The sequence below is a fragment of the Haliotis cracherodii genome, unplaced genomic scaffold (genome assembly GCF_022045235.1).
Source record: "Haliotis cracherodii isolate W230 unplaced genomic scaffold, xgHalCrac1.p SCAF_8, whole genome shotgun sequence".
NCBI lineage: Eukaryota > Metazoa > Mollusca > Gastropoda > Lepetellida > Haliotidae > Haliotis > Haliotis cracherodii.
The window spans coordinates 36,154,134-36,298,312 of NW_027266341.1; the positions used below are offsets into that span (position 1 = coordinate 36,154,134).

General features: G+C 40.0%; 6 protein-coding genes across 10 annotated transcripts in view; 3 read left to right on the forward strand and 3 right to left on the reverse strand.

The window, feature by feature from the left end:
- Nucleotides 1-4,685: 4,685 nt before the first annotated feature.
- On the reverse strand, nt 4,686-11,716 carry LOC139449366 (uncharacterized). Its single transcript, XM_071230707.1, has 5 exons — nt 11,646-11,716; nt 11,186-11,345; nt 8,462-8,583; nt 7,692-7,791; nt 4,686-4,821 (listed from the first exon to the last, which is right to left on the reverse strand). The coding sequence occupies exons 1-5, from the start codon at nt 11,686-11,688 to the stop codon at nt 4,686-4,688; spliced, it is 561 nt and encodes a 186-aa protein (XP_071086808.1). The 5' UTR covers nt 11,689-11,716.
- A 4,891-nt stretch (nt 11,717-16,607) lies between these two features.
- Nucleotides 16,608-49,009, forward strand: LOC139449725 (mitochondria-eating protein-like). 5 transcript variants are annotated; one of them, XM_071231239.1, is made up of 12 exons: nt 16,608-16,713; nt 36,064-36,169; nt 37,353-37,587; nt 38,411-38,506; nt 42,102-42,269; nt 42,910-43,035; nt 44,483-44,693; nt 44,973-45,131; nt 45,639-45,814; nt 46,693-46,819; nt 47,272-47,449; nt 47,711-49,009. In XM_071231239.1, the coding sequence occupies exons 1-12, from the start codon at nt 16,627-16,629 to the stop codon at nt 47,770-47,772; spliced, it is 1,731 nt and encodes a 576-aa protein (XP_071087340.1). In that variant the 5' UTR covers nt 16,608-16,626; the 3' UTR covers nt 47,773-49,009. The 5 variants fall into 5 exon arrangements, with proteins under 5 accessions (XP_071087340.1, XP_071087344.1, XP_071087342.1 ...); XM_071231243.1 differs by lacking the exons at nt 38,411-38,506; nt 42,102-42,269 and adding an exon at nt 38,268-38,363; XM_071231241.1 differs by lacking the exon at nt 42,910-43,035.
- A 6,434-nt stretch (nt 49,010-55,443) lies between these two features.
- On the reverse strand, nt 55,444-69,493 carry LOC139449919 (uncharacterized). Its single transcript, XM_071231528.1, has 6 exons — nt 69,373-69,493; nt 65,353-65,859; nt 64,428-64,523; nt 62,730-62,963; nt 61,194-61,356; nt 55,444-59,236 (listed from the first exon to the last, which is right to left on the reverse strand). The coding sequence occupies exons 2-6, from the start codon at nt 65,839-65,841 to the stop codon at nt 56,172-56,174; spliced, it is 4,047 nt and encodes a 1,348-aa protein (XP_071087629.1). The 5' UTR covers nt 65,842-65,859; nt 69,373-69,493; the 3' UTR covers nt 55,444-56,171.
- Nucleotides 69,494-69,591: 98 nt separating this feature from the next.
- LOC139449837 (nicotinamidase-like) lies at nt 69,592-95,545 on the forward strand. Its single transcript, XM_071231389.1, has 8 exons — nt 69,592-69,753; nt 72,347-72,473; nt 76,910-76,966; nt 83,019-83,258; nt 83,733-83,861; nt 85,835-86,003; nt 86,698-86,840; nt 87,902-95,545. Exons 1-8 carry the CDS (start codon nt 69,665-69,667, stop codon nt 88,004-88,006), a joined length of 1,059 nt encoding a protein of 352 aa, XP_071087490.1. The 5' UTR covers nt 69,592-69,664; the 3' UTR covers nt 88,007-95,545.
- A 9,622-nt stretch (nt 95,546-105,167) lies between these two features.
- LOC139449519 (uncharacterized) lies at nt 105,168-124,452 on the forward strand. The gene is made up of 16 exons (XM_071230945.1): nt 105,168-105,842; nt 106,509-106,579; nt 110,856-110,997; nt 112,303-112,377; nt 112,732-112,820; nt 113,377-113,450; nt 114,598-114,686; nt 116,455-116,606; nt 116,955-117,032; nt 117,882-117,942; nt 118,505-118,625; nt 120,432-120,538; nt 121,465-121,707; nt 122,560-122,700; nt 123,209-123,271; nt 124,225-124,452. The coding sequence occupies exons 1-16, from the start codon at nt 105,168-105,170 to the stop codon at nt 124,450-124,452; spliced, it is 2,409 nt and encodes an 802-aa protein (XP_071087046.1).
- Nucleotides 124,453-130,262: 5,810 nt separating this feature from the next.
- LOC139449586 (cyclic nucleotide-binding domain-containing protein 2-like) overlaps nt 130,263-144,179 on the reverse strand; it is a 15,198-nt gene continuing 1,281 nt past the window's right edge. The window contains exons 2-13 of the mRNA XM_071231047.1: nt 142,428-142,495; nt 141,943-142,081; nt 140,213-140,379; nt 137,696-137,769; nt 135,949-136,034; nt 134,335-134,564; nt 133,544-133,704; nt 132,842-133,009; nt 132,250-132,401; nt 131,444-131,551; nt 130,885-131,028; nt 130,263-130,400 (exon numbers count right to left, since the gene is read on the reverse strand). Coding sequence (XP_071087148.1) covers nt 130,263-130,400; nt 130,885-131,028; nt 131,444-131,551; nt 132,250-132,401; nt 132,842-133,009; nt 133,544-133,704; nt 134,335-134,564; nt 135,949-136,034; nt 137,696-137,769; nt 140,213-140,379; nt 141,943-142,081; nt 142,428-142,495 — 1,635 coding nt within the window. The remainder of the gene's footprint in view (nt 130,401-130,884; nt 131,029-131,443; nt 131,552-132,249; nt 132,402-132,841; nt 133,010-133,543; nt 133,705-134,334; nt 134,565-135,948; nt 136,035-137,695; nt 137,770-140,212; nt 140,380-141,942; nt 142,082-142,427; nt 142,496-144,179) is intronic.

Here is a 144,179-nt window from a genome sequence, read left to right on the forward strand (position 1 = left end):
TATCCATTATAATAATCAAATATACCTGACAAACGTTATCAAACAATAGTATTCGCGTTCTTAAACGAAACCGCAAAAGTATTAACTTAACACAACATATGTGGAGGGCAATAATGCTTGAATCTTAATCCTGTACAATGATTATCAAAGTGAAATATACAGTTATAAAACTGTACAATAATTATCAGCGTGAAACATACGCTGAATTTCAAATTGTTGGTTGGTTTGGGTTATGCATAGAAACGCAACGTTGGGAGGGTAGTTTATGCAAGAACACGCCATGGTGTGAACTCAGGGGAAGGGAGGACTACCGGATAACATGGCTTGGCGTTCTACAGCCTCGCATGGGCATAACCAACTGTGTAGCTCAAACTGATCGATAACACCACGAAACAGTTTCCTACAAAATACTTAACAATGAGTGTGTCTGTAATCAGACACATGTGACAGGCAAAGGTTTAATTTGGTTAAACTTCCCCATTTAAGTTGAATTAAATTAGCTTACCTTTTCGCGAACACATGGTATCATCACTATTTGATAGGGATTCATGAACATATGCTCATGATATAGTCGGAATCGCCTAATGGAATCGGATTAAGGGAGTAATTACTTTTGATTATAGAATGGGTTTTGTCGCTTTTATTTAAAAGAATCCGGAATGCGCTGTGTAGGAGGAGAAGCTGAGATGGAGGTTATGTCATACAGCAAAGGGGCCTCTTCAGACCACCCCCGTACACACGTCTGGGGCTCGCGATTAGCTGCAGAAACCGGTGAAGGGAACTCAGCGCCAAGGTTAAAAAAATGTAGAAAACTTTAATTACACTTTTTCAAAGCTGTATTGACAGCCAAAATAACGTGATAAAATATCACGTCTACCAAAGTGATACACCATCAGCTATAGCCCACGATAGAAATCTGGTCGAGTTTGTGACGTTTGTTTCAAGATCATGTTCCTCTTGTTCGTCTACTTCCTTTGGCGCCATGGATCTGGAGAATAGACACGTGTGTAGGAACAGTATGTTGCTAATGTTGATCCACATATGTAAATTAAATGGTTAAGAGAATTCTTGATCAATTGGGGCATGGGTTACTCATTCGTCAAAGGTTTAGGCTTAGGCACGCCAGGAACATACGATCGTGGATTTGAATCCCAGTTCGCCCCGGTTGGTTCTAGGTTTGTCCGCACCATCCCCGTGCTCGTGGGTTTCACCAGGGTGTAAACGTCTGAGAACTGTATCACTTCGGGCTTTCCTCCCAAATTTAGCTGACACGCTGTGATATAACTGGAATATTGTTCAAAGCGGTGTTTAACTCACTCACTCGATCTGCGTGGATTGTGTCGTTCGCTGGTTGGAAAATGTATCATTGGGGAAAGTACGAGATTGGATGGAAATTACTTTCGAACTGAAGAAATGTTTCCTTTCTGTAAATGAGACTACATTATTACACTTTGGAATTAGGCTATTCGACAATATACGGATCGAGGTCGAATGCTATTATTGATTTATGAAATATACTCAGTCATGTTTGATTTTTTAGGATATTTGATCAATTTGAAAAATATTTTTATCGGGGGAAAAGTGAGATTGGGTTTACTTTAATGAAGCCTAGGGCGGTGGGGTAGCCTAGTGGTTAAATATGTTTCTCTTCACGCCAAAGACCCGTGTTCTATTCCCCACATGGGTACAACGTGTGAAGTCTGGTGACCCCCGCCTTAATGTCGCTGGAATATTGCTAAAATCGGCGTAAAACCATACTCACTCTCTGCACGGATGCGTGGAGTAAGAGCGAGTGTCATAACACGGAGCTGACATGTGAATCTGTATCCGCAGGCATTCTTAGTTCACAGACACTCGAAGTACGTTTTTACCGGCAATTTGACACTTAACAGATGCCACCAGGAAGTAGAGATGTTTCTTGTGAAGCCCCCTGCTCAAGTCTTTAAGTTGGATTAACTCCGCTTTGTGAGTGTGAGACAGTGTCCCATTGGGACTATTTCAGGAATGTAGCGAGAATGTTGATACGGTCACAAACGGGGTCATAGTACTATCCTTTAATATCGTATCGTATCGTGACCCCGTTAGTCGCCGTATATATCGTCCTGCTACGTTTTGCGTTAAAAGCCCCTGTGTCACCAGTAACCAAAGCATTGCCACCTCGCTGGGGATCATGGGGACTTAGGGTACCTCAGCTTCCTGCAAGATATCCCAGCGTCATCAGTTTAGTAACTGGGGGTTGCACACAATACCAGCCAAGAGAAACAAAATGCTCGCTTTGAGTAGTTTTGTTTGTTTGTTGTTTAACGCCGCACTCAGCAATATTTCAGCTATATGACGGTGGTCTGAAATTAATCGAGTCTGGACCAGACAATCCAGTGATTGATAACATGAGCGTCGATCCACACAATTGGAATCGATGACATGCATCAACCAAGTCAGCAAGCCTGACCACCCGATCCCGTTAGTCGCCTCTTGCGACAAGTATAGTCGCTTTGAGTAGTACTTCTATTAAATCAGAACATGGGATGGAAGTCTAAAATGACGAACACTTAAGACCTGGTTGTGGTTTTGGTCACAAGAACGTTGATCCAGCATAGGCACTTATAGTCATCCACATTTCCAATATTTTGTAACGCGTCAGAACATGGTGGACACGACACAAAACTGCAACTCTACGGGTACAGGTGGGTCACATTCATCAGAAATCATCAGTTACTGTCAGGGGCGATTTCCAAGACACAGTGTGGATTCCGCGTCTCCAGCATCCTATGCTTGGGGTTGACTTAACAGATCGGTAGGTTAGGCTTGATGACTAGTTTGATTCCGGTCATCTTCCTTGATGGTGTGGGACGTTGCTCATAATATCAATCACTGGTTTATCTAGTGTATTTACATGCCGTCCTCTTATAAGATGGGATCTTGCGTTCAACAAAAACAAACACATTAAAAAAAAAGTCAAACACATGCCCCTGCTTGTACTACATTTTGTTTGATTGTTGTTTAACGCCGCACTCAGCAATATTCCAGCTAGGTAACGGTGGTCTGTATATAATAGAGTCTGGACCAGATAATCCAGTGACTGACATCATGAGCATCGATCTACACAATTGGGACACGATGACATGCTTTAACCATGTCAGCGAGTCTGACCACCCGATCCCGTTAGTCGCCTCTTACGACAAGCAAAGTCGCCTTAACGGCAAGCGTGGGTTGCTGAAGACCTATTCTACCCCGGGTCTTCACGGGTGGCTTGTTCTACAACCCCCCTTACACTACAGTGTTAAGGCTTTCAAATCCGACATCAGAGTGAATGCTCACTGATCATATCATTTAAGTTTAACTCAGATGTGTTTCTTGGCGAGTTTGGTATTGGTTTGATCATACTGATGTTTTGTCTCCATTAATCAACTTACAGATTATTCCCAGCAGTCTAATGTTCGTCCTACAGAGTAAAGAAAACACAGGGAACATGCATGACATTGTGTGGTCAGACGCAATATGGCCAAGCTATAAAAAAGCATGTGTGGTTCACCAACTGGACAGTGACCTCAGCCTGACCCGGATGTATTAGAGCTCTGTGATGTCACGACGTCATTAGTCGTTTTTCGCAGTTATAAACCCGACTAATTTGACCCGCCAATAGTGAGAGTGATATGGGTGAAATGACGTAATTGCCAAAGGACTCTTTTAAGCCTTCATAATTACCGTTCTCTGTACACAAATAAACAACAAACACCCCATGATATATGCTGAATGAATACATCTGCAAAACTGCTTTTAACGAAAGAGAACGTTGCGGATCACCACGTGGTGGTGGCACGTGGTCCTGTCATCGGGTTCATTTCACAAATCAGGTCAAGTAAAGCAACGCTGGTCGCGAAGAGTAACTGCATGGGTAAAAGTGTTTGGCACCTTAACTCTTTGAGTTTCTTGGGCTTTGGCCCTGCCCTCACTGAAACACGTGTAGCACTTGTGGTTGGCTCTTTAGGCAAGTGACTTGGTTCCAAATATACTTCTGTTCACACAACATTGATTGGGTATCCGGTAGGATGAGATAGTTATGCGACTGCTTAAGGTGGCATCCTCTTCATCTGTAGGGAACATTTTTCAGAACAATCTATTTTTTTCCAGTTGCATCTATCAAACTATTTATCTAGTGAGAACTATCAAACAATCTATTCATTGTCACAATTAACACAAAAGGGTTTGACTTCGCGTTCAAGATTACAGCACTCATATAGTGGGGCGTGTGTGTGTGGTACTAATGCGGAATAATGCCGGTTTTATGGTGCTAGACCACTAAGATATAATGCCGCGGTATAACTCTTGTTCTTAACCCACTCAGACACAGTATACTGACTCCGAGCCGACCAGTCCTTGTTTTAGCCCTTAATGCCGAGCGTCAGGCAGGGTAACAACAAGTTCAATGATTTAACTGTTTATCCTATAATCAGTATAGCCCTGATTATAGTGCTGGGTTTTACAACTGTAACTGTGCGCGTCTTATTATGTTTTATAACCTGCTGAACCTTTGGCTTTCCTCTGACATTCAGCTGATAAAATACCCTAATGATAACGGGCACATAGTTCAACTGGATGTCAAACTCAACTCACTCACTCATAAATGACACTTACAAAATAAACGAGACGTTTTATTTCCATCACATGCAGCAGAATCTGTACAGTTAGTCCGGCAGGTGCTGGCAGTGCGGGTGTTTTCTTTTCATTGCACCTCTCAACAATCCTCCTATGGTCCTCGCGTCCTCGGGTGAACAGTCCTTAGACCGAGAGAGTCTGCGTTTTATGCAGGCTGGATAGTCGCTGAAAGTAACACAAACCTGCGTTGAAATATAGTCGAGTTGTTCAAAGGAGCGTATCGGCAATTACATTTCGCATTGCGTTCCACGTTTTTGTACCTCTAAAGGGAGATAACTCAACATTAAATTGTGTGCCCAAAGCACCTGGTCAGAATAAGAATGATATACAAAATAAAGAAACTAGGTTTGTAGATTTTGTTTTTCAGGTATACCAAGCTGAAAGACCAGAACAAACTGAAAGACAAACTGAAAGATAAAAGATGCAAGAGGTTTTACTTAGAATAGTGTCGGGGTGACTGGGGGCATAAAAGTGCTAAGCTTATATCAGGTGGAAGAGACAATGAGTGACTGAGCCACTGTGTGGAAGTGTCGAAGGTTGTACAAGTTATTCACTCAATTTTTACTGAACGTTTTAAATTCAATATCCTTCACGACAAACACATTCGGAAATCTAAAATCGCTCGTAATTTACCATTGCATCTCTTGATATGATATTTTTTGTTTGTTGTAAATGCTGCAATATTTCAGCTATGACAGCGGTCTTTAAATAATCGAGTCTGGACCAGACAATCCACCTGATCATGTTAGTCGCCTGTTATGACAAGTATGGGTTTCCTAAGACCAATTCCAACACGGATCTTCACGGGTTTGATATGATATAGATCCCCGTGTTAAATGAATAGAATGTACAGCCAATAAGGCTAAACGTATGTGACTGGTGACAATACTAGTCCATAGCATCCCGCAATATCAGCTGCATTACTTCTTGCTCGGCTGTGTTAAGTGGCCACAGGGCAGCAACCCAGAGGTTAAAGCTTCTGTTCGTCACGCAGAGGACCCCGAACCCGATCCACAATCCGATCTCAGCGCTAAGACGATCATAACAGCCATGATTTACAACAGTTGTAGCGTTAAGATCGCTCAGTGGAACGGGCCTCTCGTGGATACATGGTTGAAGCCAATTAATTGGTGCCCCCAACCCTAATAGGCGGCGCAAGACCCTAGCCACCCACTCACTCGCGCCTCGAATACAACAGCGTCTTTCACAATCTAATTTGAGTGAGTTACAATTTTACATCTCATCGTCAATATTGCCGCTGAAAAATGACGAGATCTAATGTACCGTATTTTATCTATAGGACGCCCGAGCGTCTATTAATTTCATGCAAGCCGTTGACCCGGCGTCTATCAGAGCCCGGTGTCTCTTCTATGTGAAGCTGGCTCAGTGGCAGTTTAACTCACCACTTTAATCCCAAATTCTGGCCATACGATGGGTGCATTTGCAGGAAACGGTCATTATCAATCACCAACATATCACAATCGCATTAAATCAGATTTTAGTGCTCGCTACCTCAAAACAAAGATCCGAGGACATCCTATAACATGTCTACTTTGACCGGCCAATGAAATGACTAACAGGAAGTCGACATTAGCCAATAAATAAGCAACTTTTCTCGAGCTTTACGGCACTAGTTTCAAAGTAGCGACTTCAATTTCAGACTACGCTTTGAAAATCTTCTCTATTAAATATTTGAAAACTGAACGAAAGAAAATTCGGGAATATCTAATAGATGGCCGAGATTGGCAGTACTTACCACGGGCTACGGAAAAGTCCGTTATCCAATTGAAGCGAGCCGACAAGCAGAATCAGTCGTACAGTCCATAACTCGTTCGGAATAACAGTGTTAACCTTTCCAAGGTGACATGATTAAAAAACACATTTCAACTATCACTTTCCGATCTGGTAAGCGACTCTCTGATTGGTCGGATGGAATGTCGCTGTGACATGACCCGTAATGGGATGTCCTCATATCTTTGTTCAGCCGTAGCATGACCTGACTTGCAACATATCACAGTATCAGAGACCCGGTGTCACTAGAGGCAAGCGTGCATTGGAGGTTCTGCTTTAAATAGAGGAAATACGGTAACTATTATTATGCTCATGGTAGAAAGCAATAAAACTGCGACTTGACACTGATGTTAGGAATGAAATCAATCATTGCTAACTACTTAAGGACGAATATGACTGCATGACAGTCGCGAGAGTATCACAAGATTCGCGAGGACAAGTGTGTCATCAGTTTATGTATTTAAAGATAAAAATTATGTAGGTTTTCATTTCAGTGTAGTTGCATAAATTCTAAATTTGGTATCTTGTTCAGAAAAAACATCTTATCCACACTGCCTGAATCACCAGGTATCACGGTATCACGCAACAGAAATCTGCTGACACAGCACTACCAAGCCCCACGACACAGACAATGGTAGCGAGCATAACATGTTTCATAAAAACTTTTCTTTCAGTTTTGTGTCTGCTGCATAAAACTTAGTTTTTGTACCACGATATGTGACAGCACCATTTCGTTCTGCTGATTCTTTTCCAGGAACAAATTTCGAAACATTCTGGGAGCGGTGGACAAATGTTGAAGCACTCTAACTGCCGTTGTCGTGGGTTTGGATTACAAGGGTTTGGATTACTGCATCATTAATTAAAAGACTCACTGCGATTCATTATTTGAATTCTCATCAATCTACAGACAGCCAAGTTCGCCTCTATCATCCTGTCAATTTAGGGAGCATCCATTTGATTTTGTTTCAAAGTTTTGTTTGCTCAGAAATGCCAAAAATGAGTTTCTTGGTCGTGGTGAATATAATGAATAGTTTGTGTTGTTTTGTTGTGGAAAATACCCAAACGTCCAAATGTTTGTGTTAATAATAAGGATGAACTGATTGTTTGATGGTTCTCAGTATATAACGTTTGTTGGATACAGATTGGGAAAAATAGATTGTTCTCCAACACACACACTGCCACCCAAAGAAAAAAACCAAATGGATGCTCCCTCCTTCAACTTCACGTCAGTCACTCACACCTACCTGCACATGCCCGCTTCACCTTTGGTGTTTTCCTTAACACAGTGGAGTAAGACGTTCGTGAAGTCTTTGCTGTGTATACATTCCTCAGCCTCAATGAAATCTACAATTGTATCAAAAATGTGTTTTATTGGTAGATCTGAACTACATCTGGCTGAGAGAAAAGTAACGCTTACATGCTATTTTTAGAACAAACAAAAATGGGCTCAGACGACATGGATGAATATAATTAACAAATAAATTAATAATAAGGCCATTTATGTTGGCTATGTTTCCCCAGGGGCATGCTCAACACGCTTCATTATTTTTACACATGTCAGTGCAAAAGTTCACACTCGATTGTCATGCTGGGCTTCCAAGGAAGTACACAACCCAAGCAGGCATGTGAGGCTAAAAAGTTCACGCTGTCCTGTTGAAAAGGCACCTGCACCAACCGGCTAGTTGGCTACCTGGCGTTATATTCTGGTTATATCATGGGGGTCTGTAAATAATTGAGTCTGAACCTGCCAAACCAGTGACTGATAGTATGAGCAACGCTACACAAGTCGGGGTCCATGACTAGCAGTCAGCCAAGTCTCTGAGCCTGACCACCGATCCTGCGACCAGTGTAGGCTGCTTCGATCAGTTCTAGCCAAGAAGCCCCACAGAGTGGGTCATTGTACTCCTGAATCGAAGCTGACACTGCCAACCACTATTACCCTTTGGGACATAAAACAGGCGACAGCCGAGCTCTTGATGGAGGAAATGTGTGAGTGGGCGGGTAAAAGACTTACCATGTTTCCTGTTGCAGATGTAGTCGTAGGCGAACTCAAACAGACGGAGGTGGTTGTCCTCGTCCCCACACTCTGACCTAACGTGCTTGGTGCACAGCTGCACATCCTCTCTGTACTCATCACTGCAGAAACCGAAACAGTTTGGGGCAACATTTTCTTATTTGTATATTTATTTATATATTTATAAAAATATCAAACTGTACTCTTTGGAAACATTTCTGCAAGAAAAGGGGTACACAATCTGTCATGTGTAATCATATTTAATTAAAACAGGGGCTTGCTCCATTTTATAGACACCCATCTCCGAAATTCAATTGGTTGCTCCCTAATTATATAATTATGTAATATAACAGAAACATTAAATGAAATAAGTTCAGTTCAGTTTAAAAATAGGACTGCCTGATTACTATCTTGCCACACTTGTGCTTGTCAGGGCGTGTCTCTAGAATACAGTTTGGGACAAAACGTCCATTGTGAAATGCTAATCATGTTGGAGAGAGGCAGGGAGTGAATGATTGAACCTCTGAAACAAGATTTATCTCTACAGCAAATTCCACTGGCAAAGTAGACACAATTTATGGATCACAACTTCTTTTATTTACTGAGGTATAGATTGTCAAGCAATGGTATAAGGACCTATACCAAAACGTTGCCTTTACAGTAAAAAAAAATGGAGTTGTCATCCATCTAATTTTCCATCTTTCAACTCATAAATGCTGACGATTTTTGTGTCAATTTGTAGAAGTGAAAATACCCAGCAAATTTGAATCTTTATTATCGAAAAGAAAAGTCTCTAAGAATCAATATATCTATTTCATTATTACATATTTTATGAACTTTGTGTAAAACTGATTAAACGCGGATTTTTTTCTCAAAACAAATTAATATTCTCGGTCGTGGTATTTTATGATTGCTTCATATAATACTCCATCATTAAAACTTGATAAGGTCGCGAACAGACAAAAATCAATATGAAGGAATCGATGTAGCAGCAATTAATCTATGACAGGGATCTGTGATACACTGTTAAAAAGCCATGGTGTTAATAAAATTAAACTGCAGTTTGCCAGAGTCATTCAAGGTCTTGACCAAAAGTCGTCAACCAATTCAACCATAGCGAATCTTGGAATGTGGACACTGACAGGCTGCAACTCTGCTATGAAACATATTATATGTGCATTCTTAGCCTCTGTCAATGTCCATATCAAAAGTAGCGACAGCCTCCATGGTCTTGTGGTAAAGTTGGCCAGAAAGTTGCAAGTCCGGGGTTTGACATGGCGGCGTCAAATATAAAAACATTAAAAGATGGTACATGTTGTTATCCTGCCTGGGGCTCGGCATTAGGGGGTAAAACTAGGACTGGTCATCTCGGAGTCAGTATACTGTGTCTGAGTGGGGTATTCATGTTAAACTGTGACATGGTGGGCTAGCACTATAAAGTCGGCATTAGTGCGGACTAGTACAAACACACACACGCACACACGCACGCACGCACCTCCAAAAGTGCAATAATCTTGGACGTGACCTTAAGCCCCATTTCACCTCAACTCACCCAAAAGCTTGCACTAGCATATGTGGCACAGTGATATTAACTATATGTAAATCATAACCTTAAAAATGTCATTTTGAACTGTATCAGTACTGGAATATTTCCTTGCAAAATTGAATGGAGAAGAATTGTGATGCTATATCCTTGTATGGGAAAGATCAGTCGAAACACAGGTACAGGTCATTCACTCAAAACTACATTTACTATTGAAACTAGCACAAACTTATCATGGTCTCAGGTGTCTTGAGACCCATTACATCAAGGGAATGTTCTAAATATGCCAGGCATGCCTTTGATTAGGACCGACATGTATTTTTACACTTTGAATATTTTACAAATGATCGAAATGAATTCTTCTCCATTCCTCTTCCCTCATTGACTAAGTGAAGGTTGAAATTTATGTTCAAATTGAACTTCTGGAAGGTAATGATATGCTCGTACCATTCTGGGGCTAAGTTAAAATACAATTTGGAATTATGAACCAGGGTACTTGGGGAAGCATATCATTAATATTCTGTCATGTAAATATCTAATTTTGAGAAAAGGTATTGGATTTTTATCCCCAGTTTATATAAGTTGCATAGCAATAGTTCTTACTTTTGTACATAGTTGACAGCAGTAGAAACTAACATTTTGTTTGTCCCATATTGCAAAAGCCTGAAAATGGGCATAGTTCTACTAGTCCTTGTGATACCTACTGGGTAGTTTGGCAAGGACTACAGGACTAGTGCCAATTTCTAATGCTGATTGATGATGAATATATATTTATATATCTTGTGTTAATAATGCACCTATTCGTGTAAATACCAGCACCATCCATTTGCCCTAGGAATATGTGAGATAGTGTATATCTTCCGATGTACATTCTTTCATTAATTTATTTTGTTTTAAGTGGTAAAGCTTCAGGGCACCGTTCCACAAAGCGATTTTAGCGCTATGATTGTCGTGGGCCAGGGTAGTTACGACCACCTTAGCGCTAAGATGGCTTTGTGGAACGGGGCCCTGAAATATAAGGCTACTGACAACAAAAAGCAAATTCTTTAAAATTTAGAGGCTCAAACTACTTCAGCTCTCGTCGATAATTTTCTGTAGAAAAACCAGTATGTTCACTTCCAGCGATTAGTAATGTCTTGGCCCAAGTAGAAGCTATAGGTCTGTATTACAAGCTAACGCACCTGCAATCTAGCCGCAGTTTCTCGTCCGACACAATGGACCTGAAGTCTCCATTCATGAATATGATGTGTACAACCTCCGTCATGTTGGCGCACTTTACTGACTTGGCTTCACACTTGTCGCTGTCTGCGGTCATTGTTGTGTGTTTGCTGCAGTGTGCAACTGAACAAAACAAAGGTGTCTTAGTCAGGCTCTCCTCGCATGTTCCGAAGAGCGGATGTATGAGTAACCTTAAGAAACATTGCGAGAAACTCCCCCTTACATATACAGTTAGGTTTGCAGTAGGTTGTATTTAGTCACAGGCGGCAAAGACGTATCACTGATGATGTAAGGATATTAAAACTGAATATTAAGATTGTTGACATCCATAAATGTCCCATATCGTTTAGTTATTTGCCGCAATGTGCTTCAATGTAATACATTGGCAGGAGCATCGCCAGTAAAACGGCTTTCTGAACTCACCTGAAAGAAACGTCATCAACAAGTAAGCAGTCGCCATGATCATGATTACAAAATACACGGGAAGGTCAAGGTTAAACTATATCAATACGAGGTTGATGGTCTCCGTGCATTCGTCATCACTTGGCCCATTCCGTAACCTGCAAGAACCTTGTCCCAGTAAAACACGAGTTGGTCTCGAATCCTCTCATGCCCTGAACTTCAATACTACATGGGCTCCTCATTGATACGATTTTTTTCTTCTAAAAAATGGATTTGGCATGGAAGAAACGCATCGGAAAAGTCCTCAGGGTAATCAGTAGTTGTTTTGTTTTTGGTCAAAGGGGAGTAATCGTGTTTGAATCGTGTTGAGTCCTTTGCCTTAACTCCGCACAGTGTCTCGCTTTAAACTTCACACACGGCGTGTACCTTCAATCAAAGGGAGCTAATCACGTACAACAAAGCAAGAGTTGTGTCCCTTATCACAAAGGGAAGTAACTGTGTTTAGCAAATGGTAAACAGGATTTTCAGTTACTTCCCTTTGACCACCAACGGCCAAGCTCCTTCCCAGCGCGTGACACCTTCGTTACACTCTCGGTAACATATAGTAGAGCTCCGGGAACGTACTATCGCTGTGAGGAGCTTGACCAACGGCCTAGACTGGTTCCCGGATCTTCCGCTTGGTGTCGCTGCTCTTGCTCCGCTTTCCAATGAACGAACGGGGACCAGTCTATCAACGGCCAAGCTCCTTCCCATCGCGTGACACCTGGGTTACAGTCCGTTTGACTCCAAATGAGAACGATGAATTGCAAAATAACTCGAAATCCAGAAAAGTGTATGAAACATCCATACGGTACTTGACCATGAATACCCTGTACCCAACAAAATCTGAATTTTGTTTATTTTAAGACCCATGACGGATGAAGTTCTTTAAGAAACTATCATGTAATTTTGTGTAGTGAGTGAGTGAGTGAGTTGGGTTTAACGCCGCTTTTAACAGTATTCCAGTTATATCGCGGCGTTAATTTTGTATAGAAATGTGTACATGACACGTGGGGGGGGGACAAACTGTGGAAGGCACAGCGCAAGCACGCATGCACTGCACGTTCTGTGGTAGGGGAAATCGCTGTCATTAGGGGCTGGAGGGGTCTTTGCCGTATGAGGTAGTAAATAAATCTATCCTAGGTGGAAATCAGTAACAAAACATTGCAAAGGTCCTCAGGGTAATCAGTAGCTGTTTTATTTATGGTCAAATGTGTGTAATCGTGTTTGAACAAAAGTTAAGTCTTTAAACTTCACACACGGCGTGTAACCTCAATCACAAGGAGCTAATTGCGTACAAAAAATAAAAAATCATAAAGGGAGACAACTATGTTCTGCAAGTAGTAAATAGGATTTACAGTTATTTCCCTTTGACCATCAACGGTGCGGTCCTCGTGTCAAATGAGTCGTATCGGTGTAATGTGTGGGTAAAGGAATTAAACCGAGTGGACCCACGGCGCGCGGCCCATGAAACCATAACCGTGTCCTCTCAGCATGCATTTGTTTTTTTGTTTGGTTTTCAGAAGAGTGCATGAAACCGTTGGGTTGTCTCCCTTTGACCTTTACCCAACAAGCTTCTTCCCAGTGAGAGATGCCTTCGTTACTGTTACAATAGCATCGCTGTTACTAAGGTTGCAAGGGTACGTCTTTGTCGCGTATGAGGTAGTGTATAAATCTATCCCAGATGGAACTCAGTATACAGAAATATATGATACCAGGCATCGCGGAATGGAAAACTGGTTTGGTATCACATGAAATTGACTCGCCCACGATTATTGAACATTGGCTCCATGAAAAGTGATCTATTGCTTCTATAATACTTAACGTATTCTCAAAGTGTGTCTGTTTGTTGGTTGGGTGGTTGGTTTACGCCGCACTTCCAGCGACAGTCTGTAAAAAATCAAGTCTGGATCAGAAAATCCAGTAACTGACATCATGAGCATCAATCTGCGCATTTGGGGTACGATGACGATGATTGGTTGCTGAAGATAAATTTTTACCTGGATCTTCAAGGGTTTGTTCCCAAAGATAAGCGACATTATCAGATATGGTATGATACAGAGCTATGACCAAAACTAATAAACTTGTATGTAAATAAAATACACATAGGCTGTCATAAAAAAAAATATACATAATAATGCACGTCACAATGAATGCTACAAGTGCGTCAGAAACGTACGGTGACGGGTGAGTCAACTCATCAAGACTGTCGGGTGGAACAGATAGGTAATGAAGCATAAATATAATCACGAGACTGAACCAAACAGGACCATAGAAAGTGTAGGCAACCAACTTGTAATTGAAGTTATCTCCCTTTGACTATTGTTTTTTTTATGCCGATAACATTCTACAGGGACTATTTACTGAAATCTTGACATCAAGTCAATTGATACTGACAGAAAGTTTGGGTGTTATTGTCTTTAAGTGTCATGAACTTATCCATGTGAAGAAGATGATAATATTGCTTTCGATTATTAAAAGTTAAATGCCGGAGAATAGGTCTTCAGGATCCCATGCTATGCTTGTAAGAGGCGACTATGCTTATCGTAAGAGGCGACTAACGGGTTCGGGTGGTTAGGCTTGCTGACTTAGTTGATGCATGTCATCGGATCCCAATAGCGTAGATCGATGCTCATGATGTCAATCAGTGGATTGTCTGGTCTAGGGTATTTACAGACCGCCGTCATATAGCTGGAACATTTCTAAAATGGCGATATGATTTCACTTGCCAAATGTGGAATGTGTTCAGGGAACTATTATAGAATGGACATAAAATACCCTGGATAATCGAGGATTATGGTTACTGGTTCCACTGTTACTCTGGAATAACAAACAACATCAAACAAATCACTAAAATGCTTTCATTCATAAGTGAATCAATTAATTAAACCTGCTAGCTGTAACAACTTAATTCAAATCAATTAACATGTGCTATCATTTGTCAACCAAGTTCCACTTGGGTTATATCTCGTAATTGGTCAACGCGGGTTCACCTGCATGTCGAAATCACCGAGGTGCGGAAAACCGCATTCACTCAACTCAACGTTATTTGTATGGGTGGTAATTCAGTGAATGAAACTTGACATTATTCCTAAAGTGGACTTTTTGATTGTTATCCCCCTTAGGATTCCGGCCATCTCAGCAATCGACAGAGTAGCTGTAGCGAGCACTCTAAGATCTGATTTTAATGAGATGTAACTCCTTGGTAGAGATAGCCCCTGTTCATTATACTGATCGTAGGTCCCGGTTAACGAGGATCGGATGGTCGGGTTCAGTGACTTGGCTGATTGCGCGGGATTCTCCGGCTTCGTTCGTTGATGGATGCTCAGTCACTGGTTTGTCTGGTCCAGACTCGAATATATACAGGTCACCGCGTTGTGGCTTGAATACAGCTGTGTGCGGCATAAAACAACAAACAACCAATTAACTTATGACTCCAGGGTACAATTTAAGACGAGACAGGTGCCTGGTATCACTGTTACCAATTTTTTTCCGGTACTTCACTTTAGACCTGTCAACAAATGGTGTGTTCCAGTGCTAATAACTTTGTCAGGAAGTATTATTCAGAAACGTTCCAGTGGTATTTTATTAGAAGCCAAACATTTGAATTTATTGAAAAACTCCATATGAAGCAAACAACATTCAAACAATAACTGACCATTTGTAACCATATTTAGAATTCATTAATAAATGTCGTAAGTGTTTATCTTCATCTCTATATTGCTGTTATTGTAAAAAGACTCGTCTCATCTTCGCGAAGCCATGTTGAAGTCAATGCAGTATTAAAGCACAGTATTACATATTTTGTTGTATAAACAAATGAAAAAAAAAATTGAAACTTTATTAGTGACATCAAGCTGACGTATATATTCCAAGGCGTACTGAGTAAACGCACAGCTCCCCGTTTACTCGAGTAAACAGACCGGGGAGTTCAATACTCAACAATCTCCCCCGACACACTTTACCGTTAGATTACACACCGTCAAACACTGAAGTAAGAGCGATAGTGAGCAAATACATTGATAAGTATGGTCTCTAAAGAGTATACAATACATCTACATTTACATATAGCCTTAACGCGGGTGGGAGCGGTGTATTGTTGATTTGTTTGATTTACGGGAATGTGTCAGCAGACCGCCCAGCCATGTCAAAGAGTAAATTCTACCTTTGTACTTTCCCCTTTTCCGCCGCCCCTCGCAACACTGGAGTATATCGGGCATACCTGAACTACATTGAAAAGTCGGTAGAAATTATCGCGCTGATAATGTATAAAAACAGGTTATTCATAGTGTCGTTCCTTTAAACGAAAGACATACATGTAAACATGGTAGGGAGGGTAGTTAAATTATTGTGTTGTGAAATATGCTTTTAAATATAACTAGATTTTGATACTACATGTAGTTACAGATCGAATACTACCTAATGATGAATCCTACTGATTTAAAAAAAAAACCGTGTTTATTCATGGGTCCTTTAAAGCATTTGTTTAAAAGAAATTTATAACGAAAATGTACAAAATCATGCAATCATGCAATTCTGTTATAAAAAAATAATAATATTATCTGCATGTTAATGTTCAATATGCAATCGCATTAAGCAGTCGGCTAAGACACAATATAATATATAAATGATCACTCCAGGGGATTAAGTATAAAGCCCGTTAGAAACAGATTTGTCATTTTGTCAATGGTAGCATACTATTTCAAACTAATAGCGTTTCCTTTGTAAATGTCATGAGCTCTAGACAATTGTTATTAGGTAAATGGTCTGTAAATAATCCTCTTTCTATTTTGTTCTTAATTAACCAATTCTTCTTTTACCTCTAACAAAATAGCCGTAACGATCGTTCTTATCGCTCAACATGCTCGAGTGATTGCGGTAGCTATGTCACGTGATATCAGGCGCCCGTTATTGAACGCATGCGCCAGCAGACGAGCATTCGGTTGTAAGGGAAGCTTGGAAAATGGCGGACTCGTTGAGACGATTGGTGAATATTGGGACTTTTACAGTTCTACAGGATAAGCTAGAAAAGTGGCTGAGTGATTATTATGTGAGTATATGGTCCAGGTTTATGTTATAGGCAGAATTATTGATTGCCTATGCTATTTTCCATTCTTAAAAGGCAAAAAGCATTTTGACATTTCGTTTGTGTAGTTCGGATTCCGTTGCTAGGGTAACGTTTAGGCGCAAAAAGTAACGTTCGTGGCCAATTCCAGTTTAATTTGCTAAAACATGTACACATGCTACATGATTGATTATATTTCTGCGAGGTTGTAAAATTTCTACTACAACTTGTCACGAAATATACTCACTCAGCAATATTACCGCCATTCACCGAACCGGTCCAGACCCGGTTTTGGACCGAATCCAACTTTTTAACAATTGCCTGACCCGTCCAAATAACTGTAAAGGTGGATAGCGAGAACTCGGTATTAGGTTCTTAGTTGTGGGTCTCACTGATTTTGTCTGTGCTGTCTTTTTTCACATTTAACTGACAATGTAATGGCTCAAGTTAAAGGGTCCAGTTTCAACATCTCACATTGGGTACTGACTATGAAATCTTTCACAAGATCAAGTGCTAAGTGTATCAGAAATCAAGCGAGAACTTTGTTATGTAAGAATCAAATTGGTACCATTTTAAATTTTAGCTATATAGCTTTTATTTGGCCATACTTACTCATTTATGAAGTTAGTCATATTTTGTTCTTTTTTCATTAGCAAAATGTAGAAACAAGAACTGAATATTTTCAATTAACACTAGATCTGTATGTATATTTTTATGTATCAGCATTAGAAACAATTTTTTAGTGTTTTTGGAGGGGGATTAGCCCCCCAGGCCAAGTGGTTCTTTGTCATGCTCAAGACCCACTTTCAAATCACCATGTCCCATGGTTGCAGTTGTGATATGGTTTGAGATTACTGGGGAAATGTTGTCGAGCACTTCTCTCTCATTCACTCACCAATATGGTTGCCATAGGAACAGTAGAAATATGAGGAAAGCTTTCCTGTACGTTCTTCACTAAAACCATTTAAGGACTATTCATTGATTTTAATGGCACTAAGTTCTACAATTTCAGGGGCAGGCCAATATAATTTACTTTATTTTTACAAAGAATTCTTAATCCAACATCAAATTTGTTTTGTGGACAAATGCGTATTTTAACTTGTTTGCATACAGAGCAAATTTATTCAGATGTAAATTTGATTCAAATAAGCCCAAACTGAAATAATTCCAATGTTACAGACATTTTTTCATGTTTGAAGCATGTATGATCTGTGACATAAAAATGTCACAAGAAGTTGACAAGTATAAGCTTTACTCATAAAATATTTCACATCAAGATGTTTGATACTAATTTGCAAGTGCCAATAAAGCTTTTGATAAGCAATTGACTGGAGTAATAAATTTCTTGTAGTTGACAGATAAATATACGTCATATGTCGACAATGAATAGGTCATAGATCATAGTTGTGGGATGACGACTGTGTTGTGTCTGGACACTTCAAGCACCTGACGCTGGTGGTCATTTGGCCAGTGCTGACCACTGTGTTGTGTCTGGACACTGCAAGCACCGGACGCTGGTGGTCATTTGGCCAGTGCTGACCACTGTGTTGTGTCTGGACACTGCAAGCACCGGACGCTGGTGGTCATTTGGCCAGTGCTGACCACTGTGTTGTGTCTGGACACTGCAAGCACCGGACGCTGGTGGTCATTTGGCCAGTGCTGACCACTGTGTTGTGTCTGGACACTGCAAGCACCTGACACTGGTGGTCATTTGGCCAGTGCTGACCACTGTGTTGTGTCTGGACACTGCAAGCACCTGACGCTGGTGGTCATTTGGCCAGTGCTGACCACTGTGTTGTGTCTGGACACTGCAAACACCTGACGCTGGTGGTCATTTGGCCAGTGCTGACCACTGTGTTGTGTCTGGACACTGCAAGCACCTGACGCTGGTGGTCATTTGGCCAGTGCTGACCACTGTGTTGTGTCTGGACACTACAAGCACCTGACGCTGGTGGTCATTTGACCAGTGCTGACCACTGTGTTGTGTCTGGACACTGCAAGCACCTGACACTGGTGGTCATTTGGCCAGTGCTGACCACTGTGTTGTGTCTGTACACTGCAAGCACCTGACACTGGTGGTCATTTGGCCAGTGCTGACCACTGTGTTGTGTCTGGACACTGCAAGCACCTGACGCTGGTGGTCATTTAGCCAGTGCTGACCACTGTGTTGTGTCTGGACACTGCAAGCACCTGACACTGGTGGTCATTTGGCCAGTGCTGACCACTGTGTTGTGTCTGGACACTGCAAGCACCTGACACTGGTGGTCATTTGGCCAGTGCTGACCACTCTGTTGTGTCTGTACACTGCAAGCACCTGACACTGGTGGTCATTTGGCCAGTGCTGACCACTGTGTTGTGTCTGGACACTGCAAGCACCGGACGCTGGTAGTCATTTGGCCAGTGCTGTGTGTGTTTGGTTACTGCAAACAAACAATGGTAGCCATGGTTACTTAATGGCAGTTGGACATAAGACTCCACTGTGTCAATGTTGATGGCATCATTTGGGTGAGATGGTCAATGTCATGTGGAAAGGTAACAGTGTGTAAGATGTGACTTCAAGTTAGGGGTTTTAGCCAGTTGAAGAGCTAGACCACTTACAGTTGTGTTTGAAATTTAAGGCAATGTGAACTTTTTGGTGTCCAAATATACCACTCAAAACACAGATTTTTACATTATGATTCTATCCTTACATGACCGATTAACCGTCGTGAGTATTATGAAAAAAACCAGGTGTTCTTTAATTTCTTTTGAGTAGTATATATAATATTACTTACATATGTAAGTTGTTATTTCATCAATAAAGAAACAATACAACACACGTACATCTCATTCTTAATTTTTTGTTTTATTTTGCACAAAATGTCTCTGAAAACAAACAATCAAGTTAAGATTAATTGCTAATAACTATCGGTGGCAGAAACTAACATGTTTAGTGCAATAGTCCTTTATAATGATAACACATAGCAAAACCATAAAACAGCAAATTTATTCTTGTCTTTATGATACCTGAACGATTGGGCAGATTGCCAAGGACAACAAGACTACTGCGAATTGCTATCGCTGAATTGTCTTTTCCTTGATTGACACAGGGGTTTATCTTGGAATCTGTATTGTTTTCGAGATTGGGTCACTAGTTTGACACTTGTTCCATGTTTGACAAATGAATCAGATCGGGCCTATAGCCACAACACTGCAGTAGAATAAACTAAATTCTGTTTCGTTATTTCTATATGTTGCCCTTCTCAATAATCACCGGTTAGGTAATTTCACACAGGTATAATGTTGACTTATACATTTCTTTGATAAGTGTTTTAAGAGTACAAATTTTGAATGATGATATTAGTATTTATTTCATTTGAGAAATATTGATATTGTTTTGAAGCGTGTACTTGTATAAAGTGATAGCAGAGTGCTGTCTCTTGCTGTGTGATAGGTGCTGTGCCGAGAGCTGTGTGATGGGTGCTGTGCAGAGTGCTGTGTCTCTTGCTGTGTGATAGGTGCTGTGTAGAGAGGTGTCTCTTGCTGTGTGATGGATGCTGTGCCAAGAGCTGTGTCTCTTGCTGTGTGATAGGTGCTGTGCAGAGTGCTGTGTCTCTTGGTGTGTGATAGGTGCTGTGCAGAGTGCTGTGTGATAGTATTGCTGTATTGATTTGAAGCGTGTACTTGTATAAAGTGACAGGGAGGCTCATGGTGTGACAGGGATACAAGGTGTGATATTGATTTATTGGATGGTCTCTCAGATGTAGTTTATGTTTATTCTGTCATAAACAAACAGCAAGTAAACACTAAGGACTAACATAAACATTTACTTCACAACATGGATTTAAGATCAGAGCAAACACTTTCAGCAGTAAAACTATTGGTTTCTCAATACATTAAGTATCTTGGGGGGTTATGATGCACAGTATGTTGGGAAAAAGGGTTAATGGGTCAAAGTGCAGAGAGCTGTTTTCTTTGTGTGTTGGATGCTGTCCGGAGAACTGTGTCTCTTGATGTCTCATGGGTGCTGTGCCGAGAGCTGTGTCTCTTGCTCTGTAGAGAGCTGTCTCTTGCTCTGTGATAGGTGCTGTGTAGAGAACTGTGTCTCTTGCTCTGTGATAGGTGCTGTGTAGAGAGCTGTCTCTTGCTCTGTGATAGGTGCTGTGTAGAGAGCTTTGTCTCTTGCTCTGTGATAGGTGCTGTGCTGAGAGCTTTCTCTTGCTCTGTGATAGGTACTGTGTAGAGAGCTGTGTCTCTTGCTCTGTGATAGGTGCTGTGCAGAGTGCTGTGTCTCTTGCTGTGTGATGGCACATTGCTGAGAGCTGTGTCTCTTTCTGCGTGATGCTTGCTGTGCCGAGAGCTGTCTCTTGCTGTGTGATAGGTGCTGTGTAGAGAGCTGTGCCTCTTGCTCTGTGATAGGTGCTGTGTAGAGAGCTGTGTCTCTTGCTCTGTGATAGGTGCTGTGCCGAGAGCTGTCTCTTGCTCTGTGATAGGTGCTGTGTAGAGAGCTGTGTCTCTTGCTCTGTGATAGGTGCTGTGCAGAGTGCTGTGTCTCTTGCTGTGTGATGGCACATTGCTGAGAGCTGTGTCTCTTTCTGCATGATGCTTGCTGTGCCGAGAGCTGTCTCTTGCTGTGTGATGGGTGCTGTGTAAAGAGCTGTTTCCCTTGCTGTGTGATGGCACATTGCTGAGAGCTGTGTCTCTTTCTGCGTGATGCTTGCTGTGCCGAGAGCTGTCTCTTGCTGTGTGATGGGTGCTGTGCCGAGAGCTGTATTTTGCTGTGTGATGGGTGCTGTGTAGAGAGCTGTTTCCCTTGCTGTGTGATGGGTGGTGTGAAGAGAGCGGTGTCTCTTGTTGTGTGATTGGTACTGTGAGAGCTGCACGGAGCATGACAGGAAGCATTACACACTCAGATGATACAGCAACAACTGTACCATTCCTAATTAATTTCACAGTTGCGTTCTTGATTTTTACTAAATAACCTACATCAATCAATATGGGAGAACTAAGACTCTGACATGCCAGGAAAATCAATGCTGCTTCCCATGTAGTCATCACCGAGACGTCACATGCCACTGCTTCAGCGTGGGAGTCAGTCCTCCAAACAGGCACAATGTAACTGCACATCTATATTTCATCATGTAAACACTGACCGTTCCAAATGACTTGGTGTTCACAGTTGCTAAGAGTGTCATGGTGCCATATGTCTTCTTTGACTATTTTGATGCTCCTCTCCGCAAATTGATATTTCTGGATGAAAATATTGTTGACTTACAGGAGTACCGATTCATTAGGACTTAAACAAGTTAAAGGACCCTGATTTTCTTGAGGTGTTTTAATCTTAATTGACCCTCGAAATATTGTATTTTAACAGTAGAATTATCATAAGATTTCATTTGATCTAAAGTCCTTAATTTAGAAATAATAGGATGCAACTTTTATAAAATGTTTACTGGTACTAGTCAGTATAGTGACAATTAACATACCCCCTTAAAAGCCTGAAATTCTACTAAAGCTCAGGTGAGGTGAGGTGAAATGGGGTTGAACGTCACTGTTGAACATTGATACCCCACTCAGATACAGAATTATGACTAGTTCTTTTTTTACCACCTTAATGACAAACTCCTGGCAGGGTGACAACAAGGGTGATGTTTTTTGTTATGACATGGCCGGGCATCAAACTACCAACCTCAAAAACCATTTCCGCTCACAGTTATCAATTCAGTTCAGGGTAGACACTCTATCCACTACTAGGCCATGTCTACCCCTTAGGGGACTTTAAAATTAGATTAGGGCTAGGGGCTATTGGTGTTCTTTGAAGGAATAGCTGAGTTTAACTATATTATATCCTTTGCCTCCAAGTGACCTTCATGATGCAACTACATGTATGCCTTCATGATAGCAATATGACAAAATCATGAGACTTGACAATTTGTTGTGGCCATGAGCTGATGGACGTAAGCGTGTCACAGTATGTAAAAAGTTAAAACATTTAATATTGATGTATATCAGTGGTGTGTCATTGATGTATGTACACAGTAGTTCCTCTAGAGCTATAGAAAATCCAGCAGTCCGATCATGTCCTCTTTCACTTTGAGCATTGTGTGCCATGTAGAGTTATCCCCCCTTGGGATTTCAGGGCAGAACAGGCCATGTATTTCCCTTGCTTGTTTGTCTATGGAATATAGCTGTCTGTCGTGTAAAACAAAATTCTCTAATTCATTAAAGACATTTGATCTCTGTAGTACATCGTAATATATTCAGTTTAAAGCAGTTAACAGTAGAACATGGTCATAATGAAAACATATAACAAACTAACTGTTATAACTAGGTTAGGCATCCCGACTACCTACGCTATATTTTATATTATGCAAGTCACATGTAAGTTCTGTATCTATATTTAATGGCTATATTGAATTTGTTGATTGTTTGAACTGATCACTTCAGTTGACAAATTCTTCCCTATCAATATGGGGCAGTGAGGTAGCTTAGTGGTTAAAGTGTTTGCTCGTCCAGCCGAAGACTTGGGTTTGATTCCCCATGTGGGTACAATATGTGAAGCCCATTTCTGGTGTCCCCCTCCTTTATTTTGCTGGAATAATTCTACAAGCGGCGTTAAACCATATTCACCCACCCTATCAATATCCACCTCAAGAAAGAAATATAGTTAGGACCAGTGTCGGTAATAGGTTTTACTCCGAACAAGCAAGATGGGCTGGTGACTCATAAATGTAACTCGTCGGTTAAACAGTGTAGGCCTGTATTTCTAACTACATTCTCAAGTAGATAATCATCGTATTTTTTAAATTTACAGTTATATAAACACAAAGGTACTTCTTGCTCTCAAGTAAGTCAGTCACATATCAATGTCTGATCTGTCAGTGTCAGTGTAGCAATATAATGTTCTAGACAACCGGGCAGGTAGGAATATATTCCACCTGTTTTGACAGACATGTAACCAGTCATGTGATGGCAGGCAGCTAGCTATTTCGGACACTGGTCAGGACAGGGATATAAAAGCCATCAAGCTGCTAGTCCTGGATTAAACTCTAGTTACTAGAACATGAACAATGTCATGTATGTTTAGAAGTTGGCCGTAGGCTTTGTTCAATCTGAAATTGAAAGTTAGTCCATTAGCATTTCGTAATGGAGAAATCACTCAAACCTGTTATTCCAGAAGTAGAATAGACAGATTCACATGATTTCTCTGAAAAAATAATAAGTTATCTATTATTTTGCATAATGACTTATAGTCAGTTTACTTGTTTAAAATGCATGCTTGGAATGACTAGGGAATTCCTGGCTCAGAATTAACTGCAACAACAATAGCGTGATGGTTTAAGATCAAATAGTGTGAATTGTGAACGTCTGTTTTGAAGATCCTTGAAATGGTTCTGCTGGTTCCCCTGTGTCTGCCGGAGGCAGGGATTATGTCTATAACATACCTCCCAGACAGCAGACGGCATGCCAGACTATAGACTCATTCAGGTGGATACATGGCTAGAGAAAATAACCATTACTGCTAGTCTGGGTTCAATCCAACAATCGTGTAATATGGATTACGCTCCAAGGAGAGGCTGATATTGACTGTTTGTGGGTGGGATACTAATATAAAGACTTGGGTCTTGAAGCCACACATGGCATTTACTTCAGGCGATTCTAAGGATTGAATGTTGTAAATTGATTTTTAAGATTACCAAAATAACTTTGTGAGGGTTTTACAAGGAAAGAAAGAAAGGTTTTGTGATCCTTTTGAGGCCACCTCTGTTTGTTTTTTAACATTTAGATGTTGTGGACAGTAACTGACATCAGAAGCCTTCACATGATAGATGTTAAAAGATGGTACTTGTTGTTACCCTGTCAGGCGCTCGGCATTAAGGGGCTAAAACAAGGACTGGTCAGCTCTGAGTCAGTATACTGTGTCTGAGTGGGGTATTTATGTTAATCTGCGGCATGGTATCTCAGTGTGCTAGCACTATATATCCGCATCAGTCCGGACTAGTACAAGCAGCCACACACACGTGCATGCACGTCGCTATGTAAGTGCAATAATCTTGGATGCAACATTAAACCCCATTTCACCTCACCTCGCCTTCACATGGTGGTTCCAGGCTGAGGAGAAATGGACCCAGAAACCTATGCCTGTCATACGGCTGCTCAGGCTTGGTGACATGGTTGATTCCCTGTCATGGTACCCTGAAGATGTGATCACTGCTCATGATATCAATCATTGGTTTGTCTGTTCAGACTTGATTATTTACAGACTGGCATTATTTATTTATTGGAATATTGCTGAGTGAGGTGTTAGAAAACAACCCAAAGGGTTGCTTATTGGAAATCCAGACAAGAGGGCTTCTTATCATTGTGACCAAAGCATGTCCAGTTCTTCACTTCACACCAGTAAACAAATGGTTTATTCCAATAATTATTTTATAAAGAAGTATTAATCTGAAAAAGCCAAGTGATCCAAATATTTGAAGTTATTCAAAAACTCAATATGAATCCTTGAAGCAAACATGCACATGATCAAAACAAGTGACAAGGCGAGACTCAGTATATGCATAATGTAGAGGTCAAGAAGTACTTCCATTTACAATGTCATATCCTGTTGAGTACATGACACCAAAGGAATTTGTGAGATCAACTCCACCAAAATCGCCTTTGGCATAATGCCATGCTTTGTAGGAAATATTTTCTAGAATTCTTCTCAGCAAGGGTGAGTTGGTATGAAGTTATTTCTTGATATGTTTACACAGGTCATAAATACAGCTAGGAGTGATCATATGCATGGAGGCCATTGGAGGGTCAGAGTGGGCTGTTGTGTGTTCGGGAAGGGGAATAGCGTAGAGAACAGTGGTGTGTTGTGTGTTTCTCAAGGGGAATAGTATAGAGAGAAATAGATGTGAGGATCTCTTTGTTGTCTGTTGTCGGCTGGCTTTCAATGACCTTGCTTGTGGTACAATGAACCAGGTACTAACATGGGGTGGGCCTGTGTGGGATGAGCATTACCAGGGGAAACTGTATTGTGATATCTTGCAATACATAGTGGCTCTGTTGTGATGTATACCGATATGTTTTGGAAATAATATAAGGGGCTTGTGAAAGGAATGTTATTCTTCTATTTCTCTTATTTTGCAGAAAATATGTACCAGTATGATAATTTGTTAAAGTTTTTACAGATTTTACCAGGATGGATACATATAGAATGGTGATTTAGATTAGTTTGGGGTGCTAGTGTTCTGTTTTTCTACTTTGTTTGTGTTCTGCATGCAGTGATACTTCCTTTTAAAAAAAGTTTTTACAAAAATCTGTTCTTCAACTTTTTATCGATACATATCATTTGACAAAAATATATTGCAGTTAATCGGCTAGAAACACTGGTGCGAACACACACTGTACAAATGCGTACAGACTTATCCGTTACAGAGATTAAAGAGGGCCTACACTACATATGGTGTCCATGTCTAGTCTAAGTCCAGAGGTTAACATAATTAGTGCCCTGTGTCAGACATTGTCGCTGTATAATTAGGTGTTTGTGTACTGCTAGATTGACATAAATCGTTGAACCTGAGTACGAGAGTGATCACAATAGGTTTTGAATGACTTGAATCAATACTGCTGGGACTGTCAATCTGCTCCAGCATACTCCCCCTTCAAAAATGAAAGATAAGGGCTCATGTTATTTCATAGAAATTTATGACTGCACTTATCCCTAAATGACAAAAGTATTGCCGATATTTCCTAGTTACCCCCTAATTTCTTACACTAATTAGCAATAATAGTAAATAAATGCCTATATTGTTCTGATTAACCAACCAACCTTAAATGTTTTAAGTCTTTGCAAGTCATTTAGAAGTGATACACATTAGGAAGAAAATTTATGGATGTCCACTTCTTTATTAAGAGGAGTGAGTGAGGATGGTTTTACGCCGCTTTTAGCAATGTTCCAGCAATATCACGGCGGGGGACACCAGAAATGGGCTTCACACATTGTACCCTTGTCGGGAATCGAACCCGGGTCTTCGGCGTGACGAGCGAACGCTGTAACCACTAGGCTACCCGACCACCCTTTATTATGAGGAACACAACGTTCAGAGTATATACTTACTCCTTCATCAGGTGAATTAATGCTGTGAGGCAGAGAGCATTATATGAACATTTAAGGCCAACAAAAGTAATAACAGTGCCGTAGCCAGCCGGGGGGCAGGGAGGGCAGTTGCCCACCCTGGATTTTTTACGGAAACATATTTCCTTGTGAAAGTTAACTTGAATAAAAAATGAATAATCTTATTTGCACCCCCCCTGTAAAAAAAAGTTATCTACGGCCTTGAATAAGATAACAAAAGGTGGAAACTTAACAAGGAAAGCCAACTGATAACTGGCGCTGATAGGCGATAAGCAACTAGGTCAGCAGTAATATTATGGTGTGTCAGGCAGTGAGGAACACAAACAAAGAAACTGTCCTTGTGATGAGCTTCATATTATGCAATACTTCAATGTCAGTTTGAGTACTGTAGAATTAGATGATTGACCTCTGGTAAACAGAAGACCCCTGGTATTGAGAAGTACCTCAACATACAGAGTCGGAGCCAGTGCAAACTGATGCTTCACGTGGTGATAAAGGACATTTACTGGCTACTTGGTGATAGTAAATAGATTTCCTTATCTTGTCTTTTGACAAGAAATAGTTTTATTGCTTTTGTTGTGGCGTTTTGTATTGATCTTTCAGGTTAGCATAGTGCTGGTATTTGACTTGTTCAATACATTGTTTGTACTAATATATGATCAAAAGGAATTATTTATGACTGTGAAGAATGTAAATATTCCTCTCAAACATGGTGTTGAGCAAATAGCTCTGATAGTTTTGAAATTGGTTGAATAAATAAAATCAATCATTTAATACTTTATCATTATGTCAACTTATGTCAACGTGTCAATAGCATTTTTATTTTGATGACATGTTATTTGAGTAGCAGAGAATTATGATAACAGTTCTGGGGAGTTTCTTTATACAGAATCTGACAATCTCACAATTTATTGTGTATCCTGGCATCCCCATTTTTGTAAGCATGAATTAGACCCTTGGGTCATGCGATTGAAAATTTGATTGTCATGCAAAGCACCTGCTTAAGTATGTGTAAAACCTGTTAACACCTCACCACCTGGTGTTCCTGAACACAGAGCTTGCAAGTGCTGAAATGGGCGTTGTTTGGTTCAAGGATTTATTTACACCTGCTCAGAGGCCGATATTTGGCTCCAAGCCTGCAGCAATTGTCAGTCAGAATTCCCAGATTGGAATTAAACATTTCCCAATTCATGCTGTTTTAGTTATAACTAATGTCATGGCTTTGTCTAGGTGACCTTTATTTTACTGATAACAGGATAAAAATAGATGGAGAGGCTTTATGCTTCGGTTAACAATACTGCATTGATTACAATATTGAAGTTCAATGTAAAATACATTTGAATTTAGGAAAATGAGGAATATCCTTTTTTTTCTTCAAAATTTGAAGAAGTTAACGATTTTTTTCTTTTTATGGAATCCTAGATAAATCCCTGTTGGTAACAATGAGTGACCTGATTGAACATGTGTCATCAAAACTAAGTAGTATGGACAGGTGCTCATGCTGTCAATCACTGGGTTGCCTGGACGTTTTACTTGCAGATAGATATATTGACGACTGCTGTAAAACAAACTAATTCTCTCAAATTTTTATGTCGCTGAGACACTCCAAGGAATCAGCAATTTTCACCAATAAGCAATAAACTATTTGTGATTTCATAAATGATATATGTATCTCTCAGGTATGTAACTGTGGTAACATACACTTACAGCGCTATCTATAAAATTCTTGATTTGTAAGCAGATCACCCCACCCAGTTATTCTTGTACAATACAGGGGTTTATCGACACCTTGGCCGACTTGCACAAAACGATCTTATCCCTAAGATGATCGTAACTCCCATACCTTAACATTGGCTTACGATAGTCTTCGTGCTATGATTGTTCTGTGCAAGTGGGATCTGCTCAGAAACTGTTGTTCTGCCCAAGGCAGCAGCAAATGTCTATAAAGATTTCCAAATTGGAATTACAAGTTTCCTAATTCATGTTAGTATAGTTATAGTGAGTGAGTGAGTGAGTTGGGTTTAATGCCACTTTTAACAGTATTACAGTTATATCGCGGTGTGTCAGCTTAATGTGGGAGAAAAGCCCGAAGTGATGCAGTTCTCAGACGTTTACCACTTTGGTGAAACTGACAGGCACGTGTATGGTGCTGACAAACCTAGAAACATAATCGGGGCGAACCAGGATTCGAACCCACAATCATTGGTTTCTGGCTCACCCAAGGGACGCAACTCTGCACAGCGAATCACAGCACCTTAGACGACTGGGCCACCTGTGGCCCCTAGTATAGTTATAACTGATAGGCTTTGTAGAGGTAACTTGTAGAGGTAACTTGTAGAGGTAACGTGTCTATCAGTGATAACAGTACCAATAAATAAGAGGTGTTAATGTTTGTTTTGCATTATTACACTGGATGCTATGTTAAAATACCTCCGAATTTTGGAAAGTAAGAACAAAATAATGATTTTTCACAAGTTTGCCTACCAAGGGCACTTAGCTTCGATTCCTAGATACATCCCTGCAATATCATGCAGCATTAGAAATTGGCACTAGTCCTATAATTCTTGCCAAACTGCCCAATAGTTAAGGTATCTTTAGGACTGGTAGACTTTACCCTTTCTTAGGGTTTTGTATGTGTCATCATCATAATTACTAGTGGACTAAAACTGTTAGTTTCTATCGCTGTCATGTTGTTCGATCTTGTGGAATGTTTTCTGTGCAGTCAGTGTAATAATTCAGTAACCTATTGAACTGCGAGCAGTGAATCTGAAGATCTGCAAGCAGGCAGTTCCCAGTTCACCATGAAGTCAGTGTATGTAATGAAGTGTGTCTCTCTCAATGCCTCACAACACAGAAATGTCAATCATTATCCTGAATAGGATATATATCACCGATATCAATAATGTTATATGACAGACCCATGGTTGCTAGGGTTTATAATTAACAACAGATTATTACACTCTTGACTGCTTATTGATAGATGACCAAGATACCATGTAATACTTTCACTAGTTCGACTTCCATGAATATTATCCACCCAGCTTTTAAAGAACCGCAGCTGATTATGACACTGAGGCTTAGAAGGGTTGTTGATTTCAACCAGGATCTACCGTGATAAATCCCCCACAGCGATTCCAAACTTACCCGCCACACATTCCAAAGCCGACACGCTCTAACATGTTCCACACACTGCCAGTGATTACTTTCCCAGTTCATGTGGTATGCTTACCTGTACATATATATATATACTCTACATACACACGCTTATTTCATGCTTGTCACAACACGTCGTCTATTGCACGTATATTTCAAGTGTGCTGTCACACAGGAATGTAAGTGATATCGTTCATTTCAGTTTGGTTCATGCTCAAGCTATTCAAATTGATTATATTGCTTCTCTGAATAAGTAGATTAATTTTAAGGCTCTGCATTTATCAGCCTGGACTGAAATCGATGAGAAATGAATGGGATATGGATATTGCTTACTAGGGTTTTGCATTGACTCAGTTTGGATTGTGCAAATATTCTTTTGTATTTGTAGTTGTAATTTGGGTGTCTCTTTTCTCATTTTCATCGCTTGTCGGGTAGGTTTGGTACTGTATGTCAAACACTGTGGGGTTCTACACTGGCACTCAAGTTATGAATGGATCTGAGTTTAGTGTCAGAATGTTTCAAGGTTTTGTGGATGATAAGATTTTTAAAGATGTTTAAGTGAACAGCTTTTCAGTTAAGTGTACAAATAAAGTTAGCAACTAAAATATTGAGTATCTGCAATCTCTTTGTGCGAAATATTTGGTAGACGATTTGATTGTTCTATTATGAAATACATTTAATATCAAATGATTAAAATAATGACATCACTACCTCATTCTTGTGACTGCTTTGAAGTGATGTTCAAACAAACAATAATAAATGACTGACCAGTGAGTTTCCACCAAGACAATGATTGATAGTGAGTGTCCTCAATCACTTATCTGCTATGTTGAGAAACATTCTAATTTAGTTCAGACCTTTAATCAGATGTTCAATCATCTTTTGATCTGAAAATAAATTACACAACGCATTCATTATCAACATGATCAATATATAACTCTTCAAGGATTTTCATTTATCATGAATTATGGAATATGTTTCTAATAATTACAAATTAAATTCCTTTGACTCACTTGAACATGTGCAGGAAAATATAGATAAAAAAGACAACCTATTATATATAATCGATGAATAATCGGTTGGAACAAAGTGATTATGACTACTGATGATGAAATGTGAACCAATTCTGAACATGACTATACTTTGTAGTGTTTATAGGTTGATACCGGTAATTCTTCAGTACTCCAGTTTCTGGAGCTGACTATTCACTCACATGTAATCATTCTCATCGAGTATTTATAGTCTGCTTTGGGAGAATTCAGTATATTATCACACTCTCAGATCCAGTCTTATGGGTATTTTCAATCAATAAGAAGACATTTTTTAAAATAATTGTGCTTACAATGTTTCAGGTGACTTCTAATTGTATCTGGTTATGTGCTGCTCAGAACAAACATCTATCTTTATGACTGCTATAAGCCAGACAGGGTATTTGTGCATAAAGCACTGCAGAAAATGTCATCTTCCATGTACGTCATAACTGTACTTGATCAGTAATTAAAAATCTGTAGGTGCAGGTACAGAACAGGAAACAGCGACATTGGGTTAATGTGCAGTGTTATGATATTTGGTTTTTGAATTTTTTTATCCATATTTGTATGCAAGCACTTCAAAATTAATTTTGTAATGGTGAATTTGTGGACTGTTTTATGCAGATTTGCAGCAGATTGGGAGCTCTGGTCCTAAGTGGCCTTGCTTCTTCTGTATCCTAGCAACCCTTGCTTGCCGTAAAAGGCAACTAACAGGTTCAGGTGGCCAGGCTCACTGTCTTGGTTGATGCGTGTCACCGTATCTCAGTTGCGTGGGTCGATGCTCATGATGTCAATCACTGGATAGTCAGGTCCAGACTCGATTGTTTACAGACCGCCGTCATATAGCTGGAATATTGCTGAGTGCGGCGTTAAACAACAAACTCCTGTATCCTGCCTTCCTGTTTCAGCCTCTCGCACAGCTTTAGTAAAAGAATGTTCAATTGTTAATATTGGAGTAAACTAATTGTGGATTTATGTATTTAACATGCTCAGCATTTCTTTAACCTTAGATATAAACTTACAGTAATTTTTTAGCAATTAATTAAAGTAATGTTTATGAACCAGTTTTAAGATATGCAACTAATTAATACTACATTTTTTGTGAACATATTTGACAAAGAGAATCTATGAAAGGTCCTTACTACAAGGTCTGAAGCATGACATGAACATGTGGGTCGATTGATAAGGGCAACACTCTAGTGTGGAACGTCAATACCGTAAATCATTGACAGGTTGATATTAGCATGGCATATTGTAAGAAATCTACGTACACAGTGGGGAGTATTGAATTATCTACCATGCTGAGTGTTATTGTTTTACCTCATCAGGGGACTTGTCACGCTCATATCAATGTCATATCAATGTCATATTTCTCACGCTGAGAGGATCATCTACACAGTATCAACAAGCTGGTTCATAGTCGGCAACTGGAGACATGTTGAAGAATATGTAAGGTTTTCAGAAGGATGGTTTGTTTGACAATTAGTTTCTGTGAATTTGTGTTTTTCCATGTCCTCTAAGTGGGATATTGGTAAAGAATGTTGAAGTTGTAAGAAAGATTTGCATATTTTCCATGACAAATTAACTTTTGCATATTTTGATAGGAAAATATCTCCATCTTTTTTCCAAGCTATTGACCAGGAATTTCAAAAACAAAATTTGTAAAACAAAAAAGGAAACTCAATGTAATAACTGACGAGCAGTGACACGATTTGTAAGTATAGCAATATTAAACTGATTGAGGTATTCCATACAAAGTATAAATAAGTCTGTATCAATATTTATTGTTTTAACAAAAATGTTTTAATAATCTGTACATAATATGGTTGACAAACCAAAACTATAAGTTGATTATTCAGAAATGTCAAGAATTAAATTACATGGCAATCTTACCCCAAAAATATGCCAGTCAACATTTGAGAGGGATACTACATGTATAAGTTGTAGCAGTAACAAGAGGGGTACATGTGGTTTATGCATCCTGTGTTAGGTGTAATACCATGAGCTTGACGCGAGTGGTGTAACAGAGGGATGCATAAAGACTCGGAAAAAGCTTGCGGCTCTTGTCTTCGAAGTGGGGTAGATCGGTTGACTACAAATTTATCTCCCTGACATTCATACAGACCTGGAATATATGTCCTCAGTTTCACCCAGTAAATCTCTTTGATTCATCCATTTGGACAGCTAGCAGACAACGCAAACGAACCGAGTCACTTAAATTCTCTTTACCCAATACATTCTGGGTACAGATTAGTTCATTTCAGCTCAACGATAGTTATGTGAGAGAAGCAAGTTACCTAAGGTGTGTTCCAAATGATTTCTCAGTAGGCTTTATGGATTAAAGTTGCCCACTCCTTAACCAATCAGAAGCTAGTATTCTAATGTAAGGTGAGATAATGGGCTATGCCATACTGTAGTGTTACAGGGAGGACAGCAACTGGTGTACTTTTAACATTAAATGAAGGTAAACATGCTCCAGTTGCATGGCAATATGGGATCCTATTTGTATGACAACATCTCCAAGCAGCCAATCGCACACATTCACAGTCCACACTCAGAATTAGAGCTGGGACGATACACCAACTGTGCGTTCAGATTCGTATCAGGACACCTTGCTCATGATAGATATGTATCACAATACTTGCATGTGCTCTTGTCTGAGGTACGTAAGCCTTCTTTTTCTTGATAGGCCAAATACCTGTCACAATGGATGAAATATTAAGTCATCATTACTAATTTTCACTAGTAACTAGGGTTTGGTGTATCAGTTATTCAAGCAAACATTTAAAGTAAGAATCGTTTTGTTTTACCATGCTTGCGACTGTGATTGATACTTGTATCGAGAAGTAAAAATCGCAATCCCCCTGATGCATTGGCGCATCATTCCATAACTACTCGGAATATCCCTATCCAATATTGAATAGTATAGTTTACCATGCTACTTACAAAGACTAACGCAACACATTCATTATTGTATCGTGACTTTGTTGTGTTATTGAATATTCCATTACAACATTGGACTGCAGCCACATCTTAGCAAGGCCTGTTAAGAATTATGCTATAATCAATCTAGCTCACATGTGATGCTATCAAGAAGATTGTATAACCTTTTCTTCCCTGCATTGATCCCCACTGATGAAGACGGCCTACATTATTGATTGGATGCAAAGTTTTATTTTCCTAAGGCTATTGATTTAAAAATAAGCTAATGAGTAAGAATAATAAAAACGTTTCAATATTTAATGCTGTTTATGTGGACGGAAGAATATTGATTTTAGTTATTACTTGACACTTTCCCGATTTGTGCAGCGGTTGATGAGTTCAGTCCACAGAGTACATGTATAAATTGTCATTGTTGATGATGTTTACTGCGGATTAATTCTTCAAGGAAATTATGGAAATAATGTCTGAATACTGTTTCAGTGATTAGTGTTGATATGTGACACTGACGTAAATATTTGAATGAAGTAATGTAGAAATACAAGCTCATGTAGAAATTCATCATTATCATTGTGAAGGAAGAAGTTGTTTGATAGTGTACAGTGCAAGCTCCATCATATATTGAGGTTACTGGTGGGAAGGTATGCCAGCAAGGTTGAACAGAAAACAGGCTAACTTTCAGTACGAAAGTGCTGTAAACACAGGGTGCAACTTGGCTGTAGCCTAATGACCAGAGTTAATTTGCTGATTTAGGGGTCGATTTAATTGCTGGCCCGCTGGCCTGTGGCCAGTTAAAATTACAAAAAGCTTGCTGAATTGTAAAGTAGATGCCTGTCTGGCTATTCCAAATTTCACCCCTTCTCAGTGTATGTTTAATGTTTTTAATTATCATTTCAGCCAAGATTTAATCTCAGTTTGCAGGAGAAAACGTTTTAGGGGTGAGGGGTTCTAAAATTTTCAAAGCCCTGCTAGGTGGCTACGCGACCTCAGGTTTGGCCTCCTCCATTTATTTGTAGGCCAGTTAGTTTGAAGAAGGGCCTGTAAATTTTAAGAGGAGCAAGCCCCGCTGGCCACATACCAACCTCTTTTTCAATCTTCCCATGCTGACTGTTGGGCTGGTGGTAAAATGCATCCGTATTTTACATGCTAGGTCAAAAACCAGTCACCCATATTGTCGAGAAGTTTAGACACTTCTCACGACTTGCCCAAATCAGATCTAAAATGAATTTTTTACTGTATTTCTATGTGACTATCCTGAACGAAAACAGACAAGCCTAAATACTGTGATAAGGGTCAATGGGAAATTAAGTGTTTATGCAACAAAAAAACAGTCAGTCTATTCCAAAACATTTTGAGTCTACTAGCCCGACCTTGGTTCTTAGCATCATTGTCTATGGATTTATTATACGGATTATTTTTAGCTGAGCTTACAAGACCGACATTATTTTTTACTCAGGTTTTATTTTAACAGGTTTTCGAAAAGTGACTAAAGTCACGACTGATACAAGCAACTGGAAAATAGGGTTACACTTCATGACCTGCCTGGCTATTATGTTATAAAATCGTGGGTATTCCTGGTAAAAATATAGGTGCCAGAAACCTATGATTGTACGAGGCGACTAAATGGATTGGCCACCAACTACCACTATCTTTGAATCCCATGTACAAGTAATCTAAATCACTGTGTCAAATCTCTTTAGGCTAGTTACAATCTTTTCAGTAAAAAACCTCAAACTTTAAGGATCAATTTGACATTATACTTGACCATATTTGCCATAATAAGAGTCCTAGGCGCTTGGAAAATTGACAAAGATGCGGTTATTGAAACCATAAACAAGTTTATATTCATAGATCAAGCGGTTTACAATAATAGTTACTGGTCAATTATATGCCCTTTCTACGCTTCTGTTTTGTGAAAAAGATATGTTGTATATGCACAAGGAAAGATTTTTGGTCTTATTGGGGAGTGTTTATAAAGATTATTAACAGATTGGTCTAGAAGATGGTTGGGGAATGCTTACTGGAGAAGAGTGCTTAAACAGCAATTTTGGTGCATCTTTTCGAGCATGTTTTTTGGTAATTTGACAAAATGTCTTTTTGTTTTAGATCAACACCTGCGACCAGAATGTCGCTCGAGGCTGCGAGATCATCGAGCTCAACGCCAAGGTGCAGGGTCAGCTCTTCAAGCTTCTCAGCGTCTGTGCATCAGATGGTGAGCAGGCTTTGGAATTCCTTGTGTTCGAGTACCAATGGCACGGTTAATATATGTTCCTCGTGCCTGGAGATGTTTACACATCATGTTTTTAACTAAAATACCTTATGTTTATTATATGCTTAGAGGCCACTTGTTGGGTCAGGCTCTGTGACTTGGTTGATGACGCACGCATACCATGTTGATTATTGGTCATGAGATCAATCACTGGATTCTTTGGTGCAGACCTAATTATTTACAGGCGCCATCATCATATAGCTGTAATATTACTGCTATAAAACCGACGCACACATACAGTGGACCTTTTAGCATGTTTAGACACCATTATTGAGTACAACTTATACATGGTGAGCTACACCCATGTTCCCCATCTGTCAGTGTTCAAGTCAGTGGGAGGGGTGTCTGATGGGCTGAGGATATGTTCTTCCTGTGTAGGAATTATATAAATTGTCATTGGGAGACACTGGCAGAAGAAATAGCTTGATGTCATGAAACACAAATATCTGTTTCAGTTTACTTGTATTTCATAATAAAAGGTCCAGTAAAGAAAAGAAGCTTATATACTTGACGTAATGTCATTGAATGCAATGCAAAATATCTCTGCATGCTAAGAAATCATCTCTGCTAAAACCTTTTGAGTCCATCAACCCGAAATTGACTCTTAACATCATTTTCAGTAGATTTTACTGTTATCATATGCTGATGTTATTGAACAGAATTTTGCTTGACTTTGGTTTTGGACCAATGGCTAAAGTCGCAGTCTGAGAAATTAATATATCAATATATTTTAACAAATTTTAAATTTTTGAAAAAAATCCATTTTCCCCAATTAGCCTGTTTCAAAAATACATAAATGCATATAGTGCTGAAAAAAACCTGTCAATTTGTCATATCCGTTTTCTTTGTCATGCTTACATCAACCTCTTTAGATATGTAAAGATCTCTGATCTCAGCAACTAGCTTTTATTGAATAACTACACCAGACTGCAGTAAGTCATACATGTGGGACACACAGAAGGCTTTAAGTTCACCAGACATTTATGTGGCTGAATTTCTGCCACAAATGAAAACCATCAGTTAGACACGGAATGTTCCTTTTGTTTAACTCTCATGTCTAAAGTAGATTTCAACTCATCAAACATTAATTACAAATTATCCAAACCCTATTAATCTGCCTTCCCAGGAGGAATGTACGGAGGTGCCAACATCATCAAGTCTCGTCTGCTGCCCTGGCTGGGCCAGAACTTCTTCACATCCGGCGGCAGCGTGACAGCTGACACCAGTCTGTCTGTACTAGCCGAGGCATCCGCCAAGGACCGGGAGATCAACGACCTCCAGGACATGTACGAAAAATCCATGGATGACCTCGAGCGGGACCTCCAGTCCATGAAGACCGAGAATCAAGATCTCAGGGATGAGTGAGTGGACAGATTTTATGTTAGAAGATAAGTAAATATTCAGGGATGAGAATTTTCCAAGGAATAGCAGAATTCTGCAGATTTTGTTTTATATGCCATATCCATATACACATAAATCATATAGTCCCCCAGACTCCCAGCTAACTTTCACAGTGTTTATAAAAAAACCAACATTCTCAGCCTTGAATATGACAGGTATGATTAGCAAGTAAATATAAAAAGTGGTATTTTGACTGTTATTTTTATGGTGGTTGGAATCATTGAGAGAGTTGACTCCCCTTATACAGCAGGTGACAGAAGCCAAAATGCCAATCACAAGAATTAGTGCCCACAACCTGTGTTAAATGCATGAGTATAAAAGTTGTGGAAATGTATACATAGGAGTCCCAAGTCCCAAATGATGATATATAAGGAAAACTTTCAAAATTTTGGAATTTCTGCTAATTTAAAGCTCTTACGATACCTTGTCTAATTGTGTTTGGGTTGGGACTGTATCAAAACCAGCATAAAGTAGGCATGGATTGTTCCATGCTACAATGTTGCTTTAGGAAATGACCTTTTGTTCTGTGTGTACATTGTCTAGAATAATTTGATTTGATTTTTACATAGTAATTTCATCAGAATGTCGGAGACACATCAACAATCACTGACTTCCTTGTCGGGTACCTCCATGTTTTCAGGCTACAGGAAGCTAGACTAGAGTTAGATAGCAATGTGCGAAGCCTTTCTGGCGACCGCGATTACCTGGATACAGAAAACAGGGACTTGAAGCGAAAGTAAGTACTGTGTTGTTGGACTGAAGTGATGTTGTTTGTCTCTGTAGATTGGCCGACACTAAGGTAGAACTAGACAGAAGTATGCGAGCCTCCACCAGCGAAAAAATGTTCACTGATGTAGAGACTCAGGAGTTGAGGAGAAAGTAAGAACTGCAGCAACTTTAGTGTAGACACTGTCATCTTCATCATTAGATGCTTCATCACTTGTAGGGGGGAGCTTGGTTCAAGGGGGTAGTAGCAGATTGCACTGGTTGGACAGACTTGCAGAGGGAGAATGGCTCAATTTTACATGCAGGTTTTACTTAGTACTTTTTTAGGCCTGCCATTTTCTAATAGTTTGTTTACAAAAATGTCATCGTCCTGAGGCAAGGGAGTTAACTGACGGTGAAAGTCCAGTTTCAACCCTTGCCGAAGAAGGTTGGAATCTCTTGGCTCGATCATAGCGTACCAGTGACTATTACAAGTTGTGTCCCTTCTATGTCTCTGCTGGTGACCAATCAGATTTCACCTCTAATATCACTTGCATTTGCACCTTGATTAAAAACATTTAATGATTTGGAAAATATCTGTTTACACCAAGTTGATGCTACACATGCTTTGCAAATCCTGCAATGGACCGAAATATGCAAGGTAGCTTACGAACCGCATGTTGATTTCATTATGCAATTTTGATTGGACTATGCATAGACTTGTTTGTCCAGCCAAAATATATCTCCATAGTTCCAGCCTAGTTCGGCAAGGGTTGAAACTTGTCTTTTATAGTTAGTTAACTCCCTTGCCTCAGGAAAATGAAAAAATGTTGACCTAACATTCAATGGAGATGGGTTTAAAGTTTGTCTGTTTACCTATCAGTTCATGATATTAAGCCTACTTAAATGGGACCGCCTCCGTGGTCTAGTGGTAGAGCGTTTGCCCATAGAGCGGAAGGTTCGAGGTTCAATCCCCGTCCACGTCATACCAAAAGACGTTAAAAGATGGTACTTGTTACCCTGTCTGGCGCTCGGCATTAAGGGACTAAAACAAGGACTGGTTGGCTCGGAGTCAGTATACTGTGTCTGAGTGGGGTATTCATGTTAAACTGCGGCATGGTATCTCAGTGGGCTAGCACTATAAATCGGCATCAGTCCGGACTAGTTCAAGCAGCCACACACACAGACGCACATGTGCATGCACGTCGCTATACAAGTGCAATAATCTTAAATGCGACATTCAACTCCATTTCACCTCACCTAACCACCTACTTACATGGAGACGATGTTTCAGTGTCACACACGTCACTTACTACAGTGTCTGGATGGATGGAAATGGGGATCAGAATGTTGAGAGTAGTCTCCCTTTAAGTGAGATATCATGAGAAATTCTAATTTTGGGTTTCTGAAAGTTGTATGGAAAAGGAGTAGGTCTTCATTTACAAGTCATATTCAGAAATACGTATAAGTTTTGTATTTTTCCATTTTTATTTAATATGGGAGTAAACAAATTGATAGTAATTTTTTTATATGATACTCTCAAGCTACAAATGTTGTTATATATTTGCTATACAGTAAACCGTAGTTTGATATGAGCATATATATATAGCATAATTACAGCATATATACAGCAAAGGGCCATGACCAAAAAACAGTTTGTTATATCCGTCAAAGTTTTATGAGCTTACTGAGATGTCTGTATAATATTAATTTTATTTTGTCGAATAATTTATCGTAGTGCTCACTTCAGTGTGATTATTTCAGAATTGCAAAATGATAAAAATATAAGTATGATCGTCAAAACTTGACGGCTTGGATAACCTAGGTCTGCATCCACAACCCTATCTTAGCATTATTGCATGTCTGTTAAACTTTGAGAGTTAATTGAAGTGCTAAGAACTCTTTTTCGAATAAGATTCTGTAAGGTATAATAAAATGCCTCAGGAAGATCTTAGTGCAAATAGAAATTTTAGAAGTTTGTCTGTGTTACATCCTGGAACTAGATTTGGTAAAGTTGATTTTTTTCTCTTGTTCAAACAGGACTTGTCAATGATATTGATAGTTACATTTTTCTTAATACACTAGTCTCCGCAGTCTTAAAAGGTAATACTTAGTTTATGGAAATCCATTCCAATACCCCTGAATCTGTTGTTTACTCTCTTGTAGCATTTCAGCCATCTGATGGTACCAGCATATTTCAGTTCATTTCTCACCATGCTTTCATTGCGTTCACATCTTTGCTTTCAACTGTTGAGCTGTGCAGAATGTTGTATAATGCATAGGAAACAACAGTTAAAATTGACCACATTCCACAAAACGACTGTACAAATAAACTTCTTAATTTTTGATGGGGAAATTCTGAGTGTGATAGATTGCCTAGAGATATAAAATAGCATGTAATATTGCCATGGAAGAGACACGTTTTCAGCTTCTATTGACTTCAATATATTTTGCTTTATGCAGCTTTACATTTATAAACACTTACAATCTAGTTATATTAAAATAAACATGAGTACTGTGGTCCACTGAGTGTTGTAACAGTATGACAAAATTCACTATCCCTATCAAATATTGAGCGGTATGTATTGTTCTCTGCATAATGAATGTTTTTAAACCATGTAATTCTTCAACACGAAACACATATTAAACATGTAATCATATCATATATAATTATGTTACCCTGGAATAAGAATTTTATTACATTTGTTTTGAAGCCAATCAAAACAAATTCATACATTTTCATATATCCATATATTTTTCACTTTTGTTAATTTTATGGTATTTTTTCCAAATACTCTGACTTTGTGAAAGATCCATAGCACCTTGTCATTCCGCCATCCTACTGAACAGTGTGCTGTGACATCCCCACTTGCACTATGGGAATCTTGTGATGACTGACCTCTTGCACTGACCACCTCACTGTGTGTCCACCCCTGCCACATCACAGGAACCAGTTGTTGACCACCACTGACCACTCTCGCACACAGTGCTTGTTCAACAGTATAGTCTCCCTTGACATAGAGGAAAGTCTTCCTCTCATCTCAACTTCAGCAGATTTCCATAAAATTGTCTATTTTCCCGTTACATTTTTTTTTGGTGACATCTGCCATCACCTTGTTGATAAAGTCAGCTATGTATCAGATTTTCATGATAAGGAACAGCTTTTTGATTTCTGTGGTGATATTAAGCTGACCAATATGGAGGAACACATTTCGAAGTTTCCACACCAATGCCATTTATTGACCTGACCATTGTGGGGATCAGTACTGACATTCAACCAAAAGGAAATATCAAAATAGCAGTTTGCTAAGATTAGATGCGTCAGAAAGTCAATACCTATCATTAAAGATTATGCACTGCAAACACAGCCATTAACCAGTCTCCATGGAATGGCTCTCAGGGCTGTCTGAGGCAAATGTTACATCTTTGTGTAGAGAACAAGAGATGCCTGTGACTTGGGAAGTCTGTGGACACACAAATAGGTGAAAGAGACAGATTTGTTGAAAAGAAATACTTTACGAAAGTCAGTTGATCAGATACATATGCAAAACACACATAGGTTGTAGAATAAATGCAACCCTACTTATGTTCAACTACGGACATCACTCATGTCCAGACACTGGCCAGGAGAGAACTGGCTCCTGAATCTACATTTCCTTTGATCTATCTTATAAAAGAAGGATCCCAAGATTCCCATTGTGCATCAGTGACCGGATTTATGTGAATCAATCAAGCGAACAGTGCATCAAAAGCCTTTCGTTTTCCGTAGACTTGCAGCTGCAGAGGAAGAGTGCAAGACTCTGCGAAACAAAGCAGGTCTTTTAAATGATTATCAGAGTGAGGTTCGGCGCTTAAGGGACGATATAGCCCTCCTCACAGCTAGGCGAGACGTCTTACAGCGCTTACCCCCCAAAGATATTTCGTATGATGTCAATGGGTAAGAGAAGCGAGCCTACTAACACAGGGCTCGGTCAACTGATTCTTGTTTATTTGTTTGTTTATTTATTCATTTCTTATGACCCTCTGACACCCTAACCCATTTCTGTTGCATTTATATATAATTTGACATGCTTGGTCTGCTCTGTGTGAAATAATTGTTTCGTAAATTGAAAATCATATCCGGAATGAATTGTTTGCAGCATCTTGTGGTTATGGAATTTTCATGTAACTATTAGTTCTACTTGGGTGAGTCACTTCATGGAAGAGTTGAAAAGAAGATTTCCTTACACGATAAAATAGAAACTTTGCGTTAGGCTTGAAAAAAGTATGAAATGGGTTCTTGGGCATTAATGTGTTAATTTTTGCTAATTGCAGCTTATATTCTTTTTTGATTGACATGTAAGTGGTCAACATGTTCATATTTGTTTCGCAAAAGTAGAAATATATTTTTGACACTGCCTTGGGGTATTAAAATATTGGAGAGTCCAAGAAACTAGAATATCTTTTTGTCTTTATTTGGGATGTTAAACAGTAACACGAATCTGATTATTCACACAGAACAGACTCAAACTTAGCTTTTTATTTACGCTTTTTAAAATTTCTGACACTCATTTCTGTCTCGATGTGGTTGTGTTTAGGCTAGCTGATGCACAGGATGAAATAGCCAAGTTACGAGTTAGGGCAGGCCTTGTGGATGATTATGAGAGAAAAATGCGGAATCTGAGAGACGAATTGTCGCTCTCCTATGGGAAAAGGGACTACAAGTAGGTTGCCCTTTCTTCATCTCACGCCGCACTCTGGACTTTCTGTGACCCAATCTGCAAATTGAGTTTTAGTTTTAGACACTGCTTGCTGTGAATGTGTTTGACTAGACCTGTAGGCTGATGCTTGTTGTGTCGTAATGCATGCTGAGTTCAGCTTGGATTGTTTGCTTTACTAAATACTAGGAGATGTACTAGGAGATAATTGTAGATAGGCTAGAGTAATCATGCTTCTGTTTACAAGATTTATACCATGAAGATCAGGTTTAAAAAAGATCTTCAGCAACCCATGCTTGCCGTAAGAGGCGACTAATGGAATTGGGTGGTCATTCATGCTGACTTGGTTGATGCATGTCATCGTAACCCAATTGCGTGGATCAATGCTCATGACGTCAATCACTGGATTGTCTGGTCCAGACCCGAATATTTACAGACTGCTGTCATATATTGTGCAGCATTAAACAACAAACAAGATATTTAACTTGGTGTTTTATATATCTGTTCCTTCAATTGATTTAAATGAACTATAAAAGTTTAACTTTGTAAATCCGATGTTAAATAACACTATTTGTAATTGTCAGTAAAATTGTATGATATTGCTGTTTATAAAATTAATTTGCACTTGTTTGAAAAAAGTAATGATCTAGGAAACAACATTAACTTAGATGAAGTGATTATAATTGCTAGATGATCATGTCTTTTGTTCATATAATGTTTAAATAAGAAGTCCAGCTTTTTGATTGACTGATGTTGAAAAGTAACATTTAGTATGTTGTTTGCTGTGATTAACAACTAGTCAGTCTGCATGATGTGTTAATTAATGGAATGATATAAAGTGAATTAACTAACAATTAGACCTTTATGCATGAGGTATTTACAGAGGCAATGCATGAGTTTAGATGAGAACTGGTTGGCTGACGATAGTGCATGTACGCAGATGCATGTGGTTAGTCTTGATATGAAATCAAGTGAACACTAGACTTAGAATAGGACTTGGCATGAGAAGGGGTGATGCCAAAAAATGGTAAAATTCCTGATTCTACATTAAGCAATAAAGAGAAAATCTCAACGAGTGTTGATATATTTGATATCAAAAGACACGAGGGTGAGATTTTATTTATCATCCAAATTCATTCTTCCAAGTTTTTCAATTTGTAGACAGTAAATAGCAGTGTCTTCATTGTAAAAAGTACTGCTAACAGCTTCAGTGGCAGAGCCATTAGTGATGTCATTTGATTGTGACGTCATGGTAACCAGTGACGTCACAATGGTCTGTAATTTCATTGCAGCGATATCTACAGTGTAGATATCGCTTGATCTAATTTTTTTTTTCAATTAAACATCATCAAATAATGATCCATGAAAGGGAGTAAAATGAAAGAAGATTTAACTACGGGTATGTTTTGAATAACAATGGCCTTCATCACATATACGTGCTTGTTTTGCACAGCCTGTCGGACAGCTTGACCTCGTACCGCTACACCTCCAGGATCACAACCCCGCTGGCGATCGATGACCCCGTGCAGCGAGTCCGCCAACAGAACCTGGTGGCCAGATTCAACGACATGTTCGCTCAGGATCGTCTTGACGCCCTTGACACTCTCAGGCGCTACTCTGACGATCACGAGAACAACCAGAGAATCATCTACACTGCTATCTCAGTAAGTAGGACCTCAGTTTGTTGATTATGCTTAAATTATAAGTTGCTTTGTGTTGAAGGATTGATGAGATTACAACTGTTCACAACTGTGTCAACGTACATGTTATGGATATCTTTGAATTCTTGTTGTAACTGAATAGGGGATTGGTGGTCAGGCTCGCCGACTTGGTTGAAGCATCTGAATTGGGTAGATTGATGCTCATGATGTCAATCACTGGATTGTGTGGTCCAGACTTGATTATTACTTACAAATAAACATCAAGCATGTATGTTGCTACAGGAAGCCTTCAGCACGGCCAAGCTTGCATTCCGCCAGTTCAAGATGAAGGTGCGAGCCAATCTGGCTAAGACTCACTACGGCCCTGAGACGCTGGAGGAAGCCGTGCAGGACTATGTCAACCGCAACAGCGACCTCTACGACCTGCCCGGCATGGTGTCTGTCAGTACACTTCTAAAATATTCTTTCTTAAAGTTTTTCCCTTAAAACAGGTGATGGAATTAATTTGATTCAAACAAATTGAAATATAAATAAATGAAATTTGTTGGAAATTTAGGTCTTTTTAAGCCTCTTTAGCAAAATAGTAATAGTGAGAATGTAAATAGCCTTGTGTTCGGTGACATATCGTACAAAGAGAGCCATGATTGCTTTGTGAAGGAAATCTTTCAATATAAAATCAAAGGATATAGGGATTATCTGATTATGTTTAAGTGACAAAAACAGCTTTTGAAAAAACAGTAATGGCTCTCATAGATTTTCCATACTGTAGCTCAAAACTCTGTTGTTTTGGAACCAATTGCAGATCTGCCTATTTAATTGTTAAGGTCTCCTTGTTACTCCAGTGATAAAAATGAAAGATATAGAGGTCGTAGATTCTCTCTACAGGAACATTCTACAAGGACAACTTTATTTTGAACACTGCAATTACAGTTAGGATTTTGTTGACAGGATGTGATCCGTGCCCTCAACCGCAATCCCAAGATCTTCCTGCCTCCTGATGCCACATTTGCCATCGTCCAGCCCTTCATCCGGGAAGCCTGCAAGCTGGCGTGGCAGATGAGTGCTCTGGCCCACCCCATTGACATCGCTGCCTCCACTGACGCTGAGCTGTTCGACGACAACAAGTAACTATAGCACTAGCACTGCGTCTCCTGATGCTGAGAAAACAAGGGCCGATATTAAGACAATTCTTTGTCAGCTCTTAACTTGCAGAGCATGAAAATATAATTTGTCAATAAGGCCACAACTCCTTCAATAATTACAGCTCCTTGTTTCCTGAGTGTTTCCTATTATTTAGAGGTGATAATGCTAAAGAACAATTGGAAATAGTTACCATGAAAATTACCTCTCTAACATGTTTTTAACCTATGAATACACAATGCCATTTAGATAGTGGTCAAATGTAAAAAATGTTATACTTGGAATTACACTCCTTAGTGAAGTACAGATTCTAGTACTGATTAGGTTGAGTCGTATCCGGGATTCAAACCCACACTCTCAGAGTGAGGCACCTAATCGCCAGCACACAAAGTCCGACAACTGGTAGTCTAGACTATGTATTTTGTGTACCTGTGTAATCCCAAGTATAAACTTTGTTACATTTGACCACTTCCAAAATGGCATTGTGCATTCATAGCTTTTGGCCATCGGAGCCGTTCCAATTTACACTTTTCAGAGGGGTATACATAGTATGTGATCTAGACTAGTATAACATTTGTTACAAGTGCTAATATTTTTTTAAATGTCTATCAGTGCACAATCAGGGACATTATGTATACTAATACATAAGTCAGGGAAAGTCAGGGGTTATAGTCTAATAAAGACATAGAGGATCCACGCTTAGTTCGTTACAGTGGGAAACAGGGATGTGAGGTTTATGACACAAAAAGCAGGTTTCATGTAACAAAGTTTAATCATACATTCTATATGTATTTTAAGCCTTAACTTCATGTGCCAAGTGACATTGCAAGCCTTGATGCAGAGTGGATGTGTTTGCTTGTAGGTACCGTCGCAGCTACGACTCGGAGTACACTGCCCCCTTAGTGAACCATCACATCTGGCCCTGTCTCATGCAGGGGATCAAGACCCTCGTCAAGGGGGAGGCTCTGACCCGCCGCGGGGCCTCACTTGTAAGTACCACTTGTGTTTGGGGGGGGGTCAGAGTTAAGTAGTTAGGGGTCAGAGGAGATCAGCACGAATTGTTCCAGTTTAACTTCCAATGTTGTGAAAAATTGCAGAAATTCTGCCGATATAATGTGAATGTCAGTAAAGCTATATAAAGGTGTATTTACACATTTACACAGCAAAAATTATGTTGATATTAACTGTATCATTATCCAATGCGACCTTATGTAACCTTGACCTCTACATAGATCATCAGTTTGTGAAGTCGCAGCATGTCAGAAACAGCAAAAATTATGTTGATATTAACTGTATCATTATCCAATGCGACCTTATGTAACCTTGACCTCTACATAGATCATCAGTTTGTGAAGTTGCAGCATGTCAGAAACAGACACAATATGTTGATATTAACTGTATTATCACCCATTATGACCCTATGTAACCTTGATGTCCACAGAGTTCATCAGGTCGAAGAAGTCGCAGCCCTACTCGTGCCCTCAGCCCTACTCGTGCCCTCAGCCCCTCCCGTGCCCTCAGCCCAAGCTTCAGGTCGCGGTCCGTGAGCCCCCTTCGTCGGAGTCGCTCCCCCAGCCCACGTCGCTGCCTCAGTCCCCTGGGTCGACGTAGCCCCACAGGTCGGTGGCTGTGAACTAAATAGCTCCGTGTGGCACTAACTACCACATCCATATTGGTCAGGGAACCATTAATAAATTGTCTATTTTCGGATTTTTTAAGATACCTTGATACTCAACTTTTTGTCTATGCAAGTCAGTAGAAGTAGTTTTAGATCATGGTTTTGAGATAATCAATGTTTTCAGTAACGTGTTTTTAGAAGTAGAATCAGATTATGTTTTAACAATAATATGTATTTTTGTTTTTTTTAATTTTCAAACTAGGCGACATCGTAACGAACCATTCACGACGATACACCTATACTTATAAATGCACAAGTCGGTAAACTTCTTCAAGTCCAAGAATAGACAATTTAACCCTTAGTATCTCAAGACATTTGACTAACCACCTCTTAGAGAATTGTATACCAGTTTCCAGACGACGTCTGTATCGTATTGATGACTATATATGTGTGAGTGTGGAGAGATACAGTGTAGATTGTTTCAGGAGTAGGATAGGTGAAGTTGTCGTACTCTGAAAAGGTACTTTGACATCGGAAAGAGCTGTTGAAAGAACACTGGTATTTAAATGATGCTTCCATTTTCTAAGCTTTAATAACTAAATATGAAAAAGTAAAAGTAAATGTTGAACATACTATTACTTTGTCACTCATTACACAAGCCTTGTGTGTTAAAATTGTTTAAGATAGTAAAATATTTCCTTATTGAAATAATTTGTTTGCATATTCTCTAGCTTGACACGAGATCTAACAGTTTGTTGAATACCAAAATAGATCAAGGTTATTTCTGTAGTTCTCGTAAAGAGGTATGATTGGTGCTACACTTTTTGCTTGATGACGACTTCGATTCATCACTAACAACTTGAATTCAGCTTAACAGCACACGTCACCTTTTCATCTTAAATGGCAACTTACTTCCCCTTTTGATAATTTTGAAAATATAATGTCAAATTAAATTGCACAAATTATAACTTATTTTCTAAATCTTGAAAAATTAGAATGTAGGACATAACATATTCTCTATGAGGTCTTGGCAATTCAATTTTTGTTTTGTTTTTAAAGTTTATTGATCACAAGAGTTGGTTGCCATTTAATACCAGTTTTGTTTACTACATATTCATAAAATACATTCTTAATGGTATTGATTCAAGAAATACAATGTGAGTGTATCTGAAGAGTTATTTTCTTCCATTTCAGACTACTAGCAAGTTAACTAGGACTGCCATGCTTGTCAGTGACACTGGTAGTAGCATCTGTTCAATGTCTCCATATACTCGTAACCCAGCTCACCTTTTTCAGAATACATCCATAGTCAACTTCACACCACAAACACAAGCAAACAGGAAGTCAAATCTCCCCTCTTGACCACCCACCCTCTTCCCAGTCCCGACACTGAACAGACATACAAGAGTTAGAATAAAAGTGTTGATATCAGAATGTTTGCTTGTGTTTGTCCAGTATTTATAAGTTATATTAGAGTTCAAAATGACCATCCTGCGTGGTTCATACTGATCCGTCCAGATCTGACTGTGATATGTTTGAAATTCTTGTCAACTAATCCCCATGTATTTTCTGTTTTTAACCACAGGTTCTCCCAGTAGACGCTCTATCCTCCGTTCTTCAAAAGCTTTAAGATCTATTTCGCCTAAATCTTTTTAGTTGTCGTGCATGTTTCAGTCCTGCTTCTAGAGCTATGCTAGACGTTTTTGTAAATCTGTAAACAGAAATTGCTTTTGTGTGGTGGTCAGATAATTTTTAATGGGCCAAGTTTCTGATCCTTCTTTGACCCCTTCATTCTGCTGTCTCATTACTTTTTCTTTTTGGATCTGTTAGTGCTGCATGAGTTATCTGCCCTTGGTGAAAGGTTGTGGGAAATGCTGCTGTAATTTCTGAGCTTTTTAGAAGTCACTACAGAGTAAATATTAGCGAATAAATATGAATTTGTTTCTAATTACAATGTACATCTTAACCCAAATATCAGTTTAATACTTTTGCTACTTAAATCTGTCTCAAGTGTGAATATATCGATTATTAATACTGTATTTTAATATCCACTTTGTTCTAATGCTGTACTAACGAAATGTTTGATATGAATATGATTACTTGGTTATTTGTTTCACTGATACAATTTGACATCCTCAATCAGCATTCATGTGTGACTATGTATTTGGAAGTGAACACAATGTACTGGGATAGAGAGTTTTCATGTAGTTTTGTAGGTTTATATTGTAATTACATGATTGATATTTTGTAAGTATTGTAATATTTATACTGCAAATTGTTCTCTCCAATGCACCTTCCTATTTAAAACATTGAAATTATTTGTAATAAAATATATAGTAAATTATACTTCCATTGTTGTGTTCTGTTATGTTTATTTGTAAACAGCCAACACTGTTTCTGATGACCAAGGATTTTTACACCCCCGACTTCAGAGGGCTGGGGTATATAGTTACCAAGTATACCATCTGCGGACATTTTTGTGTGTGGCCCATAACTTGAAAACTACTGCATGGATTCTTTTTACACTTAGTGAACATTGTCTGTACCAATAGGAGAGGTGCAGTGAGAAGTTTGATTTCAATATTTGGATTTTCTAAAAATATACAGCTATTATCATTTTTTACTTAGAATTTTGTAAACATTTGTGTGACCTTTAACTTGAAACCTACTGCATGGATTATTTTGTGAATTTAGTGAAGTTTCCATACTAATAGAAGAGGTGCAGGGAAAAGTTTGATTTTGATATGTGGATTTTCTGAGGAAATATGAATTTTTACGTTTGGAACTTCAACATTTGTGCTGCCTATATAACTTGAGAACTACTACGTGGACTCTTTTCAAATTCAAGGAAGACTTTCCATACTTGTAAGGGAGATGCCGTGCAAAGTTTGATTTTGATATGTTTATTTTCTGAAAATATCAATCTCATTAAAATCAGATCTAAGTTCTCGCTGCCGCTAAACAAAGATCTGAGGACATCCCATTACAGGAAACTTTTGCGAACTTTGACCGACCACTGAAATTACTAACAAGAAGTTGACATTAGTCAATTAGAAAGCAGCTTTGAAAACATGTTTAAGAAGAGACAACTTGCAATTTCATCTCGGTGAAGTAATGGCAGAAATTAGCTTCTACGTAAATATTCATTGAATTACACAGAATAAATGACACTGTACTTATCATAGTCTCCAATTCATTAAAAAAGTGGGCAGTATAATATTGTAAGATTCTGCAATGAGTGTGTGGTGTAATGCTGTTAAAAACACTATTTCAGATTTGTCATATTGTGTCTGCTTGATGTGGGAGGAAAGCCTGAAGAGATGCAGATCTTAGATGTTAACCACTTTGTTGAAATCTGCAAACACGATAAACCTAGAAACATCATCTGGTCGAATCTAGGATTCGAACCCACAATCATCGGTTCCTGGCATGCCTAAGGGACACAAGTCTGCAAACAAATTCCAGCTCCTTGAATGACAGGACCACCTGTGCCCCGATTCAGCATTGATATAGATAAACTGTGTCTGTACTGTACCATAAAGCACACATAACTCAAAACGTCAAACCCTTCAGTCCACCATAGATTTTCATCGAAATATGTAAAACTGTGAGCTGAGAATAATCTATTTTATTTTATTTTTTTAAACAAAGAGTTGGTACATTTCTTTCAAGTAAAGAAAGAAAGGAACACATACTGCAATTTCCTCTGTAGGTTCTTGGGGAAATTAAAAATGATGTGAGCTGGGGTGTTTTGTGGTGAGAAGGGCAGGAATGAAAATCTAATAATTATTTTCCTGTGGACTTTATATTTTTTACTGTACAGAAGTACTGCCTTCTTAGCTTCATAGGGATTTTGTAGTTTTCTTTTTCAAATCCACATTGCCCAGCATGTTATGGTGATATTTTAGGCTTAAAAAAAATAAAAGAATTGAATCTCAGGCAATGCGAGCAGTGTTTAGTTTTTGGCTTGTTCAAACTAGCATGTAACCAAATAAACAGTTGTGTACCCACAACCTGAGAAAGGGCCTCCCCACATAAACAAGCATACAAACTCCAATTGCTGCATGACATAAGATGCGCAGTAAAGCAGTGTGCTTGAAGGGAAGTAACTGTTACATTGGGCCGCCTTGTTTTTAAGTATAAGAATTTTTAACTTTTTCTGAAAATGGATATAAAAACGAAACATGTTGCAGACTTGATGGTGATGCAGGCGGTGCCTGAGAACCAAGACTATTATTTTGTTTGGCCTTAGAGGTACTGAATATCTAAATACTAACTACTGTAAAGTCAAGCTGGAGTTGACATAAAGAGCCCTACAGATTTTGTAAAAACAGAAGTATATAAATTTACATGCTTCCCAGCACAAACTTTCTGCTTATTGTCCGTTCAATCTTAAAAGACATTCTTAAGTGAGATTTTCTTCCCAATATGCTGAAAATCAACTTCAAAGAATCTGGACTGTCATAACAAGCAGTTTGTTGTGGGCAGTTCTCCGCAAACTACATCCCTTGTTATCTTTTCATGAGAGTGAGTTTGGGTTAATGCCATTTTTATAACAGCGTATCTTTCATGCCCTGGACACCACAGGGTGTCAGCGTGTCAATAAAGAAAGAAAGGCTGAAGTGATACAGGTAGTTGACGATTCCTTTCATTCCAAGCATGGGTACAAACAGATGGTGATTTGGGCCAATCTGGAATTTGACCCATGATTAAGCCGTTCCTGACATGGCAAAGGGATACAACTCTGCATGGTGAATTATGGCTCCTCATGCTCAGATGTGTCTGTGTGGTTGCTTGTACTTGTCTGGACTAATGCCAGCCCATGGAGATACCATGCTGCACAATGGATACCACAATAAGACTATGTTAACTCTGAGTCGACCAGTCCTTGTTTTATACCCTCAAGACAGAGCATCCAGGCAGGGTAACAACAAGTACCATCTTTTAATGTCTTTTGGAAAAACATGTCAAAGGATCAAACCCCCTACCTTCCTCTCCGTGCACACAATCTATCCACTAGATCACATAACATTGAGGCCTAGTGTCCAAACAGTCACAAACAGAATGATAGATGGCAACATCTTTATTACATGTATTACAACACAGAGATATGACTTGGATAACCCGAAAACAAACAAGACTTCCTAAAAATAGAACAAAAGAGACATTACTTTGTCAAACACAAAGGACAGTTTTGTTCTTACTAAATATAATAATTTATTACCTACGAGGGCAAACATATTAGGGCTCATTAAAATCATATGTGCCCTACGGTCATATCACGTCACAGGACAACAGTGTATTGTTTCCGTCACCCAGACGGCATTGTTGACGTCATTCGAATCTAACTGTGACGTGAGGTCGGAAGGATGTCACACTAGAAACGACGTCATAGCTGAAGATTGTTGATGTCAATTGTGGTTCTGCTGCTGTTGCGACTTGCTGTCCTTATAGGAAAACACTAACATTTGTCTCTGTAAATAGGACATTACATTTGTGCTCATGTCATACTATATGTTTATTTTCGCTTGGGAAATCCTGGAATTTAGACTTGTGTCGTAAACATAGTATGACATGAACACTCACACAATATCCTCTATTTATTCACACCAAGGCAGATTCTGTGCAGGACTCTCTGAGCCGATAGATCTGGGGGTATATCATAGTGCAACAAAACCTGTGTATCACTCCAGCTGCTGTAAAGTAAACACAGCATGGATTGGAAAGAATTCTCACATACGTGTGGGAGGAAGCAATGGATTCATGCATCCCATCAGTTGTTGTATTGCAAATATAATCATCATTTATGAGAGGTCACGCAGAAAGTTTGAGATAAAAGTATTTAAAAACCACCACATTTTACACTTCCAACAGTGCAATTCAGACCATTATATACCAGCATTGACTCTTACTTGTCATGTATTGCATGGGCCAAACTGGTTGCGTTAAGTCGTGTGTTTTATGTACCTTTTTCCATCACCTTCAATCTTGCACTTTTCATTGTTTTTAATAGTCGTCATTTATTTTTCCCGTTTCATAAAAGTATCCAATCAGTTGACACAGCAGATACAACATGTTCTTAGACTGTTAATCACATAGTCAACATTCTCAGACCTTTTGATGCTTGTTGGCAAATGTTAATGTTTGACACCCTAGATAACATTCAACAATGATGCTGAGAATAGTTTGGTGAGCTCACCATGAGTTAGTGAGTGGCTCAGTTCAGTTTAATGTCGCCTTTGAACAGTATTCCAGTTACCATTTTTCTGCGATGAAATGCCTGGGCATATATTTCTTTTAGACAGTCTTTAACCCAGGCATTTAATTGGAAAGATAATAATCTGTGCATAAAAACTATCCAGCTCTTATTCAAGGCCAGGGTTTTTTATCTAGGAAATATGGTTTACCACAGTGTGTCAGATTAATGTGGGAGGAAAGCCCGAAGTGATGCAGGTCTTAGACCTTTACCACTTTGTGAAACCCACGAGCACGGGTATGGAGCTGACAGACCAAGAAACATAATTGAGATGAACCAGGATTAGAATCCATGATCTTCTATTTCTGGCTTGCCCAAAGGACTTAACTCTGAACCACTGCGATGTCTTAGATGACGAGACGACCCTTTCCCCATCATGAGGGGCTGAGATGCAGGAATAATTGTCTTTTGCAGCAATACAACACACTGCATCAAAATATGCTCAGACATTGAGTCAACAAATAATTACCCCACCCTTCAAGTACACAACTCATTATTTAGATTGTGTGAAAGCTGATATCTAGTTTCCCGAAACATGTTTGTTTGTTGCTTAGCAATATTCCAGCTATATGACGGAGGTCTGTAAATAATCTAGCCTGGTCCAGACAATCCAGTGATTGACATCCTGAGCATCGACCCACGCAATTGGGATATGATGAGATGCAGCAACCAAGTCAGCGAGCCTTTCCAGGTCCCGTTAATCGCCTCTTACGACAAGAATAGTCACCTTTTACGGCAAGCTTGGGTTGCTGAGGACCTATTCTACCCCGGATCTTCACGGGTTGTTTCCTGAATAACATGATACAACGTAACAAAGAAGTACCATCATAAATCTTACATTATATCACAACTAGTCAATTGTTGCCCCAGCAATGCTAGGAATAAGACATCAGTATATCCTCATGTTTACTCAATCAGGACATCATCATGATCATAACAACCACACAAACTATAAATACAATTTCTAAACCTTCAAAAGTCCAGTCAATGGTAACTATGGTCACTGAGGGTATGAGCATCAACAACGACTCCATTACCATAATTAATAAACACTTACTAAACAATCCAAAGTTATTATCAACAAAGTGTAGAAAGAGTTATAACATAACAAGATATCAGAAGGGACTGGTCCCAAACTGGACCTGGGCCCCACTGCACAAAGCTATCTTAGCGCCACAATTATCGTAAATCTATGATAAAGTATTGGAATTAAGATCGTCTTAGCGCCAAGATTGCTTTGTGGAATGGGCACCTGTACAATTGTCTCCCAAAACCTACAGGCTGAAAATACCATCAGCAGAATATCCCAACCTGACACTATTATCAGGTAAGATATATTATTGATGAGTGGAACTTTCAAGAATTTTGGGTACCAGTACATTTCAAACAATTCTGACCAACTAAATTATTGTTTAATGTATCCTATAATTCATAAATAAATGCTAGAAGAGAGGATTGGTACATGGACCATGTAGACTAACATTGAGCATAAAAGTCTTTTGTAGGAGTTTCAGGTACTAGCTTGTGTAACACTCAGGGGGGAAGTGATACATTGGTGCACCAGAGCAGTGTGAGTCTTCATGCGATGATATGATACACGCAACATTATTTTCTGTATCACACCAACAAGATACATTTGCTAAAATAAATTATATACTACTGGTACACTTTTAATGATCCTACAGCAATTTTGTCAGTCAGATGTTGCAAAATGTGTTGTAATTAGCATGTTCACAAGTGTTTACAGCTAGCTTTTCCTTTTGAACTTGCTCTGAAATATTTCCACATGATTTGAAATGAATATGTGTATCTCTATACATATTGTATCGTGACCAATGTATGGAGATACGTACAATATCGTGACCTTACTGTAACATTTCACCCATTGTAACACTGTATGCATTACCACCTGTACCGGTTACTATGGCAACAATTTGTGTAATGTAACATTCCACCATCTAATTTTAACCCTTTCCAGGGAAAACTATACAAAGAAATAATATCACAAAATTAAAGGGGAGAGCTCTTAGCCCGGCCTCTAAGTCCTAGAATAGTAATATTTAAAAAAGTCAAGTCATGAAAAGTTAGAACAATTAAAAGGGCCTCATCCACTGATACAACTGTCTAACTTTTCACACATATCTTCCACACCATGTGCTTCACATTTGTTTCCTGGATGACATATTTCACCCTTTACTAGATCAGCATGTTTAATAAATAGGAGAGAAAACATCATTCAAAATAATTAAACTTATACAGATTCTCCACCATCCTCTCCGTGTGGAGGCGAAGAAACTGATGTGACTGGATTTGTAACAGTGACATTGCTGGATGCATATTCAGTTGGCTCTGTATCATTGGTGCCAGCTTTTGAATGAATACCAAACTTGAAGTCACTCAAATTTGAAGGTGTGTCCCTGGTCTCACTGGTGCCAGCTGTTGAATGAAAACCAAACTTGAAGTCACTCTAGTTTGAAGGTGTGTCCCTTGAAGAAGCAGCTACCTGAGTTTCGTCTTGCACCCCCGTTATCTTCTGTACGTCAGATGGTGAGGAGGACTGTGCGACCTCAGTTAGAGCATCAGATAATTTAGGTTTTGCAGAAACATTGCCAAAACTGAAACCTGGCTTCTTTTCTGAACATGGATGATTATGTCCAAAGCCACTGAAGGCTGTTGATGTTGTATCATTGGTGGCAGATGGTGAATGGAATCCAAACACTAATTTGGGGGGCACTGAAGAAGATGGCGATCCAAACTTGAAGTCACTTAAGTTTATGTCCTTTGAAAAAGGAAACCTAAACTGAGATTCAGGTTGCGACCCTGTTGTTTTCTGGACATCAAATGGGGAGGAGAACTGTAGGACATGGGTCGGTTCATCACATACTTTAGCTTCTGCAGAGATATTTTCAGGTGTAAAACTGAATCCTGTATTTCTGGACATGCTCGAAGCATCACCAAACATAAACATCCCTTGAGAGTTGTCACCCTTACTAGAAACAGATGGGGTCTGTCCGAAAAGAAAGGTATCAAATGGCATAGTGGAGGATGACTCCCCAGTTGCAGCAGGTGCCGATGAAGTGGATGATGCATCTGCAGGGATTGATATCTTTTTGCCCATTTTCTCATTTTCACGTTTTTGTTGAACCGAAGAGCAATCATCATTTACAAGAAGTTCATCATCCGTCACAGACTTCTTTTCTGGGAAAGATTCATTTGGATCTTTACGTTCGTCCTCTTTCGTGACTACTCCACTGACAGGATCAGCAGATTTTAGGGAAACATTGGGACAAGGGGGACGTTCATCCTGACATGGAGTTGAACACCTACTGTCAATGGGCTGTGCACTGCAAGAACTACTGGACATCACAGAAGGATTTTCCTCACTGACCTCTGGTCCATCAATGACTCTCTGCTCTGTCCTCACTGTGCTGGCGTTCAGTGTTGCTGTTGCTGAATTTGGGACTTGTGTCTGTGTTGCAGTACTGGAGTTCAGAGCTGCTGTTGCTGAATTTGGGACTAGTGTCGGTGTTGCGGTACTGGAAATCAGCGTTGCTGTTGCTGAACTGGGGACTTGTGTCAGTGTTGCGGTACTGGAATTCAGTGTTGCTGTTGCTGAATTCGGGACTTTTGTCGGTGTTGCAGTACTGGAAATCAGTGTTGCTGTTGCTGAATTGGGGACTTGTGTCGGTGTTGCGGTACTGGAAATCAGTGCTGCTGTTGCTGAATTGGAGACTTGTGTCGGTGTTGCAGTACTGGAAATCAGTGCTGCTGTTTTATTAAAGCTGAGGGTTTCTGTTGCTGAACTGGGGACATGTGTCGTTGGTTCACCTGGAGCAGAGTAGTTATGATGTAATGAGACTTCAGAAATAGTTTCATTACAACTACTTTTGCAAGATTCAAAACTCTGAGCTGCAGCGCTTGTTTCAAATACTGCTGCAGCAAGCGACTCATTCCCTGACCGGGGCTGTGCTGTGAAGGCCAGAGGCTGAATTCCTGAGCCTACAGAGACAGATGTTGACAGTGGTATACCATATCCTGGTGACATCACTGTAACAGTGTTATCTAAATAACAGCCATAAGTCCAGAGTGAGTTCATGCTTGGGACATAATACTCGCGTGTTCCAATGCTAATGGTTTGCTGGCTTGCTGTTTCCGGAAGGGTAGAAAACACTCCTGAGGGAGCTATGGGTCTCAATGCGTCACTGCTGGTAAAGTCCATATCTACGATATTTCTCCCAGACTGTTCAGGAGAGTGGGGTGTTGCAGTGAAGTTTGATCTCCCAGGGCCTGAATGTGGAGTCACTGCTGCAGCACTAAAGCTGAAGGAACCACCATTAGTAATGTCTGCATTGAAGGGCCATTTGGTTCCTGTAGTTGGTTTGGACTGACCTGCTGATACATTAGGCTGAACTGGTTGAGTACTGGATCCCAGGGTTGAAGTATTAGGGCTTGAACAGAGGGTTTCTGGGGCAGACTGTTGAGGAGAGTGGGGTGTTGTAGTGGAATTTGATCTCCCAGGGCCTGAATGTGGAGTCACTGCTGCAGCACTAAAGCTGAAGGAACCACCATTAGTAAAGTCTGCATTGAAGGGCCATTTGGTTCCTGTAGTTGGTTTGGACTGACCTGCTGATACATTAAGCTGAACTGGTTGAGTACTGGATCCCAGGGTTGAAGTATTAGGGCTTGAACAGAGGGTGTCTGGGGCTAAGTTGGTACTGAAAGGATCTCCATTAGTAAAGTCCATCTTGGATCCGGAGTTTCTCCCTGTTCGTGGGTATCTACTTCTTACTGCTACCCTCTGTCTCCTTGGCGACAATGAGTTACCCCTTCCAGAAAAATCTACTTCATTAGCAGCTGGAGAAAATGATGAGCTCCCAAAGAAAGAAACTGAGCTGGTTGGTGCTGCAGTGGTACTCGCCCACTGCTTCTGTGCAGTAAGCACTGTGGAGTTGCTACACGCTGGGCCTGTCCCTGAGTTATGACCTATTCCAGATGTTGTCCTAGAACCAAAACTGAAACTGTTTGGACAGGTTCTTTGAAATCCTTTGAATCCACTTGTTTCTTTTTTCAACATCTTGGCTACATGTTCACTTCCTTCATAGGTACAGTGTTTTACTGACACTTCAAGTTTCTTTAGTGATGTCTCGATAGAATTGTAGCAATCACTGAAGGCAGATGGGAAGGATGCACTAGCACTGGAGTCTTCTCTAGGACTAGATGTTGCAGCCCCTCTTACAGATATCCACAAACCTTTTGGTAGTGTTGACAAAGAGGATGTTGTCAGCGATGCACTCGATGTTACACTGGAACGCTGTGCTGCAGGTCGACCCAGCGGAGTATCTATTTGGCCACCAGACTTTGACCTAAATGATATTTGCCCTGAAGGTTTGGGCTGTGAGGTGGGAGAGGTCCACATTCTGACATCTGTGTCCAGTTCTCCTCGTCTGCTGCGTGACTGTGGGACGTGGTCTGGAGAAGTCCTCATGGGGCTGGTAGAGGACACGCCTACTCGGCTGACAGACTCACTTGCAACTGCAACAAGAATATCAAAATTATCACACAAAACATAAATCTGCATTTTCACTGACAAACATTTTCATGCTTACTCAAAAGTTACTCAACAGACCTAGGTAAAACGCTGAATTAAAGGGACAACTGAGAGGATACTATTACCATGGTCACAACACTGCCCTAAACATGTTAAACATGTTAAACATGAATGCACTTGTGCTTTGTGTCTTTAAAGTTAAAAAAAGCATTGGGAGTCATAAGGTACAGTTCATATATTCTGAAGTTACATGTGGTCTGTACACTGTGTTCAGGATAAGGCAGTCCCCAGGACCCCTTGACCTTCAAGCCTAATTTGAAACACAGTGTAGACAGTTTGTGGCCAGACATTGCACAGATCCTCGGCCTGGTTTTCAAAACAGTAATGTCAACAACAGAATGAATTTGAATTAAAAAAAACATTACAGAAAAAAATTGTTTTCAAATCTGCAATTTCATTCACCAATTCTTATTTGTTCAAAGGGAGATAATCCATTCGTAATTGAAAAATAAGTAACGACAAAAGAAATGTCAACAATCAGCGTTAGTCCTGGCACTAGTCCTGTAGTCCTTGCCAAACTGCCCCATAGTTAAGGTATCATAAGGATGAGTAGAAATTTGCCATTTTTAAGGGTTTTGCTAGATGTTATCATTATAAGGACTGGTGGACTAAATATGTTAGTTTCTACCCCTGACAATGGAACCCCCTGTGGGAATTATGAGTTACAAAAGGTCCCTAGAAATCTGTGCTGATCATAAGAGGTGACCAAATGGATCAGGTTGTCAGACTCGGTGACTTGATTGATTGCATGTCACTGTTCCCCGGCCGCAAGGGTTGGTGCTCACAATATCACTGGGTTAGTGAGTGAGTGAGTATGGTTTTACACCGCTTTTAGCAATATTCCAACAATATCATGGCGGGGACACCAGAAATGGGCTTCACACATTGAACCCATGTTGGGAATCGAACCCAAGTCTTCGACATGACCAGTGAACACTTTAAGCACTAGGCTACCCAACCGTCCCTCAATATCACTGGACTTGATTAATTAAAGGTTACCATCATACAGCAGGAATATTGCAGAGTGTGGCGTTAAACAACAATCAAAGAAAAAAGAAAGTCAAATAATTTTTGCATGATAAACCAGGGCTCAAATTAACTATACAAAAAATGGAACAGTGCCACCTATTACAGAAAAGTGCAACCTAATATGTATGTCTACATGCACCAAGTGCATGTTAAAATCAAACTTTGTGTCTGAATAACCCTTACATTTCCACACAACGATCTGTGAACACACTTAAAACCTGTAAGTTTTATGTACCATACCGGTACCACCTCACATTACACCCTCACAAAACCACCTACTCTCATTATCAGTGTCTCCTATTGCGATCAAACAACCATGCCGTCCATTTTGATAACATGTACATAGTACATTCCCTTTTTCACTTTTGAATATCTGAAATTTGTGAGTTTATTGACATCCTCATTAAAACAATAATTTCAACAAATATTAATGCATTAGTCTATTCACAGCAGAGGTCATTTTATTGGATTCCCATAGCCAGGCGTTAATTCTTATAATCAGGTTTTTTATTGCCTACTGAATGCTCACATGGATGATATTACCTCTGCAGTCAAGTCATTGAAGCCACGTTGTGTTTTTGAAGTTTGTAGAAAGAGGTTCAAGTATAAGAAACTCGCTCATTTATACACATGGTAGTTTGTAAGATATGTAGTCAACCGGTTGCTCATTTATACACATGGTAGTTTGTAAGATATGTAGTCAACTGGTGATATAACCATGACACCACAACTTTGCCAACTATCGCCAGTTGCCCTCAAAGCATTAAATCGAAGAAGTTTTATGTTCTTAATTTGACCTAGCTATATATGTTTGTTAGCAAACCTAACAACCAGGTTAACAAGGAGACTTACCAGGGTCTGTCCGGCGAACTATCAGATTTCGAATGTCAGCTTCAGCTGTGTATCTGAGCAGTTTCCATGTGGGCATCGTCACAACAGGGATGGCCTGCTGGAGCATGTCACGTGACTCCTGTCTGACCAGAGACGACATCTCCTTCTCCAACTCGGTGATACGCTGTGGAGCAATTAACATGCCTGTCAACAAACCTTAATACCAAACTGTAGCAGTGGTTATAGGAAATATCGGTGTCACTGTGTTCAAAAAGGATCCTAACCATGCTTCAATAGTTTTCAGCCTTGGCACAAGTTCACTATGTTTCTGAGGGCTTGTCCAGCCATTTTACAGTACCATATTCGACGTAATAAGCTCAAAATTAGAAATAGGAGGCTCTTATTAGAATATTATTTTGGTGGAAAAAACATAGTTGAAAGATAAATTTTGTTGTTTATGCTGACAGGCTGAAATGTTTATGTATGACAGATATATTTTTCCAGAATGTAATTGCCCATAATTAAGGGTGCATATAACACACGTGTGCGTATTATACTGCATAAATAAGTCTTGTGTACATTGATCAATCGGAAGGGATGCAAATTGGGCTTGTTCACTAGCCAATATATCAGCAAATATCGCCGTGGGCGCTTATTAGAGTGGGGCGCTTATTACGTCGAATACGGTATTCCATACATAATATAATTATGTTTATATAAACCAATTGAATGCACCCTGGAGCCAAGTTTATCAATTACAGAGTTGTCTGCCCTTACTTTATTATCTATCATCATCAAGGAACCACATGAGTCAGGATGATAGGACGCCAGGCAGGCTAATTGCTGATCCAGTGACAAACATACATATAAATCTAGGTTTAGGTGCTGAATATTGACAGATATCAACATGCATCAAGGAACATCTCCACTGGCACTGGCCTCCCGAGACAAGACAAGGCATCTGTGGTGTGCCTCCAATGCTACACTGTCTGTCAGTCGTGAGTGTGAGGAGCCCATTCATCTTGTTCATGCAATGTGCTACCATGCAGTTGTCGGTAGCAATCATTATTCTGCCGTTTTGCAGGAGATGTTGCCGAGCATGAGTGGCGTGAATGACAACCAGGACTTCATGTGACCAATCACCCGCCATTATCATATCCCAACCCTGGATAAGAAGCAAGAGAAAAGGCAGATAACTCCATAATTGGTGACCGGAATTCTGAGGTGCGTTCATATGAGCTGTTTTCACTATGTTGCATATACTGATGCAAATAACACCCTGCAACCATAGGAGAATAATACTCAAGACCTTTTTCAAGGAGAGTCATCGGTTGCTGCCCTTATAAAAGGTAATCCCCCTTTACAGAGGTTACTTCACTCCGCTGTTGCAACTGTGGAGTTCTTGCACCTGGCCACTCACCTTGTCTGACTTGACTCCGCTGTTGCATCTGGCCACTCACCTTGACAGACTTCACTCCGCTGTTGCATCTGTGGAGCTCTTGCACCTGGCCACTCACCTTGTCTGACTTGACTCCGCTGTTGCATCTGGCCACTCACCTTGACAGACTTCACTCCGCTGTTGCATCTGTGGAGTTCTTGCATCTCGCTGCTGAGACGATCCATGCTGTCCAGTATGGTTGAGCACTTCTGCCGGTCGTGGGTCAGTGGGTACTTGATGTCCTGAACCTCGCTGTGGAGATCCGTGTTCAACTTGGCCAGTCGAGACATCAGGATGCTCTTCAGTACCTCTATCTCAGCCTTCAGTTCACTCTTAGCAGTGTCCTCTTCACGCTGACAAAGCAAATATGTTCAAGAACCTTCACATACATAAGCTCCAATGGATACCGTACTATAAATAAGGACAGTCTGACACCATGAGTTCATATCCTACGCGTGGTTAATGGGAAAACATGGTTGTGAGTGAGAAAGCATATTGCATGATTGGCAATATCAGCTACATCACAGCAACCTGTCATAATTCTGATCCAGATAATCTGTGTTCAATAGACTGAGTAACGATACAATAAGACAGATACGATTACAGATCATCAGCCAGATAAACAAGAGTTATCAGAAAGATGACATATACCCCCAGCAACTGTCTGTAAAGTAACCACAAGTAAATGTGCAATTCTGACAGCAAAATGAAATGATCCAGAATATTCTGAATAAAAATGTAGCAATCAGAATCCTCATATTAAGACCAAAATCCCAGTAACTACACACTCAATTATGTCTTTAGTGTAGATCTTTGGAGAAAACAACATCATTCCTGATTCTCATTATTCTGTGTTTCTGGACATTTATCAAACTTTACTGGACACTTTTCTCACACACGATCCTGTCGGAGAATGTCTGCCACGATCACATTGTGTTTGGCCCATATGAACTACAGTAAACTATGGTTATAACGAACTCAAAGGGACCACTAATTTTAGCTTGTTATAACCAAAGTCCGTTATAAGCACATATACAGCAAATGGCTGGGATGCCAAAAATAAGTTTGTTATATCCGTCTGTTCGTCATAAACATAGTTTATTGTACTGAGGTAGCAAAGATAGGTCAAACTGAGGCAATGAGAGACCAATGACGAGACACCATCTGTCTCCAAAGTGATTGAGGTTTGTCATCAGAATTGAAACGACTGCATCTCATTTCACTTTCCCCATACACCCACAGCTTGTTACTGTGACCCACGTACAACACTACAGCTGAAAGAATGTACACTGTCGAGGTCAGCTTAAAGTACAAGTCCAAGGCGGTCTGTAAATAATCGAGTCTGGACCAGACAATCCAGTGATTAATATGATCATCGATCCACGCAATTGGGATATGATGACATGCATCAACCAAGTCAGCGAGCCTGACCACCCGATCCCGTTAGTCACCTTTTACGACAAGCATAGTCACCTTTTACGGCAAGCATGGGCTGCTGAAGACCTATTCTACCCCGGAATCTTCACGGGTTTGTTGCAGCAAGGATTGGCTCAGTTTGAGTCACGTAATAGTTCAATTTCTCAAATGTTCAGCTGTAGGCAATTGTCAGTTTGAACAGAACACTAAGCTATCTTTACAAACAGTAAACATGATATCCAACAGCTGTCACAGATGGTCACATGTTTTAGTGCAACATGCATTAGACATGTTAGAATGCCAATGTTACATAATTGTCAGCAACTAGGATTTTCCATTTTCTGAAAAATGTGGCGTAAAGCTAACTGCTGATGATGTGTAGAAATCCCTCATCTACTCACATTCACTGCCTCCAGCTGATCGTCCAGGAGCTGTATCCTGTCATGCATAGATGACGTTCGTTCTCCCACTTCACTTGACAATGCTACTAGACTTTCCTGAAACCAAATATTGTGGTCCAAAATAACCAATGTCATCATTATCACGATTATTTAAACCAACATTTATCTCAACATGGTCATGGAGATCTAATTAGCATGAATCTGCAAATGATATGAATCTACATTCTTAATATACATGATATAGTCCACTTAATGTCAGATTTCAGTTTTGTTTGTTGTTTAATGCCGGAGTTTAATGTTTAACTCAGCAATATTCCAGTCTGTAAATATTCAAGTCTGGACCAGACAATTCAGTGAATGGCATGATGAGCTTCGATCTACGCAGTTGGGATACGATAACATTCATCAACTAAGTCAGCAAACATGTCCAACCGATCACGTTAGTTGCCTCTCACGACATTCATGAGTTACTGAAGATCAATTCAAACCAGGAATTTCACTGATATTCAATTTAGTCACCTCTTATAACAGGAAATGTTGTGCTGGTAACACATTCTGCCCTGGGTCCCAACAGGGTCAGATTTCATTCAGAGTGATATCAGTTATGTCATAGTAATAGATACCACTCAGCCCAAAACAAGCTCCGATCCGTGAAGATTCCGGGGTAGAATAGGTCTTCAGCAACCGATGCATGCCATGGAAGGCGACTATGCTTGTCGTAAAAGAAGACTAACGGGATCGGGTGGTCAGGCTCGCTGACTTGGTTGATGCACGTCATTGATCCCAATTGCGCGGATCGATGCTCATGATGTCAATCACTGGAGTGTCTGGTCCAGACTCGATTATTTACAGACCGCCGTCATATAGCTGGAATATTGCTGAGTGACGTGTTAAACAAGAAACAAACAAAACAAGCTCCACCTACCCATGTAGTCTTCCAATGATCATCCAGAGGCTTCACCCTGTGTTGCTGAGAGTGACATGTCAGCGTAGGGCAGGCAGGACAGAAAGCCCTATTGCAGTCAAGACAGAACAAATATAGTTTGTTGTCAGTGTGTTTCCAACACGCAGACGAGTCTAGCGCCGGGACTTGTCGTGTTGCTGTTAAAGCCCTTCTCCCTTCATCCGTCTTCAAAACAGATACCAAATTGGCTAAAGACAAATTTTCTGGTAGGCTGTCAATACCACGTGCTGATCTGATGGTGGTGTTGGCCCGGCAGACTGGGCACTTGAAGCTGATGGCGAGGGTGCCGTAGTTGTAGTCATCCTCATTCTTCACCAGATCCTGGATACACTTTTTGCAGAAAGAGTGACTGCATCGCAGCAGGAGTGGGCACGAGTACAGCTCGCAGCACACTGCACACGTCAGCTCCTGTTCTACATTCTGGGACAGGGAGGAGTCTGCTTGAGCCATGTTTGCTGTTAGACTTACCTGGAACATGTATCTATTTATGTACATGATGTAAGATTCAAACAGACCTACACATGGTGAAATAGATCTTGACTGTATCAAACATCAAACAAATGACAATATAGATCAATGAAATGGAAGTACTAGTATATACATCGGTTGCCAGCTGAGAGGTGACCATACAGTGGTCGAAATTAAAGTGCAAGACTCATGGGTAGGTACAGCTTGGCAGAATTTGACATTGTAACATTGTTAATACAAATATTGTATTGAAAACAAAGATTAATTTGCACTTTAGTCCTATCTATCAATTTCAAGGTTGAAACAAAAATACATTGGAGGGGGAGACTTTTTATATAGAGGCTCCACATATGTTCTCTGTTGGAGGCGATGTCTTCTAAAACGACACATTTGATCACCCAACAAGGTCGCCTCTCTGTTTGCACCTTAGCAAGGAAGGTGTTCATGGTCAGTTGGTAGCATGCGTCCTCGGCACAGCAAACCTATTCTCCACCCTTTTTAACTTTTTAGACATCCTATCCACAATAAAACAATGATCTTTTGTAAACAATGATGTGACGAGGTCATTAACATCAGTATTTGATGAGAAATTGATGTGCGAAACATGCTATTTCTTCAATTGTGTTAATTGGTCGTGTTTTGGTACTCACAATAATTCATTCTGTAGAGACTTTGTTTAAAATCATAACACCATACACCATCTTACATCGTTCCTTTTTAAATATCTTATGCTCCAATCGATCATAACTTTTCAATATATCCGACTGACAGTTTCAATAGTTTGCACGTTTTCATGAAATGTGAATGTTCCTCAGAAGATGAATTGGTGATTTCTAAGGAAAGGTACAAGTGAACCCCATAGCATCTTCCAGGGGCAAGAGCATCCACTAGCCTTTTAATCAAAGTCTTGTTTCCACTCTTGCCACATCAAGCCCACTTTCCTGTGCTAAATATAATTGGACTAGCGCACATGTTGATAGAACTTGATGTGGCAAGGGTAGAAACTAGGCTCTGATATAGGCTGGAGGACATGCTTGACTTGGGAAGATGACCACAAGGTGCTTGAGCCTGTGACTGACAATAGTGACGAAGATAACCAGGATGAGCCCCACCTTAGTCCCACCCCATTTGTCACATACCTTCAAATCACAAATGCCACAGCTGAGTTCTCCCACTATCGAATGCTTCTTACCCAAGAAGTAAAATGGATTAGTTCTGAGCATATTCCATTTTTCACATCCATGTTTAAACAATATCAATAGGACATATCAAATCATAAAAAGACATTTTCTTATGTTGATTCTGCTTCTCACTTTGGATGTTATTAGTTCAAAGTTTGTTTTGCTTAAAACACATTTTTCTATTTATTTTACATAAAACAAAACTTTCGAAATCTGTACATTATAAAATTTGTGACATGTTCATCTTGGTGTGCCCTTTGGTATTGAGTATGTAATTATGAGATTTACCTGTTGTGGTACTGGACCAATCCTAATAGACTTAATTGTCTGTATGATTAATATCATATAAATAAAATATATTGTCAGAGATATTTGAATTTGTGGTTCTGCTGTAAGTTGCAGTCTGATTATTGTAAGATTGCTAGTAAAGATCCTGTATGTTTCTACTCCATTGTCTAACAACTGGGGTATCTGACAGTGACAAAGGGGGCATGTCCACTTCTGGCATACATAATGCAATAATCTATTGGCGTAGGTACTTGAGGTTTTCATAAGATGAGAATGCTTGTGGGTGAGACAAATACTGTGTTGTGTAATTAGCACTATTGGCTACAGAGATCTATATATTAGTGTGGACTCAAAGGAGGGGCCCTTCAAAAATTGAAAAAGAAAATATTTTACAACGTCAAGATTAAATATTTGATGTTAAATCAAGGCTACTTCACACCCACCCACTAGCCATACACTTGATATGCATAGAACCATTGAGGTATTATATACACACAGGACTCCACATAAAGGAACGATTGTGTATATTAATATCCTGCCTAGCCAGCAGTGCTAATTAAGTCACACCTCCTCACTAGCGCTTATAAAATCTTCAGGTTATTACAAATACAGACCTCAAAATACACACTTTTAATTAAGCTGAACAGAGTGAAGTTGACATTTTCACACTGTTTATCTACAATTGTATTGTACATGATACTGGCTACACAGCGATCTATTGATATTTTTTATGATACTTGCACTTTAAGTGGGGTCCGTGAGGTCTGCATCTGTAGTATTTGAATCTGGTTGCCTTTTACGTATATCTTTAAACACTAGGGTTATGACCAAGAGCCCCTGAATTTCATGCTTAATCCTAACACTGCTATAAGCACCAACTTATGCACTAACTAGCCAACACCATGACATGGAACCATGGACCCTATCAGTGTAACTTGTGCTGGTTTACCAAATGATTCGCATCTGATCAAGGCACTTATGCACAAATGTAAATAATCACAGGCTTTTCATATTTCTGGTGAACACACCTGCCAAAAACAGTGGCATAATCTATGAAACTTCATTGCAGAATACAGATTTACCATCGGCAACATTTGATTACCTTAGGAAACGCTTGTCAAAAGAGGTAAGATTGTGAACCAAAAGAGTTGTACTGGGGCACTATAACTCGAAGGGTAGCAACAAGGGGGAGCTTGATATGAAAGGGGATCTGAAGACTTAGTACATCCTAGCCGTAATGATTGTTAAGGCAGAAGGAATCAGTGAATAGTGGACGGTGGAAGTGCAATAAAGCATACCATTGCTGCTATGTAACACACTGGACACACTTTTACAAATCTCTATTAGAGGTGCAGACGACTAAATTCGCGTTGCCAACTTGAAGCTAAGCTAAAGAGTTAATCTAATTAGCCAACAGTTCACTACAGGTGCTATCACAAATAGTAAGCGCTTGTTTACATTACATATTAGTCAGAACCCTATTGTTTACCTTGATGCACATGCATGTACGATAGCCATGTTTCTCTGTGAAGCTTGACATAAATATACTGACTTTCTTAATTTTACAGAATATGAATTAGTTAAAATAGGTGAAATAGCTAAAATATACCCTAATTCACAACTGACCCTAAAGATCGTAGTGGGGTACCTAACCCTAATTATGGTAAAGGTGGGATAGTTTGATTGGCAAGGGGTACCCAACACTAAGGATCACGAATGGTGTTGAGATCGAAAAGAGTACCTAACCCTAATAATCGTAAAAGGGTGGTTGATTGTGAAGTGGAGTAGGGGCTAGGGTTATACTTTGGGGTAAGATAGAAAAGGCACGTGATATCAGTTATGCGAGAGCCACCAACAACAATTTTATCTCTTTAAGCTTCCCCCGTGAAATTGCAGGCGAGTCCAAGGTAATGTAGACTGGTTGTGCATATTTAGTTGATCTTTCCACAAACCGGAATAACAAACACTGAGACATTTCTGAAGCTGATTGACATACAAGAATGAAAACGGGCAAAAATACGTTCCTGGTTGAGAAATGGCCTACCTATTATCCTCTACTTGCAGGAAACGACATTATCTGAGTGAAAGATTGCATTACAAACAAACGACAAACAGTAGTTATTGTTCTTGATACGCAGCTGAGCTATACAACTTGTGTGGCCCGACTTCTGAGAACTTTAAACGAAAGTGGCGCTACGCACCACAGTCACTACTTCCTGTCACGTGAACATCTACTACCGGTGTAAACAAACCGTCACGATGTTCCGGATGACATGAACATTAGATGAGGTGTGTATTTATAGCGCTCTAGTCAGTAGGCGGTCAGTACTGTTCAGATGGATTACCTCCAGCTTTATCTGAAAAATGAATACACGAGAGACAAAGAAGTTATATCTACGTTTTTCAAAAAATACGATCAAAATGGGTAAGTAACATTTCTGGAACGAAAAAGGTCATTTGACCAGTCACTTGTTGGCCGATTAGTTTGTTTATGCCTTTGTTTGTTGGTAGACTATTTATCAGCTGTTTAATACGTCACTTGAAACCTTGCGGTTGTTCGACAATACAACCGGCTAAGAGTGGTGTGTGGTAAACCATTGTGTACTCAAGGCGTTATGGTTATTTTGTTAGCCATGACACCGTGTAGCACCTGCTCAGGTCAGATTGACAGCTTGTTGATCGTGTTGGTGCCGATGTAGTCTGTCATACAGACCCTGAAACAATCCAATACAGCCCATGCAAGTCTATAATGTCTGGCAAGTCTAGATTACTACAAATCAGAAAATGAAGAAAGTCTCTGGGCTCCTTTTCATCATATATTTTATAACTATAATCTAACAACTTTTTTTCTGTAAAATATGTTCATTTCAGAGACTAGATGTTAGTCTAATGCCCATGTGACATTCAAGAATATTTGTACCATGGACTGTGTTGTCTATTGGGCATTGTGATTAAGTTATAATAACCCTACTTATTTAATGAGTGATTTGGATTTAACGCCACTTTTAACAGTACTCCGGTTATATCACGGCGTGTCAGCTTAATGTGAGGGGAAAGCCCGAAGTGATGCAGGTCTCAGACGTTTACCATTTCGATGAAACCCATGAGCATTGGTATGGTGCTGCCAAACCTAGAAACATAGTCGGGGCAAACCAGGATTCAAACCCACAATCATAGGTTTCTGGCATGCCCCAGGGACGCAACTCTGCACAGAGATTCGCAGTGCCAGCCTACTTTTAGAATACAGTAACACAAACTTTTCAAACATGTGACAATACCCATTGTCGTAATTTGTAGTATTTTGTTGACAGTCACATAGGCAAAACAATGCCCTTTGACGTCAGGGGCCATCGAGTGGGCATAAGCTCCTCCCAGTGATCTATCATCTCTACACCCAATGTCATTGAATACGCCCAGCGGTGTTGAGAGTTTTGAATATTTATTTACTAAATATAGCCTGCGGCGGTGAATTTTATAGCAAGCACTAGTTTACGAAAGCTCTTATTTATTTTTTTATTCATTTTTTTTTCGCGCAATTCAAATAGTTATAAATGGGAACTAAAATACATATATTATTTTTTCGGTTTATTAATTTGCATATTATGCACAAGAATGCAGTGTATTAGGGATATTATATTGGCGCTGAACACATCCAAATGTCGCCAGTGTTAGGGTAGGTTACCCGAGCTCTATCCTTAGCCCTTAGATCCCCTTTACAATAAATCACCCCTTTACGATCATTAGGGTTAGGTACCCGTTTAGTGGCTATGATTATAGATTCTATAGCGGCTCATAATATTCTTAACACAAAAGCGTCAAGTAAAAAGGATGAAATGGTTTTGTGTTGAATATTTTGGTTACTGGAAACTGTCCTGGAACATTCACACAAGCCTATTTCACCGGCTACATTTTTACGTTCCTTACTATTATCCACATAATCCTTACAGTGTTCCCTACCACACTTTTCTGTCACAAAAATCACCCGACAAATTATCTAATACCATGTCATTCATGCGCACTCGCAAGTTTGACGTCTGACGTCTGACGCCTGGAGCCGTTTTCAGTTCATACCATATCGGCTCATTCCTCACCACTCGGTATCTTGTAGATTACGGAATGGGACGAGTGTGCCAAATGGCATCAGGATCATTCGTAAGTGTCCATAGACTAAAGTCCCGAGACATCATGCCAACTCGTAACCTATTCGACCCTTTTCGTTCAGTTCCGTAACGTCGTAAGCATGACTAGGTAAATTTGCACTAAGTCTCACAGTGTGGACGTAGCTCAGTCGGTTAGCTGTTGGGCTAACAATCCGAAGGTTGCGAGTTCGTGTCCGACGGATTCTCACAAAAACTGGTTGCTTGTCTTAGAGACGTGACCTATGGCAGAGATTGTCCTCACGAGAGTGGTACTGTATTCTAACAATGTCTAAAGGTGCTCCTTAAGACGACTGGGCCACCTGTGCCCCCACTTATTTAATGAATTGTAGGCTTTAGTTTAATGAACATCAACAGAAGTGTATATTTATTATTGTTAAAAAATTGTTGTTGTTGTTATTATTATTGCTGCTTTGGCTCTGACGTTTTGCTGAGATGCCATTTTAGCTATGACTGTCATATAAACGTGATATAAATTCTCCATTCTACATCATGAGTGTGGCTATCTGTCTGTTTGTTTGTTGTTTAACTCAGCACTATTCCAGCTAGCCTATTTGACAGCAGTCTGTAAATAATCGAGTTTGCACCAGACGATACAGTGAACATGATAAACAACAAAGGCAGTTAACAATCTACAAACTGTAATACTTTCAGCAGAACAACGAAACAGTTTTAGCTTGATGATATTTTCTCCGGAGTTCTTTAGGGATCAATGAATGTTGCTAATGTGTGTGTGTGTGTGTGTGTGTGTGTGTGTGTGTGTGTGTGTGTGTGTGTATGTATGTATGTATGATCAAATATATAATCAATAGTATATCATGGTATATTTTATGATTATTGATTCTAATTTCTTTCTCACAGGGAAGGATTTCTTTGTTCCGAGCAGTTCCGTTGTTTTGTGGAGGACAATTTCGACTGCTCAGATACAAATGCGAAATCCCGGAGCGACAGCATTTTGAGAATATTTCAACTTATTGACATAAAAAAGGTTTGTATGAAGGAAAACATTGTCCATTGAGTAAAATATTGATAAACAACAGTGTTCAGGATTTATTATTATATCATGAGAACCTCTGACCCTGATGTGGAGCAATATAATTAGACATGCTACAGTTCTTGTCCAACTGCCAGTGAAAGCTATGTAACCAGCTGCTAACATAAATGTGAGACTTAGGGCCGGACATGGGTCAGAGCACAATCGCAGTCAAACACTGCTGTGTTGAAGGCGAAGGAACCTACATAAATGATTGAGTTATCCAAGGTTCGACACAACCGAAAATGATAAATAAAGAAGGAATACATAGGGACCATGCTTTTACTTCAAGGCAACCGCAAGTTCAACACATCAAAGTTTAACACAACAGTGTTTGACTGTGCTACAATATAACAATACCAACCAGACATCCATGCCTTTAGAATGCTTATGTTATGAGGTATACATAAACCCATTTGACCTTTAGCATGTTTAATGCATTGTTAGCCAGCGAACACTTTTGTCATCTGCCAACACATATATGATCATCTCTATAATAACGTTCTTCCTGAATATTGTACTGACACTAACAGAGCATTGTGGAACGTGTTTTCTTGTCTTGGTAAAATCACATATGTATTATTTGTTATAGGTCTATGGTCAAAACAGGTATAGATTCTAAATATTTGCTGCTTCGTCATCAGTAATGTTATAAAGAATTTTATTGATATGATTAAGAAAAGTTGGATTGCAGGTATATTTCTATATACTATGAAAAAGGAAATCAAATCAAATCTAGTTTTTGATTGGCATTTAGAAGTTGGAAAGACATGAAACTTATATGGATAACAACCTCTTATGTTATCCATAAAAATGTCAAATCTTCAAATGAAATCTGAAAAACATATTTGTTTTTAGTGCAGCAAATGTAAATTTTCATGTTCACTTTAAACACATTGTAGGTTAGACAGCAAGACAACAGATTACAAATTATGACTACACAAGTTTAATACCACTGAACATGGCAATATATTCAAATAGCCTTTTTAAGGACAAAATAATTAATCTGAAATTGTCTTTTTTCATGTTCTTATAATATTTTATTTTTATTCCATCCTGCCAACCAGGAATGAATATATTTTTCAGTTAGGCCATTTGTAAATACCATTAAAATATTAGAAGTTACCAATGTCATTTTCGCAAATCCACTGTTTATAAAGTGAAGACCAGGGGTGGGTGGGGCACTAGACCATTGCTAGACCATGGTGACTGTATGTCTGTCACGATCGTGAAGGATCCTGAGCTTGTACAAGACCTACCATACCTTTGTTACCTCTCTAAACAATGCAAACATGAAGTTGACCCAGTTTGTTGAAGTGGGATGTTTGTGTAGTGTTCATTTTATCAACTTGTCAAACGGATTACCTCGGTAGGGGTATATGTTGGTATATACTGCTCAAAAGAAGTTAAGGACCACACAACTTGTTCTTATTGCTGAGTTAATCTGTCATGGAATGGTCCTGGACTTCTTTTGGGTAGAATAGATCTATTGCTTGATAGGCATTACTTAGAAGTTGACGGATGACAAAGTAGATCTAATAGATTTAATAGATCTAATGCCACATAATTAATATAAAGCCAAGAATATGATTTTGTTCTATCTAGCTTGTTTCTAATGCATCCACAATTAGCAGGAGTCAGTTTGCCATGCTTCAGTAAAGTTGCAATATAAGAGACTTTTGCAAACATTTAAGTCAGATTCGGACGAAATAAACTTTGATAAAAAATCAACTTAACAAGAGCGATGTATCATGATGTATCATGCAGTAAATCTGTCATGAAGATATGGTATTTCAGAGATTCCTATTGGGATTCATAGAGCTGAAGATTGGCACCAGGTCCATGGTAACATTTGGTAAAACTGACCCCCAAATAATAACTCCAATTCAGATGATCTATATTTAATTTGATTTTAGTGTTTTAATACCGACTTCTATTTCAATAATAACAGGACCAATATGAGATAAGAGCGTTGATACTTAGTTTTACAGAACAGTACTGAATACACTTCTGAAAGTTCTCTCAATTCAAAGTAATTCAAATCCCAGTTTTGGACAAGAAAAAATTCACTTTTTTGAAAGTTTCGTGACACAGGTCCTTAGCAACTGACCATTTAATAGTCTTGAGGCGTGAGTGTTGTTTGCGAAGTTTGTTCGTGACAGGAATATACATAAATGGCTGAGCGTTTCTGTACCATAAACTTCAAATGTTAAGAATGAACAATTTATTTTGTGAGGGTAATCATGGTAATAATCTCTTTATGATATAATGTCATTCTACAAATAATCTGTGCAGTCGGGGAGCCTTGTGGTTTAAGTGTTTGATCATCATGTTGACATGGGTACAAGGTATCTGGTGTCCCCTGCTGTGATATTGGTGGAATATTGCTGAAAGCAGCATAAAGCCAACTTTCACTCACTCACTCACTCACTCAACCACTCATTCACTCAACCACTCACCCACTCAACCACTGCATTTTCCTTCATGAAGAATCTTATAGAAACTGTATGTGAATGCAATGTTTGAGTGAACTGCCCTGTTTATCATATATATAGTGCCTAACAAGCCACAGCCATGTTTGTCTACAGGATCACCCACACATCAGGAAACACCTCTCTGAATTTTTGATCAAGCATACTCTGCAACGATGTATGGTGCTTGAAAGTAGTTCTTTTTGGCCTATTTATCAGATCATGATCATGGTGATACCAAGTTTATCGGATCCCACCAATGGAAATTGGCATTAGTCCTGTAGTCCTTGCCAAACTGCCCAATAGTAAAGGTATCATAATGAATAGTAGAAATTTGCAATTTTGAAGGGTTTTGCTATTTGTTATTATTATAAGGACTAGTGGACTGAAAATGTTAGTTTCTACCGCTGGATAGCTTAATCACATCAATAACACTGTCCATTATATATATGATAGTTTTTCGCAGCATGATTCAAGACGTACATTTTGTATTTTAAAACATTTACCGTATATATATATTTTATTAGTCATGATTAAATCCCAGTAAGAGAAATTTGCCAGTCTGTCTATGTCGGTAGCTAATGCAGCCATGTTAACATCAGTGACACAAGTTGGCAAGCACATGGCTGTAGAACACTCGGCATGGGATCAGCATGCATGACCTCTGGCTGCCCCAGTGTACCCTCAAGGCTGCATAATCCAATTGTCGTGAATCACCACCCCGGATATAAGTGGGCAGACAGTGTTTACATATTGTGTTAACTAGGCCATTTGTAGACTGGCCAGACTTGAAATTGGTAGCACCCTATGGATCAATCTGGTCTATTATGGTGTTTGAGCAATGCTGATTCTTGAAGTTTGCTCTACCTTCATGTATTGTGTACTAAAGTATAGTTTTACCCTAAATATTGCATAATTTAAGAACCTTTATTTTTCATAGTGATGGATGGAAGCCAATTGGCGACTTTAATCGAAGTAATTAAAGAATCACTTTGATTGTCTTCTTACTCAAATATGTTGAGACAATGTCCCAGTTATTGATTACTCTAATCACACAGAGACAGTGTCCCAGTTATTGATTACTCCAATCACACAGAGACAATGTCCCAGTTATTGATTACTCTAATCACACAGAGACAATGTCCGTGTTATCGATTACTCTAATCACTCAGAGACAATGTCCACGTTATTCGATTACTCTAATCACACAGAGACAATGTCACAGATATTGATTACTCTAATCACTCAGAGACAATGTCCACGTTATCAATTACTATAATCACACAGATACAATGTCTGTGTTATCGATTACTCTAATCACACAGAGGCAATGTCACAGTTATTAGTTACTCTAATCACACGGAGACAATGTCCAATTATTCAAGTACATAAATCACACCTAGACCATGTCTCATTTATCGATTACTCTAGTCACACTGAGACAATGTCCAATTTATCGATTACTCTAATCACACTGAGACAATGTCCACATTATCAATTACTCTAATCACACAGACAATGTCCCAGTTATCGATTACTCTAATCACAAAGAGACAATGTCCCATATCGTTTCTGAGACATACACTCATATAGATCTTTATTGTGAAAATGTTGCCATCACCAATGGCATTCTTTCAGAATGAAAAACTCACTGTTCAGTTGCATTGTTTGATTCACATTGAGCACATCAGAAGCTGTGCACAAACACCAACAATCCTAACAAGGTACTGGCACAGCCCTTCTTGTGTTTCATCTGGTTTTACCTTAACCTGAAAAGTTGATTTTTGCCAGATGGAAAACTTTCACCGCTGTTACCTCCCCCACCCCGCCACCACCCAACCCCGGTTGAGACTATGACAGGATGTATATCCTTCAGCCAGTTAGTATGTTCTTGTTTAATGTGGTATATGTGTCTTTCAGGATGGAAAGCTGGATGAGCAGGAGTGGGAAATGGCTTGGTACTACTGGCTCAAACAGGTTAGTGATGCAGACAAACTTGTCACCATTTTGTCAACCGTGTCCACACTTTATGTTGTGGGGGAGCAGAATGAAATAGAGTTTGTCACTGACTGTTATTCTTTATATGCGACAAACAACAAATTTGACTTTGATGTCAGAGATCAAGCAGGCAGGAACACAAATGAAAATTAACCAAACTGTGATAAAACAGTTACCATGGTGAATAGATGAGGTGACATATGGCTTAAACTGTATTTCCTGCGAAAAGCAATCATTTTGACATTGGCTGACCTTTGCTCCCATGTTCTACTGATGATTTTAAGTTAACAATGCCCACAGCGCTACAGTTTTGTGATTAAAGATATCAAGATGTGATAGAAATTACATGAAAATGCAATTAAGATTAACAATTTAGTGTGTTGCTAAATAAGAAAAAAGACCCTGAAACCATTTTACTTAATTAACACTAGTTAATTGAAACAGAATATTGACTTATAATAACAAATAACCATGACCACAACCATAATGTCTAAATGTTCCAGTATTTACAACACATGTATTCGTTCTGAGAACTAAGGTTCATTTCCAGGCGCCAATAATGGTAACTGATCCGTGTTGGTGTAAATGTGGGTGAGCCTGTATTATCTGGTGATAAGTTCACACACAATGCAACTGAAAATAAAAAAATTAATATGACTTTGAATAATAGTAATGTTGTGCATTATGAATGATGAAGCAAGATACTGTGTTCATCCTTTTGTACCAGGTACTATCAACATGCGACTGATTTTGGTACCCCAAAAGAGATTTATGGACATGCTTTTTCTGGTGTTAATAAGCTGGTTTTAATGTTTTCAGTTTGGGACAATTTGCGTGTCCGGTTCCAAATTCAATTAAGCACAGTTAAATTTACAGTATGTTTGTCTCCTAGGTTAACCATGCTAATGTTTACATTTGAAACCTCTCTCCCTTCCCCATGCCAGAATACCCACATCCATCACCCCCATTAAGTCTAGTGACTGACAACAACATCATGAGTATGTGACTGTCATTCACCCGTCAGTTGTTAGCACACTGAAAGAATGATGTCAGCTTCCCATGGTCATTGTACGTGTACCTTCCCATTGTTCTTATGTATGGCCTGTGGCTGTTATCACCCTCTGTGATGCAGTGTGTATATATACCTGTGAAGATCCAGGGTAGAAAAGGTCTTCAGCAACCCATGCTTGTTGTAAGAGGCAACTAACAGGATCAGGTGGTCAGACTTGCTGACTTGGTTGATGCATGTTATCGTATCCCAATTGCATGGACCATGCCCATGATATCGATCACTGGATTTTCTGGTCCAGACTCGATTATTAACTGATCGCCATCATATAGTTTGAATACTGCTGAGTGCGGCGTTAACAAACAAACAAACAAACAGCGTATATAGGACCACATATGCCTGTAATAGTCAATCTTGATTGTACAAGGAATATTGTGATGAATTGTTTAGTTATCAGTACTGTTAAAAAATGCATATGAGTAAGTGAGTTAGGATATAGAGGTTATTGCATGTGTGATGGTGTTATACCATTGTTGCCCTATTATCATTAAGTGCCCAGCTCCAATCAGCATCCAACTGTTAAACCATCTGTCTAAAGAAACCTTTATCAGTGCCCAATACTGAGCCAAGTATCAGTATGACACACATGCCAATGTTATAATTTCTTTATTACCCATGATTTTTTAATCTTTTAAACTCCCCTTTAACAAATGCACTGATCACAACCACACTGGTGTGAGTGATGTGATATTTGCCGTAGGACACATACGACTTTTATAAACTCTGTTCTTTGTAATCCTGTGTGTAATAAGCAGAGGTTATTGCATCTGTGTTGGTGTAGCCATCATGGGTGGATACAGCTTTTTGGAAAAGGGGGGGTGCTCAATTAAGATCTATTTGTTGTCTTTGGTGGTAATTTATACAGAAATAAAGATATTTTTCGAAATAAAAAGGGGGGGTGCGCACCCCCGCACCCCCCCTCTGTATCCGCCCATGGCCATAATTTATGAAACAAGTGACAGAATTTCTATGTCCCATATTTGCCATATTAAGTGCCCAGTGCCAATAAGCCTCCTGACCAATTGTTTAACCAGTCTGCAAGTCATCTTTATTAGCATGATAAGTGCCCTGCAGTAAGCCCCAAAGTGACTGAGTCCATATTATTTGTGTTCAATACTTATCTTACAGAAAACACAACTGTGTAAACACAACTTCCCGGGTTGATATTTCAAGTACAATCCCAGCAATGTATGGCATAACAATGTGCATGATGAGTTAGAGAATGTTATTTGTGTACTGTGATGGTTGCTGATTAACTTCTTTCAATCAATGAAGTAATTACCAAATGATGAAGACATTGTTTACTGAATCCTGAAAATTACATGAGCAAAGATAAAACATGTCAATGTGATTGCTAGTGCCTGGTTATCAAATGAGCAATTCACATGACAAGTTTGATTACAGCGTTTGTGATTCCCGTAATGGGAAATACAATTAAAGTTTCCATTCTCTTCATCTTGTATCCTATTATTGCAAAAGTTTTAGCTTCATCAAGACATAATCAATGTTCGTCCTCTCTCGTCGGTTACTGACATGCTGTGAATGATAAGGAGATTCTGTGCTAATCTACTGCATTTACCAAACTGGTGTCAAAATTCAAATATTTTTTTCTCTAAAAAAATATTGGTGTCAAAATCTAAATATTGTTTTCTCTAAGAAAAATACGCAAATTATGACTCTTCAAACCTAGATCCAACTATTGTCATGGTAACATGTTTCAAGCATATTTTCCTTGAATATGTTTGAGATTGATAAATGCATGGGTGTTGACAAGTCATGTTTGTCAAAGGCAGTGAAGGGCCGTTGTATTGTCCCATGATGAAGGCTGTGTGTCAATGATAGTAACACTATGGAGACAGCAGACCTCTGGAATGTTTTCATCCCTTTGTAGTTGGCTATAGAACTAATCATGAGTAACTTTGATGACTGGAAATAAGTACACTGTGTAGAGCCCACTTTGACCAATGTTGACCATCCCATGTGTGTGGGCCAGCTGACATATGCATTACCTGGACACTTGCTTCTCTGCTGGCTGCTGTCATTGGAATCTTCCTGAGGCAAGGGAGTCAACTGAATATAAAAGTCCAGTTTCCACCCTTGCATAACTAGGCTAGGGTATCATATTTGGGCAGGACTAACGAATCTATGCATTATCCAATCAATATCGCATAACAAAGTCAAAATCCGGTTTGTAAACTGCCATGGAGATTTCATTTGATTGCAGGTTTTTGCATAGCATATGTACTGTCAACTTAGCATCAAAAAATATTTTCCAAATCTTTTTATGTTTTTAATCAAGGTGCTCATGAGATTTGATGCACTTCACAAGTAAGAACCTTTATATAGGTTGTGTAGGTTTTAATTATCGATCAGATTGTCTTCACTGAGCGCCGCCATTTTGATTGAAGCAAATGCCAGTGATTTTAGAGGTGAAATCTGATTGGTCAATATGAGGGGCATAGAAGGGACATAACTCGTAGTAGCCACTGGTGGCACTCCGATCGAACCCAGAAATTCCCGGTTAGTTCGGCAAGGGTGGAAACTGGACTTTTACAGTCAGTTAAACCACTTGCCTTGGGAAGATGTCAGTGGAAGACATATTGCTCACAAATCAAAACTTTAAAGGGGCACTGATCAAAAGCAATTCCCCGGGACTGGTTGTTGCCTTTGTTATTGTTTTTTCCAAGTGAGTACCCGGATGTATAGCCGAAATCTAGACTAGTTCGCGACCTCTGCTGCGCGATTCGTAAGCGCATTAGTCACATTTATCAGTAGTAATAAGGGCGTATGGTCACATTGATCAACAAAATGAAATACAGTTTTCGAGATAATAAGGAAATGTAGGTATCTTTGTGGGTAGCATCGGTAATGGTGACAAAGTTTTGAAGTCACTTGCTTGGTAATTTTTGCGATTTTCGTTTACAATGTTTTGACTTGCAACACAAAGTAAATATTTCACCTGAGCATTGCTTTTTTATAGTGTGTATATTTTTTTACTGTTTCAAATTTATTAAGCGCCTAAATATTCAGTTATTTTACAAAGTGACTGAAAAACATTTCCATCTGTATTATTATAATAACGAATTCCAAACATTTTGATGTTTAATGTCATCACCAAGAGACTGAAAATGTTATGTTGAAAAGTACATTTCTATGTTGTTTGGCTTCTAATCCTACATAATAATCTGTTGTGATGTTTTTAGGCCCATTTGATCGTCTTAATAAATTTTAGTGAATCTGGACAGATTTCTCAGGCCAAATGACTGAAATATTTACACATTTTATAAATTGCCTGATAGAATCACATTTTACAAATTGACGGTAATATATACACGCTTACAAAGGAAAAGACTTGTGAAAACAACGTCTATCGTGCATTGAAGAATTTCCCAACCAAGACGTAGAGGAACAAGAACGAATCGGTTCAATGCTACAGCAAATGAAGGAAAACAAAATGCAAATACCATAATTACAACCTACCAAATTTATGTGTATAAATTTTAGGCAGCTTCCTTGTTCGAGGAATGTATCCTGAATATCCACACAAAGGAACAATATCCCACTCGTCTGCAGCTGCACAAAGAAACTTATTCAATGTCACGTGGCTCTGTAACAATCATATATTTTAAAAGATATATATCGTTTCAGGATGTTATAACCCGTGTTTGTTTCTCAACTGATCACTTATCTCACTGATTGTTCCAGGTGTTTCACATAGGTGTCAAGTCTCAAGGGTCGGCTGAGAAAGCCCACGTGACAACTATTTTCATAACATCCACGGTTCCTAAAAAATATGTTGAGTGATAGATAACAATGAGCAATCAATCAACGTATTATCAGTTAACCCTTTGAACAAAGTATGTTGTTTTTACATCGGCACTTCATGCCATGATATGAGTGTATTCATTCACCTCTTGCTGGGCTGCCACATGCATATTACATAACACACATTTTACCTCTCTTCAAACCTGGATTTAGATTGAATAATTACTGGATTTAGACACAATAAATGCCAAATGGGCACCTTTGTCAGGTAATCTAAGTGGTGCTACCACTAATTGTACCTGTAATAAATTCATTAACTGAGCATCAAGTGAATGACGACAAATACACAAGTGTAGGGTTATACCAGAAGACGTGGATGACAAGGGAGTAGTAATCATATTATTGACGTAATCCGCCATTCACTGCATGGATACTTTTTTTTATTATTAAACTATAACCATCTTGGGTATTTCCAAATGACGACATCCGATTAGCTCCGCCGTTCTTTTTGGTTGTTTGTTTAGGCTGAAGAAATTAATTAACATGCGTCCTTTGTCAAAATCTTTATAGATCACAGTTAACCAATCATTGTTCAAAAATGCGTAAAACAAATATTGCCTTCAGCCTCTAAGTTTATTTAGCTGTCCTTGCAGACGGTAGCCCAGTCTCTGGTCACGCTCAGTTGCGTTGCGTATCATCCGGGTACTCACAGGGAAAAACAATAACAAAGGCAACAACCAGTCCGGGGAATTGCGTTAGATCAGTACCCCTTTAATATCCTGCCAGAACCATGATAACAAAATGATCAAAATTGTTTTGCTATATATTCAAGGATGCAAGATAATTTTATTTTGGGGTCACAGATATTCTTGGTGAAATGCCAAAATGAAAAAAATAATATGTCAGCATGGTCAGGTGTGATTTCAGTATAAAAACTTTAACAGAAATACAAACAAAAATATATTAAGCCCGGTTTTTTTCAGTCGAAAAACTGACACATTCATTTTCCAGTATTACACAATCATAATCAAGAAATTGAGACATGAATTATGAGAATACATGTACATGGATTTGACTTATTAGTGCCATCAGCAGATTGTCTTTTTGTCTCAAGTAGGATGAGTTGTACATGTTAGGAGGAAAGCACAATTTTCTGTGTGTTGTTCTGGAATTCTGTAGTACTAATCATGTTGATAGATTCTGTCCCCCGTGACAGCCCTCCTCATCATCGACGTCCAGAACGACTTCATCAATGGCAGTCTGGCCCTCTCCAACTGTCCAGCCGGTCAGGATGGGTTTGGAGTGGTGCCCATCATCAACTCCATCCAGGGACACATCAGCTTCGACGTGGTTGCCTACTCCAAGGACTGGCACCCACCCAACCACATATCCTTCATCGACAACATCAACAGCAGACCATTGCATTCCTCTTCCAAGGTAGGATAGGGTGTCACCTGTGGCTTCCACAAGTTGATGTTAGCACTCCATCTATGGTAACTCTCATACTCTAACATAGACCTACGAGAGACATAGTGCCAACATTACTTTGTCCTGAAACCTGGTATTGGTAAAATGACTGGTCTGAGATTCTTCTGACCGTTTTCAATGTGAACATGGGAGAGAGTTCCAGTGACTGACAGTAATTAAACATACCATCCCTGGTAGATATTTCTTTGAAAGTGGGAGCGAATTTTTTTGTTTGTTTTTCAAACGCCTTTTCCAGGGCATTGTTTCACAAAGTGATCTAAGCGCTAAGATAATGGTCAATCCCATACTTTAACACAGACTTATGCAGTCATAGCGGTAGGATTGCTTTATGGAATTGACATTGCTGACATGCCACTACACAACTGAAGAATTGTACAAAGCGGCACTAAACCTAATTCACTCTCTAATTTTGTTCCCCTGCAGGTATCGGCCAGCGAGGCAACAGTGACAGACACTGTGGTGTTCGCCGGGCCCCCTGTCACTGAGCAGGTGATGTGGCCTCGGCACTGTGTTCAAGATTCGCGAGGGGCTGACTTTCATCCTGACCTCATGGTACGTCACTAACTCTGAATACCCACAACTCAAGATTAGTGTCATCTTATGACGTGAACAAATCCATTCCGAATGACTTGAGATTATGTCAATTCCATATGCTACCAACAGAAAATAAGGGAACTGATTAAATGATAGTAAAGATGCAATGATGATAAATGTCTGTAAAATCTATGGTCGGGTGTCACTATCTGATGTGTCCACCATGTTGGGAGGTACATGCACACCTTGATGTCATACTGTTGATGAACTTACATATGGTTGCTCTTGGAATTGCTCGCCATTCCGCCTGAAGAGCTACCCTAGGCTGGGCCACATTGGGTGCTGGGTCTCCGGCGTACAATCTCTACCCAAGAACATCCAACAGGTGCTCTATTGGGACATGTCAGGGACAGTACCGGACCAGTCCAACATCTGTGTGCCTCCTCAATGGAGGGACCGCATCCATGGCCTAGTGGTGGAGCTTCTACCCGGGGAGAGGTTGTTGGTTCGATCCCTGGCCACGACATACCAAAAGACGTTAAAAGATGGTACATGTTGTTACCCTGCCTGGTGCTCGGCATTAAGGGGCTAAAACAAGGACTGGTTGGCTCATAGTCAGTATCCTGTGATGGTCTGGGCTAGCACTATAAAATCGACATTTGTTCAGACTAGTACAAGCAGTCACACACACATGCATGCACATCGCTATGTACCGGTAAATGCAACAATTTTGAACGCCTCGTTGACGACACCTGGTAATCAGTGACGACCTGGGCATGATGTAGTCTCACTTTGTTGTCTTCCAGTTCAAAATTTCTGCCAATAATTTTAGTGAATGGAACATCAGGATGCAAACTTTTGTCACCATAATGCTGGCCTGTCAAATGTCCATTCACAATAACCAAATCAGTTCACCTGTCATTTGTGATACTACCGCACACCCTGACACTACCGCCCCCATACCAATCATGGTCAAGAATTGTTGCCCTGTATACCTCCTGCTGCTACGTCACCAACAACGGTTCCTACAATCTGTGAATCAGATGCAACACTTTGATTCGTTAGGGTCACACCCTTCACAGGACGCCTTGCTTTCAGACGGGTCTCATAGAGCTGTTTATTAACAATAGATGTGGAAATTTGCCCTCCTGTTATTGTATGGAAGTCTCCATTTGATAACAGGAGCAGACTTGAATCTATTGTGTCATGCAATTGTAGCGGCCATAACATTTCCGAGTCCCGTGATGGGATTCGAACCACGGACCTTCTGACCAGAGGTTGGGCGCCTTGTCCATATGACCAAAGAGGTTAACCCCATCAGCAATCTGACAAGGTAAGGATGTCATCTGAGGTATGACTCCACGCCCTGCTACATACTCCCTGGTCAACAGAAGGCACGTCCCGGGCCACATAGTAGGGTACTGAGGCTTATTTTGCTCAAATTTAATATGAACGTGCTCAGCCCCATGTTGGGCGCCAATGTAGCGGCCATAAAATTTCCGAGTCCCGTGTTGGGATTCAAACCACGGACCTTCTGACCAGAGGTTGGGCGCCTTGTCCACATGACCCAAAAGGTTAACCCCATCAGCAATCTGACAAGGTAAGGATGTCATCATGTGGGATAACTCCACCCCTGCTACACAATGTAATTAGACGATTTTGTCTAGGTGTCATTTTTGGGCCAGGTCTCATTGCAACACCACCCATTTGACGGTACTTGTCCAAAAAGTTGATAAATTACCCGCTTTTGTTTGCCAAACATTCGATCAACTTGGGATATTGGTGTTTCAATTATTTATGAGATATTGAATAGGGAAATATGAAAGGAATATCTTCCTATCCCATGAGAATTAAGCCTTTAAGTCAAATTGGTATATCATGCTATATTTGTATTGTATCGCTCAGTGAATCATTCATTTAATGATGAAACCCAAGTACATAGGGACAAACCTATGTGTTAACCACTGTGACTTTGTAAATTTTGCGCCCAGGTGCTGGACAAGTCGTATGTGGTGAACAAGGGCACCCACCCTGATGTAGACAGCTACTCCGCTTTCTGGGACAACAACAAGCTGTCACAGACCAAGCTTGTCAACATCCTCGCCAAACACAAGGTCACAGATGTGTATGTGTGTGGCCTTGCTTATGATGTGTGTGTAGGTACGTATTAGCTTAGAACATACTACCTAGGATTGCTGAAGATAATGTTATTGCTATGAGTTTCAGTCATTCTACCCCACATTACATGGTAGCACACATGGATGTATGTAACATGCTATATCTGTTGATGTGATAAACAATGTGCACAAAGTATCAATGTGTGATATCCCTGTACTCAAGCTCCCAGTAATTATACTGTCTTGCCAGTGAATTTGGGGTTCTTGGGTACTCGTTTATCTTGACTTCTAAAAGTACAGACATGTTGTGACTGGTTCTGACACATGGAGTGCAGGTCCTGGAGGTGCCCTTGTTGTGTCGCAAACTAGGATGGGGGTCCAGGTTCAAGCACTGTGACTTACCTGACTGCCTGTAGTGGTACCCTGGTGGCGAGGATTGTTGCACATTTCCCGTCACTGGTTTGCCTGGCCTGACTCAGTTATATACAGCCACATTCACTCACACACTCACACTAACTGATCTCGACATACCTGTGTAAGACGTGATGTATTTATGGGGGTTTCAGCGCTCCCCCACCCACCCAGGCGTAGGAGACTCTCTGCTGTCATAGCTCATTGGTGTGATACAGGTTTAATAATTTGTCAGGTGATCAGGTGTTTTTCTACTGAGTTGGTGTGACGTCGGTACCGTATGCTTTTTGTCACCTCACTAAGAATGTGTTGTTACGTGTTGGCAGGTTCAACAGCACTCCATGCTTTGGAGCATGGATTCAGAACGGTTCTGATTGAGGATGGATGTCGTGGTGTTTGTCTGCAAGGTATCGACGACATGAGACAGAAGCTGATCAGTAATGGAGCATATATTGGCACATCTGATGAGGTGGGTGCACAATCAGAATGTTTCTACAAAGTGCGCAGTTGTTCTGTGGACATGGAATTATGAGTCAATTCTATTATGTAATGTAGGTCTTTGGTACCAAGGAAATACAGTTTCACTCTGTTTACTTGCTTTGGCCAGAGACTTTAGCCACTATATAATGGCAGATGTATTACATTTGACATATCATTTCCCGAGTTGGGCACTAATTGTTACCCGCCAGGAGAAAAGGGACCGTATGGTTGCTAGGATACAATTGTGCTGTGACATCATAAATCCGTTTGACGTCAACTTACTTCAGTGAAGATCAATATGTGTGATGTCATGTATCTCTGTAATTAATATGAATTGAAGCTTGTGAATTGTATTTTGTGTTCTGAAGATGCTGTAGTTTTAAAACATAATGAAAAGTCAAAATGTGATTTTTCACCCATAAGGTCCCTCATCTCATGGTTGGTCACAATTACAGACCTAGTGCTGTTGCTTTATTTACATTATCAACAACGCTTCTGAATACTTCAATACAAAACATAAATAATAAAAGCTACAGGTGACAAAGAAGGTTCTACATTTTTTTTCATAAAGGACACTTGAAAGGACACTTGAAATTGTGGGACATGTGTGGGAAATCGATGTGGATATTGATACGCTGAATACAGTAGTTGTGTAACTTTGGAGCCATTTATGATGTTAAGGGGAGACAATCATGAAGTAGGTGAGTGAGTACCAATAAATAAGTAGACAATTTGGTGGCAGACCTGTTCAACAATATTCATGGGATGGCAATAGAGCATTACAGGGATGTTCATTAAACAGAAGAGCATCCATATCTCTTAACTTCTTTCCATGTGATCACTCGTCCCTTTTTACCGACATGGTGAGTATTTATTTAAAATGTCCATTTGCTGTAGATTAATTTATGCCCGTTAATGGACCTTGTCAGTACACATAACGTTTGGAATGTTTCTAGATAATTCCACTGGAAATGGGGTCTGGCTGTATCAATGAAGCAGTTATAGTTTCTGTTCTTGACTTCAGCTTCATGACCATCTCGGCTGTTGCAGGTACAGGACCTAGTGTCAGCCAAGAAGCGCCCTCTACTGCTGGCTGTGAAAGCTGCTGAAAATTATGCCATGGCGAGAAGAATTGTCCAGTCCAAGGAAGTGTAGCGGGAGATGATATGCTGAGTGCCAGTGTACATGACTAGGCTGCCCCTCTTCCCTCAAGTTGCTATGTATGTGGCGTGCTATATATATGATGCGCTATGTGAACAAGTCAGTCAAGTCTGTTGTGTCTCTGGGAATTATTTTGTATTAAGTTTTCTTAATGCTTGGTTTATTGTCTTGAAATAAACTAGTCATGTTGTTCATTGATTTAATGATAACAAATATGTCCATTTATTTTTGAATGGAAAGAATCTATTCAAAGAAACTCCAAGATGTTTTTTTTATTTTAACCAACCAACAATTAAATTAAATATTTTTTGCAATTTTCGACAATAGACAGTAGTTTTTATAGGTCAACTTTCTAATGTAAGGCCTTATATTGTGTAGTGAATTGTTTAGACACATGTACGTTATCAACCAATTGCAAGGCAGCTTAAACAATGTTTTCCGTTTACTTTCAAATAAGATAGGTGTAAAATTGTCTCGTTTTTGAATATTCACTTTTGAAGTTTGAGAGACTAAGCAATAAAAACAGATGGGATGATATTACCACAAGCATCATTTTGAAGAATTTCAATTTTGTACTTCCTGTTCATAGCTGGCTGACTGCTAGTGTTCATTGACGTTATTGCACCCGATGTCCAGGTGTTATTATTTTGTACCACAAATATTCAGGAGTCATTATTCCGGCAAGCCGATCACAGTCCCAAATTTTGCCTACCGGAATCTATTGGTCACCGACCAGTTTGTATTTAATGTCCATAGCAATATTGTATAGATAAGGTAAAACATTTTGCTTTTGAGATCAGATAATTGGAATTTCAAGGTCAGAATTTAACACATATGTTGAGCCGGAGTTTCTGTTGCTACAATACAACTGTGAGAAAACACTGGTACCTTACTTTTAGAAACTTAAAGGTCCAATTGGCAACTGACCAAAGATTTTACTTGCAGCACAGAATAATAAGTAACCCAGAAGTCAAAGGTCACAATTCTGTGTGAAGAGTTGCATCCCTTTGCTATGTCCCTTTGCTTTTCTTGTCATTTTTCAATATCCAAGATTTTCCCAGATTCTGATATTTGTCATCATACCCGTGTTCATGTGTTTAACCAAAGTGTGAATATAGGCATTATATATTTTTCTGCTTTCTCATTTGATGTTGAAATGATGCCATCTTTTCTTAATTCTGACAATGATAAGTTATAATGTCACTGCACTGCAATGTCTCAACTATCCAGATGACAACAGCTTAAGATAGCCCCTATGCGGTAACAGGTTTATCACAAACTAGACATAGTTATCATGTTCGGTAATAAAGGCCTCATCTTATGTGACATTAAGATCTTTCTTCTGCCTTGTAAGTTAACAACAGTTTAAGATAAGCACAATTTTCCATAGAAGGAATGTTGTCATCCACATCTTGATGACTTGAATCTCTAGTTTAATGCAGGTTCAAGGTTGCTCACTGGTTCTCACTGAATGGTAGGGCTGTCTACAGAATACTGGTTACATCTGGAAGTACAAATTGGCAGCTTTTTTCAAATGTAGATAATAAAAAATTGAACAACTGACATTGTTGGACAATCAATCCATAAATTGCTGATAGAATGCGGAATATGGAATTGCATTGTTGGCTGTGGCTAGGTTTCTCTACTGCATCAGACTGTAGATGCTGGCAGCTGCATCAGTAGCAGCCTGCTGGTTTCAGGGACCACTGGTTCCATCCCCTCGCTACGTATCCTTCAGTCATTCACTAGCTAAGGGCAGTAATGATGAACCAATGCTCTGTGCTACAAGGTGATTATTGATAGTCATATTTGTACAGAGCCATACGTTTGTCTCTAAGACTACTAATATGTTAATTGTGGTGGACATTTCAAAACGGTTAACAAAGTTTCACGAGTACCAACCACAGATGTAACAAACCAATTTCGATATATTCTTTCTGGGTTTGGTATAATCATGTTATACTGTAGATATCTTGTAATACCGGTAGTACATATATTCATGAATTGTAATGTTTTTCCTGCTAAATAGATGAGGTCGGAAGACATTGTTTTTTCACATTGCTAACTCATTTACTAATTGTTGTTTGGTTGGGTCTCTAGTCAATGATAAATACGTCTCCTTGTGATGATGTATGCACCCAGTTTCCATATTGTGCACGTATAGTATAGCTATGTTACAACAGCCAAGAGTATAGATGCAGCCCTGAATGTTATTCACTATTCCGCTGGATGGTTTGTTGTCAAAGATAACTGATGTTTCTATGTGTAATGATCGGAGACTTGTGCTGTGTCATTTTCTTAAATGCATTTGCTCTACTTAGCCAGTTGGATGGTTAACTTGCCTTGTCTTTCTGGCATGTCAGTGTGCTTTCACATTATTTTTAAGTGGATCACACAAACTAATTGTTTTTTACAATACACAATGTATGTTATTTTTTTATGACATGTACAATTTTATGCCAAATACCTTTAACTCTACTAGTCCCAACATGTTTTTTGGAACATTTGAAATAACTTTCATATATGGGCGGTTATGAGCTGAGCTTCGTAGACAAAGGAAAATTTATTAAACCGCACATAATTTCATTCTGTTGATGTTTTTCAGTACTAAACTGGGTGAGTACATGGGTGAAAAGCAGGGTGTACCGGGGTATGAGATTTATGAGTAGAATGTTCTTGTATGCTTCTCAATCTTTGTTCTAGAGGTGTACAAGCATATTCAGTCGTAAAATAGAATGAATGACTTTATCCTTTGAAGAAAGAAATATATTTTTCAAAGAAATATGTTTATGTGATCTGCTTTGTGACCACAAGAGGGTGGGGAAGGTTCTTCAAAAACGTGAAAAAGGTCAAAGCAGATGATGTCATACAAGCTGGCCGATAGACTTGTATTGGTTTTTAGCTCACCTGACTGGAAGTCAAGTGAGCTTTTGTCATGGTCTGTTTGTCTGGCATATTTTGTGTGTCGTCCATCACATACATCTTCCCACCAATGATTACACCCCAATGTGTTTCAGAGGTTGAAATCATATTTTCAATATGGCCGCAACTGCAGTCATATTGAAATGTGTCTTTATGGTCTTTCCTCAGGCATCTTGGTACAGAGTGTAGTGATATTTGGTACATGTGTTGTGAGGATCAACATATGTGTAAAGTTTTGACCTTGAATTGACCTGTGCACTATATTCGTAGTTGGTAGTTGGTAGTGGAACTCAACACACATGACCTGTTTTTGGCTGTTACTTTTAATTTTTGCCTTTTTTCACATTTTCACTTTAAATTGACCATGCTACAAATTCTCTGCATTTCGTCACAGAAACATTGTCTCCTCAGAAACCACAGAACCAATGGAACTGAAACTTCATTTGCTTGTTCCCACCACTGAACACATGTTTATTTGTTCAAGAGATTTGAATCTGTTTTTCAAAATGGCCACAATTACAGTTACATTTGGAAAACTATTTATGGCCACTGCTCAGTCATTTTTGTTCAATATGTCCTGAAGCTTGGTACTGGGCTCAACACATACGCTCTGCTTTTCACTGTATTTAAATTTTGTCTTTTGCACTTTGACCATGCTGCTAAATTCTCCCAAAATGCATTTCTTCAGACTTGATAAATAACTGGGAAAAATCAATGGCATCAGAAAAGTTATTCAACTGAGATGGTTAATGAGGTTCAGTGTTCAAACTTTGTGTAAAGTAAATAGAAATGATGTGAATTGAAATAGTGTTCTACAATGATATATTCATTTTTGCAGATTTAGACACATTGGGACTAGTTAGTTCCTTGTTTCATATCTGTTAATACTTTTGTCCTCAGTACTTATGCAGGAAAATATTTGGATCGGCTGACTACATATCCAGGTGAGCTACTGTTCTGTGGCACTATTTTCACAATACTGAGACAGGCCAATCAGAGAGCTGGATTTTATTTATGACGATAATTAACATTCCATGTTTCAAAGAATCTGTCAAATGTTACCATTGTTTACTTAGAACTGCTTGGGGCTACTCAACACAACCTGACCAAATTGGAATTGTACCCGGTAAAATTGGGCCTGGTCTCATGAGACATCGAGTATGAAGAGATGGGACTTGTTGTGGTGCAGGACATGTGCCTCTCTGTCATACCTCACAGGGGGCACGGGGCCCAGTCGTCTAAGGCGCCGCGATTCGCTGTGCAGAGTTGCGTCCCTGAACACGCCAGAAACCTATGATTGTGAGTTTGAATGCCGGTTCGCCCGGATTATGTTTCTAGGTATGTCAGCACCATACCCGTGCTCGTGAGTTTCACCGAAGTGGAAAACTTCTGAGACCTCCATCAATTGGGGCTTTCCTCCCACATTAAGCTGACATGCCATGATATGACTGGAATACTGTTAAAAGCGGCATTAAACCCAACTTACTCACTCATACCTCACATCTGTTTATCATATTGTATTCTCTGATATTGTATGTTTGTAAACTGTGATAAGTATTTTTATTTTAACAGTCACCACCATCTTCAGTTGAGTCAACCAACCTGAGCATGTGTCTTGAAATCATTTCCCCTAGATTTCAGTGTTGTTATGTGGGTTATTTTGTGCTTGCTTCACTGAAAGCAGTTTTCAAGATTTGACTTTGGACCAGTGGTAAGGTCGCAGACTGTTTTGATTTGTTATGTACTTGGTTCGTTGTTCTATACTTTAAACATGTAATGTATTTATCTGTGTGGCTACATTGACAATTGTGATGTGGAAATGGCTCCTTGTCTTGATTTAGTGAAGACTGCTGGCAGATGACACAGCCTATCAGCTTTCAGTTCAGTCACATTAGTACCTGGAGGATTATGTGGCAGAACTTCTCAAATTTTATAACAGACTTTGCTAAATTTTGCAGATTCACTTAACTTCTCTAAGAAATGCTACAAAACACAGATTTTCAGAACTGTCAAAGACACAAAAATATTTTTTCTGGCAAATAAATGTGCTTCAATGTCTCAAACAGCAGACGAATCCTGAAAGGATAAGAAACACACACTAACTCTGAAAAAGTCATGTTTATTGTTGTCAAAATGGACCTTTACAATCTTTACGGAAAATGACAAGACAAAGATCATGATTGTTTATTTCTGTTTTAGTTCTGCAATGAGCATATAATTTATTTCAAGCATGATTGCAGGTGGATCCTTGTTTTGAGCCCTAACTGAGTTTATTTACGAAATGTTTTTGTGAACATTCCATAAAAATGGCATCATGAAATGATAACCCCAAACAGCCACAATGCATTCGTAGCTCTACGACTGTCACAAGTATGTGTTAACATATTGGCTTTTCGATAATCGTAGCTCCATGATCACTTTCTGAAACAGGGCCCTGGGTGCCATCGTTCAAAGTGATCTTAGCGCTAAGGTGATCCCGTTCCTTAACATAGACTTACGACAGCGCTAAGGTTGTTTTGTACAACGGCACCCAGGTCTCTAAAGACTAGGCTGGCTTCTGGTCATTTTGTTGTTGGGGACAAGAAGTACCAGTACTCAAGAAGTGTTCAACTTACTAAAGTAATCGATATTGCCAGTAACAGGTCACACATGAACTCAATACATGTAACTTATATATTCTTGATCTTTTTTCTTATATGAATATATTTCTACACCTGAAGTGGCAGTCAGTTGGTGTGATGCGTGTTTATCTAGTGGAGCTGTACATCAAACCATTATTGCATGACAATGACCGTGTTATATTAATAACTATATATTCTGTGGAAAATTATAGTTTGGAAAATGTATATTCAGAGTAATTACACACTTATATAGTGGATATAGTGATAATTAGCTGAGTGTATTTCTGCATCATAAACATATTAACAATATCAGCAATAAAAAGTGAATTATGCAATATCAACATAATGACATTCTTATGATAATCAAATCTAAGATATATTTGCATGCAATAAAAATAACTTTAGAAATCTTGCATGAATAAAATGCCTGTGTGAACTGCCATATTTGTCATGTGGTGCAGAATGATTCACACTCCTGTTTGTTTGGAGAATCACTGACAGACAGGGAAACCCCTATCCAAAACTAGTTGAAATGCTAGGAAGTAAAACTGGATCACATCAATGTATGTTACTTTTTGAAAATAGTTCCTGCTGGGCAACCTTATGTATATATTGATATTCATCAGATCATGATACCAAGGTTATTGGGTTGGTTGTCGCATCGGTTTCTATCTGTTAATATGACAAAGTGACTTACACCATGATCTGATTGTGACAAAGCTAGAGATCCAAGGAACTGCTTCTCTGCTGTTGATCAGTAGCAGTTACAACTTACAGACTTGGAAAGCTGATCTGTTTGGATGCTCAAGATGTGTACATGTGACTCGTTCATCCAGACAATATTTGAGAAAATACAGGTGTCCGCATAAGTGAGGTTCGACTGCTTGAGCATTCTTTTGAGTTCCATTTGAGTATGTGTGGGCCTCAGATCTGCAGCAGGTCTCCTTCATATGGGTATGTATGAATAGGGAATAATGTTTAAAAATATTCCTTATGCTCCTGAAGGAAAAGTAGAAAATACATATATACAGTACCACAATGCTGTTGTCTCTATAATATGGGATTAACATTGCTGCCACTGCAACCTTAAGTACAATTTCATACTTCCATTTCCCATCCATTTCTGCATGTATCATTATAAAGTTTGTTCCGCCTCATGTGACATGAATAATATATAATACTACATTTATCTGCAAGCATCTATTTAGAAATTTGATGCTGCTTGAAACTTTGACTATCACACACACAAGTTATCTCACTTTTACTGCATTTTTGACATCTCCTATGAAACATGTGTCAGTGAAATGATTTTCTATAAAACCACATCAGTTATATCTCTTAGGTTTGATCACAATATCTTTCATCTATTTTCAAACATGGCCACCATAACAGCCATATTGAAAATATTAGTTTGCCATATACTGCCACATTCATGCCCGAAAAACAGCATGTCATTGTGTTACCATTGGGGATGCAAATATACTTTATCAGGTATTTGCTGTTGTGCCAATAACTCAAGATATTGACTGGCACAAGTTAATATCTTACAATCATTCATGTCTGGGGAATGGGGAGACAGGAAGTCACTGGCGAAGTTGAATACAGTAGGTATTGCACTGATCTGTGATAACATGGTAGTGAGTTTATGGTTCATAATTCAGGGAATTGCATACATATTACAAAACAAATTGATCAGAGGAGCTGATATCTGTATGTATGACAACATGAGTGGAAAATGATATTTATTTTGTCATTTTCCTGGAAAATTGATGCATATTTTAAATGTTAAAATAATATGAAAGAGCTGTGTCAAAAAGATATACATATACTTATGTGCAGCTGGATTGTGGTGTTCTACTGAAGACATATCATGTTTAACCGGAGTATATATATATTGTTGCTGAGTGCATACTAACAGAGAGTCATTGTGTTGCAGAATGTGTATTGCTAACCTGTCTTTTATATGATAATGGTTTACTTGTTTTGTGATGTCAAAGCAATAAAATATTAAATGTATTGAATGTATATTATTGTTTGTGTACGTGTGAATACCAACAATATGTATTGAAAATAAACAGCATCTTTAAGTATACAATAAATAGATACAAACATAAGTCCAGATGTACGATGAATACTTTTTATGACCATACAGTGTAACAAATTGTATAATTCAATACGATTTTGTTGATATTCAATTTCCGATGATCATGACGAGAAGCTTATGTAGGTAGATTGGTGGTCAGGCTCATGTACCAGACCTTCCATTTTGATACAGATTGGTGGTCTGGCTCATGTACCAGACATACCATTTTGATACAGATTGGTGGTCAGGCTCATGTACCAGACATACCATTTTGATACAGATTGGTGGTCTGGCTCATGTACCAGACATACCATTTTGATACAGATTGGTGGAGAGGCTCATGTACCAGACATACCATTTTGATACAGATTGGTGGTCAGGCTCATGTACCAGACATGCCATTTGATACAGATTGGTGGTCTGGCTCATGTAAAGGACATACCATTTTGATACAGATTGGTGATCTGGCTCATGTAAAGGACATACCATTTTGAGACAGATTGGTGGTCTGGCTTATGTACAGGACATACCATTTTGATACAGATTGATGGTCTGGCCCATGTACCAGACATACCATTTTGATACAGATTGATGGTCTGGCTCATGTAAAGGACATACCATTTTGATACAGATTGGTGGTCTGGCCCATGTAAAGGACATACCATTTTGATACAGATTGGTGGTCAGGCTCATGTACCAGACATACCATTTTGATACAGATTGGTGGTCTGGCTCATGTACAGGACATACCATTTTGATACAGATTGGTGGTCTGGCTCATGTACAGGACATACCATTTTGATACAGATTGGTGGTCTGGCTCATGTACCAGACATACCATTTGATACAGATTGGTGGTCTGGCTCATGTACCAGACATGCCATTTGATACAGATTGGTGGTCTGGCTCATGTAAAGGACATACCATTTTGATACAGATTGGTGATGAGGCTCATGTACAGGACATACCATTTTGATACAGATTGGTGGTCAGGCTCATGTACCAGACATGCCATTTGATACAGATTGGTGGTCTGGCTCATGTAAAGGACATACCATTTTGATACAGATTGGTGGTGAGGCTCATGTACAGGACATACCATTTTGATACAGATTGGTGGTCTGGCCCATGTACAGGATATACCATTTTGATACAGATTGGTGATCTGGCTCATGTACAGTACATACCATTTTGATACAGATTGGTGGTCTGGCCCATGTACAGGACATACCATTTTGATACAGATTGGTGGTCTGGCCCATGTAAAGGACATACCATTTTGATACAGATTGGTTGTCTGGCTCATGTAAAGGACATACCATTTTGATACAGATTGATGGTCTGGCTCATGTACAGGACATACCATTTTGAGACAGATTGGTGATCTGGCTCATGTAAAGGACATACCATTTTGAGACAGATTGGTGATCTGGCTCATGTACAGGACATACCATTTTGATACAGATTGGTGGTGAGACTCATGTACAGTACATACCATTTTGATACAGATTTGCGTGATCAATTTAATACATCGGCTTAAGTATGAGATCAGCTTTTTAAAAGTTATTCTTTATTCTCTATTCTTTTACGTTATAATTCTATTTCATGAGTTGGTTTTTTAACAAATCCAATCCAACATATCCCCTTTATGCATGTGACACTTTGCAGTGTGTAGCTTGAGCCACTAGTTGGACGCAAGTCTAATGAGTTCATCTGATACACATGAGCCCATACCTTAAGACTAAAACTAGTAAGAAAGACACTGAAAGTCAGACAGTGAAAGACTGACACTCGAAGCTGCAAAGTGTTTAGCACAGATTTCACATTGTGCCAAGTTGTGTCAACGGGAGGGTATTCTTAAAAAACATTAATTTGAAATTTGGACCTTTTTCAACTGAAGCTTTAAAATTTTTGTTATCGGTATTCATAATGTGACTGAAGATATAAGTTTTGGCAGTTTCTCTGTAAAGTGGAATTAGGTTTCATATTGCATAACGAGATGATGACTAAGATTTTGAAAAGATAGAATTAACACAAGGAAACAAACTGACTCTCCATGAAGCCAGGACCATGTTCTATTATTGTGGAGCACAGCATATGCCAGTGTTGAAGATGTCGATGTCGGGACAAGTCACCGAGCCTGACAACCTGATATATTTAGTCGCCTCGATATTCGCCGGTAATCCCCACGGAGATGGTAAAGAAACTAAGTTATTACTTGTCATGGGCTAATGATGATATTGTACCGCCTGTTGTCATTTTTTTTTTTGTCGTTTAACTGTCACTCGGCAATAGTCTAACCATATAACGACGACCTGAACATAATTGAGTCTGGACCAGACAATCTAGAGATCGATATTATATACGACTTCATCGATGTACGCAACTGGAATACGCATGACATGCATCAACCAAGTCAGCGAGCCGGACAACCCGATTTGGAGAAAACGAAAGTCATGGTATTCCGAAGAGGTGGTATTGTACAAAAAAGGAAAAGTGGCATTGTGATTGTATTCCTCTGGAAGCAGTATCCGCTTATAAGTATCTTGGTGTGTTTTTCACTCCTAAGCTCTCATGGAGTTTGGCAAGAAGTACCCTGGCACAACAAGGAGAAAAAGCTCTGTATATTTTGTTTGGATTCTTGAAAAAGTCTAAGCTTAACATTAAATAGTCCTTGTTTCTATTTGATAGGATGGTTTCTCCAGTCTTATGTTATGCATCATGTGTTTGGGGATTTGAAAGTGTTCAAGTTATAGAAAATGTGCACTGCAAATTTCTTAGAAAAGTTCTTCATGTTAATTCAAACACTCCAGCAGCAGTTTTGTATGGGGAGCTAGGACGGTATCCATTACATGTAACAACCATGTTCAATTCAATTAAGTATTGGCTGAAAATATTAAACATGTCCACAAATAGGTATCCTTAGGCTTGCTATCTGATGTTATATCAGTTAGATGGGGCTGGTAGAGCCACATGGGCAACAAGAATAAAATATCTGTTGAACATACTTGGATTTGGTCTAGTTTGGTTTGAACAGGGTGTTGGTGACATAATCCATTTCCTTAGAATTTGTAGGGAAAGGTTGCAGGATTGTTGGAAACAAACATGGGCACTATCTATAAGTGAAACAAGTAAGCTTAATAATTATTCCATTATCAAATCAGTGTTGGAGCCTGAAAGGTATTTGCACAATATGAAGAGTAAAAATTTAAGGATTGTTCTTAGTCGATTCAGATGTGGTAACCAAAAACTGTCTGTTGAAATTGGGCGGTGGGGAGGAGTTGCTGGAGAGGATAGAGTATGTAAATAAAATAGCTTTGATAATCAGAGTGTATCAATTGTGGAGGATGAAGTTCATTTTATTACATCATGTTACTTGTACAACAAATTCAGAAATATGCTTTTGCCAAGTATTTGCACCAGTAATCTTTGTACTCTCGACAAATTGGAGAAAGTTATGACAGATAATTCTTTGTCAGAATCCTTAGCACTGTATATTGTTAAATGCACACAGACAAGGCAGGTTTATCTCAGAGGTTAAAGGAAGACAACTTTATATATAGTTTACGAGTGCTTCACTTACTTTTGATGATTATAGTAGATCTTTTCTTAATGATTGTAATTGTTGTTTGTAATTTAAAATTGTTGTGACTTGATTATATACACATGTACTCTGTGCTGGAGGCCTTTATTACAGAATAAAAGAGTCTTGAGTCTTGAGAGTCAACCCGATCTCGTTAGTCGCCTCTTACGGCAAGCATGGGTTGCTGAAGACCTATTCTAATCCGGATTTTCACTGGTCTTCTCTCATGGTGGCTATACGGGATACATACATATATGTGCGTGCTATATTCACCAAGTTGAAACCATCATTAGGCTGTCAAATACACTGTCAACTAGGTAACCATGATATTGCTCGGAGGATGGCTATATCACACACTGGCATATTGTTAACGAAATAACAATACACGACTGCAATCAATAATAGCAATATTCCAGCTATATGACGGCGATTTGTCAATAGACGAGTCTTGACCAGACACTCACTCCACTGTTTGACATCATAAGCATCGATCTACGCATTTGAGATTCCCACGGGTATCAATGATATAAATGATTTCATTGGATTTATAAAAAAAGGACAAGATCAGATTTGTTGGCCTGGATATGTATGAGGCTGTATACGGGCCTATTCCAAAGGATTTTGTTTTATCATTTTCCATGACGCCCTCTACATATTCCGGGTTGAACCATGGGTGGACCTCTGTGTCAAAACCACAAGCATGGCGAAGACGGTAATAAAATGATCGAACCACCCCATCATGTCGCGTAAGATATTGTGTCTGTGCCAAAGCTGGGCATCCACTCACAATGTGTTGGACAGTCTCATTAAATTCATTACATAATCTACGCTTCATTATTACATTTTGATGAAAAATCACACATTGACGGTTTCGAGTTGGAAGTGACTCGTCCTGAGCAGCAAACAGAAAGCCTTCTGTTTCACTTTTCAGGCCAGACGACTTCATCCAAGAGAAGGACTCTGCAGGAGTGCTGATCTTCTCAACACCCTGCGCATAAACTCGATGTAGTGGTCGTTCAGAAAGCCGTCTGGGCCGATTTGATATGACACATCGCTTGGTTGATACTCATTTCTGTACCGTCCAGCAGTACAGAACCATCAACAAAATCAACACCGACATTGAGATTATGTCCCACATCCTTGGCTCGTTTTAGAAAACTGTGGAATGCCTTGTTTTCATCATGAGTCTTGACATGTTTCACAAGAGGATCATCAGACAAATAAATGCGTGCAAAAGTGCACAAAACAATTCTATCATGAAGAGCCTCCACATTAATCAAACCACGCCCTCCCATCATAATTGGTAAATATAAGCGATTGAGGGAAGAGCGAGGGTGGTGCCATCTATTGTCTGACATGATTCTTCGTGTGAGGGTGTCAATACCCTGAATGTCTTGTTTCGTCCAATCAACAACACCAAAAGAATACGAAAGAACGGGCACAGCATATGTATTTGTTGCTTTGATTTTATTGCGAGCGTTCAGCTTGGAACTCCAGATTTTCTTTAGTCTACATTTGTACTCTGCCCGAAGTTTTTCCTTGATATGCCCATTCTGGAGTTTGTCCCTAATCTGCATCCCTAAGTACGTATAGGCCTGACCTTCCACGAGATGGTCAATAACTCCCCCTCCAAGTAATCTGACTGATCCTCCCTCTTCTACCTTGCCACGTTTAAAATGAAGAATGTTGCATTTATCGAGTCCAAAGGACATGCCGATATCATTAGAAAAGGACTCGACAGGCGAAATCTTTTTTTTGAGTGTAGATTCTCCATTGGCAATAAGTTCAAGGTCATCCATGTAAAGGAGGTGAGTAAGGGGTGTTGGGGATCTGTGCTGAGGAGGTCCCGGGTGATCACCTTCCTCTTTGCTGAGCAAAAAGCTTAAAGGATTTAGTGACAGAAAAAGAAAGGGCTAAAAGAATCGCCCTGAAATATTCCTCTTCTAATAGAAATGTTATTATTATTATTATTATTATTATTGTTATCTCCCGGTATAGCACCGCCACTCACACAATTTTAACGAAAAAAGTAAGTGTGTGGTGTTTGTTCATTTCTTCAAAGTGAGTGAGTTAGGTTTAACGTTGCTTTTAACAATATTCTAGTTATATCACGGCGTGTCAGCTTCATGTGGGAGGTCTTAGACGTTTACCACTTTGGAGAAACCCACGAGCACGAGTATGGTACTGACAAACCTAGAAACATAATCGGGGCGAACCGGGATTCGAACCCACAATCATAGGTATCTGGCGTGTCCAAGGGACGCAACTCTGCACAGCGAATTAAATTCATTTACTCACTCACTTACAAAATGTGTTCATTGATCCAGCAGTAAGTTTGGTACCTTAAAACGCACACAAGACACTGATGTTGATGTATTACATAGCAAATATGATATCAAATGAATAATAGCCCCGTCACTCAAAATTGCAAATATATGTTACGTTCCTGGTTTCAACATTACACCAACAGGTAAGTGTCTCATCATATACATCATTACATTCACTGAAAACTATATATGGCCTGTAATAAAAAGTAGGGAATGACACGGTTATAGCTTTGAGCTGGTTATGCAAGTTTTAACCAAACGAATGCATGTGTAAACACAACGGGATATAGTGGCTTGTCTTATCTCCAGACAACTGGCCGCTGTAATGTCAGCGACTAATAAATACATCTGATAAGCACAATGCACATTTTGCGCTGGATTAACCCCAGGCCTGGTGTACAGATGGTCCCTATTTGTTTCCACTGAAGGGTTACTAATCTGTTTCGCTATTACTGATTATAAAAGAAATGACCATATCGATTAACCTCAACCTAGAGATTTACTTAGCATGTTGTCAAGGACTTGTGTTCACCCAAATGCGGATTAAACACCTTGTGCGCAGAGAAGTCTGCTTTTACAAAGATATTTCTATAGCTATATGCTTTGGCTTGGAGTGTGCGAAATTGCAATTAGACAGTGCCCGTCATATTTTCATTTCTAGGTATGATATGATTGGTGGAAAACGAGAGGAAAGCTGTTTGGAGTTTACACTGTCTCAGCAATGATTGCTCGGCATGGTCACAGAGGAGTAGAAAACGTAAGTACCGTTTCTCTATATGCATCCTCCTTATATGAATGTGCATGGTTATCAAGATATGTGTGTTCAGTTGAGATAGTGTTAAAATACACATGTTATTATTTACCTTTCGAGTGATGCGTGGTTTTGGTCAGGACCACGACTGATCCAACAGGACCAGTAGATTTTTCTAAAGGGCTTGTTCTTATGGAATTATCACCTTCGTGTGATCTTGACCTTTGGAAACAAGCTAAATATTCGTGTATTTGTGGCCTCAATTGTCAAGACGAGACTGCGAGATTTTAATCCTACTCAAGTGTCTCGACTTTTGTAAAAAAAAACTTTGTAGGAAAGAGACGCGAGTGCGAGACCACGAGAACGCGAGGATTTGGCCAAATCTCCCACTTTTGGCATCGTAAGCTTTTCCAGATCGCGACGACGTGTGTATGTCACTTACTGTATTCCACATTTTCTATCATAATTGCAATGTAACGTTCATTAAATATTGCTATGATTCGAATATAGGAATAGGAATAAACAATATCCCCTCTGATCAAATTAAAGTCGTACCATGTATTGTGAATAATCATTGTTCACATATGCTGTACAGTTGGAGAGAAGACACCCTACCTTCAGCTTATATGAGATGTATTTTTAGATAACCATTTAACACTGTCTATATATTTAACACTCAAGACACAGGTGGAACTTATGTAGTGTTAATCTGATCAAATGTTTACAGAAGGAAGAAAATCAGTTTCACGTTTTTTACATTTTAGTTGTCAAAAGTAGTTAAAGGGCTAAACGATACATATGTATATATCTTTAACGATATAAATTAATAACCGAATCAATCAACTACGATCGTATTGATTTTGCGGCTTTGGAGATTGGGGATATTTAGATATGTAGATCAACGTAATAACTGCGTATAAACAAGAATACCAGATAAAAAAGAAAGTATAACTGCCGTACGTCTCTTTAGTTAATCCAAATAACAAGACATTTACCATAATTGGTGCAAAGAATTTGCTTTGAACAATGATATACCAATCCAATGAGTTTAGGGGAGGCAACTATGGTATCGCAGTTTACATATGGGCTGACCATGACATGGTTCATAGTCCAAACGCAACTCGCATCTACACTGAAAATGAGGCATTAATGAACAGTGAACATAAACTGTCAAACGCCATCTGTTGTGTTGCTAAATCAATCTGAATACTAGTAACGACTGGTTTCCTTTTAGGCAATTGGACGCAAAGTCTGTCATCAAACAACGATGGAAACAACCTACTAATCTAGCATTTACGATACCTTGTGACAAGGCGCAACATAAACATTCATATCACTAACCCATTGCTTTACTATGTTCTATCGGTAGCGTACACATTATGTTATAGTCAAACACAGTTTAACCAAAACTATATTTTTTGTGATGTGCATTTTTTGTGTGTGTCAATTTGTCATTAGTAACGTTTTATGTCAGTGTAACACCTATTATTGATTTTAATTTTCGCTGTACTACAATGATATTTCAACGCAACATAGAGCAGATTCTCCTGTTGTTCGGTGCCTTATTGATGGCTGCGGCGTCAGAAAACAAACACTTACTCTTTCATTCAAACTGTGGGAGTGGTTGGTGCTTACCCTTTTCGCGAACAGCAGCTGCCGGTATAGATCAGTGATCTATAGTTTCATCACTACTTTGCCTTTTACGCATTTCTTCTTGTAAAACTTAGGTGATATTTCTTGTAGTTATGTAAACCATCTGTGACATACCTTTAATTTCTTTTGAAATACGACATACGCATATTTTGTGTATATAATATTAATCTGGTTTATATGAAATGTGGCAGAATGTCCAATCAGCTGTTCAGTCTCCGTCATAGCATATCGATAGCACGGAATACATGTGTTTCGAAAACTGTGCAGTGGTCGAATGATTGGCTTTTAAGCCGGTTTGAACATATTTCATTGATATTTTATAATGATATACATTCTATATGCTCTGCAATAGTCATTATACGGTTCAATGTTTATTCTTTAACTGAGATTATCTTCTTACAAATCTCCCACTGGGTTAGAACAGGCTCACATCACTCTATTACTGTAACAGGTGACACAACTGGTTGATTGAGACTCATCGTAGCCATGCAAGGCAGGGGACGTTGACTAAAGTATCAACACAGGATGATACTCGATCACTTACAGGCCGCCGTGATATAGCCAGGATATTTCTAACTGCGGCTTTCAACAACATTCACCCACTCGCACATACACATCTTGTTATCAACATATAAACTGTCTGGCAAAAGAAAGATAATTGGATTTAACTAAAAAGTTACAAACGTTATCTAAACGTTACTAGTCTGAGTGAGTGAGTGAGTATGGTTTTACGCCGCTTTTAGCAATATTCCAGCAATATCACGGCGGGGGACACCAGAAATGGGCTTCACACATTGTACCCATGTCGGGAATCGAACCCGGGTCTTCGGCGTGACGAGCGAACGCTTTAACCACTAGGCTACCCGACCGCCCCCCTACTAGTCTGAAAACAGTCGCCGAAGACTTCACATTTAAGGTCCAAACCACAACAATGAAACCCGTATCAAATACATCACCATCGAATACATGAATCTAATAAGAATGAATGTCGTAGTTATTGTGACCTGTCATTATTATTTTTATTTTTACAGAGCCTGGGAAACAGCAGCTAGACAGGCTTGTGATTCTACAAGTCAGTTAACTGAAGCGATTGTCACTTACCAACTCTGCTCGTCTGGTCAAAGAGGAAAAGCGTTGTTTATAATGATCGAAGAAAATGACAGGTGAATCATAAGATTTGCTACACGATCGGACAGAACGGAATTAAAACAAGCCATGGATCCGCAAAACCCAGCACAAAAAGATTCCCCTCTTAAGACCAAAATGAAAAAGGTCGTAAAAGTTATATGCAGACAATACTCCCGCAAGTGTCTGAATCCTACTGGAGAAGATAAGTTCTTTTACCTGGCTCAGACTCTCATGAAAGAAAAAATCCACGGTCTTCCAAATTATGGCATTTTCGCAAACATCGAACAGAAAATCGATGGAGTGATCGAATCCGTTGTCAAACGTCCCACAAGCGGAGCAGACGACGGCCCCCAGCAGCGACTTAAAAGCTCTTTGCAGCGAAAACAGAGCTTCGCATTGCGTAGAGCACATTCGCCGGTTGAGGAAGAAGCATGGCTTGGTCTCCAGCGAGAAAGTCAACTCCCTGAATTTGAAAGATATCCCTGTTTGTGGCAAAACGACTTGTTTATGATGGCAACCGACTCACAAACCCAGGATGCTATTCGTAAAAGTAGAAACAAGATAAGCAACAGTCTCAATCTACCTGGTGACAGGTTTGCTCGACTGATGCGTTTGAGGCAAAATGTTTTTACCATTGAGAAGAAGTTCCGGTCTTTGTTGAAGAACGGTTCTAGAAGAGAGACCGATGTCGACGAACGTTCAAAAATAACGCATAGTTTTGGAACAAGTGAAAGGCCTTCAAGGTTCAAAGAGCCGGGCGAGGTAACCATTCCACTTTTTTTTACAACAAATAACCTATTCTGCTAAGTGTGTGCCTCTTTCAGCGTCGAAGTAATCTAAGGCGCCACAATTCGGTCAAGTTATCCTTTTATTTTTGGAAGACACCATTATTTTGATTGACATAGTTTTCGTTTAGATAACCAATACCAATCACTGTTGTTTATGTGGATTTAATATTAACCACCGTACAAGTTCGGTTAGAATTGGTCTTCCCCAACCAATGCTTGTCGTAAGGGAGACTAACGGGATAGGGTAGTCTGGCTCGCTAACATGGCTGATGCATGTCATCGTATCATAGTTACGTAGATCGATGTTCATGATGTCGTCACTGGATTGTCTGACTCGATTGTCGTCATATAACTGGAATACTGCCATACTGCCATACTGCCGTCATAGAGCTGCAATATTGGTGGGTGAGGCGGTAAATACCAATGATTAAATTTTTTAATCAACATCGAATGTGATAATACATGGATTATGTGGTTTTAAAAATCATTTCTGTGACCACTAGCATCTCAGTGCTTTAAAGAAAACCCGTCTACTCCTGCATGTCAACGTGAAATTTGGTGAGCTGTTTTTAAAAGACAGTATCGCTGATTTGAGTTTGGTGATAAATGATGTAGACTGATGCTATGTTTGTCATTGCAGGCTCGGATGCTATTCAAAAAACAAGCTCGGATACTGCTGATTGCTATTAAATGGCTCAACTATGTGTTTACGTGAGTATGCTTGTAACCAGTGTGTTCACCTACACTATGCTAATATACAAACAATTCCTGTACCGTGAAAAATATTTGGCTAAATGTTTAAAACATTCCTTGGGATTCTATTAACACAAGTTTCATACTTCTACAATAGGTGAACCCAATTCACTACACAAAAACAGGCAAGGCATTGTGCGACCACAATGGCAAACGTACCAAGTTGCACTAATCAGTTCTCGCCAATTCTCGCACCGGTCAGATGGTTTTGCGGATAACATACTAGTAATAACAAATACGTTTCTTCTTCTCATCGATAAGGGGAACTAACCGGAACTGTGATAATCTGTATCGCTGAGATTGGTCTCTGTTCCTTGCAATCAGTTGATGTTATAGGTATCATTGTCGTGAACACTGTCGGCTTATGTTGTACACAATTCCGACAATCGTTGTTAACGTAACAATTTTCTATGCAATCATAAGGTTTAGAAACTTCAGGCAGTTTTGTCAATCAAAAGGTTGAGAAACTTCAGGCAGTTTTGTACGTCGAATTGTAAGCTTATAACTAAAGTACGTTACTTTGGCTACGATACCACGTGAAACAACGAGTTGAAGTCTTTTATAACCCCCATCCATTGCCCAATCTTAAAGACAATGATATGTGCATTCAAATGGGACATTGTAAATTATCAGTTTGTCCGCCTGCTTGTGGAAGAGGCTGAATACAAGAGCTACTGTATAACATCTCCATAAAACTTTGTACAAATATATGCTTTACTAAGTGAGTGAATATGGTTTTACGCCGCTTTCTAGCAAATTCCAGCAATATCACGGCGGGGGACACCAGAAAAGGGGCTTCACACATTGTTCCTATGTCGGGAATCGAACCCGGGTCTTCGGCGTGACGAGCGAACGCTTTAACCACTAGGCTACCCGACCGCCCCTGTTTTATTAAGACTGTAATGATAAACAAAGGTTATACTCATCTTCCAGTATGTGAAGCCCAAGCTTATCCTTGTATCCTTGAGCACTGCACGATGCATTCATTTAGATTTCATGAATTGCACTGTTGAGAATTGTTATACAGGCAGGTGTTGTTGCAGCCCTACCCTTTACTGGTAGTTACCAGGGTAAGGTACACGGTACAAATAAGGTACAACCCTTGTGAGCATGCTGACCTATCAATACCTGGTGAATCTCTAATGCATCTACTATGAAACCTTTTATAGCTTTGTAGGTTGCAGTGTATGCTGGTGTGCCATTTAATAGAAATAAGAAAGTAAAACATAATTAAAAAATCTTTAAAGAACAAAGACTCTATAACAGCCGATACTGTACGTTTCATGGAGAAGTACATAACAGAACTGAGGTAAAATCGTTAGACTCAATTTAAGTCTGAATTTATAAAATTTATATATATAAACAAAATGGGAATCATAAATAGCAAACTTCACATCTACACTATATGGTGAATGTCTTTTCCAAATTTCTTAAAGACATATCTATAATAATTTTTCACTTCTGATCCACCAAATTTATATATAATAAAAAAAAGGTTCGGAGGAATCAAAAACAGCAAAAGGCACATCTGCACTATATGGTGAATGTGTGTACTAAGTTTAATAAAGATATCTAACAGTTTTCGAGTTCTGCTCCGGAAATGAAACCCACTGCTTCCATTCAGTTTAAAGACTAAGTCCACATTTTTAAAAAATATATAAAATATATTACAATTGCAGGTGAAAAATAGATAACAAAAGGCCCATCTACACCATATGGTGAATGTGTGTACCAGGTTTTGTTAAGGTATCTCTATGGTGTCCGAGTTCTGCTCCGGAAACGAAACGTGATGGACGGACGGACAGAGCCTGTTTCTATTTCCCCCGCCAACTTCGTTGGGGAGGGGGATACAAATGTTTTATGACTTAGCAACACCAGATGTTTACTTTTCGAGTGTGTCAGATGACCAAGGACGCAATGATTGTAGCGTCAACCAGAAAAAGTTAGATAACGTACACATTTTGAAGAAGGAGTTACATCTGTACTCGTGTAGTGCATAGTTCAGTCAAGTAGATTGATAGCTTTCATTTATCCGATATTTTGTTGATGTTTTTTTTTTCAATTGCGAGGTATTTGTTCGATTTAGTGGAACTGGACAACTGGTAAAAACTGGTATAAAGAAATGTTTAATAAAACCCATTATTGAGTGAGTGAGTGTATGAGTTAGTGAGTTGAGCGTAACGGCGCTTTGAACGGTATTCTAGTTATATTACGACGTGCCAGCTTAATAAGGGAGGAAATCCCGAAGTGACGCAGGTCTCAGACATTACTAAATGAAATACTTTGACACGAGAGCCTTATACGAATCATGTCCACCTGTCACAATAGCCAGCCATTCTTTGTGTACCCAGAGGACACCATGTTACCCCTAACTAAAACCCATCACCCCAAATCAAGGTCATCTTTCCGAGGCAAGGGAGTTTATGCATAATCCAATCAAAATCGCGTAACGAAATCGACATCCGTTTCGTCAACTGCCGTGCAGATTTCGGTCTATTGCAGGATTTGTAAAGCATGTGAACTCGGTGTCAACAGACATTTTCCAAATTCTTTCAAGGTCACGTGATTTGATTTTGATTATGCATCTGATCGTCTTGATTGGGCGCTGCCATTTTGTGTGAAGAAAAATCAATTGATATGAGAGGTTGAATCTGATTGGTCAATATCAGGGACAGAAGGGACATAACTCGTAATATCCACTGGTAGCGCTAAGATCGCGCCCAGAAATTCCAGTAGAGTTCGGCAAGAGAGGAAACTGGACTTTTACAGTCACCTAACTCCATTGCCTTGGGAAGATGCATCCAGGTAACCCGATACCCTGATGTGAAACCCATACCCATAAATAAAACAACGATACCCGGAAGCAAGAGTTGTACGTGTTCAAGACGTTGCTGTTATATACTTACATGTCCCCCTGTCAAGACAAATAGCAAAGTATGCAGGGTAGGGTAAGTGAGTGATTCGGCTTTAACGCTGCTTTGTTAGAGTATGGTAATTAGAACGGGGAGTGTTAGCTGAGCTTGGGAGGAAAGCATTTCGTAGACTTTGAACTGCACCCTTGGAGCCCACGAGCACGAGCTCTAGCAAACCAAAGATGATAATCAGGACACATCTGGGATTCACGACAAGCGGATCCTGGCATGACTAAGGAACGCAACTCTGCACCGCGAATAGCTGCGCTTGGAAGACATCCGCGGGTCGTAGACGTTTACCACTTTTGTGAAACCCACGACCACGGGTATAGTACTGACAAGCCAAGGATCTAAGGGGTAGCGACATATTGGTTGTGGACATATACGCACAATGCACTGTCTCAAGCCCACGTCTCGAGTCCCTATATTAAGCATAACTGGCCCCCCTAGTCTTCCTCTTGTTTACATTAATCCACAGGAGACCCAATTCATCAGTCTGTAGAACACCAGTGGCAAGTTCATTCAATATTATTAGCCCACCACTTTGTTCTGTGACAATAATAGCTGCAACTCCCCTCAATCATCCACAAACAGCGATTACTCGATAAAGCCCGTGCTTCAAGATTGTCCCCAGATTGCTGGACAGCAGCATTGTTCGCCTGGCGCCAACAACTGCGCAGCGTTCGTGGCCAGGTCAGAGTATCTGGAGCCGTGTCGAAAATGTAAAGTCTAACGTTTAGGTTTGTATTAATTACAAAACGAACCACTTACTCGACATCAGTGTGTGTAGTGTATAACTTATGACGATACACATTTGCCATGGAGAAGTACATAGTTATAGTGTATAGACTGTGACGATAAAGACTTTGGACAATTACGAGTTTAATAATGGACATGTCACCTAACTGCATTTACCATACTGCAATAAAGACAAGAATGCCTTTTATGTCAAAACAAATGTCATATACCATTATACCTTATCAATGATGGTCATTCGTCATAACTCGCCTCTTCTGTAACATGGCTTAGCCTGTGCCGAAACATGGATAGATAATTATCCCCCGGAGTGATTCTAGGGCAGAATTGGTCCTTATACCATAGTTCGTCTTAAGAGCCGACAATGGATCGATGGCTACAATGTGTCACCTGGTTGACTGTATTGCTTCGCCTCATTTGTCTGGCGTTGTAAGCTTCTGATGCTATTAACCACTTGTCATGCCTGGCCTAGATGTTCAAGCCGCAGTGATCTGGCTGGGATATTGCTGAGTGCGGCGTAACACCACATTCACTCATAATTGCGGCATACTATGGGTGTGTTTCAGCAAGGGTCACCTGAACTGGGAGCAGGAGCTGAAGACGTTTGCCGACGTTGCCGTGGAGATGCAGGAGACGACAGCAAAACCGAAGTGTCTGAAGGATTCAGGGCTGAATTTTGACAAGAATCATTATAAGGCGAATAGGGAGGTACACTCATTGACACTTCCTCCCGTCTTCCTCCAGTATCTATCTATCTATCTATCTATCTATCTATCTATCTATCTATCTATCTATCTATCCATATTTATTTATTTATTTATTTATTTATATATTCACCAAATTGTAATGTTATAATATACGTTGTATTGATGCCAGCAGGTTAATTACAATAAACAACCATGAAGGTCAGGTATATCAAGTTTTATTAAATGTAAACTGACGGATAAAAGAAAATAGACACATTAAAATTTGATGTGACCTAAACAACTACAAACGTTATCAAAACGTAACTAGGCTGAAAACAGTCGCCGAACACACAGCAAACTTCAGGTCCAAAACACAGCTGTGATACCTGTATCAAATACACCACAAACGAATAACCAATATCTTTATTGTTTCATTGTAGTTACAATCAAATATACTTTCTTTTGCCCGGGAGTTTGTCAAAATTATGTTACAGCGCATAAATTCAGAAACACATTCGGAAAAAGACGTTTTCTTGTGCTAATGTTTGTCCGATATTATGAACTGTTGATAAAACGTGTGAGATTCTGAGATTCCAAAACATGATAGACCCAATCATAGTATTTCCTGCATCTAAGGGGGAACCAACAGGTCACAATGGCTGCCAGGTATGGATGGGGTTTTCTAACTGAAAGGTTTCCCATGCTTGTTGGAGCCGATGTTAAATTGGGATTGGTGGTTAGGCACTGTGACGTGGCTGATGAGAAAGTTGTCGTACTCCACTGACGTTGAGCGTAATGTGGTGGTCATTCAATCATTCTCTTCGATAACCACCAGGAACCCCAACTGTCAACAATGACGTGCTCGATGCACGCAGTCAACAACTGGCCAAAGTTAACGCTGCCTTGATAAGCCAAAACATTTTTAAAATCATTTTCATGAAAGTGAAAATTGTGTTTTTTTAGGTCGAAAACATTAAATGCGTTATACACATATTTTATTATCATCTTAAAGTTTCATTTCGATCGGTTCGTGATACCAGAATATAAAAACATCTGCGCATGGTTTGGGTCGTTATGACTATTGCAAATAAAAAATCTTACTTATAATGGAGATTTATCTTTTGAAAACGTTTTGGTCATAACATCTTATGGATTCAAAATCTTTCTATAATAAACGTCATCTTTATCGTCGGCGGTAAAAAAAACTCTTGTTATTCTGAAACAGTATCTTCTGAATTTTCGTGTTTTAGTTCGTCGAAACCGTGAACCAAGCAGTCAAACAATATTGCTTATAACCCCTTTCATTCTGTCCTCTGCTGTGTTGAAGATATCCTTGAGCGCGGACGTCCGCCACTACCTGTCCCTCAACCCCAGGGCTCGCACCCCCGAGATGCTGCAACAGGTATGGGGGGAAATAACTCGGATTGTGTTTCATCTTGAATGATTGTACGAATTCGAAATGATCCTTTTTCAATACTTTTGAGCAAACGTTTTCTCGTCGAGAGTGACATTTACCAACATAACTTCCGGTAAGAAAAACAAGTCTCGAAGTGACGCCATAGGTACCATACCATTTTCATAACCCTCCGCTTTTCATGTAAGCGTTTGAAATATGAGGATGGTAGTTCAAGTACATGCAAGTATAAGGCGCAGCATACAGGCGTGAGGATAACGTTGATCGCCGTGAGGGTTTAAGATAGCCTTTGACAATCCGAGGTGAAATTCAGGAAACATATTCTTTTCATTCCCATCACAGGTGCTTCATGGTCTACAGACTCTCCAGTCTCTCTCCGAGTACCCGCTCCGGACCCAGGAGCGTCTGTGTCGAATGGCATGGTACCAGAGGTGAAGAACCTGTTTACCATTCTCAACCATACATGTGATGATTGTATGGACAAAATGCTGCATACATAGGGATTTTGGGACATCCACAGTGCCCCGTTAGTGCCCCGTGCTTGACCCGACTAAAATGTTGATTGAGTGCCCAAAATTGCTGCTTATTATGAATAGTAATTTTCGTGGAACTTAGTTCACCTGATACACGTTCTAATACATGCAGCTATTATAGGGCTGTAGTATGCTTACATACAAAAGAAGGCCATTCTTTGTTTTGACAGCACACTGGGGATTCCGGGTTAGACTGTGTTTTACACAAAGCTTATCCACATATCTTTTTGTGAAATTGCCCTCGTTGGCAACCTTTATTGTTGACATGACACCATACACTTATGACGTCATATCCGTTTGTCTTGACAGCATACATGAATAACAGCATACATGATCTGGTTCTGACGTGAGTGAATGATGTTTTACGCCACAGTCAGGTATGTCATGACCAATTATAACTTGTGGTCATACATGTATACCCATGACGTCATATGGCCATATATTTATGTTCCAGGGTAGAAGCCAAGAAAGCAATAATCAGACAGGGCCATTATCCCGAGTGTTTCTACTTCATTCTGTCAGGGGCAGGTGAGGCATTATTTTCAATTTTCTTCTTACGGTTTTGAAACAACGTGCACAATCTAATTACAATCAGATCGTTTACTCAGATATAATACCCCTCTGTCTGAAGATCACAGGGTCACATGGAAGCTCGGGTCAGTTGAACTTTCGGATCCGCCAGTCGAGCGTTTAAGGTAAGGCATGTGTGAGCAAAGTATTCAGACAAGCATATCTGTCTTCAGCATCTTAAAATCGAACATAATCGAGGAATTCTTAAAAAAACTAATGCCGCGCTGTTATATTGTTGTGGATATTTTTTTATACATTCTGTCTTTTGTGAGCACCATGGTATCTACATCCAAAGGTTATAATTGATGGTATGTTTGTTTTCTGTGGCTGTTTCCATTGGCAGATCCAAATCGAGGCGGTTAATAAAAGCGACAAAATACTTGCCGTAATCATAAGAACGCTCTGTTTAAAATAGAGTTGATTCTGACCATATCATGAGCATGTGTTTATGAATCACTATCAAATAGTGATGATACCAGGTGTTCGCGAAAAGGCGAGCGTATCCTGCGATTAAATGAACTGGTCTAAAACCCACACGTCCTTCATATTGATTGGGCAGTCAAAGTTCGTTCAGGGTTCGTTTAGAGATCTTCTATGGAGTTGTCCTTAGATCTGATTATAATGAGATTGGAACGTGTGCGACTAAAGATTCAGAGTGTCAAAACACTCTCCACGAGACTGTATGACAAGAGGCATGACTTCAACTTTCCATTAGTCAACTGTCCCGTTATGACAAACCATATTCCAGCAGCCTTTGGTGTTTATATTTCACAACCGTTGTTGTACAAACGAACATGCTCTTTCCACCAAGATTTCAAAGAACGTCACACGAATCTTACTCAGACGTTGTTTGATCAAGGTTACGACATTCAAGGCCTCAGTAAAGCTTTCAAAAAGATTTATGGTAGACAAATGGAGGAAATTTCTAAATTTGGACATCAGTGACAAAAATTGTCCCATGCAATTTCATAGTTTTACTTGACCATCTTTTCCCGTGGTATTTTTTCCAGATAAACACATGACTTGCCTTTGCATGTGTTTGTGACATTGACCCCACGGGGCAGGATAGGCATATAAGTACTCTTAATATTTCTGTATCTTACAGCATACGTAAAGAAAATGGTTAAGGACTCTGAAAGCGGGGAACAAGCGATATCAACTGTAGCCAGATTGACGCGGGGGCAGAGCTTTGGGGTGAGACATTTCTCCTGATACCCAAAACACACGTTGGGACTCGGGTGCAATATGTATCCCACTGACATAATTGCGGACTAAATTGGGAACCGGCCGGTCACAAAAAAGTATTAGCTTATTGTGTCTTGTATCCATGCGACATGGTTCGTGTACTCGTGGAATCAACCATTAGTTTGCCAGGTCCAGTCGCGATTATTTATTATTTGGGCTGCATTTAAATGATCACAAATTATCTTGAATTGTGCTCTGCAAGAGTCTAGGGTAGGGTAGTGATTCATATTAAGAACAACGTCCTATTCCTTCGGGTTCCGATGACTCGCAATTAACCAAGTCACCGAGTCTGATCACCCGATTCAATCGCCTCTTACGAATATAGTGAGTGAGTGAGTATGGTTTTACGCCGCTTTTAGCAATATTCCAGCAATATCACGGCGGGGGACACCAGAAATGGGCTTCACACATTGCACCCATGTTGGGAATCGAACCCGGGTCTTCGGCGTGACGAGCGAACGCTTTAACCACAGGGCTACCCGACCGCTCCCTTACGAATATAGGTTGGGGGAGAGTAACCCTAACCGGTAAAGCACGTGTACGCTTTTCACAAATTCCCTCAGATTAAGACCTTACATGTTTAAGAAACTCTGAATCTGTTATATTGTTTTGTTATCACAGTTATAGTTATATATGTCACTGGACGAAACTCTTTTTTGAGTTTTGGTGAATTATGCACAACTATTTCTTTACCAGTCGAGTAATTTACCTTCAGGTGACCTATTCTTGACTGACGATGTTTAGGTTACGAGAACGTTCTATCGCTTTAGCCGATAGAACAGCGAGGGCTTTTCTGTAATGCTATTTTGACGACCTTTACTCATACCTGGACTTGTGGTCGTCAGAGTGAGCAAAAATGATCTTCGCCGGGTAATGAATAAGTGATTACGCCGCAGTAACATTACCGCCATATTGCGACCGTCTCTTTATAGTCGAGCCTAGACCGGCTAAATCGTTAGTATACTGAACTTGCAATAACAACAACAAGAACAACAACAATAAGAATAAGAATAATGTTGGGGAGTCACATTTTTCCAACAATTCTGGGTGGGTTTGACTAGGCAGCGCTTAAGCCCTTAAGTCCCATTCGCTGTCTGGGCTGGTAGGCTATCTTAGGTTTGGTACCTCCCAATCTGTTGTCTGACATTGGGAAAGTACCCGGGTTTGCTACCAGGAATACATCCCTTCTGACAATCTGGGTAATGCAGAAGGCTGCAGAAAAGTTCTGGGCGGGTTTGAGTAGGCAGCGCTTCCTGGGAGAAGTCCCATTCGCTGTCTGGGCTGCGTGTAGAGGGGGCAAGGGCCCTGAGCTGATGATGAGCCTAACCAGCCTGACTGTGCCAGGATCACTCAAACCCTCTTTACTGCATTTTTTATTTTATTCTGTAAAAGATAATAATAATAATAATAATAATAATAATAATAATAATAATAATAATAATAATAATAATAATAATAATGGGTGTTTATTACCCGTATAACTGCAATTACATCAGGCTCATTTCATTGCAACTGGTTTTTCGGTTAATTACTCTGATGACAACGCGTGACATGATTTAATAGCATAGTAGGTAATGTGATAATTATATAATCCTGTTATGACAATGCCAGCGCAGTCTACCGTTTAGGGTAATCCCAAGCTTATTTGCTGCAATGGCTTGCGACAGGCGGTTGGGATCACATATTAGCCTAGATACTCTAATCGTTATGTTTGCAGGAAGTGAGCCTAATATTCGACTCTCCACGAACGGCCACAGTTGAGAGCGCCAGTTTCATGGAGCTCTTGGTGATCAGCAAGACCGACTTCCTAACTATCTTCATGAACGCCGACGACCCTGAAGAAGAAGCTGACCACATCAAGTTTCTCAGGTAACAAGACCAACACCATCATTCTCGCAAACCTTGACGTTGTGTGTGAGTGAGTATTGTATTACGCCGGTTTTAGCAATATTCCAGCAATATTACGGCGGGGGACACCAGAAATCTATCTATCTATCTGACATGTCTTATTTGAAAGGAATGCAGTTAGAGCTTTTATGTACTACTTAGATTGTAGGGCTTCCCTTACGGTCTAAAACAGTTTCTTCCTGTAACCAGATTAGTCCTTGGTAGTCAGCCTTTGACATAAATCATCGATATTTGAATAAGGAAGACCAATAAATACATATTGTAACAACGTGCCTTCCTATGTGTGCGACGACGCTATATATGTTTCAGACAGATCCCAGTCTTGAAGCACTGGCCTATAGGGATGCTGAAGACAGAGCCTGGGACCTGCCTCCTGCACTACTTCAAGTAATGTCTATCGTCAACATATTGCATCGGATGTCTAGATAAATTGTCTATTCAGGCTATGTGGAATGGAGAAATATAATCGCTATATTTAATTTTCATATGTTAATGTTTGCTTAAACATATCCCCCTTATATATCTGAAGCTTACCTGCACACATATTGTATAGCGACCTTAGTTAAGCTTCCGATAGTGGAATGATACTCTATTATACAGTGTATCCCCAAAAAGGATAACTACAGACCCAAACATAACATATTTAACTGGTCAATATATAGGTAAACATAGTTTAGGAAGTCCCTAAGATGTGAGAGGAAATGAGATATATTCCTCCGAAACGATTCCTCCCTGCATCAAGATCTGAGGACACATCATGGCAGGTGCGCTAGGTGAACCCTTAGCGAGCTTTTAGCGCCCAGTCCATTTGAAGGCTGCATGGGTTCTTGAATTTCTAAATTCTTGATTTCTGAAACGATTCGGCTTCATTTTTTATCATCGGAAACGAGAGGGTGTATGAAATATTCACAACACTATGATAGCGTCGCTATGCTTTCTACTTTCGGAACTTTTCGTTTTAGTTCGTTTTCAAGAAAGAGAAATCATGCTGGTTTGAATGCTTCTAACACTCGTACGGAGAACTTAGAAGTCTCGACGCTGATTGGCCGAAAATCCAACTGACGCGACTGCCAATGGAGGTGTTCTCAGATCTAGTTTATCGTATGACGTATCGTATGGGAGTAAAATATTATATTTTGATGAAATTGCATATTGTTTATAGTAGCTGTGTACGCGATGTTTCCAGCACAATGCCATGTTTACACGTTGGAATGATGTGATGATGTTGTTGGGTAGGCGAGGTACTCTGATCACAGACAACGGCAGCTCCAGTGAATGGCTCTACTTCATCAAATCTGTGAGTACTGTGATTTAAGTATTATTATTTTTAACACTTGTGAACATAACTCTAATAATCGAATATTCATTTCCTTTCTTCATTACATTTTAATAAATAGATGTTTAGTTCACTCATAGACTGGATAATATGAATTGTAAAATACGTGTGCATGTATACATAACCTTCTTTGTTTTGTCATCTGATCGGTGATATAAGTTCAGTAATGACAAACTGATAAAAAAGTTAGAAACGGAAAGAATGTTTTCATTTTTTAACCCGACCTACACTGCGTATAGTACACCAAGATGTTTAAAAAACCAGACGTTTTAACACTTTTTTTTACCATGGACCCAAGGTTTCAGAAAAAACTAATTTAAAAAAGTAATGAAAAAAGGACCAGTGATAAAAAAGGACCGAAGACGGACTGTCGGGTGTACTTTTATCAGGCTAAAAAGGTAATCCACGTGATGTTGCTTGCATCACGATCATTCTGTGGACAAAAGCCTTAAGTTGTTATGTAGAAATATTAATATATATTCGAAGAACAGAATTGTTATGGTGATCACCTCCTTGTCTTCAGGGTTCATGTGAAGCCATCAAGCGCCTGCACGCGGTGAAGGGGCGGGGCCCTAGGGATCAAAGGAAACATCTCAACCCCCTGTATGACGTCATCCTCCCTACACTCAGCTCAGGAGAAACAGGTGTGGTTATCAGAAATATTGAATGACGTAATGCCATAGGGAGATTCCTGGTTAGAATAGGTCCTCAGAAACATATTTTGGACGAAAGACTTAATGTCCACAATATCGATCACTGGATTGTGTGGTCTAGATTTGATTTTTACCGGCCGCTGTCGTAAAGTTTGAATATTGATGAGAGCGGCGTTAAACAACAGACTAACAACACGAAGTAAACATCAGTCAGTCGGTGACACCAGTTACTTAACGTTGAAGGCAGTAGGGTAGCCTGGTGGTTAAAGCCTGCGCCTATAACGCCGAAAGCCCGGGTTCGGTTACCTACATTGGTACACCCTAGTTCTGGTGTCCCTCACGTGATATTGCTAAAAGCGGCATACAGCCATACTCGCTCACCCATTCAAGGCTGTAAACTAGAAAAGGTACATTGCCACGTTGCATGAAACGTATTGCATATTTGTACCATAAAGAGCAAATACATTTTCTCCACCACTGGACAAGAAACTAATTTTTGGTTCTCATTCCCGTGAATAAGAGACTATGAAGTATTTGAGTTAAATGAAACCCTGTAATTACGAATGGTACAGTTCCAAGCCCAAACGTCAGGATTAATAAAGATTTGTGATTACGGTTTAACGTTGCCTTTCTCATTAGTTCAGATGCACCACGGCCAGGTCCACAGCCATGTCTTCATGTCGGGAATCGAACCCAGGATTTCGGCTTTTCGAACGAACGATTTAACAACCAGTTTACCACACCGTCTATTTAACTTATCGAATAATTGGTGTTGAGTAATGTGACTGTCACTTTGTATACAAGTGGATGTTACAAATCGGAACTATCCTCGATGATCCAGAGTTTTAGATCTCCGGAGGCGAACCCTCGATACAACAAAGGAGTTTAATATGAATAAGAATGAAGTTCTCTCTGGAAAAAAAAAGTGTTATAATGACAGGGGAGGGAAGTCCTTATAGACCCGTGAAGGTCCTGGGAAGAATAGGTCTTCAGCAACCCATGCTTGCCGTAAAAGGTGACTATGCTTGTCGTAAGTGGCGACTAACGGGATCGGGTGGTCAGGCTCGCTGACTTGGTTGGTGCATGTCATCGATCGCAATTGCGTGCATCGATGTTCATGATGTCCATCACTGGATTGTCTGGTCCAGACTTATTTACGGACCGCCGTCATTTAGCTGGAAGATTGCGGCGTTAAACAACAAACAATCACACAATGCTACCGGACGTTCCCAGTTCCCAGACGGTACACAATAGCACCTGCGACATCGTTGCTTCCCCTATACGGTGTTCTTGTAAGCAATATCGTGTAATTTGATTGGATGACTAGTTTGAGAGTCGTGTTGTTCAAAATGAACACACAAGGAAGCTTTGGCGGCGTGAAATCTGTTTTAACGTCGTGTTCAAGATTATTGCACTTGGATTGCGACGTTCATGCGTGTCTGTGTGTGGCTGCTTGTACTAGACAGGACTAATTAATGCTATTTTATAGTGCTAGCCCACTGAGATACCATTCCGCAATCAGACATGAATACCCCACTAAGACACAGTATATCGACACCGAGCCGATCAGTCCTTGTTTTATCCCCTAAATGTCGACAGTAGCATCTTTTAACGTCTTCAACGCGGCCAGTGGATCGGAACCCCGACCTTCCACTCTCCGAGCAGACGCTCTATCCACTAGGTCATGGAAGAAGTCTGGTGCTGAATGGGTCCTAAGTATTTATCATAATGTAATGGAGATATACGCTGGATAACCGATGATCAACACGAACAGGTTTCTCATGTCGCTTTTCGCAGCCTCGTCTCGGGTGGACTCCGGGGTTGGCAACAGCAGACGACACAGACACGTGGTGAGCCGGGAGGTGCTGGAGTCAATGAAGACCTACTACGACGGCATCCGGAGGGTGAGTGAGTCCTGGCCGTGGTCGTGCTGCTGCATTGTTTGCCCTGTTCCTCCTAGACACCAGGCTCTGGTGGCTGCAGTTACCGTACCCCTCATCCGATCATTGTCATCAGTTGTTCTAGATGTCACTCCTGTGGGCTACGGATCAGCCCGTTAGAATACAATCTGTCAAAATGGACCTTCGAAGGGGCTCTCATTTAAAATAACTTTCAAAAACATGCATCGGTTTTCGTTTTCGTTGTCGTATATATATTTTGATTTTAGTAATACAGTAAGAGCTTGGTATTTAGATTAAATTTCATTATGTGCAGCCTTTTGGAAATGTAGGATTGCGCTGTTTAAAACAACAGCTAACCTTGACCTTTCTAATTCTTAGCCTCAATAGTGACATATAGAACAGCTGATGACTAACGATGAACGGATGAGGGGAAACGGTGACTGCAGTTGAAGGTCTCTGCATATTCCTCCTAGCGTAGCGCCTGGCTAGGGTGCCGTTCTAGCTCTCCTATCATATTTGGGTCGTCATTTCTGATTAGCTCTCGGCTTCTTCTATTCTGTTGAGTGAATCTTCATCGATATTCAATATAAATAATTGATGACACTAAGACACTAATGTACACTTTGGGAATCGTGCACAGATGTTCGTGGGTACCAGCGAACGCATTAACCATAGACTACCCCTCTGTTCATTCCTCGCAAAAGCCAGTGATAACCCGGCTAGATGTAAAAAGTTCCCATCGCCTTTGTTTTGTTGATCATAGACAAAATAAATGCACTTTTCCCAATTTTCTTTCCACAGACACTTAGTTAATAATCTTAAATGGATCCCCGTAATCTACCTTGATTGCCGTAAGTGGCATATGGAACAAATTTCGCCCTTCACTCTGCTTCTAAACATTTAAAACATTTGTCGCAATTTTCTCTCAGACATTGTGTGAGCCAGATTCCAACACCCCCACCCACCTCACCCTCCCCACAGCCCTACCTCAGGGACTGGCCGGTCCACCTAAGGATCCCGGCAGGTATGTGTTTGTCACGCAGGATGATCTTCAGTCTCGGATCCAGCCAGTGCCTACCACCAAACAACGCGGTCAGCCGGGAGTGTCCAAACCCAGGATATCCGACGTCTACCTCACCAAACAGACTGGTGCAGGTGTCACCGTAAAACAGGTCTCACTTCTTTCTATTCTGCTGCTTCTTCTCTCTAGTAGAGTGTGTGTAGGTCTGTATCATTTGCTTGAGTGGGTGAACAATATTTATATTATATCACGGAGTGTACGTTTCATGTGAAATAAAATCTAAAGAGACGCCGGTCGTAGATGTTTTCTAAAGTGCCGGGTAAAAGAATATATACACTTGAAAATGGAGTTTAACCAAACAATTACAAACTTTATCAAAACGCTACTAGGTTGAAAACAGTCGCCGAAACTATTCAAACTTAAGGTCACAACACCTTATGATACCCGTAAATACAAATCCTTCTTAGTTTCATGTTTAGCCACCATCTAAGATAGGTGTATACTTTCATTTGCCCGGCAGTTTACACTGATGAATCCCAGGAACACGGTAATAGTGCTGATAGACTAAGGGTTCATTTGCTTGGAAATTGTATTGGAGTAATAGACAGGACGGAGGTGTATTTGATACCATGTTATCGTATCCTTTATATGTACTTGGATACTCATGAAGGGTCCAGTCAATATTTACTGACCGCCTCCATACAGCTGGAATATTGCAACAACAAACACCAAATTATTACACAATTCCACACCATTTTGAAATTCATAAATGAATGCAAATTTAAAGCAGCCTGTTGATTTGATATAACCAATACTAACCTTACCATAAGAGTTAAATTTTGTACAGGTGAGAGAATTATGATTTCACGTCGCATCTGTATCATTGTTCCATAGAATTAAAACCAAGATCACTAGAGGTTTTAAATTTATGATGCCATAGAAATATCCAGCTGAATATTGACGGAGCATTTGTTAAGTGTACATGTATATGTTACCGATGCAGATGTTGCCGACGTCCACGAGTGTCCTGCAGCAGCTGACGCCGGGGCGAGAGACGAGTCGGACATTGGTCAATACCCGGGGTGGGCGCCAGCAGAACCAGGTGTTTGTCAAGGTCGATGTCCTACAGACCAAGGACATCTTTGTAAGTCCGACAAACCACGTCATCAAAGTCCCACGAACAGTATGCTTTCCACAATCTTTGACAATTGCCGTAACGGCCGAACACGAGTGTCGGCCCCTCTACTACCGCCCTTCGGTAATATCTCTTCAGACTGTCCTCATACACTGTCTCTTGGATTGCTTGACCCGTCTAGCACTGGTTTGGGGTAGAGGAGGAGGGATCGAATTGGGCTTGAATAGAGATGATGATAATCAACAACTAAAAAACATACTGGATCTTGTTCGTTTCTAAATAGGCATTATATAATATACAATTATAATCAATTTACATGAACTTCAAGAAAGAAGTATTAAATGTGAATTAAGAATTCATATTTGCCCTTTTTTACGTTGTGATTCATTCACATAGTCATCAACCATGTTGTTGTGGAACGAACCCGGGCATTCGGCGGGACGACCGAACACTTTAACCACCAGGCTACCCCACCGCCCGTGTTGATGGTTGAGGTTTGCCTGTGCTTGTGTTTTAGGGCATGGAGACGCTGGATATTGATGGAGAGACCTACAAAGAGGACGTGCCGGAGATATCATTGGTGGGTATAGATTGTATCCGGTCAAGTAGGGCGCTGTTTTACATTTTCCAAATTTTCACCAATCGATCATAATATAACTTTACTTCATTTTTTAATACCGACAACTCGGATATCGATTTACGCATAAATCAAGTTTCTCAAGCGAATATTTGTATTTACGATGTTTCAGTGAAAAGTATTCATGACCTTGAAATCCATTGGTTGTCGTCGTCAAGTATTCTTTTTTGTTTGTTTTATGACGACAGCCTTATAAGTAATATTGTCTGGACAAACCAGTGGTTGGTATTATTTACTCCTCACGGTGTTAGTGTACAATCAATTAACCATCTATACGTTTGGTTGCCTTACAACAAGTACAGGATCCTAAGGACATATAGAACCGTGTTCCTCATAGGGTTGAACGAGACAAAGGCAAATGTGCAACTTGAGCAAAGGTGTTTCGGGTCATTTAAAAATGCGATCACTGAAAACTTGAACATTGTCAACATGCTCGTCTCCCCTGTGTTGCGTGTTGATTCCCAAGTTTTAACGTGAGGGTTTACCAAGACATCGGTTCAGACAGAATGTGAAATTTTATTAAAGCACACATGGTTTAGTTTTCAATCATAAAAGGCAATACAATGAGTCAAATATGTGGCAGCAGCATTAAATAACAGGCCCTATTACCAAAGTCTGTCCACTTACAAATCTCGAGAATGTCTCACAGTCGCAGGTACATCCAGGCTTCTAGACACTTCTCAAAACAGTGTAGTCTATGCCAGTGTCGATACACAAAGGAGGGCAATTGTCAAGTACTATGGTTGTCGCATAGCCGTCTCTAAAAATATGTACACACCGCACTTGGCATTTTTTGAGCACTTCAGTTAGCTACCACTAGCATCAGAACTACACTAACCAAATGTTCTGCCACATATTACGCCTAATTTGTTTAATCTGATCCTGCCTTCCCGCAGGTGAGTCGGGGCGCCGAGGTGGTTATGCTCTCGAAGCGGATCTTTCTGAAGTACGCCACGGACAATGTGCGCAGATCACTGCAGGAGATGACGAGACGATATCCAAGGGAGGCAACTCTACAGGAGAACCTCCAGATCCAAGCAGACTGGGACCTGTACCGACAGAGTGTCATGGCGGACGTTGTGGCCGTCAGCAAGAGCGCGCGTTCTTTGACGATGGTCACGTGATAACATGTCGGAAGTTGAGGAAAAGAAATGCGACTATTTCACGAAGTAACTAAAATACGTGTGTCCAAGCAAAGATGTGCAACTGAAAAATGACAAGAATGTCGTTGGTTAAATTCTGTTCTGCAGCACGCAGCAATCCGTCGATATCGGTGACTTTGTTGTGTCAGTTGAACAACTTGAACCCGTCAGATGTAGGGTATCTGAGTGTATGTCGGGATGGATAACTATTCATTTTACATACCCAATCACTGACAATGGATTCAAACGGAAAAAACAACAACCGATAGTGCACGTGAATGCGTACAGTATGTGCTATACATCTTGACGTCAAACGTTTTCTGTGGCTGTGTATTGGCGACTTCTGCAAAAGTCTTCAACGTCGATTCTGCAACTGCATATATACCTAGAGTAGGAATATTTTATAGTTACAGGACAGTAAACATTTTTGAAAAAATACATTGTGTTAGATGCAGATTACAAGTGTAAAGTAGTTAAACTCGCATGGAAAGAAAATGTGAAACTTGGAGATTATGTAATTTAATTTACTACGATCAATACACTATACATCGAAACATTGATCAAACTGACCCACGTGACTGACCTGAGTGCAGGAAACCTCCCGGAAGTTTATTCAGCCAGGTGCTTTGTTACACTATGGAAGTCATAACTTGATCACGTCTCACAGCTTTAATCTCATGGCAAACGTGATAGATATATATTCCAAACAAAGAAACATTACTTGTTCAACTGCGGCATGGTCTCAGTGGGCTAGCACTATATCATAAATAAATAAAAGTGATAAAACAATTTCCAAATCCATGGAAGAAATCTCTGCTAAAAGCACAGTCGTTTGATCTATGTCATGATCATATGTTCATGAATCAATAACCAATATTAATGATGCCGGGTGGTCGCGAAAACGTGGGCGTATCCTACCCCACTGATGATACCTGAGGTACACCAGCATAAGGCCTAGCAAGTACAAACAGCCACACATACGTGCATGCACGTCGCTAGAAAAGTGAAATAAGTTTGAATGCAACGTTACACCTAATTTCAATTCACCTTTTTTAGTCTGATTTTTTTCCAGAACACATGTTAAATCGTTGGTTGGATATATATCATCTTGAACGCGAGTGACAATAATTATTAAAAATTAATTACAAACTTATGAAGTGTCTAAAAGATTATGGGGTCTCGAAACTCTAGAATGCCATTGGGGTTCATCTATACTACAACTAAACCAGTACACAATACATCCGAAAAGACTTATAGAAGAAATAATAAATAAATAACATCATAATAAAAAACAACCCTGATTCAAGTTACTTTTGCCTTTCAGTATTGGTATGTATTGGAAAATATCACTGTCTAATTACAAACGCATATACAGATCAATTATCATTACCATGAATACCATTATCATTAATTTGTTTAAACAAGCGACAAAACGGTTTCCACCCATAAGGATTCTCTGCTAAAAGCGGAGTCCATTGTACGATTCCGACTATATAATTTGCATGTGTGTATGGATAGTGTTCTCGAAAAGTTGATCGTATCCTGCCCACCTATAGTACACGTCACAAGTACAAGTGTACACCTGAATAAACATATGGTAAGGTCAAAACAGGGAATTGCATTTGACATCATTTTGTACACTGATGTGTCAAATTTGGAAATGACTTCCACATCTCTACCAAGAACATTTTGAAAGCTTTACGGAGGCCTTAATGCTGTAAACTTGATCAAACACGTTTTGAGCAAGAATAGTATGACGCTCTTTGAAATTGCGTGATATTATTGCAATAAACGATGTTTATTTAAATTAAGTCTCTATGAAACAACTATCTTTACCGCGTACAATATTGCATAAATGTTCAAATTTGGTCCGAATCAAAGTTAGTAATGCACACTAGATCTGCATATATGTTCCTGAACGAACGAATGAACCCGCTCAGAACATAATTCAATGTCTGTGATGGCCACTTGCATTGCGTTGCGTTGCCTTCAGTAAAGGGCACGATTTGCACGTGCAGTTTATGGTCCTTGTACTAGTACCTCGAGTGACTGAAACAAGTCTCATGACATTGGCAGTGACTTGAAATTGGCGGCTATAATCTACTAACTTTTGTGTGATGTTTTCAGTCGGTTACACTTTATATCGGTGATCTGGATTTGTCGCTGTATTAAGTAATCTTTCGATCAGCCATTCGATTAATCGGATCAGGACCTTACAAATCCACCCGATCCATATCAGCGGGTTTATGTGTCCCAGTTAGAATGTTCCCACACTGTAGTGTGTCGTAAGAGGCGGCTAAATCAGATCAGGTGGTCAGGCTCGGTATCTTGGTTGACTGCATGTCATTGTACCCAAATGGTACGTAAGTCATAATATCAGTAATGGCTTGCCTGGCCCAGACGTTATTTACGGGTTGCTGTGGTATACAATGTAGCCGGAATATTGCTTGAAAAAACATAGACCTAATTTAAGTTGAGATAGGGAGGTTACAGCATTCCTGGGCCCACTTGCACAAAGCGATCTTAGCGCTAAGACTATTGTAAGCCAATGTTAAAGTATGGGAGTTACGATCATCTTAGCTCTAAGATCGCTTTGTGCAAGTGAGCCCTGGTTATTTGTGTACAATCGTGGCTCGATGGCGGAGGCTATTATCCTGGTCATTCTCGAGTTTGCACAAGTTTTTTAAAAGAAAATTATGGAAAAAACAAAGGACAGAGAGTTGTGTCTGCTTTCTGAGAAAAAAACCCCAATGTAGTCGCTTATAAAAGAAACACACGTATCACACCAAGACTATGTTTGTGTTATTTTGGTAGCAAGGTGCTTATGGATTGCTTCACGTCTTTTGTGAGAACAAATAACATGAAATAGACAATAGAAACACTTGCAATCACTTTATTGCACCAACATGAGATCCAGAAAAATCACAGAATCGCTAATAAACATACATCATCGAGTACAAACCAGCTGTAGAGGTATGGACCTAGATTAAATATTGCCCGAATTTTAAATAAAGAGACGCTAAAGAAATTTTGTTCATCGGAGCTTCCTCCCCTCTTCATTCACGTTGGGGTTTCGATTTTTTAAAGAAGTTAATTCAATAATAGTCAAGTTATTAACACAATAATATATAGAAAATGACATTGATCACAGTTTGAAACATAAATACCAAGAATAATTCATCTTTTGTATCCTTAGTTAAAGAATATGATACGAAACATACATGATTAAGTTCATGAATCATTCATACAATCTATCTATATCACACATTGTACCATCATAATGCCTGTGTATTATCTCAAATATGATGACTCTGTTTACACTCTTGTGAACTACATCCTACGTTACCCTAAGTCATGTAATATGTTTAACTATCGAGCTAAGTTTTTTTTTGATGTACAAGAATTTTATTTCAGTAGAATAATACTATTGACTCCAGTAGGACGTATGTATCGGTGATGCATCAAGGTGATGCAGCCAAGTGGTTTTGATCCTACATATCTAACCAGGCCCACCAGAAACTGTTGACATCAAATTCAAGTCGTCTTTAAATAATAAACGATGGATATCTGACATTGGTACGAATGCTCTGAAACCGGCCAGGCGCCATAAAGAGGGTTGATAGAGTTCTGAACCTCACATAGAAGGAATTGCGTGATATTATTTTTTGTTGTTGTGGACATTACATGATGTCACATATGTAAATATCCAAATCTTGAGTCACTTGAGCAAATCGTGCCGCTGTGACAGTTACTAAGCAGGACTCTATGACTCTGTAAAAAATGAACAAACTTGAGGGAAGTGCAGTGATCATTTACTTGTACAACAACAAAAGTCTTCCATTAAGATATGAGTACTGCACTATGGAAGGATGCCCCTTCTTTTGCCACTGTAAAGTGGTGAGCAGCAGAGTATAAGCCTGGCTGGGAGGGCTTTGAAGATGACCCCTTTCCTGGAAGGCCCGTCATGTCAGCAACACCAGAAAGGATCCAGAGAATCCACGATATGGTGGTGATCGACCGGCGAATGTCTTATTGCTAGTTCACAGAGTACTTTCCATTATCACAGAAACTTTGGCCATGAAGAAAGAATCAGCTTCGTGGGGTCCAAGGCTTCTGACATTTGATGAAAAACATACCACATGTCTCATGATAATATAGCCCTGTCTAAAGCTTTACCAGGAAGGTTCTTACATCGTTTTGTGACTATTCATGAAACCTGGGTTAACCATGCCCAAACGTCAATCGACAACGTGATAGCATCATCACCACCATTTACGACAAAGACTGTCCCACGGGCTAAAAAAGTTGTGGTTACGTGTTCTGGGATGTCGAGTGTGTTATCGTCGTGGACTATCTTCCAAAAAGGCCAGATAATAAACGCTACACATTTTGCTGCAGTTCAAGATAGTTACGGGGTGAAATTCTAAGTTGGAAGCTGACCAAAAATGTATGCACTACCAACACGACAACGTGCCAGTGCACAAATCAGTCGTTTTCATGGCTACAATCCACTAATGTGACTTTGAACTCCTTCAGCACCCACCCTATTCCCCTGGTCTGGTTCTGTCAGACATATGTTCCCAAACATGACGAAAACTCTAACCAGACCCCATTCTGCTAGAACGTTGACGTGATGGCAGCTGCGAAGAACTTTTTGGACGAAACTGGGATAAAGTCCTTCCAACATCGCTGGTAAAAGTGTGGCAAAATGGAAAAGGATTTGGTTGAAAGATAATTCATTCTAATGTCTTTAGATCTGTATGAATCTCAGAACATACCAAATACCGTATTCCAAAGAGTATGCAGTTGATCATAATTGATGTCAACAGCGGCTGGACGAGACCCCATAGCTGGGCGCGCGAGTGAGTGAGTTTGGTTCTAATGCCGCAGTCATTTTATGTTAATGCGACAGGACAACCCGAGGTGAGGCACGTTTACCCCTTTGGTGAAACCCACGAGCACGTGTATGGTACTCACAAATCTAGCAGACATAATAAGGGCGAACCCGGGATTCGAACCCACGATCATAGGTTTCTGGCACGTTAGTGGATGGAGCTCCGCACCTTGCGGCTCCTTAGACGGCTGGGCCACCCGTCACCCTGACATCACTGCATCACTGCATCACTGCATCACTGCATCACATATACTTAGTTTAACCTCGATTATCCAGTGTATTATAGTTCCATTTCATTACGATATACATACCCTGGATCAATACGACACCAAATCATCGAGGAAGTAACGTCACAGTTATCATCTCTGGTGTCCTACCATAGGATGTTTGTTGCTGATGAGCCTGAACTCGTCACCCAAACACACTATAACGTCTGGCCGAAAGTTCGACATCTACATTCAAACTAACGGCCTCGTTCCAGTAAGCCCTCTAAATATTTCAAATAAAGTATTATATTACAAATCAGATTGAACTGGAAAAGATGATTTCTTGAGTATTTTAAAAGGAGAGAGAAGTACTTATTGCTATCAGGCATTTCTTGTTGTATTTGAGACGGTACATTAGGCGAGTCCTTGTGATATCTTTATACCGAGTTTCTCTGTTAACAAAATCGTGTAATTTGATTGGATGACGATTTTAGGTGCCGTCTCATTAGAATTGGATTTAAAGGGGAGCTTTAAGTGAGAATAGTTCCGGGGTATTCATCATAATGGAAGGGAGATATGCCACGCTGGATAATCGATCATTATTAAATTGAAGTGTTCCATACGTGTTTTTTATACCCGCGTCACAAGTAAGGCACCCTTGATAGTTTTTTGCCGTATATAGTCCACTACAATCAGTATTTCGTTGTGCTGTTGTGGACGTGTTTATTGTACGAAACCTGGTCGTCCACAGTCATCTGTCTGAAGGCGTCCCAGTTTGTCTGTGTCTGAAGCTTACGCTGCAGAGTGTCTTCAGACGGAAATGGTTGAATCTGAAACATATTGTAGCATAGCAGAGAGTCATTTGTGAATTTATAAAAATGGTAAAAAAATATCTTCAAGTTGATAACCTGGATGAGACTCGAAACTGATCTGATTTCTCTAATCAACACATTACTGAATCCATAATTGAACAAATACTGTTCAGGAAAATCCTGCCACAACTGTTGACTTATACATGTATTTACCTATAATTAACATTATTAAAATGACTTACTTAATATCGTTTTTGCATATCAATCTTTTGCAGTGGACCACAGATCATCCACAGAGAGTTTGTGTTGGAGTAGACGCCGGTTTGAATTTTTTTTTTCTATCAAAGCCCGCAAGCTTATTAGGGATGAGATTTAAACATTTACTACATCGCTGAAACCCAAAATGACGAATCTGGGATTCGAATCCATGATCCACAACGCGACGCGCTTATGGTTTTAAACTCAGTAGGCATCCCGTGTTCCCCTCAATCATGTATCTTACCTCTGTTCTCATTCTCTTTGCAAGCTCTTCCGACAGGTGCTTCTTAAAGAACTTCCTGTTAATGAGAATACATTCAGCTCCATCAGACACGAGGCTGCAGTTGGTTGTGTCTTTGATCCCCGCCATCACAACCTGCTCCAAGCCCTGGAAGGTAGACACATCTTAGGTGTGAATAACTGCGTACACCATACCCCTCCCATTAACCCCAAGGGGATTCAAGGTAAGAGAGCTTCCCAGCATAAAATGCTCACCGTAAGAGCCGAGTAGGAAACTGACATTTGAATGAAATGTTCCCGAATGAAATAGAGAAACAAATTTATTGTCCTATTATTTTACCCCAAAAATGTGTGTTTTGCTTAATATGCTGGATGTTAAGTAAAAAATGTGTTTTCAGGCTCGTATTTAGGGGAAAAAGGGGTATTTTTCAGCTATGATCGAAAACATATACCTTTGACAAAAATATCAGGAAAAGCTGAAAAGTATTATTTCAAAACAAATAATGAATTCATTAATAAGGAGTATCAATTGACAAAACTGAAATAAACAAGAGTCAACTTACAAAAATGTCGCCAGGTCCAAGTTTGGCAATCTCGATGAAGACTTGAGGCTTGGTCTGGAAGTTGTCGTGGTGCCGTCTCATGCTGATGCGAGGAGAAGTGCGGGGTGTCTATACACAAAAAAACCATCACATCACAGGCGTGAATTATACAGACATTCCACAGAACAGTTTATACTGATACCCGTCAGTTCGTACCGTACTGTACATCTTACATTGAATACGGTTTAAGAACCTCCAGACAAGTCACCAAACGAAGATATATAAAGGTTTGTGGGTCGATCACTGCCTTGAAAATGAAAACACACGCTCTCTCATTTGCCGACTTTATTTGAATTAGCTTCACGCATGGTATACACGGGCTTCCTTGAGATGACCAACCATCCCGACGCGCTGCCGATGGACGGGAGTATCCATCTCTACATCGAGACAGGTCCCCTCCCTGACATCAACACATACATCACTGCCGATGGGCTGGAGTATCCATCTCTACATCCAGACAAGTCCCCACCCTGACATCAACACATACATCACTGCCGATGGACGGGAGTATCCATCTCTACATCGAGACAGGTTCCCTCCCTGACATCAACACATACATCACTGCCGATGGGCTGGGGTATCCATCTCTACATCCAGACAAGTCCCCACCCTGACATCAACACATACCACGCTGCCGATGGACGTGAGTATCCATCTCTACATCGAGACAAGTCCCCACCCTGACATCAACACATACATCACTGCCGATGGGCTGGGGTATCCATCTCTACATCCAGACAAGTCCCCACCCTGACATCAACACATACCTCGCTGCCGATGGACGGGAGTATGCTCCTCTCATCAAGCACGGCTTCCAGGATCTTCCTGTGCTGTTTCCTGGTGAGTCTGCCGTGCAGACGCTTGTACTCCCTGTCGAGCCTCCGCTGGTGCTCGGGTTTTCGCTGGATCACCACGGGCTCTGTACAGAAGTGGAACAGTCAGACACTAAGCCTGGGCCCCGTTCCACAAAGCGTCATTACCGCTGACTATCGCAAAGCCAATACTTTAACATAGACAAACTAGTCTAGTATTCGTGTGCCAAGCTCGCTTTCTGGAATGTTCAGCGCCCTGGGATCTTTTATTGACTTTGTATGATGGTCATGCGCACTCATGTGCGCACAAGTGGATGGTTGTGTTCATGAAGTCCATCCTCATAAAAATAGTGATTTGATGATGATTTCGCGTTCAAATTTAAATATAAATGCCTCTGCCTCTGTATCTAATGTCCTCTTGCTTCTCCCCCCAACGCGGTTACAATAGTTCCTTTCTACGACAATTAAAGTCTCTGTGTGTATTTAGTTAGTTCAATACAAGCAATCTTAAAACATGCGTATTTATGTTTATGATCCTGAGACATACCTCTTTCTTCATCTTGGTCGTCACTTGGCCTTGACCTTTCAAAGTGAGCTGCCTTCAATGTCACGACGCCATGTCTCCGTTGACGTGGTGTGGGCTGATCGTCCGTCGTTGACGCAGCTTCTGACACCAACGCGGGGGACTTTGCTCGAGGTGTTGGAGTAGCTCGAGCTTTAAAAATGAGACATTGCGGATCAGTCAAGGAAATGGCATATCCATTTTTTAGGGCATGACATTTTTATCAGAGTTATATTTTGAGCTACCGCGACTGCAATCCTTTCTTGTTCCTTCCCTCGTTATGCTTTAGCGTAGAGCGTTTAGTACAGGGTGATGTGTAAGGTGATGACACTTTTATCGGAGCTATATTTTGAGTGAGTGAGTGAGTTGGGTTTTAACGCTGCTTTTAACAGTATTCCAGTTATATCACGGCGTGTCAGCTTAATGTGAGAGGAAAGCCCGAAGGGATGTAGGTCTCAGACGTTTACCACTTCGGTGAAACCCACGAGCACGGGTATGGTGCTGACAAACATAGAAACATAATCGAGGCGAACCGGAATTCGAACCCACAATCATAGGTTTCTGGGGTGCCCAAGGGACGTAACACTGCACAGTGAATCGCGGCACCTTAGACGACTGGGCTATCCGTGCACCCCTATATTTTGAGCTACTGCAAACCGTGTCTGTCCCTTCCCTCGTCATGCTTACGTGTGGGGGTTTTAGTCCGGGGCGATGTGAGGGTCTGGTTTCCGACCCTGATCAGTGTGGGCTTCGTGTCGTCCAGGTTCTTCAACACTCGGCACGACCCTGTCATGATGACGTACACCCACTCTCCAGAGTTGCTCTCCTTACACAGCACGGTGTCTCTCCTGGAACACAGCAAGGTCAACGGGACCTCACGGTTAGATTATCAGGTGCTTCATGTGTTCAGCAGACAGTCAAGGATCTTTATTGTAGAGTATAAGGGCCGGCATGTGTAGGTTATCAGGGCTCACACATTTAGAGTATGGGGGATTTCAACAAAATACTATCAGGGCTTCACGTGTAGTTTACCAGGGTCCACACGTGTAGATTATCAGGTGCTTCACGTGGAGATTATCGGGGGCCACACGTTTGGGACTATCAGGAGCTTCTCGTGGACATTATCAGGGGCCACGCGTGCAGATTATCAGGGGCTTCATGTGACGATTATCCGGGGCCTCACGTGTATACAATCGAGGGTCACACGTTTAGATTATCAGGGCTACACACGTACATTATCAAGGGCTTTACGTGTAGATTATGAGGGGTTGACGCGTAGATTATCAGGGACTTTAAGTACAAATATTCTAAATGTAAAGACATAAAGCGAATGTGTGAGAAAACATTATGTGCAATGAGCATCAACTATTTTATGTGTTGCCATGTACTTAAATAAAACTACAGTTATTTACGACCGTTTATCACATTATTACGCACAATATGCGACGCATGTAATCTCTTCGTTGTACTTCCCCTACCTGACGTATATGAAGATACAGACTTCGGGGTTGCCATGAGGTATTTTATCAACAGGCCAGTCCCGGAGTATGTGTAGTGTCTTGAGGAAGTTGATGTGCTCGGGATCTTTACCACGCTCTGCCTTCGTGAATAAGTCGAGAAAGTCCTCCCTGCCCAGTGCAAGGAGCTCGACGTCATCTCGACATGTGACTGTGGCGCTCCGCTTGGCATGGTTAATCAGAGCCAGTTCCTAGAATGGAAATAGGAGTGAGTGAGTGAGTGAGTGGGAGTTTTGCTTGTTGGGTGGGTGGGTAAGGGGATGCGGGAGTGTTTTGTTTGTTTGTTTGTTTGTTGTTTAAAGCCGCACTCAGCAATATTCCAGCTATATGATAGCGGTCTGTAAATAATCGAGTCTGGACCAGACAATCCAGCGACTGATATCACGAACATCGATCCACGCAATTGGGATTGATGACATGCATCAACCAAGTCGGCGATCCTGACCACCCGTTAGTCGCCTCTTACGACAAGCATAGTCGCCTTTTACGGCAAGCATGGGTTGCTGAAGACCTATTCTAGCCCGGATCTTCACGGGTCGGGATGCGGGAGTGAGTGCGTAGGTGAGTGAATAAGTGGGTTGGTGGGTGAGTGAATGAATCAGAGAAGGAGAGTTGGTGAGTGAGTGAGTGAGTGAGTCTGTAAGTGGTTTGGTGGGTGAGTGAGTGATTTATTTTGGTTCAACGCCGCTTTGAAATGTCAACCTAACGTGAAAGGTAAGACTAAAGTGATGCACGCATTCGACGTTTACCACTTTGGTGAAACCCACGAACACTGGCATGGTGCCGACAAACTAAGAATAATTATCAGAGAGGATGTGGGATTCGAACACATGATAACCGGATTTGGCTACGCCACCTTGGCGCAACTCTGTACGGCTAATATTGCACATTGAACGGCTAGGCTAACATTCTCCTTTGATCAGACTTAATTACTTAAAGAACTTATTGAATCAGTGAAAGTGAATGATTGAGCGGAGGTCACGATCGAACACCAAGAACTGGTATCACACCCTGTTCCTCTGTGGGCAATCGAAAATGGTTTTTCAACTACTAGACTAACCACTAGACTTCTCTAACATTCGAGACGTCCGTCCGCAGTATTTTCAAATCAAATTTGACATCCCGTCACACAACTAAATCACGTCAACTTCCTCGCAGGCCATGCACGACGTGCTCATTTTGTTAGATGTAAGCTTAGCGACAATGAAACAAAATCGTAGGAAAGGGATTCGACGCAGAATGCAACGCATTTAAAAACGGTTGCTTTATGCATACAAGCGTTCAGTATAACTGGGGGTTTGATTCATTTTGTCAGGTATATGAGAGCCCTTATATCCACACTTGGCATGAGAGTCGAGGTGAAGCTTCGAGTGCTCAGACTGATCACAGTGTTCTCTGACTGATTGTGTGTCATCATACCCCGACGGCGTGGATAGTTGCTCATAATATCATCCACTTGTTAATAAGCTCCAGATTCGATTCCCCACATAGGAATATTGCTGCCTGAGTCTCTTCTTGCATGTATTCCTCGCATTCGTTAAAGATATTGAAGAGGTCTGATATTATGTTACATACCCCAAAGCAATAGCCTTTCTGCAGTATATTGGCTGTGAAGGTGTATACTTCTCCGGAGTCCTTCGTCGCTAATATCGTCACTACAGCTGTAACAAGACAACATAGGTAAACTAAAAGGCACAGTATATCTAACTGCTCTCGGGTCACGTACAGAGCAGAATGATTGAGTTTCATGACGACATAGGGAAGCGGGTGGCCCAGTCGTATAAGGCGCCGCAATTCGCTGTGGTCGTGGACTCGAATCCCGGTTCGCCCAGATTATGTTTCTAGAATAGTCAGCACCATACCCGTACTCATGGGTTCCAGTAAACGACAGGCATCACTTCGTGCTTTCCTCCCACAATGAAAAAACAAGTCGTGAGGTAACTGGAATATACTGTTCAAAGCGGCGTTAAACCTCACTCACTCACACATTCACTCTGCCATAGGACATTGTTTCCAACATACGCAGTACCTTTCCAAATATGATAACTGGGTTAATCACATTACCGTCATATAAATTTAGCATGTTAAAATAGATCATCTGCATACTTATATTGACCCTCGTTTTGGTGGTTTTTTTACCGGGTGAGAATAGGTCTTCAATTGTCATTTTGAACACATGGAGGATTATAACAACTCTTAGGGACAGCTCTGAGACTTAATTATGGTGTCTCTCAAAATGAATTGAGTGAGTGTGGGTTTACGCCGCTTTCAGCAATATTCCTTTCCCACCGTCTCTCTCAATACAAAAGTGATGCGCCACATGTATTGTGGTACAGCTGAGGTAATAAAAAAGTGTGAGGTCATAATAGGAGGTGAGAGTGGTGCGATATATTTACTTTGTGTGTCAACTTAATGTTTGCCTACAAAGTAACAGTGCAAGCATACTACAGTAAACAAAACACCATTGTTGTATATAGTGACATGCTTTGCTACTTGGCCATAAGCGGTGATTTCAAATAGCCTTCTCTTTCAACATTACACTTCATTTTAAGCTACAGCACTAAGTTTCCAAGTTGAACTATGCACCGTAAAATCTACATGTAACAAAGATCAACACTGAAAACTCATTATGTTTATATCCAAAGAAATACATAACTCACGTCCATTAACTTAGTTTACTAAAATACCTTGTACTGTAGAGGTGCATAGTTAGAATGTGTGAGTGAGTTTGGTTTAACGCTGTTTTCAACAGAATATTGAAGCTGTATTACGTCGTGGTGAAACCCACGAGCACAGCACAGGTATGGTGCTGACAAACCTACAAACATAGTTCAGGCGAATCGAGATTCGATCCAACAACCATAGATGTATGGCTAATGTATGTATGACTAATGAATGCAACTCTGCACAGCAAATTGCGGTTGACTAACTTCATAACATTTCTTGGTGAATTTCAACTAGTTATATTTTTCGAATTCAAATGCTACCCGGCAACTGTGGTGTTGTGTACACACAATGCTGTTTTTCACCTCTCACCAGCGACTGTGCTCCAGTTTGAACGACGAAGAACTATGATTTGTGTTCACCCGAGTCCACCTCATAAGGACTTCGGGGACCCAGGGCTATCATGATAAGTGGTTTGTTGTGTACCCAGTAGGAGTACATAATACTGTGGAATGTTTATAGTCAATATCAATGTTACGATAAATTGTCGTGTGTGGATAAATATCATATGTTACACCCGTTAAAACATTGAACACCTAACAGCTTGTTATTTGCTTTATAAGGTGTTTATCCACAGATAGAATTAAGAGGAAATTACCTGTTCCTGAGAGAATCATGTAAAAGTTATCAGCAATGTGTCCTTGACGAATGATGACCCTCCCAGCTTCAAATCTGAAACATTAACACTGACACATGGATGGAGTGTGGTACTAAACATGCATATTCATTACAATAGCACAGTGGCAGAGTTGCGTCCCTTGGGCACGCCAGAAACCTATGATATGAGTTCGAATCCCGCTTCGCCCCGATCATGTTTCTAGGTGTGTGAGCACCCATACCAAAGTGGTGAACGTTTAAGACTTTCACGTCGGGCTTTCCTGACACGGGAACGTGACACGCTGTGATATAACTGGAATACTGTTCAAGGTGGCGTTAAACCCAACTCACTCACTCACACATTTAATTACCTATATCCCATTATAAGTTTGGAAGTTGTAATTTGCTTGTTTGTTCCACGATGACGACGGCTTGTAAATAGTCGTGTTTGGACCAGACAAATAAGTGACTGGTATTTTGTGCAAGGTTTAAATGCCTAAGGGGTACGATTACATGTAATTAACAAAGTGATCGAGCCCGACCACCCGATCTACTTTGTCGCCTTTTGGATAAGCATAAGCTGCTGATCCTAACTTCCAAAAAATATAGTGCAAAACGTGCGCATGTTTACAGGCTGAATTTGAACCAAAATACACGAGGCAGCAAGTTTCTGCAAGCATCAAAGTGACCAGGTATTCTCTATTGATGAGAAAATTGGCTGTCATCAAATATCTCGAACATGATTGCAACTTTGGGGGATGATGGGCCTTCCTTTGCCACTGTTAAGAGATAGGCAGAAGTTTAAGGGAGCAATAAGAGAGAGCCTCGAAGATGATCCAAGATCATGAAGACCATCAACTGCCACCACTGAGGAAAATGTTGATAAAAAACAGGATATGGTTATGGATGATTGACGTCACTTATCCTCTCTGGTGAGAGAGATGAGAACATTCTGAGGTATGAACTTGATATGACAAAGGTTTCAACACGCTGGGTGCCAAGGCTTCTTGTGAGAAAGTGTTTGAAGCGCCTTGATTTTGATTCTGTTTTTGACAACCTGCTTGGCCCTACTTTACACTTCTCCTGATCCAGGATCATAATTTCTCGTGAGTATTTATGTCGTTTTGAAACAGATCAAGCTGATTTTGTGAAGGGGTCTGTAACCATGAATGAGTCTTTGGTTCGCCACTGTCCCACCGGGACCATTCATCTGTACATGTGCGCTCGTCTTTTGTGGCCATGGCTGCAATTCATGACTGGCTTTGAATTCACTGAACTTCCTCTCTAATCACCATCGGCAGATTTCAACCTCTTCCCAAATTGTCTGGTACACGCTATGCAAATGGTGATGGCGTCATGTCTGCTATTGAGGACTTTTATACCACCAGGAAGAAGCCTTCTACACCAGTGAGCTCCAGGCACTCCATTATCCTTGGAAGACGTGTGTGGATCCTGGAGGGGATTATGTTAAAAGACCCATTAGCAACCAACTCCATCAACTCCAACAAAGTTAGGCTCAGAAAGAGTCATCCACCCCTCGTAATGCTTCTGGAACATGGTTCATACTAACGACCACGACTTGTACTAGCTATCCGCCGTGGTACATGTTTAAGTTTTTTTAACTGCGACCTAAAAGAGCATTCAAGAACTCACTCACGTACTCGTTAATAGATGTTCTACCATGAATAGGAAAGTACTTAATTCTGATTGGTCAATCAGAGGTTTCAAATAATAATTTACCACCTTTGATTGAAACAGTCGATTTGACGGGCCATCACCATTGAAGCTTATACATAGAAATGATTTTCCTTCTCAGTCATTGTTGGTACTTGGCTGTACATTGTTACAATGTTTGAACATATTCGTGTCAAGGCTATTATCGGTGAACACATTGGACTCAACTCATGCAGAATCAACACCCAAGATCTCGTGTACAATTTTGTCATGGTATAATGGAGATGTTTTCTTTAATGTAGAGCTGGGCCACCTGTAGATTTAACGGCGATAAAATGAACATTTGAAACATCACACAAAGCGTTCGGTTTAAATTTTAGTTTAGCGAGGTTAAATGAACAGGTTTCCAATGAAAACGCACAACTCTCCCGGTTTGGTCGGGGCAGTGTTTACCAGTTCCCTAATTTTTGGCAACTTTCTCATTTATCTTTAACAGATCAACTGGGCGTGGGCTAAATTCGCCCCATACGATTATTTAGCTTCATGTCTGTGGTCAAATTCCGCAGTGGTTAACCTTGACGCCATATATCACGAAGGGCTTTACCTACTTATTACCTATCCACCGTCATGTAAGCGAAATACTGTTTAAAGCGGCGTTACACCCAAACCACCCCCTCCTCCATAAATCACGTGTAAGTATCTTACTGACTGTACGCAAAACGTTGTAAGCGATACTGTACATCGATAGTACAGTCACGGTGTATTCCTGCTACTTAATACAATATTGCAATCTGTCATTATATTCAACAGACAACTACATGCATACATGACAATCTGCACTTACTGTTCGTACCACCCTGCCTTGACAAGGGACTTCTGCATCTTGATGGGGAACTCGTTGAATGCATCCACGGCCTGGTCCAGAGACAACTGCGCTGTATGGAGCTGCTCCTCGGTACGATCTGTTGGTTTCATGCATAGAATCTCCTTCGCCTCGGTACTGATGTGATGCTGCAAGGTGAGGAGTTTATAAGTAGAATAAGTGAGGTGGATTTTAGGCCGCCTTTAGCACTATTCTAGACATATCACGACGGGGGACACCAGAAATGGACTTTGGGCATTAGACCAACGGCGGAATCGAATTGTAAGTAAATGAGAAAGTATGATACGCTATTTTCACACAGGCAGGCGATATTACGAGACACAATAATTGGACTTCCCAACATTCCAAAAGTCAACTTTCCCACTATGTCGATCAATATTCCTGCAGCTCCAGCCATTGATTTCCACATTTCACTTTTGAGGTTCAATCGAACAAGCCCTTTCTGCCAAGATTTCAAACAGCGTCAAACGAAGCTATATGATCAGGGTTGCAACATTCAAGGCCTCAGTAAAGCTTTCAGATAGTTTTATGGCAGACATGTGGAGGTCTTTTCCAAACACAAGAATGATGTCCAATGCAATTCCCTATTTTGACTTGTACGATGTGTTTCCGTGTTTTTTTTCAGGTGAACAAATGACTTGCCTTTGCATGTGTTTGTGACGGGTGTCACAATGGGGCAGGATACGCTCACCTTTACGCGAACAAATGGTAGTTGATAGTGACTCATAGGCACATGCTCATGATATAGTAAATCGACTCTGCCTTGTCGAAAGTATTTTGTCGCTTTTAACCACAGATGCATTCATGTGAGGAATCAAACATCGGCTTTAGGCGTAACGAGCGTCCGCTTCTCCACCAGGCTAACCCACCCCCTCCCTCGAGTCTACTCCACTATATATGCAATTTAATCGTATGACAGAAACTGCACATGACATCGTAAATTCAAAATCACGGACACTCACTAAAGACTGCAGTTAATTATATCCACGACTTCGCTTCAAGACAGTTGTACTGATTTTGCCAATCAAGTCTTCTGAATGTTTCCGCTCACATCAATGTAACATGAGCATGCATCATGCAAACATCAAATATTTTCCTATCGATGTTGATGTGTGAAATGGAACCACACACTACGTTACTTGGCGTTACAAGAAGAGTCTTTGGGACCGTTCCACAAAGCTATCTGTGCGCTAAGATGACCGTAATTCCTATACTTTAACATAAACTGCCGAGCAAAGGAAAGTAAAGACTTGTAAATTTGATTTGACGAAAACATTACAAACGTTATCGAAACGTTACGGGCTGAAAACAGTCACCAATACACTGCAAACTTAGGGTCCAAAACACAAACATAATATCCGTATCAAATACACGACCACAGAATAACCATTTCTTCCTTGTTTGATTTTAGCCACCATCAAATATGGTTGCATACTTTCTTTTGCAAGGCAATTTAGGCTTATGACAGCCAAGAACCATTTGTGGAACAGGGCCCTTGTACTTCATACAATACCACTTATTTCACACTGAAGTCACACAAAGATTTAATCAACTAGATTTATAAGGTATAACCCCTGCAGTTAAAGCGATGTAATCGTCTGATAACATAATATAACAAAGCAGTATTATATTACTGACACACATGTCTCCTTTATATAATTAAATAGAAAACTTCAAAATTTTATACATACTTCTTTTTTCAACTTAAACTCTGTAGGGTCAAAGGACAAACCAAGGTCAGCATATGACCTCTTCGTGAGGCCAAGGTCATCGTAAACCAACGTCCATGACATAAGCTTCCAGTCTTTGACGTCGCGTTTACCATTTTCTCTGAAATAAAGTTATTTGAGTGCAACAATTTAACCAACCCTCTGAACCATACACATATCTGAACATGCCGCACTTACATATGTCCCCTTGCACACAATACTCGGATATTCAGTAAGTCTGCTACAGACCAAACTCTGTGAACATGGTGAATGTGTAATTCGATGTACATCTATTATCTTGTTGTAGTGTTGATTTCGATTGCCAGTGGAGAGTGGTGTGTCTGAAAGAGCCATTCTTAGTTTGACGTTTCTAGTCAAAAGATCAATTTAAGCTTAACTGATCTATTAGGCTCACGTGTTTTGTTTGAAGCATACACTGGTATACTACGTGTACTTTTAATGATTACCTTCCTGTTCCGACAAATCTCTGAATCCAGACGACTTTTTCCACACATCTCTTGAACCTTTCAATCGGCTGCAATGAAGAATTAATAAGCTTAATCAAAATAGGGATGATGTTATCGATGCGATAAACAAGTCCGATAAACTTAGTATCACTACAAAGTGGTGAACGTCTGATACCTGCATCACTTCGGGCTTTCCTCTTACATGAAGCTGACACTCAGTGATATAACTGAAAGTTAAAGCTGCGTTAAACCCAACTAACTCACTCACTCAATATAGTCACTTAACCCCTACAATACTTTAGTTACACATATCCTATTTTTTTCTAGACGATAGAAGTTTAGTTATGCAGTGTTAGTTTTCAGTCAAGAAATAGTGGTCGGTATAATGCAAAATTGAGCGATTTATTTCCCTGAAGACAGTCAACCCATCTATGGATCTCCAGCTAATGCTTCCCTTGCGATGTTTCGATAAACGTAACTTCACCATGCCAGTACGAGGACCTTCATCAAGCCAGTACGACTACCTTCATCAAGCCAGTACAACTGCCTTCATCAAGCTAGTACGACTACCTTCATCAAGCCAGTACGACTACCTTCATCAAGCCAGTATGAGTACCTTCTTCAAGCCAGTACTAGTACCTTCATCAAGCCAGTACAAATACCTTCATCAAGCCAGTACGAGTACCTTCACCATGCCAGTACGAGGACTTTCATCAAGCCAGTACTAGTACCTTCATCAAGCCAGTACGAGAACTTTCAGCAGGCAAGTACTGAGAGCACTGTCAGCAGCCAGTACTTCGAGTACCTTCAGCAAGCATGTACTGCGAGTACCTTCAGCAAGCATGTACCAATACCTTCATCAAGACAGTGCGAGTACCTTCAGCAAGCAAGTACGAGTACATTCATCAAGACAGTGCGAGTACCTTCAGCAAGCAAGTACGAGTACATTCATCAAGACAGTGCGAGTACATTCAGCAAGCAAGTACGAGTACCTTCATCGAGCCAGTGCGAGTAACTTCATCAAGCCAGATCCTTGTACCTTCAGCATGCACGTACTGCGAGTACTTCCAGCAGGCCAGTACTGCGAATACCTTCTGCAAGCATGTACTGCGAGTACCTTCAACAAGCCATTGCGAGTACCTTCATCAAGCCAGTACGAGTACATTCATCAAGCCAGTGCGAGTACCTTCGGCAAGCAAGTACTGCGAGTACCTTCATCAAGCCATTGCGAGTACCTTCAGCAAGCTAGCACTGCGAGTACCATCAGCAAGCTAGTACTGCGAGTACCTTCAGCAAGCCAGTGCGAGTACCTTCAGCAAGCAAGTACTGCGAGTGCCTCCATCAAGCAAGTACTGCGAGTACTTTAATGAAGTCAGTACTGCGAGTACCTTCATCAAGCCAGTGTGAGTACCTTCAGCAAGCAAGTACTGCGAGCGCCTCCATCAAGCAAGTACTGCGAGTACTTTCATGACGCCAGCACTGCGAGTACCTTCGTCAAGCCAGTGCGAGTATCTTCAGCAAGCAAGTACTGCGAGTGCCTTCATCAGTCCAGTGCGAGTACCTTCAGCAAGCAAGTACTGCGAGTGCCTCAATCAAGCAAGTACTGCGAGTACCTCCATGAAGCCAGTATTGCGAGTACCTTCATCAAGCCAGTGCGAGTATCTTCAGCAAGCAAGTACTGCGAGTACCTTCATCAATCCAGTGCGAGTACCTTCAACAAGCAAGTACTACGAATTCTTCAGCAAGCAAGTA

Excerpts from the sequence above, each read along its gene's own strand:
- LOC139449366 (XM_071230707.1), bottom strand. The coding sequence starts at position 11,688 with ATGATCATGGCGACTGCTTACTTGTTGATGACGTTTCTTTCAG. Across the intron at positions 11,346-11,645 it reads GTTGATGACGTTTCTTTCAG|TTGCACACTGCAGCAAACAC; the intron begins GTGAGTTCAGAA and ends TGTTTTGTTCAG. Across the intron at positions 8,584-11,185 it reads AAACTGCGGCTAGATTGCAG|TGATGAGTACAGAGAGGATG; the intron begins GTGCGTTAGCTT and ends CGGTTTCTGCAG.
- LOC139449725 (XM_071231239.1), top strand. The coding sequence starts at position 16,627 with ATGGCGGACTCGTTGAGACGATTGGTGAATATTGGGACTTTTACAGTT. Across the intron at positions 16,714-36,063 it reads AGTGGCTGAGTGATTATTAT|ATCAACACCTGCGACCAGAA; the intron begins GTGAGTATATGG and ends TTTTTGTTTTAG. Across the intron at positions 36,170-37,352 it reads CAGCGTCTGTGCATCAGATG|GAGGAATGTACGGAGGTGCC; the intron begins GTGAGCAGGCTT and ends CTGCCTTCCCAG.
- LOC139449919 (XM_071231528.1), bottom strand. The coding sequence starts at position 65,841 with ATGGCTCAAGCAGACTCCTCCCTGTCCCAGAATGTAGAACAGGAGCTG. Across the intron at positions 62,964-64,427 it reads ATCAGCTGGAGGCAGTGAAT|CGTGAAGAGGACACTGCTAA; the intron begins GTGAGTAGATGA and ends TTGCTTTGTCAG. Across the intron at positions 61,357-62,729 it reads GCGGAGTGAAGTCTGTCAAG|CGTATCACCGAGTTGGAGAA; the intron begins GTGAGTGGCCAG and ends ATTGCTCCACAG.
- LOC139449837 (XM_071231389.1), top strand. The coding sequence starts at position 69,665 with ATGGATTACCTCCAGCTTTATCTGAAAAATGAATACACGAGAGACAAA. Across the intron at positions 69,754-72,346 it reads AAAAAATACGATCAAAATGG|GGAAGGATTTCTTTGTTCCG; the intron begins GTAAGTAACATT and ends TCTTTCTCACAG. Across the intron at positions 86,004-86,697 it reads TGCTTATGATGTGTGTGTAG|GTTCAACAGCACTCCATGCT; the intron begins GTACGTATTAGC and ends ACGTGTTGGCAG.
- LOC139449519 (XM_071230945.1), top strand. The coding sequence starts at position 105,168 with ATGGATCCGCAAAACCCAGCACAAAAAGATTCCCCTCTTAAGACCAAA. Across the intron at positions 116,607-116,954 it reads GACCACATCAAGTTTCTCAG|ACAGATCCCAGTCTTGAAGC; the intron begins GTAACAAGACCA and ends TATATGTTTCAG. Across the intron at positions 117,943-118,504 it reads GGCTCTACTTCATCAAATCT|GGTTCATGTGAAGCCATCAA; the intron begins GTGAGTACTGTG and ends CCTTGTCTTCAG.